This window comes from Pseudonaja textilis, chromosome 4 (genome assembly GCF_049901715.1).
Source record: "Pseudonaja textilis isolate UNSWEBS1 chromosome 4, rPseTex1.2, whole genome shotgun sequence".
Taxonomy (NCBI): domain Eukaryota; kingdom Metazoa; phylum Chordata; class Lepidosauria; order Squamata; family Elapidae; genus Pseudonaja; species Pseudonaja textilis.
In genome coordinates, this window is record NC_141993.1 from 47,368,401 (window position 1) to 47,477,952 (window position 109,552).

A 109,552-nucleotide genomic window follows, 5' to 3' on the forward strand; every position below is an offset into this window, starting at 1 on the left:
GTAGGATCAAGCCAAGAGGAATTACAGCTAAGAAATGACAATAACCATAAAATCTCAATGTATGAAACAGTAAAAATAAGTAGAAGAAATGTACATCATAAATAACAGACAGTTCTTAGAAACCCCTTATACAATGGCTATTCTGTTTCAGTAACAAATTCTAGCCTCCCATTGTGCCTTTAGTTTCAGCACCTTGTTATTAATAGCACAAATGTGCTACAGATACCCATCGAAAAGTGTACACATTTCCCTTCTTCATCCATGAGCTAACCTAGATGTAGATTGTGCAACCGTGCACAATTCTCTGACTTCTAAGTAAAATTAAACAATTTCTAAGGTCAAGTGAGAGACAGCAAAATATCAAGAGGCTCAAACACTTTCTAGCACCTCGTACATTTATAAGAAATTATGTTTAACCCTGTATTCATTCTCCCATCTTTTGAGTTCAAGGCTCATTGCTGTAATGTTAATTCAGTCTACACATTTATTCTAGGATTAACCAGAAGATGGTTTAGTATCACTCACTTTATAAAAAGATATGTCATTGCAGCATTGCTACAGCAGCTAGACAGGCACTTCAGTGGAAATAATGCTAACTACCAGAAGTATGTTAGGAAAAGGATACAGGAAGCATGTAGATCTTAACTGGTTGCCTATTGCGATAACATTTTACACATTACAGAAAGGAAATGAACCCTAACCAGCAAAGTCACCCTATTCTAATATAGTTTCATCTGCAGAGCTACTTGTGTCAAAGACTGTCTTGGGGATTGACCTCGGAGGAAGCAGTACAGATTATGAAGCGTCTCGTGGTACATAATCCAAAGGAGGCAAAACAAGGAATCACTGACTGCATTCAATGCTGCAAAATATTCCACGCCCCTGTTTTTTGTTATCATGAAGATGCCACATTCTAAAGATCACAGGAAATGCTGTACAGAATCCAAGGGCTGAAACAAATATACTTAATTTACAGACGTGTTTTTCTTCTGTAATAAAATGGAGGCGCTGTATTCTGGTAGTTAAAATAGATAAGATCATTTTGCCTTAAAAGCAAGAATATTTGTAAAAAGCCAGCTAATCAGATCCCCGAATACAAAGAACAGATTTTCAGATATAGAGATTTTCACACAGAGATGTAAGAATGATTCTAACTGGACATTAGAATAATGCATAAATGTGCCTTCTTGTTCAAATGTTGTCTTGTTTCAATCGAGAAAGTCCAAGCACTCAAGCTTTGTTCAGGCCACCATCATAACCACCACTCTGCCAATTTAGCAAATGTCTGAAAATGGAATTAAAGCCTTTCTTGCTTGCGAGTTGCCGTTATCAAAATATCAAAATACACATCACTTGTTGGAAATGTACAGTCATTTGGACATGTTGGACTAATTATATCTTGTATTAAGAGTTTAATGTTTCTGAAACCCTTTCCAAGAATTCTTTATTACATTTACCTGAGGGACAAGGCATACGTATGTCTCCATGGTGGATCTAGCAATATTGCTTTTGTCTTATCAGCCCTGAGCATGAAACATAATAATTACTTGTTGGATTCCACCTCCACTGTTAATTGATAAATAACATCTCTGGGCTGTCTTAATTCACACAATAACCACCTTGTGAGAGTTGCTCAAAATTACAGAACTACTTACATATGAAGGAGTTTATTGCTACAAGCAGTCATAACCACGTAGCTGTAGCTTATGTACACAGCTCACTACATGGAATAGCCATCCCTACAATTTCAAAACAGTCTCCAGAGATCTAGTCATTTATATAGAGAAAGTAGAGAAAAATGTGTTTATGACCATTGGATCAACTGATATTTTTTATTGCTGGATACTATACTACCTGTTTCCTGAGGATGCCAGAACAGTGAAAAATCGGCTTGGAATATTATCCATCATACTACCACAAACCCACAGGACTGATTCCTGACACAAAGATATAAAATCTCTGTGCAAGACTTGGTAAGTTTAGAACAACCATACTGTACATGAACATGAAAAAATGTTATGCTCAAGTACCATTTCTTCACATCCCAGAAGGGGTAAGATGGTGCTATATTTCATTTTTATAAAGATTAAAAGGCAGAGGAATTGGGGTATACTGGGGTGGAAAGTGGATGATTAATGCTTATGTATCAAAAAAATATAAAGGATTTAATACTTAGGTTATATTGTTCTTTGCTTTCATACATGCCAACATATTTCACATGGAATTGGAAATTAGCTCCTTAAGAGAAAGCATACAAAATATTTTGGAAATTAATTATGCAAAAGAATGTAATTTGATATACTGCACTTCATTCTTCAATTGCATAGCCCTAATCTTCAGCCACACTTGGATGATTCATGGTTACACAGCCCAAATGTTAAAAGTTGTGCATTTGGGTGGCTGGTTAAGATCAGTGAAACTTTGCAAATCTTCTGCACCCACAGCATGCAAATTTAGAGAGAAAACACTTGGAGCTAAGTCCAACTGCAAAATGAAGATAATGATCTCTGAGAACTTACTTCACAGATAAAACATTTCAAGAAATAATTATCACTTTATGGAGACTTAGAAATGTGTTATCCTAAAAGGTATAAGGCATTCACATTAGTAAGTGCACAAAACTAATTCACAGGCAGTTGAACAACTAGTCTAAGAAAAAACAAACATGGTTCAAAAGGCTCTATATATGTAAGACTTATACAAAAGCTTAATGACCAATGCTGACTAACAAATCCCAGAAGAAGAAACAGCGAAAACATGAGCAGTAGAGCAGTGGGACAAAGAGCCCAGGAAGATGTCTGTCAAAATCTGAAGACTCATATTTCAAACTTTTCCTGCCCTGTGGTATTTGAATGGGAAAGGTTCCAAACATTCCATTCTAAAGTGACTGTGAAAGTCACGCTAGTTGCCAAAATATATTTGGATATATTTTTTTAAAAAATGGATAAAATGATTGGCATAATACATGGAAAGCAGAATTTACATAAATTGAGTAATATTCTTAAAGACATGAGTAAATTCAGATAATCCAGTGGATGTTAATTTTACACATTACATTTTAATACATGATGGAATCTTGAAGTTTGAACAGGAAAGGAGACCACTCATCAGAAAGTAAAGTCCAACTGTGATGCAGATATTGACAGAATAGATATAAAGAAGTCAACTTCTAAAACATTACCTCTTCTTTTGAACTGAGAGCACCTTTAGCTTTGCATTGGCTGGGAAGCCTAAATAATACAAATAGCCTGCTACTAATTTCTTCCGTGCACCACTTTGTTTCAGGGATAGAGGTCATTCGGCTCTGGACTGGAATACTTAGTCATTCAACTATATATAGTGATTTGAAATAATTACAAAAGATTGATATACACCTTTAAAATATTTAGGAAGTTCTAGAAAATCTTTTCATGACAAACCAGCATAATCATTTGGATATAATTCTAACAATTCAATATGTGTTCTGGGAAACAAAATATGAAAAGAGGTACATGAAATACAAACACAAAAACAGTTAATCTATCTTTGTCATAACAGGCCAAATTATAATGCATCATTTTCAACAGCACATTACATTAGAAAATTCAATATTCAAGGGCATAGCATTTTGCAGCCTCTAAAGAAGCTTGTCTGCATTTCATGACAAGCCTGAAAAAAGTTAATAGATTATGAGTATTATGCTAATAAAAGGAAAGTTTCAAAACGTCAATTCTACTCAATGGCATACTGTAATGGAGAAATCTACATTGTGCTTCATGGGAACTCAAAAAGTCTTGTGGGCAACAATGAAAAAAACAGCTCTTTCATATTTACAGATTAAACTGCAAAATAAGAATCACAACCTAAAGTAAAATAAATTTCACTTAGGCACACAGCTGTTTGGGGTTAGGATATTTGCATAAGCAGAGCTACAGAGAATTTACATAAGGTTCATCTCACATCTGCAAAGAATCAATACATCATCTGCAAAATATCCCTGTAAATTCAGAGTTCCAGCATGAAAAAACCATCAAGACTCAGGAGGTCATTGTGACTAACACACTCTGGAGGCCAGCCCTGAATGCTATTCTGCAGAATAGAACCTTTTCTCCATTCACTACTACTAGATTTTCAAGGTCATATTTCTTGTAAGCAGGGAGAATGGCACGGGCAACTCAGGATCTCATCCGCAGTGTCAAATGAGGTGGTTTAAATATGTAACTGCCAGGCATTTCTCAGGGAATGCTCCCCAGATGCCACAAAATAAATTGCAACTTCCGGAAGTGGAGCATGTTCCTCGGGGATTTAGCTCTTCATTTTTCTTGCCCAAGTGTTCATAAAAATTCTGAACAGCTGATTAAGAACTGAAGGTTAAAAAAAAGACCTCTAAAGAATGAATGTATGAAAAAACAGAATTTCTCCCCCCGTTGTTGAAACATATCCCACCTCTCTTCTTTCTGCCCCCTAGCTTGGACTCCTCTAACACACACTGACTTTATCTTAAAAGGAATGTTAAAGAACAGGCTGGCCCAGCAGCATCTACAGGGGCATGTATCTTCTAAGAACAGACCCTTTGGGAGGATTGACTTTGGCTATCAGCATAGCAGCATTTTTAAATAACAAAAAAGTCAGCTCTCTTAACATACCTTTTACAACAAGTTCTTTGTTGAAAGTAAAGGGCGGCATGACTGACAATACATAGACTCTGAAAATACTCCAAAGTTTAAACATGCACTCAGCAAAGGAGAAACAGCAAAAATTGCTACTTATCTCCCGAATAAATAAAACACCATGTGCAATTTTTCAGGACACAAATCCTCCTTTTTTTCATATGGTGTCCACATATTCCACTATTCCTGGACTCAAAAATATGGCCTCTTAAGTGACATGTCCTCATGCACAACTCGGAAGGATTAAAGGGCCACTTACTTTCCTCCAGTCTCAGGAGCAATCTGTGTGAAGTTCTTTAAGGATATTAATATTTTTCCTCAACCAATACATTCTACAAATGACAATACTTCATCATTTTATCTAAGGGGAAAAAGCAATGAATGAAAGATGGGACCATTGGAACAAAGTCACAAACAATACAGTAGAGTTTAACTGGGAATATCCTGCAATATTTACCACTGCAAAATATTTTTTTAAAGATTCATGATATTGCTTGAAAAAATAAACTACAGCTGTTTTGACTTTTCAGCATATATTTAAAAGGATTACCAGTGTAACTGGAAAAAATAGACCTGATTCTGCTCCACTTGGAATAATGTTGCCATTTGTCCCAAAAAGATGGCTCAACATTGCCAAGCTTTGCTTAGGTGTTTGCTGCTTGTTTTGTTTTTGGTTTTTCCTTCTGTGCTCTCATTTCTGAGCTCCCATTCCTTCCCAGGGTTGTCTCCTGCTCCCAGGATGTCTTTGGTCTCAGAGGACTGGATATAAGTACATGTTAATGGTGGTCACAGTTGGAGAGAAGGCAAAGGAGGGAGGACTGGTCCTGGTGAACCAGCGACGAAGATGGAAAGCAGAGAAAGAGGACGAAAGCAGTGTGACAATTCCTAGATGGTACCTTCATTATGCATACTGTGGTTGGACTTGTTGTGAGTTACACAGTTCTGTTCGTTCAGTAGATTTGCCATCTCATCCGGCAAACCGTCATGCAGTTCTGTAAGAGTCAGTTCTATTTTAGTGGTTTCACTGTCCGAGGATTGAGGTGTTTTATCCATTCGAGATGCCATTAGGGCATTTTGGTATTGCTGTCTTGAGATCTATACCAAGTACGTTAAAAGATACAAAAAAAAGTTGGCAATTAATAATAATAATAATTACTCCTGCTAATGCTAGCATTAGGAGATTCATCAATCATAACTTGCCTTTATAGAAAATAAGCAACATAGCATCTGTTCCACAAATTTTGAATTCCAAGACTGCTTGGCATCATTTACAATACATTTCCATTTATTCAAGGCAGAATAAATGGCTACATTTTTTCCCTGCCCCAATTCGTGCTGCAAACTTCATCTGAGTTTCTCTCTCTCATACCTCTAATTTTATACAATCCTCCTCTCTATAAGTTTAGTTAACTGTTATAACTCTTTTCAGTTTGATAAAGACTATATGTTTCTTTTTGACTCAAAACTCCAACTATCATATCATTAGATTCTCTGGTAGATTCAGGAAGGAGCATCATTATTCTTAACCAATTCTCCTTTGTGATTCGCAATGCCTTCTGAATTTGTCAGAAATTTCTCTGTAAATTTTACAGTATTTTGTCTATAAAGTTTATAAAGCAGATTTTAAAGGATCCTAACTTGAAAATCTAGACACCTATTTCTATGTAATATGCTGAAATCATCCTACCCTAATAATAAATTTCTTCTTGCTCTGAATGAAAATAAAAAAATCGCTTTAATAAATTACATAGTAAAGAAATTGTATTTGAAAACATCTGCAATTATTTTTAATGAAAATTAGCATAACTTCATAATCATCTTATTCAAATTAATTCAAAGTGAGATCTCTCACACATATCATAGTTATTTAGGATTCTTTTCTATGTAATTTGTAAGATAACAAAGCTGTTTTTCTTAATCTGCCTCTGATTAACTCCCCAAATTAGAAAAACCTCAATAAGAAAAATCAGGATCTTGAAGGAACTAGGTTTTTCTATATTTTTCTATTATATTCCATATACATCTATTATATTCTATATATGACGTGGTTTGAATTTCTGAAAATACTCAATATCATGGTTTCTTCAAAGAAGGAGGACAAGTTTTGGTAAAGATTCAAAATTCAGGGATTCCCAACCACTTGGTTCTCACTCAAACAAAAAGAAAAAAACGCCCATACAAATGTGTGTTTTGCATCCCAGACTTTGATAAGATGCCACCAAACCATCTTTAAACTATGGGAATAATAAGATTGCCTGGATGATCAATCAGAAGATTGAGAAGCAGAAAGTCCAGAGCCTCAAGAAACAGAACCTTAGGAGTAAAGGTTTACTTGGAAATCATTATTGCTTCGAAGAGGATCTTATGACACAATCCAGCTGGGTAGAGGGTGGAGTGTTGTAACTTCTGATTTAGCTCTTCAATGAGAGCTAACTTTGAATTGGAAATAATGTTTTTATTTTGTGAATGGATGCTCTATACTAGGACTGTCAAACTCGCGACCCGGATGTGCCATGCACTGGCCACTCCCACCCCTGGTTTAGCAAAGTGGGGAAAAGTCCTGATACATCACGTGATGATGAGAGTTGTGACACCCCTACTCTATACTGTATTTTAGAATGGCTCTACCGATTTTCTATTGACTCCTTTCTTGAATCCCTAGGCAGCTAGAAGTTTCATTTCTTGCTTTATCAACTCCTGGCTGTTGACTAAATTCCATTCCCTGAGCAATTTTTGATTGAAAATTTAAACCAAGTGTCCTTTATACACTGTCTCTTCTGATGACTGGACAATATGTATATTAGTGTATTATTAAAGCAGGCTTATAATAGCTTGTTCTGGTAGGTGGTTTCCATTAAACAAATATATAAAAATAATTTGTTTTATTATAGCATAAAGTACAACAGTACTTCTTTTTGAATACTCAACATTTGGGAGAACAAAAGACAGTTGCAGTTTATGAATGCTAATTAAAACCTTTTCTCCCTCTATATGGAGAAATTGTAGGTGACCAAAAGCACTTATTCTCTCAAATAACATTCATAGTGCTTTAAAGAAGAAAAACTGGATAAAAATATGTTAAATACAATTAAATAAATAGAATCATAAATTTGAACAGCATAGAAATGTAGGCAAATTTGTTGCTTGGTACAGAGTTTGCAGTGCAGGATATCACTGCAATGCAAGTTGTCAATGTTTTCCACTTCCTGGTTTTTCACTTCCCATTAAAAAAAAAAATGCTTGCAGAATTTTAAACCAAAATGCTGTTTGGAACTGGTCATACAATGTCTACAACAAGAGGCATCAAATGAACTCACATGTCACACACTTATGTCTGTATGTATAAAAAGAAGGGACCAGGAGAAAAAGAGAATTAACTGAGCAACCACAAATTATTAGTAACATATACGATTTATAAAATTGATACTGCATTTGCACAAACCAATTATTATCTCGGCTGCTTACCAACCACTCTCCCACAAGAACATGCACAAAGTAACGCACAAGAACATGCACAAAGATATACATATTATTTTCTTCCTTCAAGCAGAATTATAAAAAAGAAGGAAAACACACACCTATGCACAAAGAATGGAAATTGGATGAGGAATAGATGTACCTGTAAAGGTAATAAAGAAGGGACAAAACTGGATGGAGACAAAATGAAGAAGGTCCATGAGCAGAAAGAACACAGAGAAGCCCTATTTGGACCTTAAAGAAAAGGTTACAAATTAATTAAATAAGCAACCTCTTCCAAACAAGACAGTAATAGCTTTCCAGGTCAACACTTTTTTTAGCAGGAGCCTTCTATTATTAGTGGATCTAAAATGACACCCTCAATTTACATAGTTCTTCAGAAACAATCCAGGTCTCCCTGTAATAATTATATATTGGGGGGGGGGGTTGTTAGTAAAAAATACATCATACTGTTAAACTTCAGTCTTCTCTGCTAACCTATCAAGGCACTTTTACAATAATAGGGTTAACTCTGTGTCATTCACAACCCAACCCATCACCTGCACCTAAATTATTTAAGAATAAGTTCAGAATAACTTGGCACCCACTAAATATGTAAATGTCAAATACACAGAAATTTGCTTTTGGAATGCTCATTTGTATGAATACTGGTAGCTCAAAACAGCATTTGCCCATCACCAGTTTTCTGGTACCTTAACTATTTTCCAAGATGTCCCGGTATTGCAAATCTATTTTTGTTTTTATGTTGCTATACTCCTGTAATTTATTTTTAATACACTAATAACAGACTAAGGGGTGAAGACACTTTCCAGCAGTGAGAATGAGTAAATAAAAAATGGCCACGCTATCTTTCTATCTCTTTTATCCATATTCTCATACATAATACATACTAATCCTTCCCACTCACGTTCAAACTTATCCATCTCATTAGCTAAATTTAAAATATCCCTTTAAAGTATTTAAAAAAAAGAAATCAAACAATTTGGGAACAGAATAACATATGAAGAGAAACTGGACTTTCTTGTTTTTTTCTTTTGAAGATGTTTCTCATCCAAGAAATATCTTCGGCTCTGACAGGATAGTGGGGAATGGAAGGATTTATATTCTTTGCAGACAGCTGGTAATTTGCATCCTTTAGAAGGGTCATTGAAACACTTGGAGATTTATCTGTGTCCTCAGAGTCACCTGAGTACTACTCCTGGTTCCTGTAGTCTGCAATTTTTCTCTGGAAATCCATTCCTTCTCCACACCATTCAAAGGGTGTTCATCCCAAATTGCATAGCCAAAAATCTGTAGAGATTCTCAGTCACGCAGGTCATGGATGTCCCAAAAGTGCTTTTTCAAGAGGCAACTGGACTTTCTTGTTTTTTCGTTTGAAGATGTTTTGCTTCTCATCAAAATGTCTTCAAAAGAAAAAAAACAACTGAAACCATTTTTCAGTTGCCTCCTGAAAAAGCACATTTGTGACAAAGCATGACCTGAATGACGGAGAATCTCTACAGATTGAAGAGAAAAGCGCAGGGTTTCCAACTCCACTAATGAGTAGCTAGAAAGTACTAGCTGGAAAGAGAAGGCAGGTGAAAGTAGAGTCAACATGGAGGAGTTGTTTAACTCTTCTGATTCCTTCCAACAATAGCTCTCAAATTGCCATTAACTGAGCAAACTTCATTAATTTATCAAGTTAAAGTTTAGTTCTTCCCTAAAAGAAGTACAAGATCACCTCTAAATAGGTAAAATGCATCTGAAATAATTCTTTCCAAGTGAGTGTTTTATCACAACTGAATTAGAACTGATTGACAATTAAGAGTTTAGACAGATTATATTTCCAGTCTACAACGACAGGTAGAAAGAACATCCTTTTTTTCTCCTTTTCATACCTTGACGTATTGAATGTCTGAGATTGCTCTGACTGAGTAATCTGGAACATATACTTGAAGAAATGAGGAGTTCAACTGATTGTTGCTATTCCCTATTGCTGGTGTCACTGCATCAATGCGATCTCCTCTATTAAGAGAATCTGAATGATTTAAGCCACAAGAACGAGGTGGTGACTTATTTTCAGCTGGAGAAAAAAGAAAAAGAAAAATATGAAGAATGCATTTGAAATCCAAAAACCAAGTTCATGGGACAGACTGAGGGTAACTTGAGATAATTGACAAGTGACTTGAATTTAAATTCTTGAAGCTTATTCAGCAAACAAATTATGTAGATGTGTGTCCTTTATTAAATTTTCTTGTTCAACATCTAAAACCACTTTGAAAACAAATTAATGCAAACAGCATTCAAATTCACAATAAAATATTTTAATACAATATGATATATAGAATAACAACAACATAACATAAAACCCAACATAAAAACAATATAAAATTCACAAATAAATGTCCAATGCTTGTAAAACCTTTGGGAGATTAGGAACATTTTCCACAGCATTATAAGCAAGTAATATATCCTAAATTATAAGAGAAATTAAAATGATTTTGCAACTTTAGAGACCAGTATGCCAAAAGAAAAAATAAAGCCTGATTGATGTTCTAAATTAAACCTTAATTTTCAATTTACAGATGCTCTAGGACCATGATGGTGAACCTGTGGCACACGTACCACAGGTGGCACGCAGAGCCATTTGTGCTGGCACGCGAGCTGCAGGCAAACTTACCTCACTGGGCATGCACGTGCCTCACAGCTGATTTTTGGACGGTTTGAGGTCTTTTTCAGCCTCCCAAAAGCTTGAGGAAGGCTTCTGCATGCTTTGCAGGCCAAAAACTAGCCCCGTTTTGTCACTTCCTGTTTTTCCGAAAATACCGGAAGTGAGGAAACGGGGCTAGTTTTCGGCCTGCTAAGCCTGCAGAAGCCTTCCTCAAGCCTTTGGGAGGCTGAAAAAGGCCTCAAACCGGCCAAACATCAGCTGTGAGGTGCAGTGCAGGTAAGGGGGCAGCGGGTTGCTGGTGTATATTACACACACATGTGTAGGAGGTGTGGGGGTGCACGCATTGCCTTCTGGGTGCTGGCACGAGAGTGCAAACATGCAAGCGTGCACACAATTTTTGGCACAGGAGCCCAAAAAGGTTAGCCACCACTGCTCTAGGAGAAACTAATACGGTTTCTCAGTCTTCAACTATGTGATTATACTCTGGGTGTTAATTAATAATGCATCAGGCAAAACTCATATAGGTAGTCCTCATATTATGAGCATTCGCTTAGAGACCAATTGAAATCATGATGGTACTGAAAAAATGGACTTATGACTGATCTCCAAAGTTTCCAATAGCAGTATCCCCATGGCCATGTGATCAAAATTGGGTGCGTGGCAGCCCTTTCACACTTACGACCAAAATGACCCTTCAAATCCCCCATCCATGTTTTCCGCCATCTACGCCAGGGCTCTCCAACCTTGGCAACTTTAAGACTTGTGGACTTCAACTCAGCGTTGCTGGCTGAGAAACTCTGGGAGTTGAAGTCCACAAGTCTTAAAGTTGCCAAGGTTGGAGAGCCCTGATCTATGCCATTTTGTGGCCCTGCCACAAAGCCTTTCTTGTCCAAATCATGGGCAGCCTTTTCACAAGGCTTTGAAGCCGTCCAAACCCTGGCAAGAAGGCCATACACAAATTGGGCAAGGTTGCACAGTACTGGAAAAATGGCGCAAGTGGTCTCAGAAGTAAGGCCTGGCACAGCCAGCAGCTGGGCACATTTCATCAGCAGGATGAAGAAAGCAAACTCAGTGGACATGGCCATGTGCAAGGTGGCAGGGATCTCGGAGTTCATGCCAACGAGGATACTTGGGCTGGAACAATCTGTATCAACAAAAGTCAATCCCTATGTTATATTTGCTGTTTCAAATTCAATTTGTAAGAAGGAAAAAACCCCAAGGACGTATAGCACATAATTACTGAAACTTGGCAAAGTTTCAGAATCTTTTTGCAATATTTAGTTTTGTTAGTTATTTGAACATCAGTAGCGGAATGGAATTTAATTGTGGTCATTTCAAATGTTTTTCTGCATATTAGAGGAAGTTCACCTCAGCATATCACTGCAAAAATAACAATAGGCTGCAAAAGAACTGCAATGGACGATAGATAAAATTGGCGTTTAATTTAGATACAATCCTATTTCAAATACCGTACAATCCCTCCGTCTTATACACAAGATAATTAAGGCAGATTCAACTGATGCTTTTTTTTAATCCTCAGTTTAAATCATGTTTTTGTAATTTCCAGTGAATACTTTCTTCAAAGTCATCTCTGTGGTTCCTTATATGCACTAATTATTTTATTTCCTGCTGCTACCACCTACCTAGGGGCACTTACTTTTTCCATCACCTACAGCAGTTGCCAATCCCCCTGGCTCACCTCTCTTGACAGATCTGCATAGCGACCTTCCACAACTGAACCTTACCAAAACTACTCTCTCCATCACTGACATACCATGGAACAGCTTCATGACCCCAAGTATTATTAAATTCAATAACAAAACAAATCCAAAAAATTCCTGCACATTAAAGGTGTGTTGCTGTAGGATCTAACTTAACAAAACCCAAAAACAAATTTGCTGAGGCCATCTGGTTAGATAGAACCCTTACACAAAATTATCATATCAATTTTGTGAACAAACTACTATTTTAGTGTGTCTTACTAGTGCTGATCATATTTGGTTTGTTAGAAAATAATGAAGACTTAAATGGCTGCAAGCTAAGAAAGAAAAGAAAAAAAAATCTATCTTATATTTTATGCTTATTGTTTTGTTAAATAATGAAAAGACTAAGATGGCTGCAAACATTATAGCTATTTAAGACAGTTTTTATAAATTCTCACAGATAATATAGTACAGGAGACTTGGCATCAGGAAAGACCAAACTACAGCTCTTTTCCTACTTACTACTAACCAAGAATTCTGACAAATTCTAGCTCATAGTTCACAAACAGTATGTTTATGACACAGCAATAGGAGTAGTTAAAAATGAGGTGTTAATTGGGAGAAAGTTTAGTATTTGTATAAAGGCTCCTAGATAATTTCTCCCCTAATACATCAGGTCACAGAAAATCAATCATCAAACCAATTTCCAAACAAGAATTAAATTGTAGAAAAGGTTGTTCATTCCTACAATTAAGTGCCAAAAGTCTACTTTGATTATAATAATACAGAGAAGCCAGAGACCAAGAGCTGGAAAACCAGAGAAGAGCAACAAAGATGATAAGAGTCTGGAGGCTACATCGTATGATGAATGGTTAAGAGATCTAGGTACGTCTAGCCTAACAAAGAAAAGGATTAGAGAATGGCATGATAGCTATCTTCTGGTACTTGAGGGGCTGTCACAGAGGAGAGGGAGTCGACTTTATTCTCTAAAGAAGACTTAGTGAGTGAAAGCTTGTTAAAAAGCGACGTAATCTAGAACTAAGAAGAAATTTCCTGACAGTGAGAACAATCAATTAATGGAGAGCTTGCCTCCCATGGTTGTAGCTGCTGTATCTCCTTTCAAGAAAAGATTGAGCAATCATTTTTCTGGAATAATATAAGGCCGCCTGGGGAATGGATTAGAAAATTTCCAAGGTCTATGATTTTATGATTCTAAACCAGAAGGCTAAGGGCTTCATGGCTGAAACAGGAAGAAGGCAAGGAAATGGCTAAAAGCAATTTAAGAAACGAAGAAATCTTCACAGAGAAAAATAGAGTGGAAACAATATATTAGAATTAATGACATGGGCAATGAAAGAGGTTTGCCCATCCAGACTAATATATAGAATATTGTTTACATTGACTGATGCTATTGATTGATCTAGCTCAGCCTTGTCACTATTTTGGTATTTTAGGATTTCAGGGAGGACATTTTCTAGCCCCACCTGAATTGGACTGAACTACATTCTCCCACGTGAGCTCTACCACTGAGCTATGGCCTTCCTATAAACAGGACACATAGCGGCAAAAGGATTAAATTTACTAAATTTTCAGTTCATTAATTTTGGCGATGCTTGCAAATGTGACTGCTATGATCCTCATCAGGTATGGCAAATTAGAGACTGTGACAGAGTGCAATATGGTTCAAGGAACATAGCAGTTCATCCATGACATCTTCTGAATGAAATTACCTAAAGGGTACAACATATGGACCATTTTAAAGGACTCCTCCCATTTTTGTTGCTTCACTCCACATTGAAAACACCACTGAGTACAAAACTGTGTGGAATCAATGTTCCTAGTCTTCCTAGAGCATTTAGAAGAATTTACTCATTATATTCTCACACACAGGAGTTTACACAATTCATAGCAATAGAACAGGGGTGTCAAACTCAAGGCCTGCAGGCCTGATTCAGCCCTTGGGGTGTTTAGATCTGGCCCGCAGGGCCACCCTAGAAACAACAAAGGACCAGCCCACAGTTCCTCTGCCAGCGTGAGGCAGCGAGCTCAGTTTTCACTGGCAGAAGGTTGCAAGAGGCCACTGCAGCTGAAAACGAAGCTTTTGGGAGCCCGTTTTTGCTAGCAGAGTGCTCGGGCCACCACAGGTGCCCCTGACACAAGTGACATTGAGCTGGCCACCCCCACCCTGGTTACCCCCACCCCTGGCCCCCCAAGGTCAAACCTATTGCGGCCCTCAATGAGTTTGACACTCCTGCAATAGAACAACTTGTATATTTTGCTTACCTTTCAAAAATATGTTTAGTTGTTGGCAGTATTTGTAAAGATATGGAAAATGGTAACTTTCAAGGCAGAAGTTACTGTGACCCAACAAATGTCAAGCCACAATTCCTTTTTGTTTCAATATCCATTTGTTATTATCTTATCAAAAATAAAATTCAAGGCACCCACCTGGTTAGACCCAAACCCTTTCTTCTCTAAAAAGATGATAGACAGTATATAAAACTGTTGCTAATTAATTACAAGGCAAGTGCAATTTATAACAGAGGTACAGAAGAAGCAAGCATATTTACCTGGACTGCCTGGGGCTAGTATGTCTGTTCTGCTGACAACAAAGGTACGAGACAAGGATAAAGGAACTAGAGAAGGGAAAAAGAGATGAGACTAAAATCAGAGAAGACATTAATATCTTTAAAGAAATAATCAGTTTTGTCATGATGAAGAAATCAAATACAATTCACATGTAAGCAAAGGACATAAAGAGAACAATGAAAAACTGATTGGAAAATAAAACATAATAACATTTAGGAAATCAGATGTCAAAACAATACATGCTTCTTTCTTAGTTACTTCTTAGTTGCTTAGTTCAAAATTCTCTGAATTTGGAAATACAGTTCTGTTAATATTTTTAGAATAATCTCGCTAAGAACAGAAGTTAGAGATATACAACAGAAGATATCATAATAAGCTGTTTAAAGGAAGTATCTGCCCCATAAACACATGCATTTTGCATTTCTATGTTACAATTTAAGTAATAATCACAGTTCAATCTCTTGAATAAGAGATTCAAGCCATAACAGGCCATAAAAAACAAGCCTTGCAAAAAGTGAAAGAAATCATTTTTTTGTCTTTTTTCAAATATGAAATAGTGCTATTTCTGTATAACTTTTTGCTATCAACAAATGCATACTTTTTAAATCCTAATCCAGGAATTCTAAATTATATCAGAAATGAAGGTAAATAGCCAGCTTCATGGAAGTTATTGTAGCAAATGAGAAAGAAAGAAAGAAAGAAAGAAAGAAAGAAAGAAAGAAAGAAAGAAAGAAAGAAAGAAAGAAAGAAAGAAAGAAAGAAAGAAAGAAAGAAAGCTTCCCTAATATCAACCCATACAGAAATCCAGCATGCAATTTTTTCACCTTCTTGTTGTAAAAGAAGAGGAGTCATTCCAACAAAGGAAGTGATCAAATATCTGGAAAAGGAATTTGTTCCTTCAAAAGTAGGTATACAGAGAAAAGTAGGAGAGCAGGGCAATGCCATTATTTGCTAACAAATACTTCCAAAATTGAACATGTTGCTATCAAAAGCACCAAGAATGGTTTCCCAATAAAACGGTAGCACAAAGATGAAGCCAAACAGAAAATTCAGAGCTTGACCCAAGTTGTCCTTTATTCCTGATCTGATATAACAAAAATTGTGCTGTATCAGACTGGGTAGCTAGAAATCTAGCTCTAAAAAGAGTTTTTTTAAATCTCTACTGAGATGTTTTAGATGTCTTAACCTTCTGAAGGACTATACTGTTTTCCTTTATTGAAACAGCTGTACCAGAATACTTCAGGATAAAAACAGTCTCTTCCCTCTCCTCAACAAATGCATAGGGGATACAGGTAGAATACTATACTTAGCTACAAAAAGTGATAGAAATAAACCTTGTGATAGAGTGCTATGGTGCTATTGACTGTTAACATACACTGCCCATGAGTACCCAAAATTTAGGTTTTAACAAATCTATTTATCATCTACTGAACAATTTTTATCCTTGTTAAATAAAACTGGCATTTATTTTTTGCAAATATCAGCTAAATAAGATTCTATCAGGCTTATCTTTCAATCTGCTATGAAAAAGATAATTGAATTTAACTGTATTTGCGAATCTTTGTAGCAGAAGCAATGATTTTATCATCTGATTAGCACATTTGAGTACTATGCTACTTTCTTGTCAATAAATATTAATTCATATGATTTGGTTTAATATTTCTCTTAACAGCAGTTTCTGATGGAGATGGTGAAAAATTACCTGGTGAGGCTATGAGAGCCATCACTCCATAGTAAGAGAAAGCACCAGCTTCAAACTTCATTCCTTCTTTCCCAGCCTCTACTTCTACTTTTCCCTGCAGAGAAAAAAAAAAGAGAACATTCCTATTTAGAATTAGAGGAAACACTGGCCTAGCTACAGATCTATTAATTTGTTCACCTTAGCAATCATTTATTCTTTTTCAAAAATAGTTTTTCTTTTACATGTGTTCCGAAGTATAACTGGTTTGCCGTCAATACCTCAGAGGCTGAATTTCTCAACTATATTCAATAATTGAACATAAAAGATTTTAAACAAAGGAATAAACCATTCTGGCTATGAATTAAACAGATTTACTATGAGGGACAGTGCCATATATATTTCACAATGACATTTGAAGGAATGCTCTATGCTTCTTTCCAATACATAACTTTCTATTCCCCTCTGCTGTTTCCTAACATTATCTTAAAGGCCAGGCAAGCCAGCTTTAGAGGATCAGATAGGTAGTTGCTTGAACTAAAGCCAATTGGTGGAGAAAGTGGAAAAAATGGCAAATACAATGTGAGCTAACAGAGCAGAAGACATCAATTCCAAAATTGGCAAACTAGCATTGTTACTTTAAGAATCCCAATTCTATACCAGGTTCTAGGAATTCTATCTTCTGTGCAATTGTTCAACACTGATGGTACATATAAAAATGTTTGGTATTTATACTTTTGAAGCTTTACATGCTTCAAATTCCAAATTAATTAGCAGCATACAAAATGGAAATTTTAGAAGCTGCTGGGATCTGATGTTTCATGGTTAGTCCACAGAGATAACGGCTCCTGTTTTTCGCAGATGGGACCAAGGCTGCTTCATAAAGTTTAGCAAAAAGTTGATTACGACGGGAAGAGCTCAATGTTTCATTTTTGGTCATCTTAAAGGTAGCCAACTGTACCAAAGACATTCGGGATTTGGGGAAACAAAGTGAATTAAAAATAAGCAAAACAAAACTAGGAATACTTATTAAGAACTGAAAAATTATAACTTAAGAGAAGGAAAAAACAGTAGAATTCAAACACAGTTTTTATTCTGCTACTATCATGTCTACAGCAAAGTGCTTTCTTTCTTCACTTAAATTGGGAGGAAAATCTACCAAGTATTTTAGAGTCTACTTTTGCTGTTTCTCAGTAGCACAGCCAGTAGATACTCATTTCTGTGCTGTCCTTTCCTCTACCACTTACTATCATCTTCCAACAGGAAGGACTACCATCAATTATTTATTTATTTTATTTTATTTATTTGATTTGTCAATCGCTTACAAGATACAGGTATAAGAATAAATATAGTTTTGAATACATGAGATAGATACTTATAAGAAAAAAAAATAGGACAAAGACAGTAGGCACGATTGGTGCACTTATGCACACCCCCTGCAGGCCTCTTAGGAAAGGGGTGAAGTCAATAGTAGACAGTCTAAGGTTAAAGTTTTGGGAGGTTGAGGAAGAAACCACAGAGTCAGGTAGAGTATTCCAGACATTGACGACTCTGCTGCTGAAGTTGTATTTCCTGCAATCAAGTTTGGTGCGGTTAATAGTTTGTATCTATTGTATGCTCTTATGTTGTTCTGGTTCAAGCTGAAGTATTCATTGACAGGTAGGACATTGCAGTATATGATTTTATATACTATATTTAGATCGGACCAGAGGTGGCGTAGTTCTAGGTTTTCTAGGTCTAGAGTTTCAAGTCTGGTGGCATAAGGTATTCTGCAATGAGTAGAGGAACGGAGAACTCTTCTTGTGAAATATTTCTGGACTTTGTCAATTGTGTTAATATCAGATACATGATATGGGTTCCAGACTGAATGAGCTGTATTCAAGTATAGGTCTAGCAAATGTTTTGTATGCTCTAGTTAGTAGTGTGATATTACCAGAGAAGAAGCTACATAGGATTAGATTAACAGCTCTTAATGTCTTTTTGGCTAAGTAGTTACAGTGGGCTCTATATAAGTATTCAATATATTTGGCATTCAGTTCAGCTTTGGATTGCTTAATTTTGACTTTATTACTAGAACTTTCATCGCACTAGTTCTGGAAATCACATGATTCCTAGTCCCCAAAGGCAGAAATGTACCACTCTAAAAATGAGAATTCATGTATAATAGAGGTCAGGGGCTGTCACGCACAAAGACTGACAGCTTTCTTCAGCTGAGAGCTGTGAAGAGTGCAGTGCATCTCATCCCCTTGTTGGGCTCCTGACTAGAGGATAAAATCTAAATAGCTTTTTCTCCTTTTTCCCTCAAGAGTGTTAGCAGAGATGAATGCTTTTAAAATGGAAAAAGGGTTTCACAGATATGAACAAGGGAGATTCACCACTTCAAGCATCCTATTTGGAAAACTGGGATTTTTTTTCCATCTGACGTTCTCCATCACAATTAAGCTTTTTGTTTCTCCTTTAAGAGATACCCCTGCTAAATACATAGACCTTAGTTCAAAATATATATACTTAGATCAGCACTGTCTCTGTTTACAAGACAGTCATATTTCAAGGAAAGCAACCAATGGAATGAGCAAATTCATATATATTGGATAGGGGAAGGAAATAATATTCCAGAACGCTTATCAGTGCAGATTTCTCTCTCTGTTTATATACTAACACATGCATGCAGACAGATGTATACATACAAGCACACAGTTTCCCATTTAACTGGCTCTGCAGTCACATGTTCCCTCATCTCATTTGCAAATAGGAGGAAAAGTTATTGGCTGAAGTTCTCCCTTTTTAAAAAAGTTTTGCTTACCAACGGGAGTATTGATCTGCTGGTATATTTGTGGACCATTTTCCACAAGGTCAACATTTTCTTGTCTAATTTATCATATTATCTTCTAAATTAAAAATGCAATGCCTCTCTTGTCAACTACACTGTAAGAGCCACAGAGCTTCAGAGCCCATTGGGTGGATGGGAAGATTGCACCAGACAACAATCGAAGCCCAGAAGGTCACTGAGGGTTCCTCCTTCATATGACCTTAAATGACTGCATGGGAGGTATTTTGTTAGCAATGAACTGAAAATAAGATGCCAACAGACTTAGCCCAACTTCTTCCTGTGAACAGCAAGCTGCTGACAAGGTGGAACTCTCTTGTGAGGATATGCCCTTAGGAAAAGTAAGTGAGCTGTCTTCACACCACAACAACCAAGTGGCATTTAAAGGAAAAATGAACAGAGAGCTACTAGATCACTAAAGAATATTACATACAGGTAGCCACAATTTGCAGAGAATATATCAGGAAAGCAAAAGCTCAGAATAAGCTGAATTAGCAAATGATCTTGGGAATAACAAAAAGAGATTCTTTAGGTATGCTTAAAATAAAAGAAAGAGGGAAAAATAGTATACCAGCTGCTAACTGAAGTTGGCAAATGATAACAGATAACAAAAGCAGAACTATTCAATTCCTATTTTAGCTCAGTCTTCTCTGAGAAAAGAATACGTGTTCCATCAAGGGAATTATGAAGAACCCAAGGAAGGAACAGGTTTCCAATTCAAGCTTGTGAGAAATATTAGTCAGATACTGACCTTGAATGAGTTCAAATCTCCAGGGCCAGATGGATTGCATCCTAGGGAACAAAAGGAAATTGCTGAAGATCTGGCCAAAACTCTCCAAATCAGGTGAAATAACAGATGACTAGAAGAAGGAATGCAGTGTCCTTATAGAAAAAAAGGAACTGCAGACCAGTCAGTCTGACACCTGGGAAGATTTTGATTTTAAAGCAATTAGTGTTAAGAGACTTGAAAATAATATGAAAAATACTAAAAAGTGTGGATTTATTAAGAACAAAACTTTCAAAACTGATTTATTTTTTACCAGGTAGCTTCCTTTATAGTCTGTAGAAATGTAGTAGGAATAAACGTATCTTGATTAGCAAAAAATTCATCAGCTACTCTGTGGCACTCTAGTTAGCAAGTATCAGCTGAATCACACATCTGTAATATGGATCTACAGATTATTTGAAAACCATTCTTGAAACTGAATTTTAATTTCTCAAACTGAAGTGATATATAAAATAGGATACCACAAAGCTTAGCCCTGGACTATTTTCATTAATATTAATAAGTTGAATGAAGAAATAGAAGGGATTTATAAAATTAGATGATCCAAACTGATGTTAATACTCTATAAGACAGAAGTAAAATTCAAAATAAACCTGAGATAAAAGAGAAGTGGATTTAAAAAACATAGAGGAGAGGTTCCTTCTAAGGATGGAGAAAAGTTTGCAACAGGGATCTCAATTTAATTTTGACATATAGAAATATCTGTACTGGCTCATTGCTGCAATACAAACAACTTCATTAAAGCAAAACCTTAATAATGTTCTCTCTACCAAATGATACAGTTATCATACACACAAGAATGGGACTGATTTCTTTAGATGGATGGAGTTTTTGTTGTCTTCTCTGACAGGATGTATTACCACAAAAATGCTGAATATATATTTCCTAAAATTTGCAAGATGAATTACATCAGGGACTGAGAATGATGTTACTCTGCTTGTTTATATGAACAATGGCTCTCTGAGGTGATCTGAGTGGATTAATTTACAAAAACTAAAGACTTTAAGCAACTTTGCAAAGAAGTTCTAAGTAACAGGTGTGACATCATCACTTTGTTACCAACCATCAATCATATATTTGATCCAAACCTAAATGTGTATCCCACTGTAAGTTCAATAGAAATAAGAGCAAAGAAAGGTCAACAGTTTTATTGGTGAACCCTGTCCATCAAAGAAAAGAAACACAAGTTGTCATGGAAGACAAGGGTACTCCCAAAAGCACACTGTGAGAAGAATGAGTAATTGGCATCATGTAATAGCTGAACAAATAACATTATTATAAGAATAATTGTTATAAAATGGAAAAAGCCTCTGAACCGTGAAAAGGCTGATCCCAAGCGGGACTCATGAAGTCAATATGACAGAATGTCTTATGGAATGGCAGAAAGATTTCTGCATGACTGAAATTCAGGAGGATCCTAGAAAGAATAAGGTTTGACATAGCTGAAAGTGCAATCTTATGGAAAGTTCTATGGGACTGAGAAAGGGTAGCTTGGACATGTCCTCAAGTGGAAAATCAAACTGATCCACCAGAAATCAATGTGAAATAGTATTTAAGAGACTGAAGTAGGAATGGTTAGATTCAAATCTACCCTTAGTTATAGAAACTTAGTGTGACTTAAGAGACAATCCCTTTATCTTGGTGCAATCTAGCTCACAGGACAGATGGATTTCTCTTTGTAAGCTATACGTTGCTCCTGGAAAAAAAAACAAGAAATATATTCAACAAATAAAATAAATAAATCATTTATATAAAGATATAGATACTGCTATATGGGATATAATATTATAGCCATGATGCCAACCAGGAATAAATTTTACTGAAACAAACATTTAAACATTTATTCTTCTTAATCCGATAAATATTTTCTACTTAGTTAAGAGTTGATCTCATTCTCAAATATGTTTAGTGTGGTCAGAAATTCTGGCAAGACTGGAACAGCAGCAGGAATGCAAATTAATTAAATGAAATAACACACTTTTAACCTGAAGAAAGTTAAAATCAGTTCTCACAGCATACAGGACTAAGAGAAAATCTTTCTAACCATAAGAACAGCACAATAGAGGAATCAATTATCAAAGAAGGTAATAGGCTCTCTTTTGGTTGAACTATTTAAATGGAGACTGGATATCCAGCCATTGGGGATGCTTTCATTTTAATTCCTGTGTAAAACAGGATTATACCTTGATAGATAAAATTCTGTGAAAGGCAAGGTTCACACATGGCAGTACACCAAAGCTGTTTTGACTGCGGCATATTGAAGAAAATGCAATGTGAGGTAGCTTATTATAATAACCTAAAACTAAACAAATTACATTATGACTTATTATAATGTGTGAATCCAACTAAAATCCCTATGGAAAATAGAATGAGTTCTAACTCTCAGAATAAAGCTTTAAACTATTCCAAAAATTCATCCCACCAACACATCTGAGAAACAATACACAGATCATTAAAAGTGTCATAGCTATATTACCCTAAATACCAACCTAAAAACAGCAATAGACAGTTTCAGTAAGTACAAGTTCTACAAAGCTATTAGATATACTGTTACATATTTCAATACAAAGAAAGATCAAAAGAGTTTCTGATCCGAATACCACTGAGGCCTTCTGTGAAACCCTTCAGCATGTATCTTTCCTTCTTTACAAAACATTTAAAGGTACTTTGGATTAATAGACAGTAATTGGACCAAAACCACTCAGTGAACTCCATGACTAAGTGGGCATCTGACCACTACCACTGATTCTCAAACCTAGCCATATAGAAATTGTGTGAATTGGCAACTCTAGAGTTCAACCATTGGATTGATGGACTGCATTAATGAGGTTTTACCCTCTTGCAGCTGTGACTGCTTTGGGAAAGGATGCTCTTTCATCTAAGTTTATCACTAGAGTTCTATTAACAGAAAATACATTTGTTCAGCTTCACTTGATACATTAGGAACTACAAATAGTCCTTGAGTTATGATCATTTGTTTGACCAAGAATTCTATAGGCATCATGTAGAGTACAGCAATAAATAGTAAGAGTATACTATCAAAACCAGTTCCCTCTCCAGCTATAGCATTTATTCCCTATTGCTTTTATCTTACAATCTGTTTGTTTCACACTGTATTATTCATTATGTAACTCAGTATTGGATTACTGCCTGGACTTTATTTCTTGTAGGCCTTTGGCTATAACAATGAATTCATTCATTCAAAGCTAGAGGTGACTTTAAATGACTCAAGAATAGATTATGATCCTGATCACAGAGGCCAAGAAAACAACTATATTATCAATATAAGATTCAAATGCTTTTGCTTAAACATTCATTAGGTGGGATCATTCTTAGCACCTAACTATATAAGAAAGTTTATGCAATATACTGTATATGTTGTGGCACAGGCTTTCACTGACTACATAAAATACATAAACTGTTATCCAAAATTGATAAGTTTATTTCTCTGTGTGGGGTTGCATGCTAGGCAGTGGAACTAGAAACATTGGACTTTTTTTCAAGAATAGAAGATTCTTCTACTAGTTTTTTGTATAAAACAAATCACAATGTGTTGAGCAAAGGAGTTTCTAATATTTACTAGAATTTTCTACTATGTATTTTATCTATCATATAAATTACAACTCTTGGGAAAAAAAGTCTGTTTGAATTTTATAACATGTATATTCAATATACAAAAGAAGTAAAATGAAAATACTCTTTAAGTATACAGAAATACTTTTTAAATAAAAAGTAATATATATTATTAAACAAGCTCAATAAGATCAGATTTGCAACATTTTTTTCTTCATGACTAATTTTAAAGGCTTTTTAAAATACCTCATAAAAACAAGTAAAACTGCAGTTAAAATATAAAATATATTAAACCATATCTCGACCATATTTCAAATTTCCTTCAGGACTTAATGACTCTTCATGCTATTTTGGGCCATCAGAGAAAGGCTCCAGAATTCATAGTTTGTTTTTCTCTCTAAAAATAACATCTGCATAGGTATCTGAGGTAAGCAAATTTGTGCGAATCAAATTATTTTTATCAATGAAGAAGATATTGTTCCTAACAAACATTCAGACTACCTTGTGAATTGATTTGCAAGAATATCAAAACCATAATAGCTAAGTGGAAATACTGTAGAAGATTTCAGTTTTATTTAAAAACATCAAAGTAATGCATTAATCTAAATAGTACTGTCAAATAGCAGATCTAAAGACCACAAAATTGCTTGTGTTTTTTGTGTGTGTCTTCATTTGTTTTAAAAGCAAACCGGTAGGTGGTGCTGTTTGCTTCTACAGTATACATAATTGTTTAGTTTATTAGGCAAAACTAAGATTAGTCCAATTCATATTACAGATTACCCATAAAATAATGTCCCAAGTTAATAATATGCATACTAGGATTGCATCAAAATGTCATCTGTTCTGGTTATTGACTTAAAAATATTTACTTTTGGGAAGAAGTGTGATTTTCAAGTTTATTTTCTGTTTAATTGTTTCCAATCTGTTCCCACCACTTTAAAATAATTTGGTCTTCACTCTATTTTGATGATGCCAAAAACCAAAACTCAGATAACATTACCTTCCAGATGTTCCTTACTTACAATTCTCAGTATCCTTAGCCAACGTAATGAGCAATGGAAATGGTGACTTGAAAACATTTACAAGGACTTAAATTATGTAATTAATTGGATGATTTTAATGGTTCATTAAAAATAGTTAATATTAATTAGGAGTATATCTAATATTGTATGGTGATCAATACATTGAATAACTGAATAAGAATGTAATACATGGCCCTGGTTTTATACAGGCTAATATTTTCACCTTTTCTTCAAAAGGGTCAACAGCAATTTCTTCGGTCATTTTCAGATTGTGCGTTTTTCTTTCATCTCATGCTTTATTGTAATGGAATGTATGAAAGATCTTGGGGGAAAAGAGGAGGAGATGCTGCCTAGGAAGCAATCAGACAAGAGAAGCAGGAGCCTGCAGTCGCTTTATGTCAGAGAAACTTAAGAAAGACCCACTTTAATGGACCAAGTAGTGAAATTTGTGTCTTCAGACTTGTACGTTTCTATTAATGTAGCCTTACAATAAAGTAAATTAGTTCATTTTGTCATGTTTCCTGTCTAGTTTACCAGAAAGAGCCAACATTTATCAATGTAATTATTATTATTTTTTAATGTATTTTCTACTCCTGAATACAAGGCCCAGTTTTAATCAGAAATCCCCAAAATTTTAATAGAAACATCATTTTTTACTGAAAATCAAATTGTTTCAATAAGTGGAAGGCTCAATTTCCCATTAAATAAGATGGCGTCGATTGAAGTCTTTCTTTAAAAAGTGACTCAGACTGGAACTATGGAAGGAGGAACTGTTGTCTTGACTTTTGCCCTTTTCTTGCTATTTTAAACTAGCACAGCTCCATCCTCCCACTGAAAAAAGAGCTCCTACTCTTACCAACGGATCTTTTGGCAACACCTTCGAAGCTGCCATTTATTTTTTTTAAAGCCATTCATTCGCTATTAGGGTGAATGGTATCTTGCTTAACCAAATCTTAGGTTGCATAATGGAGGCAAAACAAGTAACAAGGTAATCCAGGAATTATGATGACCCTTCTGTCATTAGAGACTGTCACTGAATAGCCATGCTGATCAGAGGAGAGTTGCAGGAGAAACAAATGTTTATAATTATAGGTCTGACCTGTAAAATTAGAATGAAGTAATCAATAGGTTTGTTTCGCTGATAGAGGTAGTATTCAGGGGCTTTCTTGTTTTTCTCATCATACTTCAGCTCCTGAATCACATTGGGATGCTTTAGTAACCTCAGGAGGATCTTTTCAGACATTTGGGATGGGCCAAATGCTTCAACCTCTGCAAACACAAAAAACAACTTGATTGATTATGTATAGTAAGTTTATAAAGACATAATATATTGATTAGCATATTATTAAAATAAATACAAAAGTGGAATGGCAAATGCCTCAGGACAACACATCTCTGTTAAGTACCTCTGTCCTGTGCCATGGACACCAACCATGTCCATGTCACTGCTCAGACTGCTCAAGAATTTATCAACCCATTTGGGCAATATTAGACTGCAGGTAGTCTAATATTCATAAAGAGAGACCAGAAGTGGAGGAACCAATTAAAGAAGACATCTTTCTTCCATTGGCTACTCTACCTCTGGAAATTGGGCCTAAAATATTTTTCCTCCCAAAAGGAAAAAGGCACACCTACAAAAGAGAAAAAAAAACTGTGGAGAATGAAGGGAGAAAAAAGGGGAAGGTTTATCTTGAATTGAAAATAGACAGGATTCAGTCCTCCTACACATTTGTTTCATTTCAGCAACTATGTTTAATTAAATGAAAGGCAAAGAAATGTACATGTTTTTTCTAGTGGTATCCAGTTCAGTTTGAGCCTGATCAAATCAGTGTGATGCTGCTCCTTACCCTGGCCTCCTCGAACAATTTTAAGTTGTACTAACACAATTTCTCTTAAACTCTCAGAATTTCTATCAGCACTGAGTATAAAGTAGAAGAGAATATAATGAACAAGGAGACACAGTATACAATTCCCTAATACAGCTTCCCTACCCCATCCACTGTTTCACTGATTCTGTTAACAATCTAGCAGTTAGATCCTAATGTGATAAGAACTTTAATAATTCACACTTGCCTGTTGCTAGGAAACGGTGCATTGCCAAAAGCAATTGTGGTGAGATTTTAACCTTCATTTCACTATCTGTCTGTTTGAAGGCAGAGAAATCCTGTTTTCTCTCCCGATGGGCTACTTTCTTTTTGGTCTTGTTATCAGCTAGAGATAAAACAAATAAAATATTCATTATATTTTGTTCCAGTGTTTACTTTATGATTCCATTTTTAACATTGGTACACAGTTATTATAAGCTGTTATTATTTACGCAAATAGACATTCACAAACTTCCACCGATCTAATTAAAAGTTTGTGGTGTCTGGTAACTTTTGATAAAAGTCTTTATCTTCATCAAAGCAAGCTACTGAGTACATTAATGTAAGATCTGTTTTCATTAGGCTAGCATGAGTGTTCCCACTGCTGCTTTTCTGCATTAAAAATTATGGCAGAGAGCCATAAATTATGGGACTGAGGAAGTGTTCCTGGCTTTATAAATAATGACAACAATGAGGAAAAGAGATAATGGGCAGAAAATAATCCAACATTCCTTTGAATAGTGATAAGACAAAATATTGGCATTTTTGTTTCTCTTGTACCAACACGTTTTATACTAATAGGAGAACTGCATTAATTTTAATGGAGTTACAGGGTCAGATGAAACTGTTGGCTATTTTTCATGTAGAAAATAATGTAACAATCCTTTTCATAAAATAAGTACTGGGTGGTATCCAATATCAGCTGCCTGAGAAACAGACTTCTTCTTCCTCAGCTCTTCTCCTTAAACTCACTAGAGAATTCCTCAACTCTCATGATTCCATAGGACTTGTGAAGGAAGCTGCAAAAGGAAGGACCCTATTCTGATCCCCACATAAAGTCATTATGGAAACAGTTCCCTAAACCAAACAGGAAACAGGATTAGATGAACTAATTTTATTTTAAAATGTATTTATTTTTTTAAATTTTTATTACATTAAAAAGAGAATCTTGCAAACCTGAAGGTACAAACTTCCTCTTGTCACTTTTAACTGATTGATCCATCAGGAAGGATCCTTTCTAAGTTTCTTTTCCTAATAGTTAAGCCACTGGGTCTCTTATATCTCTTGTCTGTTTCCTAGGTAGATCTCTTCCTTTCCCCACCCTCAAGGTCATCTACACATTCCATACATCAGGAGGGCCTTTGTACAATTTGTATTGTGCGCCGCTTGCACCTGTTCTTGGATCATGAGGTTCTGCCCACAATTACTCACTCCATGGTCATCTTCTAAAAGGATTAGTACAATGCTGCTGCCTTTGAAGAGCATCCAGGAGCTCTAGCTGCAATGGCATGGGCAATTATATATGTCTCTAGAAAGACACATTACACCTTTAGTCTGTGAGTTTGCATTGGTTACCAATTTGTCTCCTGGCACAATTCAGGGTGCTAGTTTTGATCTTCAAAGCCCTACATGACATCAGCCCATGTTATCTGAGGGACTGCCTCTCCTTGATTACATTTAGCCATCCCATCAAGTCTGGCAGGAGAGTCAGGCTGTAGGTCCCATCCATCAAAAAAATTATGTCTGATGGGACCTAGAAAAAATGTCTTTTCTGCCATAGCACCTGCCCTGTGCAATATTATTTGCCCTGAATTTATCCCGAACCCTTATAGTCATCCTGAAAGTCTTAACACATGCTTTTGCATCAGGCCTGGGGCTTCCCTGACAGCAGGGAGTCTGTACAGTGGCTACATCGTACTTAACATTCTGATTTTGACCTTCTTGCAATTTTCTTTTTATATAATTTTTTTTAGCAAAACAATTTTAACAAATTAAATAATTAATTTAGTTGGTATATGTGTAAACCAGTGGTTTTGAGGCACAATGCCCAGAGTCACCTTTTGAGAGATGGGCAGCTATATAGATCTGGTAAAACAAACAAAAACGAACAGGATTCATGTAGAAAAGGTATAGGTAAAGAGATTTTAATAGGAGATTAAGATATATCACAGTAAGCAAACTTGAGTAATACAGTAGAAAATGTCCTAAAGAAAGGATAGCACAGAGGTCTCAGAAAATTGTAGTCTATAGATCACTGCAGAAACACTAGGAACTCCTTAATTGACTGCATAAGGTTACATCTCCAAAGGTGACCTGATCGGTGACCTGTTCTCAAACTATTTAGGAAGTTATATACTGTGAAGTTTATTTGCAAACTAATAGGCAGTCACAGCAGTTATTTCAGCAGTAGCAGAATATGTATAGATATTCCTTCAGGAACTTGGCTGCTTCCTGGATCTCCAGCTACAGCTTGAGGATCGAACCATATCAAACCCATTAATGGAAGATACCCCTGTCCAGGAAAAGTTATAGCTGGTATACTAACAAATGTTCTAGGTCACAGAACTCATTTGGGCCTCCAATGATGATAAACCAAAGTCACATATTGAAGAACCACATTTTCCCAACTGAGGCTCTGTGTTGTTAGAATTCAGCCTCTGAATCAGCATCTGAAAATATGCTCGATCAGATATGATAGCATAACAAGAAAAATACATGTTCATCTTCCCAAATGCCTGTGGTCCAATCTACATTATTTTTTCACAACTGAATGCCTCTTTTCCACAACAAATTGCAGTGATGGCACATGAGGTAACAAACCATGCACTGAAGTAATAAAAATTTTCTGACATTTTCAGAGAAGACATACACAGTGCTACTAAGGGCTAATCCAAGACACGCAGCTACCTAATGCGTGACAATATTCTTACACTCTCAAATACCATGTATAGAAGAAAATGAGAATGATATTTGAATAAAAGCATCAGATCATTTTAAAGCATCTGGCTAAGTTAAAGGCTTTAAAATTGATCACATGGTGAAAAATTTGACCTTTATCTTCTAAAATAGCTGTCTTAGTGATAAGAGTCTCTTTTTTTGTACAATACAGAGGCAGTCACATGCATTTTAAATTGAGCTAGGCTTTCCATTTTAATTCATATTTAATTCTCCTCAAAGTGTAATTTCCCTCAAAAAATAAAAAGACAGAAAACTTTATTATAAGAAGGCCTTTATATAATTCTGAGGGCAAACACTGTGGTGCTTAATACTCACTGTAGAGATCTGTTTCATCTAGAATCTCAGACTTGATGATCTCTTCAATTACATCTTCCAAGGTAACAATGCCCAAGACTTCATAAAAAGGATCCCCTTCCCCTTCATTATTCACCCGCTGCACAATTGCCAAGTGAGATTTACCTGCACAAAGTAGTAGACCAAGAAATTAGAATTTAGAGCAAAAGAACTGACTGGTCAGTTCCAAAATGGCACAGATGAATCTTATAATGCAACAACATATAATTTAAGGGACACCTGATGCTTAAAAAACATCAAAAACAAAAACCTACCTAAAAGTTTACCAAACATTTTTAGAGGCAATCATAACTAGAGATGTTTTTTTCTCATTGCGTACCATAGGAAGTAGGGTTGCTTGAGTATGGACATTAATTAGGTAGTTGGAGTCTATTTTTCAATGTTTTGTTTGAGAAGCTTGGATATGGAAATAAGGAGCAAAATCGACATATTATTTATATTACTTTTAAAGCAGCAAAAAGGAAAAGCCACACTGCTATAGATTAGTAATTTTGCTAAATTATGGGAGTATAATCTGGAAGTGCTCTGGGAATCACAAAATGGGGGGAGGGAGGTCCACAAATTATCTAATCCTATTAAGGTTTTTCACCTTGTAGAACACTAAGTCTCCTAACAAGGAACAGATGATATTCCTAACATCTTTAACCAGTTCACAAAGATTATCACCATTATCATATCAAATGCAACAAATTTGATTTTTTTGTATCCAAAATATATTAAATATATTAAACAAAACAAGTCCAACCAGCATAAATTCAATTAAAGCAATATCCAAACAACAAAGCAGGAACAAGGCTTTGTATTAAAACAGAAATTTTAAACATCAGAGATTAATATTTTTTATCAGCCACCCAGAGTCACTGGCAGCAAGTAGGTGGTCATATAAATTCAAACAAACCAATAAATAACATACTATCTTCCAAGAAATCTCTATGACCCAAAATCGAGTTTGTATTAAATTATGTATGCATAATTATATCATAATATGCATTATGTATGCATATTATTTAAATTTTAAATAAATTTAAAATTGCTTTCATCCATTGCCTTCTCCTCAGGAAAATATTTCACATTTAAATTACTAATTATTGTGTGCTATACATATTGTGTGCTATACTAGAAACAGTTGAATTTGATCATTTGAGATTTTAGAGAATCAAAACAATTTTTTACTGAATGGCAGGTAAAGACTGCATTTTGTCAAGAGCAAATGGCTGAAGATTAAATATGACATTCTCAAGCATGTTTGATTGTACGTATTAATTTCTAATATATTTATACAATCCTATTATTCATTTTTAACCTATTGTATTTTGTATAAATGAGTTCCAAGTTTCATTATATTTGACCGTACAAAGTCTACCTGTATTGGCCATCTGTCCAAAGGTGGTAAATGTAATCACAACTTCAATCCACTGATTGAATGCGGCCATACATTTATGTTTCCAATATTGCACTAGACATAATTCTTGACTTACAACAACTGGGACAAGAATTTCTGTTGCTAATTTTTGTTGTTACAACCTTCTTTGCCATGATTGCTAAGTGAATTATTGAAACATGCAATAATTAAGTGAATCTGTTTTTTCCCCAGTGGTGGGATTCAAATTTTTTTACTACCGGTTCTGTGGGCATGGCTTGGTGGGCGTGGCAGGGGAAGGATACTGTAAAACCTCCGGTCAGAGGTGGTATTTGCTGGTTCTCTGAACTACTCAAAATTTCCACTACCGGTTCTCCAGAACTGGTCAGAACTTGCTGAATACCACCTCTGCTTTGCTTGTCAGAAGTTGGCTGGCATTGTCGCAATGACCCCAGAATGCTGCATCCATTGTAAATATATGACAGCTACCAAACAGCCAAATTTTGATTATGTGACCGTGAGGATACTGCAACAATTGTAATTGTAAGGACTGGTTGAGAGTCACTTTTTTCAGTGCTGTTGTAACTTTTTGAACAGTCTTTGAACCACTAATTAATGATTGTAAATGAAATATTATCTGTATCTGTAACAACCTTTTGGCCATAGTAAAGGCATGGAAAATCCATTTATGTTATTTTAGCTGTCAAATTTCATGTACTGGTATGTAGTTCAAGAAAATATTATGGAGTATGGAAGATCATTTCAATAAATTACTATTGCAGCAAGATTACCATAGGCATAGATTTGGAAAGATTTGACACTACTCATTATGAAGAAATGGTTGGTGAAGACAATAATTCTTGCTGAAATAGATAAATTAACCTGTGTGATTAAAAAAAACATTATCTACATTTATTGGTGACTGAAAGCCTCTTACAGAATTTTTGTGTAAAAATGAAAAAAAAGAACCCAAAATGACTTATATTTCGATGATTACACAGGATATAGAAAGAAGAAGAATGAGATAACTTTGAAGACAGGCTAAATATATTTACTAAATACATATAACTGCTGTGAATAATATTGGAAGCTACTTCTTCATATCTTTTTCTTTCTTTTCTATTTTTCATTTCTCTCTCTCTTTTTTTGCATTTTTCCCTTTATTTTTCTCCCCCTACTTTATCTTGATCTCTGTTAGTTTTTTTCTTCTTTTCAAAAGTTTTAATTAAAAAAATTATACAAAAAGAGATATTAACATCTGAAAATTTTAGCTTTTGTCACACAGTCATATTTATATGGTTCTTATTACATCCCAGCAAAACTCTGTTTTTGACAGTTCTTATTTATAGAAACATAATAGAGCCCAGTTAATTCTACATATTATGCCAATACCTCAAAGAACAATAGTGGTAATCCTCATTTACTGACTGGAATTAGGACCGGTCACTCAATTGCTAATTATTGTGGTAGTTAAGCATGACTGCACCAATTTACTTGAACCTCAATTGCAGCAGATCTGACTGTGGTCATGAATCACTATGGATTGTTAAGCACCATATCATATGCGCTGGTTGCAGGTTTCCAAATTGTGATTACGGGACTGTTGAGACATGGTGTTTACCACAACTTTGAGGGCCAATTGTCTCTACTTTCAGCATCATTATAAGTTCACTGAACAAGTGGTTGGCAAATGAGGGCTATCTATAAACTAACTGATGTTCTGACTAATCATATTAAAGTATTCCTTTAGGTGCTTATTAACTAACAACAGCACACTTATCCACAATTTAAAAAATAGCTGAATTCAGACACACACTCTTTAATATCTATTCTAGATATTACATTACTAAATGGCAGATGAAAGGGAAAAAGAAATTTTTATAAGTAAGAATTTGGTTCAAATATCTTAGGCTTATTGAACGAGCAATCAAAATATCCTATTCAAGCAAATGGATGTTTAAAGATATTCTGGAAACAGTAGATCAGAGAGAAGACCTTAATAATTGACATAAATACTGCATCAGGTCAAAATAATTCAGTTCACTAAACTTCACATCTGCTTTCCCAGGGACCTAACATAAGCAAATTCTTTGAGAATGCTGTCTGTTGAAAGTTAAATTCTTTTGCTATTCCCAGCTTGTGATCATTTAAAAGGAATTTTCCAAAGCAAGGTCTAATATTAGACTCAAAATGAAGTTTCCATTCCACTTACGCGATATTCTCACCAAAGTAACTACTACATAATCTGATTGTCTTGGAGCTACTCGTTTAGATGCAGATGACCATACTTCAAATACCAACTGAACCATACTGGCAAACCTTGTCTTAAAGAAACCTTTACAACATGAATCGTTATTAGAATCATAATTTGCATTTATAATTATGTACAATATCACAAACTTCATTAGGCCATAAAAAATGAAAACCTTTCCTTGCATAATTATATTTAGTTATCAATTTGCAATCCATGAAACAGATTCTATGTTACATGGTATCTCAGAATCAACATAAGTTCTAGTGATTCTAATTGTGTAAAAGAAAGACAACAGACATTTATTTGGTAGCAAAATACAGTGTATACCGAGTGCAGTAAAAGTATGGAATCATTTTGACTTAAACTACCCATTTGAATAAAGTTTGCATTCTAAATTTGAAGTCAATAAAACATATTAATGAAAACAAATAACACACAGTTTCATAAAGATTCACTACCCTTATTTTTATATTATACCTTGATGCTTTAAAACAATAAATAAGAAACATGAATACTTAACATTTTATTCCAATCTTTAATAGTATGTATTTTTGCTCTTTAATGGCTCTATGGAAATTAAACTCCTTTTAGAAGAAATAAAATATATATTGTGATATTACCAAAATGATTTTTTTCAACATGCAAATATTAAGAAACAATTATTGGACCTCTAAACCAAACTAAAGCTATTGATATGTTAGGTAGTGTGGGTTATTACAATCATAATAGTTAATTTGCAATACAATTATCAGTTTACTTTACTTCTATAATGCTTTTCTCCCCAGAAGTGCTTTGACATGGCTAAATCTAGAATGCAATCATGTAAAAAGCAGCAATAAAATACATATTTGAAATGGATGGGTTACATTGTATAGTTTTACGTGGAATTTGGATAATTTGTGAAGATTCGTGAAGCATGTGCCAAATATTTAGATACAGAAATGAAGCATAGCATGTTTAATTGACAGATTAATCAACAAAGTGTATGCTTATTAATTAATGAGGATTAAATTTAATCAGTAGGAAACTTTAAAAGACTACACACTACCTAACAACTACCTATAGATTTTTGTATTGAAGTTATCTATACAAATGCATTGCCAGACAAATCATGTTTTTTTTCGGGGGGGGGGTTAACAAGTAGTGACATTGATAGGTTTATATGTAAATGTGTCTACATATATAAATTCCTTTCTACATAATAAAGAAGGTTAGTGATGAAGTTGAGAAGATGAGGGAAAGGGAAACTTTTTAAAGTTATCTGAAAAGAATCTAGATGGGTTCTTCACTTTAATAGTTAATAAAATATACAACTTAGAACTTGTGAGGTGATTGCCAAAAAGAAATTTAAGAATTACTTAAATTATATATAATTATATATATATAATTTATTAAATAGCTGTTTGCCCATATAGTTGAAGCCCATCTTTCCCATTCTCACATTAAAATATCACTAATTCTGGATATCTGACAATTGTCCAAACTGAGAAAGGAAGTGGAAAATGAACAAAATATTAGAACGATCTTGAAGAGAATGAAACTATGTTTTTCTTTAGATGCTTAGAGAACTGAGATAGACAAGCTGAAATAATGGAAATGTTTTCTATGATTCTTAAAATGAACCAATGTGCACAAAAGGGTATTATTTATAACAACATATTTATAATGCAGTAAGAGAAGTTCTCATAGAAACGTAAGTCCTTTAGCATATCATAAGTCCTTTAGCATTTGTTGTTGCCAATTAATTTCACTGGACCCTGCGATGATGGAAATGAATTCTGAAGGACATTCTATGTCCCCTGAGAACCTATAGTCCATTTTGTTTCTATGTTAATAAAAGTTACTTATAATTATTACATTACTGTGTCAGTCATACTTGCCAGATTGGTGCCATTTTGTATTTTGAGATCAATATTTTAAGAAGGGTGGGGGGGGAGAGAAATCAGGAAAAATAAGAAACCAAAAAAATCTACACATTGATACTAGTGGTAATCTATTGGAAATCAAAGACACACACTTTTCTATTTTAGATTGCTTTTTCTTTTATTTGTAAACTTCCCAATGATGTACATGCTCAAAACATGGCTTCTGGTCTAAATGGAGACTGTTATACTAATATCATAAACCCACAGAGTTTACTAGAATGGCATTATACCAGAGTGTTGGAAACTTCAGACAAAGAACAGCTACTCAACTTTCAACTACATTAAAAAAACAGTAAGAAAAATGGCACTCTACTTAATATAGAAACTAACATAACATGATTCAGAAAGCAGCTTGATGAATGGCTATCAGTTTTATTCTTCTCTTTCTCAATCAACTTTTACGCCAAAATTATCTGGAAATAAGAGAATTCTGTAGAAAAATGCATAGTAATTATTCATTTTTTAAAATCTAATTTTTAGTATTTGAAGAAATAGTTTGGTATGAAAGTACTGCCACAGTAGTCATTCATCCCGATGCGATCCTTTAGTAAGGTCTCTATTCAATGACATTTTGAAGCCTTCTACCCTATAGCACCTTTGCCTCTCTGCCACTTTTGGTACTGCCCTCCCTTCAATTTATTAGCCAACCATTTTAAGTACAAAAACACTACAGAAGGAAAGTAGTTTGTTCCACAGGGCATATCAATAACAGAGGAAATCTTCATGAAATTTTAGGCATTAGATGAGCATTAATAATCAATTTATAAATGGATGATAAGGACCTTACACCCTTAATAGCAAATTCACTTTAGAATTCCTTAGGTTTTGAATATCTGTCAAAAGTAACTTTCCCTGCATCTAGTTCCACTGTAACACTTGGGTATAAATGCCAGAAATAACAACTATGTTGTTTATATTGTTTCACCAAATGAAAGTGGTAAAATTACAATCTAAATTACAAATGCCAAACAACATAGAGCAAATATCGATAGTACCATATTAATGGCATTATATTTTAAAAAATTAAGGCAGAATCAGTGTCTATTTCCCTAAAATTAAAGTTACTTCTGCAACCCATTGTAGCAATACTTGATTAGTGATTACTCTGTGTATCAAAAGAGACCAACTTTTTTTCCTTTTATTCTTGGATTTCTTTCAAGATGCAGTCTTATCTTCAAGCATCATGGAGGAAAACAATAAATGATCAGAACCAGCTGCTTCATACATGATGTTAAATGTTGGAAATCTCTGAACATCACTAAATCATTTAAGAGAACCCTATCTCCCTGGCAGTGAACTTCAGCATCCATTTCTGGAAATTCATTCCACTGTACTGGTTTAGCAGACTGGTATTTAAGTTCCATTATTTAATTCTAGTTCACGTAATTCAGGCAGATGGACCTCTTTGGCTTAGTTTCATGAACCACATCTTTGGCAGACAGCAGATCATGTACAATCCTTCTCTCCTCTACCTTTTCCTTCACTTCCTCATATTCCTCTGGTGATGAGTTGTGATCCTCAAGCCAGCCACATCACTGAAAAAAGAAGAAAGGCACGTGACCCAGGACAATAAATGTACCACATATAGCTGCCATTGTTACTCTTACAAATAGGAAAAAACATGGAAAGAAGGGAAGGCATGACAGTTCAAGGGACATATTTTGTTTGTGATGACACACAGAAGATATGTGAACTGGGGTAAAAGAATGCATGCAAACTATGAGCGTTTGGAAAGGGAAATAGAAAAAAAGACAAGAAAAGATATGTGGAAAAATGAGGCCACATTTTTGTGAAAAAATGAAGTAATTATACAATGTGACAGAATACCAAGCAGTAAAATAAAGGAGGATATATTATTATTTCTCTAATAACATGTTTCTCTCTATATTTTTAAAATTATTTTATCTCTATGAGACACAATATCTCTATAATGCAATTCTGAATAGAATACTGTAGCCTAAATCGCAGCTCACAACAGCTTAAATATATAACATAACACAGCATAGTTTAGCTTACCAGTAGCAAAAGTACAATGAGCAATGCTGCCTTTTGTGTTGGCCTTCTCTGTCCTGGTACCACCTGTAAAAAATGGAATGCTGGCAGCACAGATCTTATGAGTTCTTTGAAGAAACTGTCTCCATGCTTAAGGTCAAGAGTTGCTCAGAGATAAAATGTGTACTTGGCATCAGAAGTTATATTGAAGACAGTTCACGTGGCTAATAGACAAGAAATGCTGTATTTTGTATGCTTCTGTAATTTTTAAACAATGGATCAAATTGGGGCACCTCTTTTGGGGCTACTTCTACAGACTTGTTGTATCCCAGTGGTCCTCCAGAGACTGGAAATACTGTATCTGCAATTTTTTTTTCCTACCCAGTATCCCCCTAGAGTCTAGTCCTCTGAAAGTCTAGTTCACACCATACAAATTATTTTAGATCCAATTGTGCAGCATCTTGTGAAATTCATTACTTTCCAGATATATCTACAAGTTCTGGGCGCCCAAATAGAGAAAGAAGTAATAAAGCTTGTATCTCACAGTTTTCAGAAAGACACTGGCAGCATGCCCAATTTGATTCTACCAATATACAAAAACTTAAGCCAATATATATCTGATGATAACATATAGCGTAAATAATTATATATAAAGAAGTAGAACAACTTTTCTTGGCCAGAAGTTTAAAGTAGCACTTAAGACTGAACTGGGAGTATGGGGGTCAAGTCTCCTCTCATCCAGGAAAATGTACTGGAGGTTTTGGGCCAAACACTATCAGTTAACTCAAGGTACCTTCTCAAAATGTTGTGAAAAATGGAGGAAGAAATATTCTTCCCTGAGCTCATGAAAGAAAGATGAGATATAATTCTAAGGAATGAATAAGCATTTTATTGACAGAAAGAATGGCTAAAGTGTCAAATACAGGACTGTTCATAATGCAGAAGGAAGGAAAATCCAGTAATTTATTAGCAAATGGATATGAAATTTTCTTCTTGGGTATTAATATTACACTACCTAAGTATTTGAATAAAAAAATCAAACTACCATAAAAAACAACAGGAAGTCAGAAGTAATTGGATACACAACTATATAAAGAATTTGTTATTTGTGTCTCAAAATTACGATGCAATTGTATCCAAGTATACCCAAGTATAAAAAGCTATACATAGTTTTCAGGAACAATCACTTATCTCATGTGTTTTATGTACAGAATTCTTGGGTTGACTCCTCTTGATTATTTATTTAGAGATATATTTAATTTTATTTTACCTCATCATTTAGTAATTGGAAATGGTTATCTATGGGACTCTCTCTCCTGTTGTTTATGCCTATTTGATAAAATCAAGGTATCTTCCATGCTCTAGTTGCCCACCACAAAGGAAACATTTCCTTACAGCATTTAGAAAGCATGCCTTTTCTGTTGCCATTTCTGTTCTCTAAAATAGCACTTTCCCCAAAGTCTGCACCCTTCCTGATGGTTATTCTTCAGAAAGTATTAAATTCAAATGTTGCTTGTCACCTTAAAAGTCCCTCCTGGCTTAGGACCAGGTTATTTACCAGATTGTCTCTCCCCACTTGTTTCTATCCATCCTATCCAATCTGGAAGGAAGGGCATACCCCTGGTACAGTCAGGGAGTGTTGGCTGTGGGGGTGAGGGGCAGAAGAAAGAAAGCTGCCCTTTGGAATATCATTCCTATGAGATTGGATTGGCTTTGTCCAGGGGTGGGATTCAATTTTTTTTAACAACCAGTTCTGTGGCCGTGGCTTAGTTGGTAGGCGTGGCTTGGTGGTCATGTTATTGGCTGGGCGTGGCCAACTCAATATCACTCACATCGAGGCACGCATCTCCTCACCTGGCCTCTCATGACTGTGGGGATGCTGCAACAATCGTAAGTGTGAAAAATGGTCATAAGTCACTTTTTTCAGCGCTTGTAACTTTGAATGGTCACTCCACAAAAGCCAAAGTACCAGCAAAGGAGGGGAAAAGAACTCCAGAGAAGTTCCTGAGACAGGAAGTCTAGTCCTGCCAAGAATGTAATAAGGGTTAATGGAGAGGAAGTTTCTGTAAGCAACCCCAGAATGTTTCCTTCCTGCCTTCCTTACAGGATTAGGCCAGTAATTTCTTCTCCAAACTGCTTAGAATGCTAACAACCAGTTCTAGCGAATAGGTGCAAACTGGTAGAATCCCACCCCTGGCTTTGTCCCTGTTGGCCTTTTGTAAGGTCTTGAAAATTTAGCTTTCTGCTCAAATCTGGGGCCCTGGGAGTGAGTTAAAGTAAATCTCTAGGCTGTAGAAATGATAGATTAGATCAGTGTGCAAGCTGGCTGAATAATTCTGGGAATTGGAGCCCAAACATCTTAAAGCTGCCTAAATTGAGAAACACTGGGTCAGACTCAGATCATACCTACCTACTACCATATGTGTTTTTATTTTTGTTTTAGATTATGTATTTCTTGTTTTGTTCTACTGATATCAGCCATTGTGGGTTAACCCGACAAGAAACAACTAGAACTAATTCTATTGTATTGTAAGGCTATATTAACAGAATCTTGCAAGTCTGAAGTACAAATTTTCTACCATCACTTCTAACTGCCTCACAGGTCTTTCTTAAGTTTCTCTCCATTAATCCATTGCTGGCTCTTGTCTCTCTTGTCTGAGAGTTTCTTTGGCAGCATCTCTTCCCTTCTTTCCCCCAAAGTCATCCACACATTCCATTATATTTGTAAGCCAGATGTAGCCACATAAAAATGAAATGGGCAACTATATACAGTGAATGATCGGGTTTTTCTACCAGGACCTTACCAAGGGAGATTTGTGAATTGCAGATACATTATAGGCTTTTAGGTTTTCATATTCCGGATGATTATTTGATGTGTATTTTATTGTTATATTAACCATTTTTATATGCCCCTTAAAGTTAAATAACTACTAGATAGCTTTATGAATCAAATTATTCAATAAAATATTCTGATGTATTGCTTTTCATTTCCTATACTAGGCATCTCTGGCATGTTGAGTTCCAGAGGCAATTTTAGAGCGGAATCTTACCTTTACTATCACTAATAAGTTTGAGAGTTGTTTTTTTTAATATTTCCAATGGATAGCAATGCAATTTTCTGGAAGGAAAGAGTTAGGTGCATTCTAAGACAAAGAAATTTAACCCATATAGATTTTTATGAAGAGAAATGAAGCAGCATTATTTAATTTTATTTTGGTTGTGTTGAGAGTTTCAATCTTGATTTGGATGAGCCTACCAAGCAAATTCACCCTTGTTTTTCAGGCACTAAAACCACCACTCATACATGTTGATGTTATGTTTCTTCATAAATGTTATTTAAGTAGGTATGCTTGTGTCAGTTTGTGCCTGAGGTGTTGTAATCTGATAATTGGTAACATGCCTCGGAAAGCCTAGGGCAGATCATAAAGAGATGCACCTGTAAGAACCCTGTGAACCCTTGATTACCAGAAGTCAGTAGGGATTTGTCAAGTACTAATTTTAGCAAGAGAGCCAGTTTGGTGTAATAGTTAAGAAACCGAGAGACCATGAGTTCTGCCTTAGGCATGAAGCTAACTAGGTGACCTAGGGCCACTCTTAGCCCTCGGGAGAAGGCAATAGCAAACCAAATCTTACCTATCACTTGTCCAGGCAATTGTCAGAAGTTAATGCTGATCCAAAGGTAGCCCCCACCCAAATTGCAAGAATAATCTTGTTTCTTTTTCTAATTACTTCCCTAATACATTATGCAAATACTATAGTCATATCTTGATTACAGCAAAGTATTTGAAAAAGTACCTCATAATATGCTAATCAGCAGCAATAGGCTGGAGTAAATAACAGTTAAGTGCATACATTGCTGTCTTGAAAATGGTGACCAAAGAAAATTCAACAATGGTTCCTCATCAAATTGAGCAAGTGTGGTGAAAAATCAAATGAGGTGCCAAGAGAACCAGTCCCATACTTCTTTTTAATAATTTCATCAATGTTTTGGATGAACAGATGGACAGAATGCTTACCCAATTTGCAGAGGCCAGCAAGATTGCTTGTGATAGCTAATAGCCTAGAAGACTAAAATAAAAGTCAAAACAATCCTGATAACTTGGAGAAATAGATTGAAAGTAACAGTAAGAAATTTAACAGAGAAGTGCAAAGTTGTTTAATTAGGAAACAATGAAATCAAATGCAGATATATAGAACAGGGGATATTGGGATTGTGTTCTGACCTAGGCTTCCCCAACAGCATAAAGCCAAGTCCTCATCCTGATAAACCTCCTTTATTTGATTTACCATGAATTTCATATCCAACAAAGTCCCGGCCAACAGTCTTTCAGATGGTTTCCAATTATGAACCTTTATCAAGCTTGGAGCATTGCCAGGCCGCTATCTGTCAGATCCCACAATACTTGGCAAGCATGCCGGAAGGAACTAATTGTCTCCTGCAAAGCCTCACTCCCCTTTCGCTCCTCTTTTATTCTCTAGGGGAGGGGCTATTCACTGTCCACCTGTGGCTTTACTTCCAAGTCGACCCTTGTTCCTCAGCTGTTCCCTTCGTCTGGCAACTCTGCGTATGCAACACTGGAAACAGGCTCCAACTCTTCTGCCTCACTGATGTCTGACTCTGATAATTGTCAGATGGCCATGGCCCCATCTCTGCCTCCGATGCAGGGCACTCATCAGAGTCTTCCCCAGACTCCAGGACTGGCCCATGTTCCTTCCCAACCTCCTCACTGTCCGAATCTGCTGCCAACTCTGCTGGCTGCTGTCGGGCCATAACAGATTGAAACTGGGTTTGGTTACAGTTTATGTGGTAGTATTCTTGTAGGAAGAGAGCTGTGTTAGTCTATTGTGGCAAAAATCTGGAGTCTTTTCCAACCAACATATATTATTAGAATGCAGGGCATGATTTTACTCTATTAAGGATTCTCCTAAAATTTATGCAATGTATATAATTATCTAAAGGTGCAAAGATCTAAATCTGATCTCCTGTTGGATGAAATCAATTATACTTTTAATAAAAATATATTAGTTAAAAATATGCTGTTAGGCTCTTTGTAAACGTTGAAAAAATTCTTGGAATAGTAGTTAATTGAATACTCAATGGGAGGCTGTAAAGTGATGTACAAAAGTGTTTGTCCCAAAGGATTTAAGGAATCCTTCCATTCCCCACTATCCAGTCAGAGCTGAAGAAGTTTCTTGGATGAGAAACAAAATATCTTCAAAGAGGGGGGAAAAACCCAGGAAGTTAAGTTGCCTCTTCAAAAAGCACTTTTGGAACAACCATGACCTGGATGATTGAGAATCTCCATAAACATTTATGGAAGTGATTATAAGCTGCATCATTTCCAAATCATTCTTTGTCCAGTTCTGGTGACAATACTTTCAAGAGTTAGAGAAATCAGAAAGATTCAAAGAAAGCAAGGCAGATGATTAAAGTACTTGAAAACTATTAGCACAGAAAGCACCAAATAACAGAACAGATTATCTTAAAGAATATCCCCAATTATACCACTTTGCAGGCGCCAACAATGTTTAAGTATATGCTTTCCATGTTAGATCTTACAACTTTCTGTGTGATGGCAATATGGAGGAAAGCTTCTGTTGTGGCAACTGTCCTATGGAATAATCTCTCCTCTGCAGTATGCCACATTGACAAAGTTTATGTCTCTCTTTTTAATTTTTTTTATAGCTATACACTCACTCTGTTTATTTTTTAATTGGCAGTTGTTTCACTAATTTCATTCTGATCTTAATAGATTTGTAAACTATTACCCTGTTTCTCTAACAATATGGCCTCCCGCAATAGGAAGTCCCAGCATGTTTTATAGACATGAAATTAAATTAAGCCCCTCCCCCCCAAATTAAGGCCTATATTAAAACATGCAAAGTGGGGGGGAATGGGGGGGCTTGCCATTAGGAAGTACTTTTGTTGCACATCCGGATATGGTGCTGCCTGCGTTGACCCCGATATGAAGTGCCCCACCAACGCCAAGGTCAACATCCAAGCCGTCGCCGCCCACCCGAAGATGCAAGTGGGGGGAATTAAGTCACCCCTAAAAAGATGGCCTAGCCATTTTTTCGGGGCTCATAACAAAATAAGACCCAGCCTTATTATATGAGAAACACGGTAAAATAGCAAGAAGCTTTCAAAAACTTTTAATAAATAAGTAAATGATTTCCAGTTTGTTGTCAGCAATACAGTGATAAAGATTTTTATGTGGACCTAGAGTTTTATCATTGAACTTTGCTTTTGACCATCTTATATATCTTTGATATTATGATATTTTTAATCATTCAGTATGTGGGCTAAAGAAACTTTACAGAAGCATTTTCTCAAAAGGGATTATAAATAAGGGACAACTAACCTATGATACACAGGTTGAAAAAAAATATAGACATAAGATCATGATGGCCTTTGGGTATCTTTTCTCAAGTTGTCCCATGTGTTATTCATGGAAGTTTTAAGAGTCTCTCCCTCCCTCCATTGGTCCTACACCACTTAACCAGATATAGCTTATTTCTGAAGTGACTATCTAAAAAAAGAATTCAGATTACCCAAATAGCTATTTTACCTTACTATCCCACCAGAATAAAATACATTTTTCCATTCAGATTTTCCCACCATTAGAAAATGTGACAAATATTTCAAACTGTTTCTATAAAAGCAATTGGAAAGTATAAATATAGAAATGTGATCATTTACAGAAATGTTCAGTTATAGCAGAGAATGAGCAATAGTGAAAATGTGCTTCCAGTTTATACTTAAGCTATAACTTTCAACATCTTTTCTGGTTGACTATGCAGACAGAAGGTTGCAGGAAGGTACAGAATCCCAACTTCCAATTTTAAGAATCTGAGGGTTACAGTGCAAAATCACATGATTTATTCACATAATGTTTTGAAAAGAATTTATATAGTACAATATAATTGAAATAAATCTTTCTATGTTATATCACACATTCTCAAATTGTGGGTGGGATAAGGTAAAACTTTAAATGGACTTTACATACAGCTTCCTTACTATACAAATAAAGGTAAAGGAATAAGCATTTATAGATAACCATGATAATATACAGTAGATAGTAATGTCATTCTCACATACATCAGTCTAATGTCAAATGCAAATATGTGAGTCACAGAGTTTTCCCTAAGGCATTATGACAGATATTTTATTGCTCCCCACCACCACCTCAAAAAAGCCTGATTTTGGTATCAGTTAACTGAGATTACAAAATGCAAGAACGTTGGAAATATTATAGGAGATCTTTGAAGAATGGAACCAGAAATTAATTGATATTCATATTATCTACAATACCAACAGCATCAGTATGATGTCTAATTCTATGAATAGATGATGTCTAATTTCTGTGACAGGAACAAGTGAAGCAAATTTTGTCTGACAAGACAGAGAAAATACCAAAAGTGGAATTACAAATGATAACACTGGAAGTTTTAAAGAAGAGATTGGACAACCATTTGTCTGAGGTATGTGGTTTCCTCCCTAAGCAGTGGGTTAGACTTGAAGACCTCCAAAGTCCCTTCCAACTCTGTTACTCTATTTGTGATTCAAATAAATAAATAAATAAATAAATAAATAAATAAATGATAAATTTAACAAGATGCTAGTTTTAAACAAAATAAAAGGGCTCCTGCTGCTTGTCCTGAAGCTTTAGCACAGTAGCTGATAATTGGATGAAAGTGGATCTTAACTAAAGATACATCAGGAGGAAAGGAAGACAAAACTAACAGTTACAGGCAGTCCTCAACTTTTGACTATTCAAAATTACAATGGACCTCCCACCCAAGCTACTTATGAACTGACTTCGAAATTAGGTGTGTCACAACCCACCCAACCACACTGGATCATGGTCACATGACTGCATTTTGAGTGCTTGGCACCTGGCTTACCACTGTGGCTGTTTCAAGCATCCTATGGTCATGTGACCCCAATTTTTTCCTATTTTGCAGCTTTCTGGCATTTATTTCTGGTTTCTGAGGGAAACGGTCATTGCATAAAATTGATTGGCTGAATGACCACAGTATTCATTAAATAAACATCACAGAAATGTCGTAAGATCAAGTTGAGTTGCCTGATGACTTGCTTAGTGACTGCAATGATTTACGATTGTGATTCCAGGCTCAATTAGAGACATAATTGAGTCAAGGACTACAGTACTGCTCCCTTGCAAAATGCAGCAATGGAAGATTGGAGGCAATTGGCAACTGTAGAGGAGTATATGTGTGCAATGTAATGGCCATCCAAAAGGTGATTATGTGGTATAAGGGAAAAATTTAATGAGGAAGACAAGGGATTTTCTTTTAAAAACATGGATTTTAGATGCAGAAATATAAATCGATGCAATTGAAATAGATAACCCCCAATTGCAAAATCAAAACATAGGTGCTTTATGGACACATGAAATATGAATGTCTGACTCTGATGAAGGACCCCAGCCATATAAAAATCCTTTTCGAATTCATATGTGGCTTCTCCACACATACAAATTTGCTCCTGTCTTTGAAACACATCCTGTTGACAGGCAGAATTCTTGTTTTGTATTCTTTCAATTCTGTTGAGTTGTTAAGAGTAAAAGGACACACATAAGAGTGGAAAGAACAGCAGGTACCAAGATCAAGTACATGCAGTGTCAGTAGTTTAATACTTAACATAAGGTAAAGACCGTAAAGTTGATTTAAAATACTAAGAACAATGAACAAGGTGTTGAGGTAATACCCCATTAGAGAATGAGCACATACAGGGAGACGTATTTGAGAGTAGTGTTTGAATAATACACAAATAGCACACAGATACACTGTACATTAAATGTAGGTTTTTACTTCCAGAAAGGTTTAAAGCAAAATCCAAAATAGGCAGTCCAAGGTCATTCACAGTTAAATCAGTCAATGTTCATTTCAGGGATAATTCCAATATCAAATTCCAGTGTCAAAAACAGTGCAGTATCAGACTTACATTAAATCCAGTAATATCAGTCAATTAGAAGAAATGGAGCAACGGCAATACTTTCCAAGAGAAGGAAACAGAGATACACTCACACTCTCGTCTGAGACTAAGGCTAAACAACCCAGGTTTCTGGCTCCATCTTATGGCCGTTTGAGAAACCACACCTAATTACAGTTTTGCATTTTCTTAAAGATACAGTTTTAAAATGTTTATCCTAGTTTATATATTTCTAACCCAAATAGCTGTTAGGTGACTCATGTTCCTAACATTCTCCCCCTTTGGGTAAGATAATATATACAACCTTACATTCTAGGTCCATAATCTTCACAGCAAGCTTTATCCCTTATAGAGCCTTGGGCCTTTGTAAAATGATCTGCTATATTGTTTTCTGACATACAGCATTCTAGCTTAATCATTTTACTTTGCACACATTGTCTCACATTTAAATCTCTTAAATCTCTGTATTTCTTTCTTGTTTTAACAGCAATATTTGAAGCCATCTGTATTGCTGATTGGTTATCTTCATAAACAACAATAGGATCTTTTACATCAATTCCCATATCAATTAATAATTGCTTATACAAAACTAAATCTGTATATAGTAAAGACAAACATGAGAATTCAGCCTCCATTGTTGACAAACTTAGATGTTTCTGTCTAATAGATCTCCACTCAATCAATGCTTTGCCCAATAATACAGCAGTACTCGATGTAGATTTTCATGTATTTATGTCTATTGCAAAACTTGCATCAGCATATGCAGTCAAATTCAGTTCATCTTTTGGCTCCAAATACAATGCATAATACATTGTTTGTTTCAGATATCTTAACACACGTTTAGCAGCTTGCCAGTGCCTTTCAGTTGGCTCAGCATTAAATCTCACTAATTGATTAACACTGTATGCAATATCTGGTCTTGACCAATTACTGAGATAAGATAAACTACCAATCAAGGACTGATAAATGTTCTTATCAAAAATAGGACTTTGTACATCACTATGGCTAAACTCCTAGCTCATTGGTGTTTCAGCCGGTTTACAAAGTTCCATTTTAAAACTTTTTAGTAATTGGTTAATTTTATCTGCTTGTGAGATCTTGTATCCTCCCCTAGTTCTATCTATCTTTAAACCAAGATATTGTTTGATTTCTCCTAACTGTTTTATCTTAAATTTCTTTTCCAATAGTGAAATTATCTCAGTAGCTTCTGTTCAGTTTTGGTAATTAATGCTATGTCATCAGTAAATAATAACAATAATGAAATTACACCATTACTTTCTCTTCTAAACAAACATGGTTCAGCCATGCCAGCTACAAACCCTATCTTAGTTAATTCTTTAACTATACATTGGTTCCACTCATATCCTGATTGCTTCAAACCATAAAGACTCTTTTTCAATTTCCAGCAATCATTATTATCAGTATTATCATGTATGAGACCTAAAGGTTTCTTTAAATATATAGTGTGTTGCAACAGTGCATGCAGATAAGCTGTCTCTACATCCAAATGATTTACAATATATTTTTCCTTAGCTGCCCACATTAATGCTGCCCTTAATGTAGTAGCCTTCAGACTAGGTGCAAAGACCTCATCATAGTCATTTGCTGTCTGATTAAACACTTGGCTTTATGGGTAACAGTCCCATCTACACCTGTCTTCAGTTTATATATCCATTTACATCCTATGGCATGTTTACCTGGTGGTAACTTAACATTTTCATATACCTCCAGTCTTTTTAATGATTTCAGTTCCTTATCCATTGCTTTCTGCCATGAGTACATACAGGGAGACATATAGAGAGTAGTGTTGGAATAATACACACGGAGCACACAGATACACTGTACAGTAAATGTAGGTTTTTACTTCCAGAAAGGTTTAAGCAAAGTCCAAAATAAGCAATCCAAGGTCATTCACAGTTAAATCAGTCAATGTTCATTTCAGGGATAATTCCAATATCAAATTCCAGTGTCAAAAACAGTGCAATATCAGACTTACATTAAATCCAGTAATATCAGTCAATTAGAAGAAATGGAGCAACGGCAATACTTTCCAAGAGAAGGAAACAGAGATACACTCACACTCTCGTCTGAGACTAAGGCTAAACAACCCAGGTTTCTGGCTCCATCTTATGGCCATTTGAGAAACCACACCTAATTACAGTTTTGCATTTTCTTAAAGATACAGTTTTAAAATGTTTATCCTGGTTTATATACTTCTAACCCAAATAGCTGTTAGGTGACTCATATTCCTAACACAAGGCTTCTCCAAATAGTTTCAAAATAAAAGGAAAAGAATGAACATATTAGCTTCTTATTTTGGCCAGTCATTTCCAGTAGCATGTATCCCATTAGGCAGGGGTGGGATTCTACCAGTTCGGTTCGGACCGGTTCTATAGAACTGGTTGTTATGATTCTGCACAGTTTGGAGAACCAGCAAATCATGCCCCTGGCTGTCCCCAGCCCTCTCTGCCCTCCCCTCCCTTTCCTTCCCCACCCAGCCAGTCCTTATTGCACGTGTACATCGCTGACTGCATTCTCCCCTCCCAGTCATTCCTTAAGTTATTTCTTTTTTCGCCCTCCCGATGATCAGCTGTTCTGATGATCAACTGTGCCAGAATCCCCCTCGCTGTCTCATTGCTTCACCCAGGAGGCTTCCCTGAGGTCCAGGAGGCAAAAAAATGGGGGGGGGGTTTTGCTACAAAAACAAGAAACCACACCCACATGGCCACTCCTACCTACCCACGCCCACAGAACCAGTTGTTAAAAAATTAGAATCCCTGCCATTAGGCAACTATCAAAGTAGAATTAAATCTTTAGGTTAATAAAAGCATGATATTCTGTGTTGAAATTCTCAGACCCAAATGAATTGAATCATCAGTTAGTGAAGAAACTTGATGATCTGGCAGAAGTTTTATATACTATCTTAAAGTTCATCAAGAACGCAATCTGTAAACCATTCCTTGAGATATTGTGATAATTACCAGAAGTCAGCAAGAATTTATCAGAACAAATCTTGCCTGATTAACCTTATCTCATGATTAAATCGGGTATTAACCAAGGCGTTTGTGGAAATGTTGTAGAAATAGTATATCTTTATTTCAGGAGATCATGTGACAAACTACTCCATGATTTTCTTGTAAGGACGGTGGTTAAATATGGGTGAGAAGGCAAAAGGCAGAAATAAAATACAAAATAGTTTTGACATGTTCGAGAACTAGTCTGAAAATAATTGAATTAAGTAGACACAAATGCAATATTTTCTCTGTTTATATCAATCACATTGATCAACCCTAAACTAGCCAAGGTATAAACACAATGTTACTACATAACACAATATAACTGACCACACAAAGCCTATAAAAACGTGCATACTTACATTACACAATATATTTTAATTTTTTTGGCTAAATCTATGAATTTATCAGATGAACCCTAAAGAATTCCTCATTTCAGTAGTCATACAGAAATAGTAATCCAATGGCTAGAAAGTATAGTAATCCCATTAAGTCAGCCCAAAATATGAACCTGCTGCATAGATTCATAATGCAAAAAGAACTGTTCAAAACATGTACAATCAGAGTCATAAAAAACAACAAACTCTCTTTTCTAAAAATTCTTGTCAGCAGAAAAGGCAATATCACCCTACAAATCCAAGTCCACTGGAAAGCAACTCATACAAATCAAATTCTCAACTATAGCAACAACCTAGAGCACACAAAAAGGAGCTATATAAATATCCAGACAAGCTACTATGTGTTTGAATTACCAAAAGCAGAAATAAACAACCTTTACAATATCTTTCAATGCAACAGATACTTGTGCAATTTAATCAAAAAGTGCAAATCAGTGCTCTTTCCCCAGGTCTTTAGAGAGGATGACTGATGCCCTTTTCTTTCTTTTGGTTCCCTTCTAGGTTTATTTACTTTGAAATCAGTGTTGTTCTGTCTGATACAGCTTGTATTTGTGTGTTTTTTGTTCTTTGTCTTTAAATGTTTTAATGATTGTAAGTACCCCAGATTTGCTGAGAGTCAGGTGGCATATACATTTAATGAATTATTATTAAAGTATATCAACAAATATTTTCAAAAGACACAAAATGATTTCATTGATCTCCCTGCACATAGACAACTTTAGGCATTAACTACAACTGGAAACAGAACAGGCCAGAATGAAAAATGTAAGAGAATTCTTAGAAACTTGGCACTCCTACCAAAATGTGGTAGGATTTAGCACTCTAAATCCATAGAGTTTTATCAAAAGACCCTTAAAAAACCTATTAAACAATATAGCCAAGGACCTAATTCTAACACATCAGTTCAATACACAGCAACAGTCATGTAATCAAGCAACACACAGATAAATGAGAGCTATCTCCTTAACAAGCTAGTAACCAAAAACTAAAATTCAGCAATCACAGGAAAAGAATAAGACCATTACTATAAATCAGGGGTGTCCAACCTTGGCAACTTTAAGACTGGCTGGCTGAGGAATTCTGGGAGTTGAAGTCCACAAGTCTTAAAGTTGCCAAGGTTGGACACCCCTGCTATAAATCATCCTATCATACCTCTTTTAACACATGATCACATTGGAAGCAACTAATGCACAGATAATTGTTGCAGCCTGCCAGCTGCCAGCAGAGCTGGCCACAGACTTGGACAGTGAGGAGGTTGGAGAGGAATTTGGCCCAGTCCTGGATTCTGGGGAAGGCTCTGATGGGTACTCTGCATCGGAAGCAGAGATGGAGCCAAGGCAGTCCAACATTTATCAGATACCTTCAGAGTTGGAGATAACTGGGGAAGAAGAACAGCTGGAGCCTGTTCCAGATGCATGTATGTGCACAGCTGTCAGGAGAAGGGAACAACTAAGGAACAGGGGTCGACTTGGAAGAAAAGGCACAAGTGGATACTGAATGGCCCTCCCATAGGGAATAAATAGAAGCAAAAGGGGAGGACTAATTATTTGCAGGAGACGATTTGTTCGCTTATTATTGTGAAGATTTGCTTATCTGAGTTTGTGCCTCACAGAGACTCCTTGCCAAGTATTTCCTTTTACAGAGTTGCGACTGGAAGCTCTCAGCCTGGAAACTATCCAAGGACTGATAAGGTCTGTTCTTGCACTTAAACCTGGGAAGGATTATTGCCGGGACTTTTCTGGGTGTGAATGCCAGGAATTCACATTAACCAATAAAAAGGGTGATTCTATTCAGCCTGAGTTAGAACAATAATATAGAACCACTACAGGTCAGCCGATAAATAATTCACTACCAAAGAGGCAGCAGTCACTTTCAAAACAACCCAAGCACATGTAAGCAGGCAAAATAAAAGGATACAAAATCCCTGTCAACCAACAAATCTCATCTTCCAAAATTCCAAATTTACACTGATGACATTACTCAGTATGGTCATGAAACCTAAAAATTAAGTTCAATTTTTATTATTCCTTCCCATCTAAACAAGATGGTGAGAGAACAGATGCTAAAGAATACATCAGATACTTCAGAGCATCTAGGGTATCAGTACTGCCATTAGTTGGCAACTTTCAATATGACGGGAATTATTTTACATTCAACTATTATATCTTTAGAATGTATCTAAAAAGAAACAGCAATGGGTACAGGAAGGGAACAGCCAAAAGTGTGGGCAAGCCTATAAAATTTAGGAAGTATGCTTGGCTTTAGATTTGGATTCCACATAATCTTCAGAAGCCAATAAAAGCTCAGGGTTGAAATGAGGGAACTTTGATGCTCCCTGAGGTAGTTTGGGTAATGAAACATCTGCAAGAAAACAACCAACCTCAGAGAGCACCAAGACCCCTCAATCTTCAGAAGCTCAAGGACAGAGACATAGCAGTTTCTCCTCCCATTTTCCTTAGAGAAACATATGTATAAAATAGGATAATCTGAGAGTGACTGGTGCCAAAATCACTAAGTGAATTTCCACAACTAAAGATGGAGTTGACCCTAGTACCACCTAGTACCACCAGTCCAAACAATCTCTACTACTACAAACTGTCTTTCTAATGAAAAAGAGTTTTATTTGTAGGTATGTTTCTTATTAAGGGCAATAGTGATGTAAAACTGGCAAATACTTTTTCCAAAAATTCTACTATACAAGATACTGATTAATTGATTGATTGATTGATTGATTGATTATATACTTTCAAGTCATTTTCAACTCTTGGTGACAGATTTTCTGTATGATGGTTTGTCCCTAACCTTGTCCTTCAGATTTTCCAGTGTGCCTGAGTCTATCCACTTTCCTGCTGGTCGTTCTCTTTCAAATTTCCCAGAATGACGACTCTTCTCCAGAAAGCTAAATCCTTTCATAATATGTTCTGTTACAGTAATTTGAACCTGATCATTGGTGCTTTGAGTGAGAATTCCTGGCTGATTTGCTTGATGATCCATTTGTTTGTTTTTGGCTGTCCATGAAGGTATTCTCAAGAGTCTTCTCCAATATCAAAGCTCAAAAATGTCAATACTCTTTCTATCCTGCTTCTCCATAGTCCAACCTTGGCTTCCCTAGTGTGTCACAGGGAATGTGGTAGGTTTATTCTGATTATTCTGATTTTTGACAGAAGGTGCAATGGCAGAAGATCATCTCCAACAGTGAAAACAAATAGAGCATAAGGATTTCTACTTATAGGAAATGTCTTGAATTTTAAGAATAAATTATCACAATTGATTCCTATAAGCTATTCATAAGAAATTTTCTTAAATCTTGGGGAATAATATAAGCTGAACATTTTCATTCTTCAGAGAATATTTAAAGACTTGCAATTTTCCCATCTTAGTTTGGTTAATCTACATTTTCCTATAAATAAAGATTACACATAGAACATAAATATCTCAATCTGGTGCTAACATATTGGGCTTTGCTTGCTTTGTAGTTTTTGTAAGCAATAAACAGCAAAAAGAGACAAAGGGTATTGGGTCTTGAGCACAGATAAAGAAGTGAGACGGGAGCTTTCTCATATTTCCCAAGAGACAGGTATCTTTTCTTTATCCTCAAATCTTTTGTTTTGGAAACAAATGTATCTATTTCTGTCATTTCCTTTAAACTTGTGCTATTTAAGACTAGTAGTCTTATAGAGTATTAGATAAGCATGACTGACTGCAGTGTCTGAGAATGAGTGTTGGAGCTCCCAAAGCATTCTTAACTCAAGTATGAAGCTTTCAGAAGTAAAATATGCCCTGCTATGAAACATATGTCTCAATGAATATTTGTGGATTACAGATGTTTTGCTCAAAGCATTCCTTCTTTTAATCCATAGTCTAACAATCAAGTCAGCACTTTCTATGGAGAGCATGTTTCTGAATTTAAATTCAACAGACCAATTGAAGGAATCTAAGAACTCAAAAATACTGAAATAGGCATTAGAAAATATTTTTCATATTACATATTATAGTTACTAATAATAAGAATGGAATAAGCCTAAAATCTGGACATTTTTCAATTCTTCTAGAATTTTCCTATGCCTCAGGCACTTTTTGGCACACTAAAATATCTGCTTATTTTTTTGTTTCTGAACTAGTTTATAATGATCCAGACATGATTAGCAACTCCCCCCCTTTATATCATCACTAGCCTTGTTTTAAATGACTATGAAAAAGAACATACTATAATTACATCTCTAGTAATCAGAGGGATTTGAGTTTATAAATTCTCTTACTTGAATTTACTTTAAATTGTTATCTTGTTATTTTTCAATCATTCAGTCATGCCCAAATCTCCATCTTCTGACTGATAACAGTTTGCTCAGATTGTCTGTCATATTCCTTAAGTTTTTGCAGTCGTTTCTCTTTATCTTGTCTCTGCTGGCCTCTTTTTCAATTGCCTTTGATTTTTCCAACAACAGCAGTGTTTCCCCAAAAGACTCTCTTACTTTTGCATTTTATGTTCAAAAATTTAAGTTCAAGCTTCATTAATAGTGGTTTCAATGAACTGTTTGGTTTTTCTTAATCTGGCAGTTCCAAATATTCTCAACAATTTTCATTAGTACCTCCATTCAGAGGCATATATTTTTCTTCATTTGACCCTTCTGATACTATGACCAGAAAGCTCCCTACAAGGATTTCAGGGCTCTCAGAGGCCTAATGATCACCAGGGACTTACTTTTGTTAATCAGCAAAGTGACCTTTGAGCATACATTTCTTCTCACATTTCTCATAATGCAATGATCTAGTCAGCTAAGTCTAAAGCAGACTTTTGGCAAAATATTGCTTCTTAACAGCTGAGACTGTTTGCCCAACTGGCAGCTATCTCTGTTAAAATTAAGGATTTAGGAAAATCTAAATAAGAATATTGATTATTTCATTTAGTATGATAGCTACGGTCAGGGTTGTCAAACTTGCGGCCTGCAGGCCAAATGCGTCACACGCTGGCCATGCTCACGCCCAGTTTAACAAAGGGGGGAAAGTTGCGATATGTCACATGACAACCCAAGTTTGACACCCCTGGCTAAGATTAAAATTCTAAGATAGAAAGAAGTCCTGGCAATGTGGTAGGTGACTAAGAGGAGGCTCCCAAAGATAACTATAACTGTAAATTTATCTGAAGCTGAACTGTAAAAAAAAAAACCTATGCTTCCCTCTTCTTATCAACACACAAAACACATCAAGGCTGTTTATCAACATCCCCTCAACTCAACCAATACCAGAACATAGTCCAGCCTATATGCCTATTTACTAACAACTCCATCCATCTGAAAAGGTAGCTAGTGAGCCTGAAATGGCATGTTGATGTCCCTGGTAAATTGTACTGAGGATCCTCTTAGAAATAAAAAATAATCTACCTCAGTCTTTCAATGTTCCTTCTATTGGACTGTATTCCTGTCAGAATTAGGTCTTTTCACACTCTTTCCCCTCATCAATCAGAAAAAAAATTGGACTGAGAATTGGTCAAAGTGATCTCTTCTTCATTTTATAGAACATAAGTGGACAGAAGGTCCAAATTGATAAGCCTATTTTTTGACACAAATTTCTGAGTTAAAACTAGCAATTCTAGAGGAAACTTGGCCTGTGGTGCAAGATTACACTATTGGGTACATTAAGCAGTCTTTTACAGCTACAATAGGAGCAGTGAAAGGCCATGCCTGCAGAAGCCCAAACGAGTTTTACTTCTGAAAGGACTGCCCCTATTTAACTTGGGACTACCCTCTATAATCAATTTGGCAGCTATAAGTTTATAATTATCAACTATTTTTATTGAGGTTGGTTATAATAAAATAACCTTTAGTCCAGTGAATTAGGAAAAAATTGAGTCATTTTCAGATATTCTCAGACCATTCTGGACTGAAAAAATGCTTTAAACCCTTTTGTCTAGGCAACAGTGCTTCATACCTCAATCTATATAAACTTTTTTACTCTCTACAGCATTGTATTAAAGCTTCTCTGATAAAGTCCTTTCCTACATCACACTGCCAAAGCAATAATGGCCACTAGAGGTAGTTGGTGCATCCTGACAGTTGTAAATCTGTTTAAAGCTAAACCCCTCTTTTGCAGATGCTTTACAGCTCACAGATATGCATTATAATACCCTTAAACCGAACAAAAACTTCAAACCAAATTTTTGTGTATTCTCTTTTAGGTCCCATGGCAGATTGATCAAGAGACGGTTGATGATTCTTACTGGTGGTTTTTTTTAATCAGAATCTATTTGTAGCCACTAAGTACTTATTTAGTTTCATTTCTGCTATATACTATAGAATTGTTGCTTGCCCACCTTGTCATCTTGCCCACAGCAATATCGGAATGGAGGTATTGGGAAAAACATTTGTAGACAATCTTGTGATTCAAATGAGATTGGAATCCTTGTATACATTTTCTTCCATTGTCTCTTCTACAATAAAAAAGTTCTACCCTTTCAACATTCCTCATTAATGAAATTCACTTTTTTCTTGAGGTACAAGTCGAATGCCTCCTCTTCAGGATCTGAATTTAACTCTTATGAATAGAATGGTACCAGATACTGTTGTTGGTTGTTGTTATTTTTATAAAACCCAATCTTTGCCTTAAAGTGATCAATTTGAAGTTGGTGTTGTCTATCCAGCAACATCCATGCATAAACTGACCTTTTATATTGCTGTAAAAAATTAGTTGACATCAACTTTGAATTATTTTTGAAGTCTATAAGCTGCTTAGTTAGTTAGTTTATTGTCATTGCACCTCATACAATGAAATTAAACACCATCTTCAGTGCATATCACGACCATGAAAATAAACAAACATACATCCTTCACACTCCACACATTGAATTAAAAACCCCTGACACCGCACCAGCACTGAACTATACATTAGAATTCAACACAGCTACTGCCCTGGGATAGAAGCTGTTTTTCAGCCTATTTGTCCTTGTTTTTATTATTCTGTACCATCCACCAGATGGTAATAGTTAAAAAAAAGGGTTCCCAGGATGAGATGAATCTTTGAGAATGTTTTGAACTTTCTTAAGGCAGCAGGAGCTATAAAGCTCTTCCAAAGAGGGGAGATGGCAACCAATGATCTTCTGGGCAATGACGTTAACCCTCTGGAGTGCTGTCCTTACTGCCCTTGTGTAATTGGCAAACCATACAGATTATCATGCAGCAAGTTAAGATACTCTCTATGGTGCAGCGGTAGAAGGTCACCAGCAGTTTTTCATTCAGTTGTTGTTTTCTGAGAAGTCTCAGGTAGTATAATCCTTGCTGGGCCCTTTTAACCAGTGCTGCAATGTGAGCACCCCAGGTCAGGTCCTCTTTTATGATAACACCCAGAAACTTAAAACTGGCCACTTGCTCCACTCGGTCTCCATTGATAAGCAAGGGTTGGATGTCTTGATCTGTTCCTTCTATAGTCCACTATAAGCTCCTTGGTCTTTTTGGTGTTGAGGACCAAGTTATTGTCTCCACACCACGAAAGCAGCCAGTCCACCTCATCTCGGTAGTCAGACTCATCCCCCTGGAGATGAATCCCACCACTGTTGTATCATCTGCAAATTTAGTAATAGTATTACTAGAGTGAGTGGGAACGAAGTTATACACATAAAGAGTATAGAGTAAGGGACCCAACACACAACCCTATGGTGTACCAGTGTTAAGAATAAGGGCTGAAGAGGTATGATTACCTAATCTGACCCTCTGTGAGCGGCCAGACAGGAAATCCAAAATCCAAAGGCAGATTGAATAAGAAAGTCCAAGGTCCAGAAGTTTAGATACTAGTCTATGTGGAAGAATTGTGTTAAATGCAGAACTAAAATATACAAAAAGCATCCTCACATAGCCCAGAGTCATTGCAGTGTGAAGAGTGATGGCTATAGCATCCTCTGTAGATCTATTTCTTCTGTATGCAAACTGGTGTTTATCAAATGTATGTGGAAGACCAGAAATGATGTGCCGGCATACCAATTTCTCAAAGCACTTCATGATGTGTGTGCCACTAGTTTGTAATCGTTGAGGTTATTGATAGGGAACTTCTTTGGCAGCGGAACAATGGTGGAAGTCTTTAAACAAGATGGAATAGTGGACTGGGATAAAGACCGATTGAAGATCCTGGTAAAGACTCCAGCCAACTGATAAGCACAGTCTTTAAGCACTCGGCCAGAGATACTATCAGGGCCAGCAGCCTTTCTAGGGTCCACAGCCCTCAGAATGCTCTTCACCTCCTGTTTCTCCACAAAGAGGTGGGTGCAATAATTGGCTGGTGGTTGTATTTTATCTGTCTTTGATGTCTCGACTTCAGAGTGAGCAAAGAAATGATTCATTTTAAAATGAGTGCTTTTAGACTGCGAAAGGTAGAAAGAAAGAGAAGAGGCCAACCAGCAGTAAGATGGAGGGACTTAGGTGTGGTGGCAATGAATGCACACTTGGAAGACCTGAAAAACCAGGGTTAGGGACAGATTTTCATGGGGAAAATTTACCTATATGATTGCATCAGGTCACAGTGACTTGATGGCATATAATCAATCTATCTGTCAGGCTTTTATGAGTATATACAATTTTCTCTAGAAAGTTCTTGTAATTTGTAAGATTATTATAAAACATCTGAGCATTCTCTTTTTACAGATTCTTTGGTAACAGACCAGTGTCATCTATTTGTAACAGACCAGTGTCATCTTGTGGTCTATTTAGGGCATTTTATTTTGTGTGTGTGTGTATATGAGTGTGTGTGTATTTTCCAACTACTGTTTTATCTTGATCTGAGCAGTTTTTGTAATTTATTTTCTTAGGCTTTTATATTTCACTTTTCTTTTTTTCAACAAGGCTAAATCTTTTAGCTACATGCCTATACACTATATATCCAAGAAGAGGTTTTATAGAAATTATGTCAATTTTTGCAATTTGATATTTTATGACAGCCTCTGTCTTTCACACTGAGTAAGTCAATGGATTCCATGCGAGGTAACTCCTGGAAAAATAATGGAATTGCCAAACGGCCAATCCAAAACAGGACAAAGGATCAGAATATGAATACATAGAAGTCATCTGAGATTTGAGACCTCCAGTCTTCCCTCCTACAATGTACTACAAATAAACATAAATATTCCAGTTTCAATAAAAGAAATTATTAAGAAATTCTGCTGCCTAATTCCTCAGCATCTAACTTTGGTGTACTAGCTGCTTCTTTGTTAATTTGCACCTCCATGAAAATCAATGTCTATGTCACAACTAGTCTGTTATGTTTACTTAGCATTAACTTATTAATCCTGCTGTTAAAGGCAAAGAGGAACTGAACCTTTCTGATATCTTCAATGAAATGATGGCAAAAAATATATACATTTTCATTTTGGTTGCAAATTTTAAGATCTAAATCTAGCTGAGAAGCACCACATAGGCGAGCAAAATCAAGGAAGTGAGAACTATTTCTCTAAAATATCAATGCAATTCTGGGATAAATGTAAGATAAACTGACCATCTTCATTTACACTAAATTAATTTACCTACTGGCCAATCATAATTACCCTGTTTGGAGTTCAGTTTAACATAAATTATGCTGAAAAAAATCCTTTATTTAAATGTTATGTTTATTTTTATTGAATTTACTCAACCTGATGCTAATCATTCTTGGTGGGGGAAGTTATTTCATTTAGTGAGACTGCAAAGATATACTGACTAAAAGACAATAATTGATCTTCAATTCATTTGTTTGAAGCAACATTTCTTGAAATGAGCAACTTTTTAAGATGAGTGAATTTCAACTGCCAGAATTTTGCCAGTTGAAATCCACTCATCTTTAAAATACCGAGGTTGAGAAACACTAGTTTGAAACTTCACTTGAAATAGTCACTTATTACACAGCAACATAGTAACATCATATAGTCATTCAAAAAAGCTAATTATAATAGCAATAGTACTTACACTTATGTACCGCTTCACAATGCTTTACAGCCCTCTCTAAGTGGTTTTACAGAGTCAGCATATGGCCCCCAACAGTCTGGGTCTTCATTTTACCATCCTCGGAAGGATGGAAGGTTCAACCTACCATGTTTAGTGAGCAAACTGCTAGCAGTGGGAGAGTTAGCCTGCAATACTGCATTCTAACTGCTGTGCTACCAGATTATGCTTTCAGAAACACAATTTATATTTATAAATCCTATGGCCATTGGTGTGCCTGTGGAATGCTTCATTGGAGCCTGCCATGCTCCCTATTCCAGCTAACTTTTAATTGAAGGGAAAGGAGGGGAAGGAATGCAGCAAGGTAAGCCATCAGTTTTCCATCCTCAATGTTTCAAATATGCTAAGAAATCTATTCGATTTCTTTAAAAATAACCACAATGTGTGACTTTGCTCGGAGTGTCCTCTTCTGACTATTAAAAGGGCAACCGTTAGTAAAAAACATGCGTCCAGTAAGTGAGCAGCAGGCTGGGTACAGAGCATCTTCCTGAATTGAAAGAGCACTTTCTAATGCTTCCATTTTCCTAGGAGAACTGAAAACTTATGTATTTCAGGGACAACTAACAACCCTCCCCCAGAAGCCATTTTGCAAGTCCCAAACTAGGGAGCTCCATTTTTGTATGTGCAGAACGTATTTCTGAAACTGGATTATTTCTGCCCTCCTCTCTCTTCAAACTTCTATGCAACATGCTATTCTAGTGATGTTCAACCCACAGGAGTTGTTAGTGGCTGAACTAGAAAACACATGAAAGACCATCTCTTTCTGTTGTCTAGGTCCTATCTGTTATGCATAATTAAAACCAATTTAAAGATAAAGTAAGTGAAACATAAAATATAAGTTGCTGACCTATGTAAGACTATTGCAATAGATTCACAGTATTTAAAATAAAACCTTACAGGGGTCAAATAGTATACCTATTATCCCCTGAAACTCACACTGACCTTTTTATTTTCCATTGGACTTGCAATTTTCCAGCAGTTTAAGCTCGTTTGACTTAATGACTCCAACATGAAGTTGAAGATGGAAAATGTTTCTGGCAAGATTGTTCCACTCAAGAGTAATTTATGCAGGTGTATTTGCGTCAGGCCCCACCTGTTTTATACTATGGACTCTATGTCACTGACCTTTTGTCTGGAATTTTCAGTTGGTATGCCTGTATACAATATCATTTATGGCACATTGTGTACTTGTAGCACTTAAATAACTGACAGTTTACTAGAAGAAAACATAATAATCAAATATCAATGGGCTTTCTTATTACCTTAGAAGATTCCTGTAACTGAATTAAGTTCAATATTTTTTATTTAAGGCTATAATAAAACATATATATCTATTACAAAACACATTTCATATACAGTCATTTTATTTGAAAATTTGTTTCTAAATGATGTTGCTAAAGTGATCAGCATTTATTGAGGGTGATTTTCCTATATAATAGTAAGCCTTCCTGAGTAAAGAAAAAAGAAAAAGTAACAATAAGCCTTTACTGGAGCAAGAGCTAACACAAAAGGGAATAATTAGAAAAGTTTTTAGATCAAATTATCTGATTTTTTTATTGTAATAGATGGAGAGGATGGGGGGAGCGAAAAAGCAGCAGCAGAAGTAGGAGAAGAAGTGGAGGAGGAGGAAGAGGAAGAAGATTGGATAATAAAGTGCCTAGAAATAATAGAAATCAATGGAAACATCAGATGTTTTGCCAAAAGATCAATGGTTAGATACGGTTGCTAGTCAATGCTGATAGACTGGGAGAAATTAACATCAAGAGAGGAATCTTTCAAGGAGACTCATTCTTACCACTATTGTTTTTTATTGCACTGATTCTTTTGTCAACAATATCGAACTAGTCAAGCCACAGCTATTAAACATCAAAAACATGTACCAGTCTATCCTACTACCTTTATGTGGGCAATCTGAAGTTGTATGGAAAATATATCTGAAATAGAATAGTGATCCAACAGAATCTGTGTATACAAACAAGATATTGCAATGGAATTTGGATTGGACAAATGTGGCATCCTACCATCAAACCGGGGGCGGGGGGGAGGCAGTGAAAGTCTAAATTCAGTGAAGGAAATACCATCCACACTATTATAACTTGAGCAATTCCAATCAATAGATACACAGCTGGAACAGTGAACTGGACCCAGAACTGGAGATAGGTAGGTAGGTAGATAAATTACAGACTGGATTTGGCATTTTTACCCATATATCAAGTTCTTCCAAAGGTCTTGGTATAGGCAGATTTATTTTATGCTATTATTTTATTGTACTTATTTTTCACATTTCTGAACTGCCCATCTCCCTTGTTGAGTGACTCTGGGTGGTACACAATAAAATGTTAAAATATAAAATAGTGTATATACATTCTCCGTCATGCTGCTATGAGAGTTCAGGATAGGGTAAATACCACCTCTTCGTCATCGTATTGAGTCTGCCAAGCTGTTTAGACCCGCCTCTGTTGCCATGGTTACCCAGCTTTCACCTCAGTCCCTTGTCAGGACCGGCCATGTCTGAGTTTAGCCCACAAATTCTAATGGTACAGTTCTCAGGATTGGAAGAAAGAAAAAGCCAAGAGGAAATTCGTTTTTAGGGTGATATGCTCCCGTGGACATGATTGAGCTGGTACCTAGATTGGAGGTTGGGGCTTCGGCCCCATCTCACATTGATTCCAGCGCCGGGGCCTTAGAAGCTGGCACTGAGGGCAGTGTGATTGCAATCAGTGAGTGATAGTGGTGCAAGAGCCTAGGTTCGTGCTGACGGACTGTAACATTCCCCGCTATCGCCATTCCATTTGGCCATGCCCCACCTTATTGCCACAGGACGCTAATTCCCACAAACGCTAATTCCCACTAATACGGCACATGGGAAACCACAAAACACTGAAGACAGGTGGTAGGACAGCAGGCAGGGAGGCCTCACAGCAGCTTTGCAGCACTCAGCTGGCCAGTAGGTTGTGGAAGCAACAGCACGCCTCAGCCTTCAAAATGGAGGAAGTGGGGCCCTCCTCCAGCCACTCAGGCCTTTTCTCCTAGTGGCTCACAGGCCCCTAGGAGCAAGAAGGGGCATGCCAGGCCTCACTCCACAACCCAGGACACAGTGGCAAAATTTAAGGCCAAAGCTGTCCCGAATAAGAAGTCCAAAGCAGAGGAAAAGGCCAAGAAGCGGAGACACAAGGCCCTGGAACAACAGTTTGTGAAGGGCCTGGAAAATGTAGAGGGGCGGAACCAACAGTCACCCCACTCAGATGACTTACAGGATTCCTGCCAAAATGTATCTATGTCAAGGGAGAAAGAACAAGATTCGGCACAGCGCTCCCAGGTCTGGTCACCAGATGGTGCTAGTGAGGCAAATTTATCTATGCCTCAGGATCTAAGCAAAGAAGGCCCGATCACCCAGCCTGCAAATTTGCCTACATGCTTGCCAATTAGAGGTTGGAATCCACCCAAGAGCAGGCAAAGGCCAGTAGCTGGGGCCACCTTCACTCCTACTGTGGTGGGCCTACTTGTTGACTCCTCTCCAAATGTAGCATTTATGGTTATGGCCAAAGAGCTCAATTTTGGTTTCATCATTCCAAATGACTTTGTGCCAGAAGGTTTGAGGCTTGTCTCTGTGCTGTTTGGCATATTGTAAGCAGGATACGTTGTGGAATTTGAGTACTAATGGCTTTCTTCTGGCGACTCGACCATGCAGCCCATCTTTCTTCCAGTGCTTCCTTATTGTGCATCTTGAAACAGCCACACCACATGTTTTTAGAGAGTCCTGTATTTCACCTGAAGTTATTTGTGGGTTTTTCTTTGCATCCCGAACAATTTTCCTGGCAGTTGTGGCTGAAATTTTAGTTGGTCTACCTGACCGTGGTTTGGTTTCAACAGAACCCCTCATTTTCCACTTCTTGATTAGTGTTTGAACACTGCTGATTGGCATTCTCAATTCCTTGGATATCTTTTTATATCCCTTTCCTGTTTTATTCAGTTCAACTACCTTTTCCCGCAGATCCTTTGACAATTATTTTGCTTTCTCCATGACTCAGAAGCCAGAAACGTCAGTGCAGCACTAGATGAAAAATGCAAGGGTCTGTCAGGAGTCCAGAAACTCATTGACCTTTTATACACACACACTAATTACAAGCAAACAGATCACAGGTGAGATGGTTACTTTTAATAGCCATTCAAACCCCTTTGTGCCAACCTGTGTGCATGTTATTAGGCCAAAATCATCAGGGTATGTAAACTTTTGTTCAGGGTCATTTGGGTAGATTCTTTTGTCATTATGATTTAAAAAGAGTAAACACAGTTGATTGATAATAAATGGCTTCAGCCATACACCAACCATGAGTGAAAGCAAAGTTTTTGTGTTATCATTCATATTCTCTGAAAAATGGCCAAGAAATCATAAATTCTGCCAGGGATATATATCTATATCAAAAGGACCTAAACCTTCCGAAAAACGGAATCACTTTTTGTGCCTTTCCAGCCTCCAACTTAGGCCACAGGGCCACTCCATCAACAATGAGCAGGTGGGTTTGGTCCTGCATTACTACATTTTATGAGACTCAGGCACTTCCAGTGCTCAGTAGACTCACAGCTTACTCCACAAGGAGTGTGGCTACAACAGCGGTTTGGGCTACGCAACCCTCCATAGAAGAAATCTGCTGGGCTGCCACTTGGTCCTCGCCCTTCCCGTTTATCCGGCACTATCGTCTGGACACCTTCGCCTCAGCTGCCTTTGGGAGGAGGGTGCTCCAGAGGGTGCACATGGGGCAGGGATAACTGGACCAGACATAGGCCCTCCCATGGACCCTCCGGCTTTGGTATATCCCTATCCTGGACTCTAGCAGCAGCATAACGGAGAAAGGACATTGGCTTACCTGAGATGCCCATTCTCGTTATCTGCTAGAGAATCCAGCCCCACCCTAGTGATGTCCGGTTGTTTTGGGGGTGGTTTTTACAGAGACATATCACGTCTCTCAACTCCACTTCATCGAAAGCTGGGTAACCACAGCAACAGAGGCAGGTCTAAACAGCTTAGCAGACTCAGTCCGATGATGAAGGAGGCAGAGTTGACCCTATCCTGGACTCTCTAGCAGATAACAAGAATGGGCATCTCAGGTAAGCCAACACCCTTTTTAAGAGCCATGGTGGCGCAGTGGTTAGAATGCAGTACTGCAGGATACAAATTGCAGACAGCTGGTTGACAGTCAGCTGTCTGCAATTTGGCAGATCGAATCTTACCAAGCTTAAGGTTGACTCAGCCCTCCATCCTTCCGAGGTGGGTAAAATGAGGACCCAGATTGTTGGGGGCCAATATGTTGACTCTGTAAACTGCTTAGAGGGAGCTTTAAAACCACTGTGAAGTGTATATAAATTTAAGTGCTATTGCTATTGCTATTATACATGCATGCATGCACACACACATACATACATACATATAGACCTTTGGAAGATATGTGGGTAAAAATGTCAAATCCAGTCTATAATAAATTTAAATAATATAAACTATACAGAGGAAATTCAACATCTGGAGTAAGTTTCAATAATTTTCAAAAAAAGTAGATGTCTTACAACATGCTATCTCATGGTATCTTATATAGAATTAGGGCATAAGATTTTGTGGAATTCAATTTATTTCATCAGATTTCCCCAAGTGTTATCCTGTTATATACAGTCCATTTCTGTAAACACTATTCCATAGCCTTTTTTCATTACAGAAATCTACAATGCACTTTTGTAATAAACATTTTCAGATACAAAATGGTAAATAGAGAATTCTATACTTAATACCATTCACATAAAGTTGATAAAATATATAGCTAATACAAATATTCTCCAATCAGATATTTTTATAATTTTTTACCTTGTTCTACTAAAAACAACTCTGGGGATATTGCTAAGATTTTCAGAGGCTTTATGTTGTGCATTCCTAATTTACAAAATCCTGCTCCATTCAGAAAAATAGTTTTATACCCCGATTGTAATTGTAAAAATAAGTCAAATGTTTTTGAGAGTCATTTCCCTGGCTGGTGCAATAAGTTGAAGGGACATTGGTATAATTACCCGTGAACGTCCTTTCTCGTTGGACTCCGAGAGAGTCTAGTGTGGGTAATCCTCATCTCCTCATCACATGACTGAGCCTGCCAAATCATTGATCTTGCCACCGTTGCTATGGATACCCCAGCTTTCGGCGAAGGATTCTTGACAGGCATTTTTGTGTTCTGAAAAATATTAAAACAACCTTCTCCCTTACCACCAGACCTCCTTAGAGTGGGCCTAGACTCTCTTGCAGTCCAACAAGGTAATTACACCAACATACCTTCGCCGTTAGACTGCTGTGAGAGTCTAGTGTGGGACTTACCAAAGCTGGCATGTCCCCTGGGAGGGTTAGGTCTGGTCCTCATCCTCCTGCTCTGATACTACTCGCCAAAAGCTGCATCTGCAGACGTGAAAGAGTCCAGACAGTAATGAAGGATAAACGGGGAAGGAGATGACTAGGTGGCAGCCGGCAAATCTCCTCAATAGATATTTGAGTAGCCCAAGCTGCCATTGTGGCTGCACTCCTTGTGGAGTGAGCCATTAGTCTACTGGGCACAGGGAGCCCCGAGTCTCATAAGCCGATGCTATGCAGGATCGAATCTACCTGCCCATAGTCGAAGGTGAAATCTTGTTTCCTAACGAAGCTAGTTGAAAGAAAACAAAGAGGGATTCTGTGTTTTGGAATGAAGAAGTCCTTTTAAAGTAAATCTTCAATGCCCTGCGAACATCCAGAGCATGCCATTTCTTCTCCAGTTCATGAATTGGATTAGGATAAAAACCAGTTCCTGCGCTCTGTGGAACAAAGAGTTAACTTTTGGAACAAAAGTGGGATCTAGTCTCAGAACCACCCTGTTATGGTGAAAGATGCAAAGATCTGCCCTGACAGAGACCGCTGCTAGTTCTGAAACCCTTCTAGCCGATGTGATGGCCACCAAGAAGGCTACCTTAATAGTCATGAAACGCAGGCCAATAGTTCTTAGTGGCTCGAAGGGAGTTCCTGTAAGAGTACCATATGGTACCTGTGGACTACCGGAGAACATAGATTCGATGCCCCTCTGAAAAATCTGCGGACTAAAGGATGGTAAGCAATAGATTCCAATGACCCCCTGAATAAGACAGAAGACAAAGCTGCTATCTGTCTGCGAAGAGTATTAGGTGACAGCCCCTTGTCTAACCTGTCTTGCAGAAATTCAAGAATGTCACCAATAGAGGCCTCCATGGCCATACGACTAGCCTTATTGCACCAAGTGCAGAAGGTCCTCCATGTTGTATCATAAATGCACTTGGTGGAAGCCTTTTTAGATCCCTGTATAGTATCTGTGACTCTAGCAGAGAAACTGTCTCTACTTAACAATCCCCTCTCATAGAATCTGACATGTCAGTCCCTGAAGGGCCCCCTGGGTGAAATCCTGCAGCCCAGGGAGTAAAAGTGGATTGAGCCATAGGAAAGGGGTTGACTAAAAGGCTGACTAAATTGAGGGAGGGCAGGAGCAGCCCAAGCAACAGGCCTGTTGCTGGGGCTTTTTCTGCTTAAATCTTGAGGAAGAGCAGGATTGAACTCAGCAGCTCCCTCTGGTGCCCAAGACTGCGGGATTTGAATATTAACAGTTTCCAAATCTGCCCCAGCAACAGATGGATGGGGTGACAGTTGGCCCTGCCCCTCTCTTTGCTCCTGGCCCTTAGCAAACTGCCTTTCAAGGGCCTCATGTCTTCACTTTTCCACTCATTCCTCTGCCTTGGATTTTTTTTTCTTTGTGGCCACAGCTTTGGCCTTAATCCTATCTGCTGCCCCTTGGGCTGAGGAAGGCCTTCTGGATCTTCTGCTGTGCCTTGGAGGCTTGTGCCGTTGCAGGGGACAGGGGCTCTTCTCTGCCTGCTTCCCCTTCCATTCCTTTGATTGGGAGTTACTGTTAAGCAGTCACTTGTATCCAGGCCACACAGACTAGAAAACCCTGAGGCCTCAAATCAAGCAGGGGATCGATCTCTCCACCCCACAGTCTGTCAGCTGTGCAGCAGGAACATTGGGCAGCATGAAAGAAGGGAATTAGCCGATTAGGGAAATGTAACCCCTATCGCCACTCCGTTTGCTCCCTGCAATGACTTACAGTCTGTAGGCTTGATCCGCTGGTGTCCTCAGAGCCAGGATTGATCACTGGCCCTGGAATCACCTTATGGGGGAGGGGAAGATCCCTTCCAGCCCCCGTGCGGCATCTTCTCTGTGGTCCTGGGTCCCGGGAGCCGCTGCAATCTTCGTGCCGATGAGCTGTTCATTCCAAGCTGATCACGCTTCTTTTTACTTTGAGTTTTTTCTGAATTTGTTAGCTCTCTCTCTGAGAGCGCCTACTCAGAACATGACTGTCTCGGTGAGCAGACTGAGCAGAAAGCTGGGTTATATCCATAGCAATGGTGGCAAGGTCAATGATTTGGCAGGCTCAGTCACCTTTAAAACCATTTATGGTTGATTATCTGAGGAACCACTTATTTCCAATTGGTTCTGTCTGTCTCTTACATTTGAGCAGAATGGGTGAGCTCTGGATTACTTCCAAGATGACTTTTGGTATCTTGTGGGACCAAGCCCCTGAAACCTGGTTTTGTTCCCAGGCATGGGATTAATGTGCTGAGTAGTGGATGTGACTGATGTGGCTTTACTGTTGTGGTAGTTTTTGATCTGAGCTGTCTTGTTGGGTTTATACTGTTAACTGAATTATTACAGTAAAAACTAATACAAACTAAAAGAATTATAGAAAAATAGAAAGAACAAGTATAAGGTACAAAGGGGGGGGGGGGAATGCAAAAAAGAAAATATGAATTCAGTAAAGAAAAAAAAGAAACATATATAGAAGTGACTTCCAACCTTCATCACAAGAATAAATAATTCAGTAACTTTTTGCCTCTTCTTAAATTATAACAAATAACCTTTTCTTCCCATATCCTATCTCTTACCTAAATGAATCCATTAAACATTGTGATTTCAATACTGGTATCAGCAAAAGTCCATTAAGGATCAACAGAAATAACAACATATCTATTTTTCTTCTGTTTAATCATATTAGATTCTTAGAAATGTCTACTCCAATCTTTGCAGTTTTCTTAGCAAGGTTTTTTAGAAGTGGTTTGCCATTGCCTCCTTTCTAGGGCTGAGAGAAATTGACTGGCCCATGGTCAGCCATTTGGCTTTGCGTCCAAGACTGGATTTGAACACAATCTCCCTGTTTCTAGCCTGATGTCTTAACCACTGCACCAAACTAGTTTTCATATCTATTTTAACTTTGATAAAATAAACCAATTTTATATTATTTCCTTTTACTTCTAACACTCTTAATCCAGGGTCCCTTCAAATAGTTGTAGAATTAGATTTCTTTTCATTTCTTCTTTATCCTTTCTCATGATATTCTTCAAAGCTTTAACAAATCTCTTCTGTGAGTCCAATATAGAAAAATTATACAATTCACTCTCTTAATTTATTGTTTATATGTTCTTTTTAATTTTTTAAAGCATCAGCCAGTTTCTTTTGTCTATCCAGTGTAACATCTTTTTCCAAGTCCTTCTTGTAGCCTGCCATTGTAAATCAATTTCCAACTCAGTTTCTATCCTGTCAGGTAACATTTGTACCTTTCATAATTTCATTTAGACTCAGGGTATCCATAGACAGATATTGTTGTTGACATTATTAACTTATGTCTCCATTTTTCAAAAGCGACCATCACTTTTTCTATTTGTTAGAATATTTTGCACTATTCTGTAACTATTGGTCAAGTTTATGTGTTCTTCTCCTTTAATTTAAATCTTTGGTCCTCTCTAGTGTCCTATTTTTAAAAATATTTTGAAAATCTATTATGATTTTATATTTTCTTTATTACTATCATAAAATTATATGTTCAAATAAAAATGATTAGAAAAGGAAGTATCCAAACATAGTATCCTTTCAAAGATGCTGACCACAGTTTGAGCAAGATGAAAATTTCTTCATCTCCCAGTGCTCAACCTCCTCCCCCAGGACCACTGTCTTGCAGACTCCTCAGGAGCAGCAACTGTCTGGAGCACTTGTTGATGACCTCGGGCCTCTTCTTTGTCAGAAGCCTATTCATTATTAAAGCAGTACCTGGTGATTTCCAATGGACTTTACTGAGTCTCTAGCATACATATTGAAGCAATGTCTACGGGCTTCACAGAATCCTCACTGGTCAAACAGACAGATTCTGCCTAGCTCTGTCTCTTATTACATCAACTTCATTTCAAGCAGGACTCTTGCCATTAAGCAATGTCCTTATCTATTCTACATGGGAATGAATGGATTGCTAATAAAAATTAACTCAAATTTACCTCAAACATAGTTCATTGGAGGCGATTGTTCAGCATAATATACCATAGCCCAAAAACACACTAAACAAATGAAAAGGGTCTGAGGCATTTTGAGGTCCACAATGGTCTTTTTAATAATAACTCTGTAACTCTGAACCAAATAAAAATATTAGATAACGTTTTATCATTTTTTTCCATAACAGCAGTCAGCAATTAAATATCTAGAAACCCTATATAATAACTAGATGACCTGAGTATATTGGTTCTTACTTGCACTGAGCTCTGCATGATATGACAACTTAACCACAGTGGTTTCAGGCAGGGGTCTCCAACCTTGGCAACTTTAAGACTTGTGGACTTCAATTCCGAGAATTCCTCAGCCAGCAAAGCTGGCAAAGCTGGCTGAGGAATTCTGGGAGTTGAAGTCCACAAGTCTTAAAATTGCCAAGGTTGGAGACCCCTGGTTTAGGGCATGGTTTATAAATTAACATTTATGAATCAGTCCACTGTGGCTTCTTTACTTAATCATGAATAAAAACAAAGCATGACTTGCTCTGAAAAATAAATATACCTACAAAAAAGTTTAATTATAACTAATTGATAGAAACAGAGCCAAAGTTCTACTATCAGCTGCTGAACAAAAGTTTAGCTGAAGCTTCACTTTACCATACTGTCTCATAGTCACTGGAAAAATGAAGTTTAGTCATGGTCAGGCTGATACTCCAAAATGAAGTAATTCCCAACAACTGCATGGAGGATATAGCGGATTTTCAGAAAACAATAAGCAACTACAGAAAAGACAGACATGTTCTGGAAATGCATGAATGAGAAACATGCCGAAACCCCTCCCCCCCCCCTTTTTTTTTTTTGGCGATTCAAACATATTTTGTGACTTCAAGCAATCTTCCTTTCCTTCAAAAAAAGACATACAAGGAAGGGTTAGAATGTGGATGCTGGAGAATAATAGGACTGCAATGAGGGAACATCACTTGGCAGGAGAATTTAGCAGGCTGAAATGTCTTAATAGGAGAGATAAAATTCTAGAGGTTCCCCACTGCTATTAAAAGAATCCTCTAAGCAAAATGTAATAGAAAAAATATGCTTTTTAGGATTATGATAATTTTACAGTATTTTGGTTACGTATATGAGCCCCTCTGTTGTCCCACTGCTTCAAAAAAATCTGAGGAAACCAAAAACAATCTAGCCTTACTGATATATGATACATCCCTTGCACGTTTCCTGATTTTTCAAAAAATATTATGTAGCTCCAAATATATTTATTTATTTTTATCCCACCTTTATTATTTTCATAAATAACTCCAGGCAGTGAACAACATACATTCCTCCTATTTTCCACACATCAACCCCTGTGAGTTGAGTTGGGCTGAGAAAGAGTGACTGGCCCAAAGTCACCCAGCTGGCTTTCATGACTAAGATGGGATTTGAACTCATAATCTCCCATAGTCGCCTGGTGCCTTAACCATTAGACCGGTGTTGGCGAACCTTTTTGGCACCAAGTGCCAAAACGGGAGCGTGCGTGCACAGAAGAGCACCAGAAACTAGAAACTTTATTTTTTAAAAAATCTACATTTAAATTTAATAGTAGATATGGATTTATGTGAAAAGTAGTTATCAAGTAATTCAGCTGATGTAATACATCAGTGTTTTTCAAGCAATCCTTTCCATGGAATAATATTAGAAGAAATTCTTCATTATGGTTGATTATAGATGCCTCCTATCTCATAATTCTGCTCTTTTTCTTTGCAACAATGTTACATGGGCAAAACAAGTTAAGAGACTCTATCCAGGCACTCTACCTCTTCTCATTTCCCAGAAAATTGTCATTAGTTACCAGTTAAGCCAGAGATGCTTAAAAAACATTTGGATTCAGTTTTGTATTTAATTAAGCCACTTGCCCAAGTTGAATAAATTCTTTCAAGAATAATAGCCTGTTGGTATCACTGTTCAAGAATACATGGAACACATAGACAAAATATGAATATTAAAAGTAAATATTTTGCAGGGACAGGAATTTGTTTTGCCTTTAGTTTCAAGTTTAGCATATTCAATAAGCTGTATTCAAAAATAGCATGCTCTAAAAAAAGGATGCTTTCATTTTACTTTTAAAATCATCTATTTATTTATTTTATTTATTTTATGTATTCCATCAGTTCTTGTTAGGAATTACAAAACTTGTTTATCTTACATTTTCTCATTTTCTAACGCAAAAGCACCTAATATTAAAAACATGTTTTCTATACATTTCATTACAACAATAAGGGCAATGTGCGTCTGACTCAGAGCTGAACAGCAATACAGCCATATCTGCAAACATGCACATTCTTGAGCACAGGTGTTTAAAGGTTTGTAATTCACAATTAATACCCCCAATGAGAAACAATCACTTGAGTCAAAGCCCTAAAGCCGCAACAAGCTAATTACTAATAAAAGCTCCATAGTTTCAGTTAAGCTTTGGGAATGTCGCTAGGCGCAGCAAATAGCCCAATGGTGAGCAACACTTTAAGCCTCTGGTCCTTTGTGGTAAAAAAAAACAAAACTCTATCATTTATGTACCCTACACCCCTTCAAGCTCTGAGGACTCGTGCTAGGTAGAATTGCTTACTCAGAGTAGAAAAACAGTGAAAAAAACATCATTTTTTCTTTTAAAGAAACTTCCTTATCTGCATTGAACTTGCCAAATCTGAGAAATAATATATCAGTTGAGACTGATATTAATGATACATTGCATCCTACATTGCACATTGCACCCCACCCCTGTTATACTCTCATCAAATGCTAAATAAAATAAATAATAACTAATACTACTCATTAAACCAGGATTTCTTATATCTTATATCTAGACAGGCCCAGGCCACTTCTACTTTTGGCAACTTGATTAAAATAAAATGTTAATGTGACATGAAATAAGCCATCCAAAAGGTAAGGTGTGATTTTTTAAAAATTATTTTATAGTAAACAAACAAACAAACGAACAGAAATACCTATTTGAATTCCTAGTCATCATTCCCACTCAGTTTAGCTACTATAAAACCTATTAGCTTCAAGGCACAAAATGAATTGGCACAAGGCCAATAATGTAGATTAATTCCAGAGGGCTGGTAAATAAAGCCATAAAACCTATTTGAGGTCCATTTTTTTAAAAAATGTAACAGATACAATTTTTAAAGGAAGAAGTAGTACTGGAAGTCAGAAACTACAAAGATGTGTCTCGGCATTTCATAAAAGCTTACTTTAGTCTAATATTGGACATAATAAACTTTCATATCCAATCCATTTTCACCTGACCTTCCTCCAAATTGCTTTCATTGGAGCTCATGCTCAGATCCTATTTCTATTCTCAGTACTGTTACAGTATATCATTAACAAAAATCCACATCTCTTCTTCTACAGATTTAAAATAAAATAATTTGCTGGCACTTCCCTCCTTCTCTGTCTCCCCACCCAATACACACATATAATCCACATATCTACATGCATTACTTTATTTCCATTAGTGGTGTTTTTTTTAAAAAAAAAAATCTCCTTCAGGAAGTTGTTCCATAATAGTAGTTCTGAGAATTTAACTACCATACTCCTTGATCAGTCAACATACATGCAGAAGCCCTTTCAAGTATAGTAACAACCATGCATTCAAGCAATATTCTGACTGGCCAGTGGTGGTATTCGACCGGATCGGCGTAGTTCTGGCAAGCCAGTAGCAGCGATGAGCAGCGGAGACCAAACTGGTTCTCTCCGCCGTTCTGCTATTGGGCTCACCCACCCACCTGGGCTCCCATACTCACTTTTATCTGCTGAATTCGAAGCGCAGCTGCTTTGTGCGGCACAGAATAGAGCCGTGCGGCAGCTGCTGAAACAACCAGGATCGTGCAGGCTTGCAGAATGCGAGTTAAAACGCGTCTGTGCCTGCACAAAGTGCACATTTGGTGCATGTGGGCATGCAAAGTGTGTGCATGCACGCAAAGCGCACACTCCAAGCCACACCCACCAAACTGGTGGCAAAAATATTTGAATCCTGCCACTGTGACTGTCTATAAATTTATAGCATTATGCAAAATTACATTACAGAAACTCTTCCAAGTGGGAGTCCTGGTAAAAGATTAGTGATAAACAATGCCTAGTCAGACACCAGAATACTGGAAGTTTCATTAACTGGTGCAGAGTGCAGCAGCGCAGGTAGGCCTTGGCCCATGTAATACCACTGCTCCACAAGCTGCATTGGCTGCCAGTCTGCTTTTGAGTGCAATTCAAGGGGTTGGTAATCACCTATAAAGCCCTTCCTGGCATGGATCCAGGCTACTTGAAGGCCTACTGGGATTGGCTCATCCCACCTATCCCAGCAAAAGAGGTATGCTACAGGCTCTGTTGGATTGATTATGCCAGTGGGCAGAGTCCAGGAGAAGGGCCTTCTCTGCTACTGTGTCTGTCCTCTGGAACATCGTGTCACCCGGTGTGAGGCCGGTCCTAACCCTCCTGACTTTCCATAAGAGCTTAAAGACCTGGTTCTCCTCCATGCTGCATCGAGAGCCCAGGATGGGTTGACTCCTTCCTATGACCTCATTTAGCTGAGTCTGTACTAAGATATAAAAGCCAGCCCTCGGAAGAGACCCCAGCTTTTGACTCAGCTCCTTTCAGTCAGTAGCTGTGTCTCTGAAAGCTTCTGTTAGATAACACTCACCAGCGATCTTCAGTGCCATTTTTCCTCGTTTCAAGCTAGGTTGGGAGCAGCGTTGCCAGAGCGCTGTTCAGGCAAGTTGGGCAGCATCTGTAAACCTCCCCCACACCTGTGGTTTGAGCGGTCGTAAAAAGCGATTGGCAAACCGATACCAGCGTCAGCCAGCTGATTGTGTGGCCGGAGGCTGCCCTTTCTTTGCTGACTTCACTTGGGGCTCTTTATAGCCTAAGGAAAAATTCTTTGATCTCGGAGCCTGTTTCCCATAGTCAGTGGCCATCTTGGATTGAAGCCTTCCACCACGCGGTGAGCGGCCATTTTGTAAGCCCGGAGGCCAATTTATACCCAAAGGGGCTTAATACAAAAAATTTACAAAGTTTCTTTCCATCGTAAGAGCCTTTATTCTTCAAATGGAGCAAGATAAGGGTCAGGTAGAGTCCCCCCCAGTGGAACAGTCTCTTAAGCCAATAAGAGAAAAAGTTGTAGGCAACAAACCCAATCAGTCCAGAGGTAGGTGGCTGCTAAAATCAGAGCTAAGGCTCTAATCCCTAAGAAGGCAACTCGGGCTGAGTTGAGGGCAGAAAGCGCAATGCAGCCCTAGGGAGGCAGTTCAATAGAACTATTCAACAAAAGGGAGTGCAACTACAGCATGTTTAAGGTGATACCTGTGGGCCCCAGCCAAGCCCTGCTAGGGGAGGAGAAGTTATCTATGAGCCTGTCTCTTGAGGCTTTTGCAGTACAATGATCCTCAGGATCTAAGCAGATCTGGGCCTTATTTCCAACAGGCCTCTGGGCCCTATGCTCCTCCCCCTCCCTCCAAGCCTCGAACCTCTTCTCAATCTAGGCCTGAAGCCACCTTCACTCCCTCAGAAGTGGGCCTTCGGCCTTCTTCCCCTACCTTTGAGCATAGTCCAGGGGATATCCAAGATGTTGTCTCTTTGGCCATTAGGCAGGGATTGGCTGAAGGCTTCAAGCAAATCCTTCGACCTCCGGAAAGGGTTCAGGCCCTTCTCCCTTCTCAATCTATAAGTTGCCTCATCACCCTGATTTACACAGGCCCCAGGACCTCAGGGTCCATTCTTCTCTACCAGAATGGGAAGAGGTTGATGAGGAGGGAAGGGCTTCACCATCTGAACAGTTACTCCTCTCGTTCAGAACATGAAGAAGGTGAGACCTTTGACCAAAATCTTTCAGAGGAAAAGGACTCTTGCCCAGAGCAGACATCCTCTGCATTGGTCTTCAATCCTGCTCTCTTCAGGCCATTACTCAGCATGGCCTTGGTCACTGCCAAGCTGTCGCGGGAGGAAGTGGCTCCCGAGCCACAAGGAATTCCCTCTAGCCAGGGAGACTCATTCTTCTCCAAGCCTGTAGTGCATGCAGGGGTTTTGCCTTCTCCCACTTTGTTCCTGGACATGTTCAAGGAACAGTGCGCTTCCCCTTCGGCAGGTCCTCGCCCATCTTCTCTGAATAAGCGTTTCTACAATGTCAGCGCAGTCCTGGACAATTCTCTGACAGTGCCTTCTGTTGACATTCCGGTTCTGGCCTCGCTCCCATTTTCTGGCACTCTCACGTGGGCATCCATACGGTGGCTGCATCAACTCCAGATTAGATTGCCTACATCTGGCCTTCAGTCTCACCAAGACCTTAATAAGATTATCGCAGCGACGTAATTCACTGCAGATGCCACTCTCAATTCTGCCAAATTTGCATCTAGGGCCATAGCATCTTCAGTAGCAGCAAGAAGACTGTTATGGCTCAGAAATTGGCAGGCGGAGTCACGTCATAAATGGAAGCTGGTTTCAGTTCCATTCGCAGGCGATAAGCTTTTTGGCGATGCTCTGGAACCTTATCTCATCGAAACCAGAGATAAACGTAAAATTTTCTCTTCCTCTAGGAAGAGAGCTAACTATCGCCCAGCTCCTTATACTGGTAAAGAGCCCTTTTGGGAGGGTGGGGGTCGTTCTTGAGATCGCTCTAAGTAATCCCTCGTTCTCCCCACCCATCGGAGGTCGCCTAGCCTTCTTTGCCTCCAAATGGGAGGAGTCAACGGCGGATGCCTGTGTGCTCAGCACTATTAGGTCAGGATTACAATTGGACTTTCTAATGCACCCCCCCCCCAAAAAAAAATTTTGATCTGTCCTGTCTCTCGGGACACTTCAAGGCAAGACCTCATGTATCAGGCCATTCAACTCCTTCTTGAAATCCGAGCTATTCAAATCTGTTCCCCCTCTCAATGGGGACGTGGGCTTTATTCTTGCCTTTCATCGTTCCCAAAGCCTCAGGGGGGGTAGCAAACCATCCTGGATCTAAAATTTCTCAACCAATTTGTAAAAGACAGGCTATTTAAAATGCAGACACTGCATTCTATTTTAGAGAGCATTCGGGAGGACGATGTCCTCTCTTCCACTGATCTCATGGAGGCTTACCTCCCCATCCCCATTCAGCCTCATCATTGCCAGTTTTTCCATTTCTGTTATCAGAATCCCCATTACCAGTATCGAGCACTTCCCTTCGGCCTCTCATCAGCTTCAAGGGTTTTCACGAAGGTTCTGGCAGCATTGATGGCATCTCTGCTTTCTGTTCCAGTGAGGATCCGATGCTACTTGGACAACATTTTGATTCTGTCCTCCTTCATACATGCAGCCCATCAGGATCTGCAAATTACCCTGTCATATCTCCAGAGCCACGGATTTTTCCACTCTAATGGTTCCTGCTTCCCTACCAACGAGCAGGAACCAGCCACTCATCCATCAACGTCCCGCTCCCACCACAAATCTGGAGATCTCTCAATTGGTGGTGTTCCCCATTAATCTGGAAGGGAGTCCTTTTCAGGGTCCCAGACAGGCTAGTGATAACCACCGATGCCAGCCTCCTGGGTTGGGGTTCCTATATGCAGGGCCAGATAGCTCAGGACCTTGGTCCAGATCAGAGCAGGCCCTTCTCATAAATTGGCTAGAGCTCAGAGCCATTTTTCTAGCTCTCAAGCATTTCAGGCACTCAGTGACCGACTCTCATGTTCTAGACTTTATGGACAACATGGCCGCCATGGCTCATGTCAACTGGCAGGGGGGACAAGGTCCAGAGCCCTCATGGCTCTACGGTTGGGGTTATGGACAGAGCAACACCTGTTGTTGATCTCGGCGGACCATCTCTCCGGGATCAACAATTCCCAGGCCGACTGGCTCAGCAGGAGTCCAGTCAACCAGGCAGAATGGTCTATTCCTCCTTCTCTACTCAGGGACCTTTCCCTCAGATTCGGAATGCCGGAGGTGGATCTTCTCCACTCCTCAAATTGCTCAGTCACCAGATTCTTCACCAGGTTTCCTTGCCAGGGAGCGGAGGGGACCAATGCCCTTCAGTGCAGATGGCCCAAAACTCTCCTCTATGCCTTTCCCCCGCTCCCATCATTCTGGCAGTAATTTGGAAGATGTTGGAGGAACGAGCGGAGCTCCTCCTCCTGGTACCCTATTGACCAAGGACATCCTGGTTTGCGGACCTAGTCAACCTGTCGGTGGCTTCTCCTTGGAGGATCCCAGCCCATCTAGTCTCCCTTCATCAGGGGGAGCGCACTTGAGCGGCAGCAGCTAGAGGTGGCTGATTTTCCTGAAAGGGTCATCATCACTATCCTGGCATCTCGCAAACCTCCCACAAGGCGCATCTATGATGCCACCTGGAAGGCCCTTCCCGAAGGTGCCTTAGGGAGGGTCTCTCTCTCCCACTTTAGCCCAATTGGCAGAAGTTCTTCAATTCCTTCAGCATGATCTGGAGAAAGGTTTGGCCCCAACACCTTATGCAGGCAGATTGAGGCCCTCTCCTCGGTTCTTTCATGGGGTTCGCTTCTTTCCTTATCCCATCACCCTTCAGTCAGGAGGTTTTCGAAAGGGGCTTCCAACCTGCACCCTCCGGTGGTTCACAGGTATCCTTCCTGGGATCTTCATGTGGTCCTTTATGCCCTTACAAAGCCCCCTTTTGAACCCCTTAGAACACTGTCTCTCCATTTCCTGACTCTGAAGGTAGTGTTCCCTGTTTCCATCACTTCAGCCAGGTGGATATCCGAGCTCGCTGCTCTTTCCATCAGACAGGACCTTTGTTCCTTTCACGATGATAGGGTTGTCCTCAGTCTGGACCCCTCATTTATTCCAAGGGTTAACACCTGTTTCACAGGTCCCAGGACATTAGATTGCCTGGCTTCTGCCCCCTCCCGCACCATGACTTAGAGCAGCAGTGGCTCTCACTAGACGTAGGAGCGCACTTCCTCCTTCAGGAAGTCTGAAGCCATTTTGTTTCCTTTTCCCTTCTCACTTGGGGCACAAAGCCTCTTCTCCTACTAGTAGCAGGTGGGTCAGATCTTGCATTGAGCAGGCCTACAAAGCTGCGGCCCTTCCGGTTCCTCGAGGTCTGATGGTGCACTCTACCAGAAATGCGGCCATTTCGGCTGCCTGGGAGACCCAAGCACCCTTGGAGGAGATCTGTCGTGCGGCCACTTGGACATCTCCGTCTCCTTTCATCAGATACTACCGTCTGGATGTCTTTGCCTCAGCAACTGCAGCCTTCGGCAGACAGGTACTTCAACGAGTGGTTCAACAGTTGGTATGATGAGCCGGACGAGGACCCACCCGTGGACTTGCAAGCTTTGGTATGTCCCATCCTGGGCTCTCGATGCAGCACGGTGGAGAATGGGTGTTGGTAGAAGTTACCCTGAACGCCCTTTCTATCTATGCTGCGAGAGAGCCCAGCCTCTCCCTTGATACGTCCAGAGAGGGTAAGTCATATTATGTATTGATTTGTGCTTTCAGAGATACCTTTCAGTCTGTCAAGTATCTTCGCAAAGCTGGGGTCTCTTCCGAGGGCTGGCTTTTATATCTTAGTACAGACTCAGCTAAATGACATCATAGGAAGGAGTCAACCCATCTTGGGCTCTCTTGCAGCATAGATAGAAAGGGCATTCAGGGTAACTTCTACAAATGCCCATTCTGCCAGCTAGCTTTGGCTCCAATGGGAGAATATCACAGTGGAGGTAATTGGTTAATTAACAACAGATCCCACCTCCCCCCTTTCTACACCCACCTTTCCCATATTTAATTGAATGATAGTGTTTGGCTTGTTTTAACTTATTTATGTTTTTAGTACTTTTATATTTATATTTTATTATTGTAAACTGCCCAGAGTTACCTTGTGGTAAAATGGGCAATTAATTTTATACATAAATAAAACAAAACATTAAATATCTATGAGGGAAGAGGGAAAAAATAATTGCAGATACCTGCACAGGCACACAGGAAGAACATAACACAACAGTAAGAAACTATTCTCATAGAAAACTCAGCAAGGTTCCTGATATACAAACACTACTGAAAATGTGAACCTCAAAGAAAAGTTGACTTTTCTTCATTTGAGAAAATGCTAAGGAAAGGAGGTAAGGCAATAAATGGCTTCTGCAGTGTGAGCACTGCTAATAAATGAGGCATTACTTTGGAATGTTTCTGGATGAACAGTGACAGAGAAAAAAGTCAATTCAGACAAAATGTAGATCCTGCTATAATTGGCTAATTAACTAATATTAGTTTCACTTTGAATGATTGCATTGTCTTTTATATTGGACTGACCTAGATAGTTCAATTGGTGCAAAGCAGTGGTGGGATTCAAACTTTTTTACTACTGGTTCTGTGGGTGTGGCTTGGTGGGCGTGGCAGGGGATGGATAAAATCTCCAACCAGAGATGGTATTTGCCGGTTCTCCAAACTACTCAAAATTTCTGCTACCGGTTCTCCAGAACTAGTCAGAACCTGCTGAATACCACCTCTGGTGCAAAGTAAGACTCTTCCTTTTCCAAGTTAATAGGTTTTTGACCATTTTCCTAATGGGCTTGGTAATTTATGTAGCAATTCTGTCTAGTCTGGGTATCACTGATTGCTGCCTTGCCAAATGTAGACCTTGACATTCCAAGGACTTGAGATGATTAATAGTTATTAATCTTTAAAACAGTAAATAGTTATCTAATGATTAATTGTTCCATATTTATCCATCTGGCTCTTACAGTTTTCATTAGCTCTTTTCCAGAAGCCTAGCTAAGTTATGAAAACTGAGTAGTTATCAGGGACATGGCAAACTTGCTATGGAATTCCTTTCTTCAATGTCTTATCTTTTACCTGTATTACAGTTTCATGTATTAGGAGAATAAATAGTTACTATACACTCCCAATGACAAAGATGTACTTTAAAATTCAAGTGCAAGATACTGAAAGCAGAACCCACTGTTCATTGCTGCTCTGTTAACATCTATCTTTGCACTTAGAAGACTTAGAACACAAAATGACCCTCTTTTATACTTCTAAACCAGGAGTGTCAAACTCAATTTCATTGAGGGCCACATCAGGGTTATGTTTGATTTTGGGGGGCTGAGGTGGGCATAGCCAGGGTGGGCGTGGCCAGCTCAATGTCACTTGAGTTGGTGCCTGTGGTGGCCTGAGTGCTCTGCCAGCGAAAACAGACTCCTGAGCTCCGTTTTTGGCTATGATGGCCTTCTGCAATCCCCTGTCAGTGAAAACGGAGGTAGGGAGGGCTGCATGCAGAGGCTGCAGGAGGCCGTCGCAGCTGAAAACGAAGCTTGAGAGCCCGTTTTCACTGGCAGAAGAACTGCGGCCCAGTCCTTCACTGTTTCCAGGGTGGCCCCGCAGATCAAATCTAAGCACTCCGGATCCAGCCCACAGGCCTTGAGTTCGACTGTTCTAGACAGACAGAACTCAGCTAACAAGTATGTTTAGATTTTCATTAATAGAAGACCAGATAGACTAGGTTTGGGAGGACTAGGTAGTCATGGAAAAAATCTGTGTGGTTGTTAAGAGTCAACAACTACTTGACAGTTTATAATCAATCAATCAATAAACTATAGTTTAATAGTTTTACATTCAAAGTTCTAAAAAGATATTTTTGAAACAGTGGACAAAAAAGCAGACAAAAAAGTAGATATATTTAAATATCTATAGCTTATAGAGAATTCTATATATAATGTGAAATACCACTCACGCATCATCACACAACCTCCAAAGTTTAAATTTGGTACATAAGTTCCTCTTGGCTTTTAGGTGCTAAGAACGGATTTTTTGAAATGACCATCAGAGCATTAGTATTTCATGTATTATTATTTTCCTCCCCCAACACTAAGCCCGATCACATAGTTTTGTATTGAAGCATGGGTATAGGGCTAGTTTTAAAATATAAAACATTTGTAGTTTTTAATGTAAGAATTCTATAATCATTTAATAAAAGGCATTCATAGCTGTTATTTCAATATTTCAAAACTAATTCTTAATTTTAAAATGAAGAAGATACCAATTCAGTTTGGAGAATTTAATCTTAACTCCTATAGTGTTTCTAACAATACACCTAAAATTATACATCTATTTTTGTTTAAAGAATGTCAGTTATTTCTTACTGTTCTAAATTTGATTTAGTATTGGAATTAATATGTGGTAGTGGTACAAATGTTGGACTAAGACTGGAGGGACCCAGTCATTACCCACCCTCAGACAGAGATTAAGCACCTTTTTTTAAAAGGGAATTGTGTCCTAAACCCCTAGAGAATTATTTGTATACAGTGCTCCAATATAGCTTTTCCATCTAGCTTTAACCCCATGTGTTTCTTTGATCTCACATGCAGTTGAGATCCACTTGAGGAGTCCTATCTTAATGTTAAATTTCTTGTAATTGCTCTGATATTTTTAAAAAGGTATCTTATTTTCTAATTTATGGAAATTATCCATCAGAGAATATTTGAACTCACGCCAATGAAGCAAGAGAATAATAGAAACTTAGTAATATGTATACAAATATAAATAATTAATGACTACTAATGAAATTGGTTTAAAATTCTACATGGAGTGCCAAAATAATTAGTTACTCATGGTCTCTTCTAGGAGATATCAGCTAAAATAGGCCAAAACGTAAGTATGGCATAGACTCTTGTGTTCATTCTACCTTTCTAATTTTGATAAATGACACATTATAATTATGCAACTAGGTAAACCATAGACAAAATAATATGAGACAATTAAATTGATAGGGAAACTCTTTGCAATGAAATTGACCTGATACCTACATACGTAATAATCCATTTGCTTTTATGAAAATCTATAAACATTCACAGATATTCTTTTACATCTTTCACATCTTTCACATTAAACTTTTATAATTTAAGTAAAACTAAAGATTGTAGCAAAATCTTATCATTTGGGTTCCATTAAATCTCTTACTAACAAAATACCTTAACATACAACAGAAAATCAGAAATTTTTCTTCCCTTCCCTTGGTCTGATTCTCTAATCTGAAGCCAGGAAAATATTATTTCATAAACCTGCAGAAGTTTTAAGTCTTGCACCACAGGAGCTAAGAAGAATGGGGGTGGAGTGGGGGGAAGTGCTAGCTTATTGCCTGGAGCCAAGAGATCTGCATGTGGTCAAGTTAGAAATTGAGTTTAATTTTGCTCTCATGTGTTTTAGAAAGAGCCAATGCCAGGATTTGCTTTAATTGGGATTACTAAAAATAACTCATCTGTACAAGTAACACTCTACAAAGAGTTCTGCCAAATGAAAAGCTAGTTAAATAATAAAATATAATAATATTCTGTAATTAGAATACAGTAATAGCTTTTCTGAGTAAGTTCATATTGGTCAGATTTTAGGAGGCAGTGTCCTAACTCAGCGAACCCCCAACCATTCTGGCATCAGGGACCGGTTTTGTGGAAGACAGTTTTTCCATGGACTGAGGGGTGGTGGTTTTGCATGCAGCTTAGATCCCACACATGCACAATACCTAACAGGCTACAGACCAGTACTGGTCCGTAGCCTGCGGGTTGGGGTCCCTTCCCTAACTCATCACATATCAAAAGCAATCTTTATGATCTTAAAGCATGTGCATGAATCTTAGAGTAGTCACATTGTTATAACTACCATATTTAAAATGACATTATACAATCTCCACTCATGTTTAGATTTTCAGCAAAGAAAAGAACTACTGAAAACTTCCCTGTATGGCTGACAACATTAAAATGATGTAGCAATATATATTTTTGGACTTATGTTTCCACATAGAATTACCTAGTCTTCATATGATGATTGCTTTTAATTATTATTCACAGTTATAACGTTGATGAAAATGTAACTTTATATCCAATCCTTACATTTATGACTTTCACAGGTCTGGAAAGTCAAAGTAAGATCATAAGCACGGTACTGTTCCACTTAGCAACCTCTTCACTTAAGGGCCAAGTTGCTGGTCCCAATTGTGGTTGCTAAACGAGGATTACCTGTAAGACCTACTACCAATCTTTGCTATTCATAATGTGTATTACAAGGGGCAATAAAATCAGTTAGAAATTTTATTGCACTCATTGTTGAAGCTCATCAGGCCACAACCAGAACCCCGCATCATTATTATTTTTTACATAAGGGATCATGAGACCAGTTTGCTGATTTTTAAAACAGGAATCCAGTTAGTTTCAGAAAAGCAAAAGCACCAGGATCACCAGTTTTAGCTCTAATATAATAGAGCTTGTGAAATGAAAATTTTTCACCTGATCACATCACAAGCACATTTGGTGTAAAAGTAACACGATCATAAACAGCAAGGGGAAGTTCTTGAAAATTTTACCTAGCTTGCCAAATGCCTGCCAACCACCTTTAACATGCCATTCTATTCCCTTTATTGCATCGCCTGTTGGCCAAGGTATATGTGGTGATCTATGTCTAGTTCCTCTCCAGATATTTTTTCCTTTCTTTGGTGAATTTATTAAACATAACCTGGCTCTTTTTCAGGTTTATTTTTAAATCAAATGGTTCTCCTGCTTTGTGCAGCTCTTGTACATTCCTTTGTGAAGAGAAAAATTTCCGATCAATGTGTGCTACCTGCTCTAATATATGCTGGTGAAACATGGACACTGACATTACAATCAATACCAAAGCTATGAGTGGCCCAAAGAGCCATGGAAAGATACATGCTCTGTATTACAAGAGAAGATAGAAAGACCTGCACATGGATTACAGAACAAATGACAGTATACAATATCATCAAGAGAGTGAAAGAACTGAAATGGAAATGGGCTGGTCACATAGCAAAAAGAACTGATGGCAAGTGGACCAAGGCAGTTATAGAATGGATCCCACTTAATAAAAAGCAAACCTAAAACAAGGTGGCTCAATGACACAAAACAGACCTAAAACAAGGTGGCTCAATGACATTAGCAAATATTGCGGGCTCAATTGGCAATAGAAAGCTCAGGACCATATTAGTTGGAAAAATGTGGAAGAGACCTTCATCTTGCAGTTGATAGACAATGGCAAAAATGATGGTGATGATGACGACAACGATGATGATGATGGGAGGACCCTCAAGACAGACATGTAACCATGTGCTCCAGAGGTTCTGGAGGCTGAAGTGTTAACCTGACTGATCAAAGATTACTCTCTCCTGTTTTAACACGAGCAGTGAATCCTGTATCCTTCCATGTACTGCAGCTTCAGTTAACATGATCAGTGGAGTGAGGAGACTCTGGAAAATAGAATTCAGCAATATCTACGGTCATATTCCTGTGTTAGAATTAGCTTTCATGAATATAATTTATTTGGAATATAGTTTCTATTCATGTCCAAATAAAATTTTTAAAATGCAGACTTTTATATAGAAAACATTCCATTTATCCAATACAAGTAGTCCTTGATTTACAAGAATTTTTTAAATGACTGTTTGACAGTGGCACTGAAAAAAGTCTCCTTAGTCCTTTATCTAGCCTCTGAAGCCGTCACATAACTACAGCATGATTTTAGCCTAATCTATAATATAACCTACTATTTAGACTAATAACACAATCCTATATTCACAATTGGATACTGTATAGAAATAAAACATACTGACAGTAAGACACATTGAATGCAATAGATGTCCTTCTAAATATATATGTATAAAATTATATTATGAAATCAGATAATACTGTAATTTCTTGGTCTTTCTCCAAATAGAATTTTCTTTTTAATTTGTAACAAGTTTTTTTTTTTAAAAAAAAACCATACCCAATCTGTCGGTGAAAAATAATACATCTGACTCTTAATAAGAAAAGCTTAAATACGTTATCTTGAGCACCGTAAAGACATATAGAGAAGCCTTTCCATTCTATCATCTTTTTACTGCTTGATTTTCTTCTAAAACAGAAATTGTGACTAGCATGAACTCTAAACACTCTAAAGAGGTACCCAACCATTGAGTACCCCTGAAACAATTGTAAGAACCTGTATATGTAACAATAATCTGGAATCCATCACAGTTGTTTTCTCTCTAAACAATTCCTTAAATAATATTTGACCTCAAAATCATCTAGATTCAGGAACTGGATGAACAGTTAATTCCCAGAAGTTTCTCTTACAGATTCTTTCCCCTAATAATAATTAAAAAAGCATGATGATTTAGAAGGGAGAAATGTTGCAAAGCCTCTTGCAACTGGACCTTGTTCAAAATATCAGCTTAGCAGCAAGTTAAAACCTAACACTTCAGGCTATTGTCAATAATGAAAATATTAACTATTCATGCTCAGGTACTTTTCCTTCTACCTGTGTATAGTATTTTTTTTTCAAATACAGAAAAACTGCTTGTTAAAAAAAAGTTTCAGGAAGTAAAGATCTGTTCTAAGGATTATATAATTTGCATCATTTCCCTTGAAAATATATTTATACTTTATATACCATATTACACAAACACATACACATAAATAAATTTAAAGACATATCATACCAAGAAAAAAAGTTTATTTCTAGCAAAGAAAATCAGCTTATTTTCTGAACATGAAGTTCCACAGACAATGACAAAAATATAAGCTTTAAAATGTGATAGCCATTAAACTATTTCTATCTATCTATTGATATTGATATTATAGATACAGTTATAGTACAGATCACAAATATATATATAAATAATATACAAACAAATATACAGTATTTATATCTATAGATATATACTTCTATATAGTTCAGTTAAAAATAAAGTGTTTCAGGTAATATTTTATCGAGATATAAACACTAAACACTTCTAATGCAAATCAAGCTGTTGCCAACCTTCTTTCCATGGTACTAAAAAATCTTATCATCTGTATGTGCTTCTTAAATGGGGGTTATTATCTTCATGAGGGAATTAGGGTGTATCCTGGCGGTAATGTAATTTCTTATATTACACAGTTTGAGACAGCTGCTGCTGAGACATTTGTGTAAAACAACAATTGAGGGGGCAATGTCATTATTTTAAAAATAATGGGTCATTAGGTCAAATACTTTAAGAGCACTGATCTAGAGAAAATATAGTTCTATTACTTAATATTAAAATTTCACAAATTATTTTATAAAACAGTTAATACCATTTTAAAGTCCAGTAACAATGGAGATATTTAAACATACCATAAGATTTCCTTCAGTGCATACTACTTAAGCAATGGTCAATTTATATAATTATTTTTGGTATGATTTTCTGTTTCTGGAAATCTGGTGAGAGCCTCTTGTCTTAGCTGAAGGGAAATGATTATGGAAATTATGGAAATCATCTAAGCTTTTGGATTTTGTTTGAGAAATAACTCAGAAGACAATTGGCACTTAATAAAAAGTTGCAATCATTTGTCTCAAATTTATCTCATATTCAATAACTTGCTGATTTGGTGACCAGTTATTCTTTCTAAGTTTTATGTCTAATAGTAGGCTGCTTACTATGATTCTTGAAGGGTCATCTGTATCACCCACCTGTATAGGTTTCCGGCATGTATGTAGTCAGCAACTTTAAAAACCAAAGTTTGTTGCATTTTGCAAGCTCATAAAGTACATGTGTCTAAATGACTTATCTGCTTTATATATCTTGAGGCTGCTGTATGAGGCAGAGCTGTGTATATGCATGAACGAGTACTTAAAAGAACCATAGCTGCAGCTGAGCAATTTGTTAATCAAGATCTTTCTCAATTACACATATGGGTAATTAGCACCTATATTTACCATCAGCACAATATTAATGAAAAAACAGCACATCCAAACACAGCACATGATTTAGTTCTGCAATCAAGGTGGTAATAAAAAAAATCTAGCGCTGGTATCAAGGTAGTAATGACAAATATTGTAAAAGTCAACAGCTACAACTTGATAGGCTTCTTAAAATATGTCAGGGAGTTAAAATGCCTTGTAAAACTGAAGCTAATAGTGGTAGTCCTCAACTTACAAAAGTACATTTAGTGACCATTCAAAGTTACAAAATCAGTGACTTATGACCGTTTTGCACACTTATGACCGTTGCAGCATCCCCATGGGCATATGATCAAAATTCAGATGCTTGGCAACTGGTTCATCTCTATGATGGCTGAAGTGTCCTAGGGTCATGTGATCAGCTTTTGCGACCTTCTGACAAGCAAAATCAATGGGGAATCCAAATTCACTTAACAACTATGTTACTAACTTAACAAATGCAATGATTAATTTAATAACTGTGGCAAGAAAAGTCGTAAAATGGAGCAAATTCACTTAACAAATATTTCATTTAGCAACATAAATTTTGGGCTCAATTGTGGTCGTAAGGACTACCTGTACAGTCAAGCCCACCTCAAAAGCACTTAAGCAAGATGAAGTGGTGAAAATGTGCAACCTGACAAGAAATATGGAAAAGGGAAAATATTTCTAAATGCTAAATAAAGGAAAAGTGAAAAGGAACTGAGGGAAATACCAATAATCCTTCAGGCATATATGGCAGGAGTTAATGTAAGGACACACAAAAGTGGAGCTTTTTTCACAATTCCTAAAATGTCCTAATGATATCTGCTCAGATGCTACAAACTCAGATGTAATGTACAGAAACCACACTAAAGCAACAACTGCCAGAATTCTGACCTGTTAAACTAGAATTCTTTTGGAAGATTTGTACTCTACCTATTTGCTTCCAACCCCAATGCACATGTAGTCCTCAACTTACAACCACGATTGAGCCCAAAATTTCTGTTGGTGAGTTTTGCCCCATTTTACGACCTCTCTTGCCACAGTTATTAAGTGAATCACTGCAATTGATAAGTTAGTAATACGGTTCTTAATGTGAATTTGGCTTCCCCATTGATTTTGCTTGTCAAAAGGTTGCAAACTTTGGGACACAGCAATAGTCATAAATCAGTTGCCAAGCACCTGCATTTTGATCACCTGAGCATGGGGATGCTACAAAGATTGTAACCGTGAAAAACCGCCATGTCACTTTTTTCAGTGCCATTGTAACATTGAACAGCCACTAAATGAATGGCTGTAAGTTGAGGACTACTAGTAGTAAGCTAAAGTTTATGCTTAAAACCCTTATGGTTTGGAATCCATGACTATAGAGAAAGCGTCTTCTCATACCTCCCCGCCTGTATCTTAAATGTTTTAAACAAATCTCTCTGTGAATACTTTATTTGGATAAATTTAATAAATTTCTCCAAATAAAGTATTCACAGAGATTTATATAAAACAATTTAAGATACAGGTGGGGAGATATGAGAAGATGCTTACTCTATAGTCATGGATTGTGCAATACTAATTTTATATTAAAATACCATCCATCAGACTCAGTTTGTTCTGACATACTGGAGTATTTGGGGTGGGGGAGGTATCAGTTCAAATTCCTAAGCATTTCAGGTGTGATCCTATTTAAATGGCTATGATCTGCTTGATTGCCTTGATCCTGTTTTTTGTTTGTTTGTCTGTTTTGTGCCTTCAAGTCAATGCTGAATTCTGGCAATTGCCTGGACAAGTTCCTGCCATTTTCTTGGCAAGATTACAGCGGTGGTTTGCCATTGCTTTCTTCCGAGGGCTAATAAAAAGCGACTGACCCAAGGTCACCCAGATGGCTTTGTGCCAAAGGTGGATTAGAACTAAAAGGTCTTGGTTACTGGCCTACTGCCTTAACCACTACACAAAACTGTCTATATTCCATTATGTCTGTTATTTTCATTTATATTTTTATTTATGAGGACAAGCACTGTTCACACATTTGCTCATCATTGGTGCTCCAATAATGTCTGCTCATATGCCAGAAACTCCAAGTCTACAATCAATCTCAACTTGAGGGAATTTTTACCTTTCAAAAAGGTACTATGCAAATTATTAGGCATGATTTTCCAACAAATACTTTCAGGCTCTTTCAATTCAGCTTTCCTTTTTCATCATTTCCAATACATGTTTCTCACTTCATATCCAATTCTTTTTCACAGATGTGCATGTTCAACACCCATCCAAATTGTGCCCAGATCAAGCAACATTGTTGTCTTAAAAATCTATTTTTTCAATTACATCTACAATTGAAATGTAAGTAACATTTATAGAACATTTTAAAAAGTCAAAGGGTTCCAAAAAATCCACACTATCCATTATAGAAAAATATCTTACCTATATACTGTAGAACAATTGAAAAGGAAAATTAAATATTCAAAAGGGGGATTAAAAATAGCAACAGAAACACATGAAACATCTCTAAGTGTTAGAAGTAGATTAACAGAACACCTAATATATTTCTGAAAATTTAAATGGCAAGCCTCCAATTTAAAATGTTTTAAGTTATCAAATTGGTTCTTATGTCTGTCAAAGGAACATCAGAGCAACATGCAATATTTCAAACTAACACTGATTCGATGGGTGCAAAGTTTAAACCAAGTGCATTATCTCCAACAACTTAAAGTACAGAAGGAGGGGCTAAGTAGTGAAAAAGACCCAGAAATATTTGTTTTGTCATTCTCAATTTTTTTCACTGCCAGCAGATTACTGAAAATGTGAATTAGACTATTCTGAATAATTCAGTACTGATTTTATATTGGCATATTAATACAAGTATTGTATAAATGTGATGGTTTATGATCAGAGGTTTCAACCTGTTTCTCAATATCTAGTAAATAACATAAATAGCCCTTTCCACTGATCCACATGGGAACAAACAATACAATGAGGAACATCCCTGAAGACAATGCAAGCAATTACAAACCACTGGACAAGAAGATCGAGATAGGAGGACAAGTGGTATTGAGGGAAGGGCCTAAGAAGAGACAGAAAAATTCTGACATTGAATTACTAGCAGTGCCAATGGTGTCAATATGATCAGGCTCAATTCTTTCATTCTTCCTGAGATGGAAAACTTGAGAGAAAGGTTTGATTGATTGATTTTACATAATTCAATTTCCCTCCCAAAGTCAAAAAGACTTTTGATTATGGCTTACATAGAATAATAATATAAAAACCCTTTTCATCCCTACAAGTATTATCTTTTCCTCAATTTCAGGTCCTCTTTCAGAGACCTGGAAGTTTGAGAGTTCTGTGCAGTACCTTAGCACTACACTCTTCAGAACAGAGAGGTATTGTTCCTGGGATCTGTTGGAGCCACTCTCCCAGCTTAGGAGTCACAGCCCTGAGTGCTCCTATATAGTGCTCCACTGGGACTACTTTGCCCTTTGTCACATCCCCTCTAATTCCTCTTCCGCCCCTGGTACTTCTCCAACTTCTGATACTCCTTCTTCCTGAGGTTGCCATCATCCAGCAATGCTACATCTATTACCACTGCTGTTTTTTGGTCCTCGTCTACTCCCATGAAGTGTGTAACTGCTCAGTACCTGCCTGTCAGTCTTGATCTGGAAGTCCCACATGATATCTGTTATTCTCCATGATCATCTATGGAATCTTCCATATGACTTGTGAACATCTAGATGGGAAATTCAACAGATGGTCTAGTCCATACATCCTGCAGATGTTCCTGTATACAATATTAGCTACTTCGTTATGCTATCCATTGTATCCTGTTCTTGCCTGCATCATGCCACTAGGTCCTAGACTGTCTCTGGGGCCTCTCTGCACAGTATGTACTTTGGGTCTTGTCTAATGCCTGTTCTTGTGCTGTTATGATCAGTACTTCAATGCTGTCTTTCAATCCAGTGCTTTCCAGTCACTGGTAGGATTTCTCAATGTCTATCTGTTGATGATATATTCCAGGCAGACAGTTTTGTCTTGCCATGGCACTTCCTCTGCTTGATCCCCCTCCCATGTCTGCTGCCGCCTCAGACACAGGCTGGACAGCACAATGGTTAGAGTACCACCCTTTGACATGGGAATCTATGGTTTGAATATCAGCTGATACCTATCTTAGCAGTAGGAGTCAAGGATCCTCTAACCTCTTAATGCTTCTCCTACCAACCTTGAATATGAGAATGATGTGAAGTAAGAGAGTCATGCTGACTTGAACATGACCTGGATTAACAAGGTCCTGCATCAGATGTTAAGGAACCAGGACAATCTGATGATAACTGGGCTACTGTAACAAACCACTCATGAATGAGACAAAAGAATCTGGAATTAATGGAATGCAAGCAATACAAATAACAGTGAAAATATGGTATGATCAGATCAGCAGACAATTCTCCTAAACAACTCTAATAAACCTCAAAATATCAGCAAAGAAGGGTGTCTATTCTCTACCAGGAGGTTATTGTACAGGATTGATATGGCCTACAAAAACCACCACTTTCTCACTTAAGCCGCCTCCCAAACCTTCTAAAAATCTGGGATCAATAACAGTTTCTCCCTGTTTGATCTTAATATTAGGTGGGTAATGGTTGGAAATGGAACAGACAATTCTGAAAATATGTGGGCCATTATGTTTTAGAACAATTGTAGTTTCTGAATAATCTTTAAGGGCAGCCTCAAGTACAATGCATTAAATTATCCAACTAAGAGTTGATAAAGGCATGAAACTGTGGGATACAACTGATACATCAGTAGAGTTCAACTGAGGCCTATCTGCTCACAGCTTCCAACTGCTACTTCATCAGGAGCCGAAGTTGTAAGCTTCCTCTCTGATGGATAATATGTCCTGTTGAAGAACTTTTGGCAACAGAAAACTGTGATACATCAACAGCAACTCCAGATTATCTGGATTCAGTTTTATTCCCTTCTCTTCTTTCTTCTCTCAACTCAACCTCCAGGTGTGAGGAAAGGACACTGACATTATTTCCCTCATAGCTTACAAAAAGAGTAGGGGAGAGAGGAATGGACCCTACTGTATCCCACTCAGAAGCCATCAATCTCTCTTCAATAATGACCACAAATTGGAACCAACTACAGTGGAATCACAGTAAATCCAACTCTTCTGATCTCCAATCTCTGTACACAGTCCAGTAAGATACCATGGTCAATGCTATCAAGGGCTACTGAGAGGTCCAACAAGATTAGAAGAGTGCATTATCTCATCTGAGCCTTGACAAAGGTCATCTATGGGGTAACCAATGGTATCTCTATTCCAAATCCAAGCCTGAATCCTGACTGAAAAGAGTCCAGATAATTTGTTTCGTCAAGGGTACTGTGAAGTTGTTCCACCCTCAGCAGTCCAATAACTTCTCAACAAAGGGAAGATTGGAGACCAGCTGATCATTCTCCACCACCAATGAATCATTTTCAGATGGGATTCACCACAGCTTCGTTTAAAGTCACCAGAAATTGCCCCTCGTATAATGAGGCATTGACAATTTTCTAGTACATCACTCTACCTGCTTCTGGAACATGTCAGAATAGACTGAACCTTATAAGAATTAGGAAAATTATGTTTGTAATGTGCCTTACAAACTTCATTCAGAACTCTTTAAGTCTGAATCCTGTCAGAGAGGGAGAAGAGACTATGGAAAATAGTGTGATGCCATGAATCAGAAATGGACCTGGGAGTGATATGCAGGATATGGGGTGGTTCAATAATGAGTAAATAAATACAAAGACAAAGTATACAATTCAAGGATTCATATGTTTATAAACATTACACAGATTTTTGGGAATATATATAGAAAATAATGCACTGTGGAATCAAAAATAAATCATGCCAAATGAACCTAATCTTTTTATTATTGTCAACTTCCAAAAATATATTATGTGAAAGGGATCAGGATTACGTCATTCAGTACAATAACTCTGCAAAAAGTGACCTGAACAAAAGCAAATTTGATGTGGCAGAAGACGGCAAGAAAAGAAAGATTAGGTTTGAAAATGGGCCAGATCAAGCCAGGGGGCAGAGGCAAAACAAAACCCTGAAAAATGTCCAAAGTGCTACCCTTAAGGGAGAAGCAATCCAGCAGCAGTTTTAGAATGTTGACAATTCTTGCATTTTGTGATTCCTTTCCTCCTCTCACCCAGACACGTGATCAATAGCAAAACTATTATTACATGATTGAAAAGAATTTCGGATGAATATGCTTTTTGATAGGATGACCAGTTTAAGTTGACCATAAAAATGCAGTAGGTATATCTTGCTTCAGCAAAGCACCCAGTGATCTCCCATGAGATTTTAGATGACAACATGACAAAATGTAGTCTGAACCACACTATTGTTAGATGAATACAGAGATGGTTGAATAAATATATCTAATAACAGCTCTGTGTCAAATAGAAAAAGTGTTGAGTTTCAGGGCTCTATTCTGTTTGATATATTTATCGATAATTTAAATGATATATTAGAAGATCCAGTTTTCAAATTTGCAGACAACATAAAGGTAGCAGAATAACTTAATATTAAGTTAAGTTAATATTAATAACACTTCATAGTATATTACTGAGATTCAGAAATATCCTGACATGCTAGAATAGTGAGCATGTTCATTAATACAGAGCCCTAAGAAAAATGGAAAGTATAATATGGGGTAAAAAAGAAACACCAGGGGACAGTGTATACATAAAGGATCTGATTGCCTTGATGGATCACAAACTGAACATGAGCCAGTGGTGTAGGACAGTGCAAAAACAACTGGAGGTCACAGCCATAGCTGTTACCCTTACAGTATCAATACATTCAGACAGAACTATTCAAACTATTCCCTATTTCAGGGAAAGATAAGAGTAAAGATAATCCAGCAGACCAGTAAGACATGTCTGTGGTTTCTTGCTTACATTCCCACTATGCTTGACTACACTTGGATAGGGTTTGACAAGATGACCACAGCAACATCCTGTGGAATAATGGGGCATCAATTTCAGCTTGTTTACACCAAAGCTATGAGGAAAGTCACTGTGATATGAGCTCTTCCCCCCATTAGCTCAATCTATGGCCCATCTAGGACATCTGTGGAGGTTGGTACTAATTCTTCTTTGAGGAAAGGAGTAGTGCCAAACATCTTGAAGGAGGTAAAGAAACCATTCCTTTTAAAAACCATCTTTTGACTCAGCCACTTTGGATAATTATCGAGCAATCTCTAATCTTTTCTTCTTAGGGAAGATTCTTAGAATAGTAGGGAATTCAGCTACAGAGATTTTTAGATTTAACTTTTTCTGGACCTTCTGGATTCAGGCTTGAGCACAAGACAGAAAAAGCACCATTTGCCTTGATGCAGGGTTTTTATTGGGACCTGGAAGGAATGCACCTCCCCATGTCTTTTAATACCTCTTGGAGTATTCAATACTATGGACTATGTTATCCTTATTAGTATTTATTGAATGCATATACCACCCAACTCCCAGCAACTTTGCTTTTTCATAAATGAAAATGGGTGAAGGACCCAAACAATAGACAGAAATGAAAAGTAATGATAGGAAGGATGGCAAAAACGATGGTAAAAAAAGAAATAACTTATGCCAGGTAGGGCTTTATAGCTAAAACTAGTACTTTGAATTGTACCTAGAAGCAAACTGACAACCAGTACGGCTCATTAAGTATAGGTGTTACATGGGCTTGCCAAGACATGCTCATCATTACCCATGCTGTATGTTTTGGACCAGCTAAAGCTTCCAAGTGGTTTTTAAGGGCAGCCACATATAAAGCATATTGCAATACTCATGAGGTGATGAGTCTGAAGGACCCATGCCACAGTCTGAGAAAGGATACAACTAGTACACCAAATGAAGCCAATAGCTTGACTCCAGGTAAAGCCCTAGACTGTATATACCATCATTGAATGGGCAAGTGCAGTCTCATCCAAGGTCAGAGATGGAAAATCTCTAGATCTTATCGAGTGCCTACAAGTTTGGAGCCTGGATCTATGTTTCTGCTTTTTCCTAAATATTCTAAATAGGCAGTTCTGGCTAGTTATGCATGAGGAACAGAGATTGCATTTGTGGCTAATCCAATGTGAGTGTCTATAGGGCTTGTTTCTGTCATCCATGCAGTTTAATTTCCATGTATAGCTTCTAAGCAGCTTATCCAGCAGTATAGAATGCAGTATTCTTGATATGTTATATATCACTGATACTATACGCATGTGATGCCCTTGAAGTTCTGGCCTACTGCCTGGATGCAGTAAGGGCTTTGATAGATCAAAAGTAGATTAAATCTCTCCAACATGGAGGTACAGTTCGCTGATAATAAAATTTGCTTAAGTCCAGCTCCAATCTTGGCTCTGAATTGTGTCACATTTCTCCTTAAGCAGCAGGTTTGCAACTTAGGTACCCTCCTAGGTTATTGAGTTATGCTGGAGTGACAGGTGAAAACTGTGGTCATGGGGTGCCAGCTCTAGTTGGGGTGCCCATTGTGGCCCTTTTGGGACTGAAATGCCTTGGCAAAAGCTCCCTCATGACCGTGCAGTTAAAACTACTGTAGTAGGTTTCATATGGGGCTGCATTTACAGACATTTGATGCTTCTGTTAGTCTCAAATGCCCAAAGATAATGTTTCTGGAACTGCTGGGAAGAATGGGAAGGGAAGGCGTTCATGGAGGATCAGGAAAAATACATGTGCATCTGAAATGAAGTTAGAGCCTCCTATCTTGCAAGACCCTGGAATTCTGTAAATGGGTCTTGGTCTAACGGCAAAATTGTTCACACAGCAATTCAAGAGGGAAAATAAAGCTATTGAAACTAGAAAGATACCCTATAAATAATGGCTGGCATTAATCAACATAGGCTATATATTATCCATCCCTGCTAGGCATTAAGCATTATTTTTCAACTGAGTATTCAGCAATAATATTTTACCATCTGAAGTTATATTGAATTTTTAGGGTAAACGTAATTCTATCATGTATTTGAGAAGTACATATTGCTATCCTAGACTCTTAACATTCATTTTATTAGTAGTAATTTTTTTATCTTTTAATTCTTAAGAAATAACTTCTATTTTGATATTTTTCTATTTCTACGACAAGACTGTTCTACTCCCTTCTTTAATTTTTTTCTGTTTAACCTTGCATTTAAAGCTATCTATATTGCCCATCTCAGAGCGATCACTTGAACTTTCCTAGAAAAGCCTAAGATAATCATATCTCTCCATGCATTTTGCCTCCGTATGCAAAAGAGACCATACAAATACCTGTCATTATCATTATCATTCTTAAACTTTGTAAAAATTATGAATACAGCCTTGATTTGCAGGCAGATATTTTGGCTGGGATCCAAAATTTGATTATTTTTAATTATACTTTGATAATTTATCCTTAACAACAAAGATATCCAACTATGTGTTATTTCATACAAAAATAATAGTTTGTGACATTTCTGGGCTGCCAAGCTTGTATAACACCATTATAAACAAAAACATGAGAAGGATGCATATGAGAGATTATATTCCTATTTGAATGAGTAGCAAGTGTTTCTGTCTAATACATAAGAATGTCCAAGCATATCTCATTGCCACAACAAGCCAACAAAATGTAGAACTAAAGTATTTAGTACTAAGTGTGAACTAACAACCTGTCTTCTGCTGACTTTGACAAAAGGAAGATACAGGTAAATCGATTACCATGTCGTAATTAAATATGTGTGGTGTACATATTTCTTAAGGAAAGCAATTAATGTATAAAAATCACAAAATGAGTGAAGATCTTCCTAAAAATGGGTCTCCTGAAATATCCTAGATCAGGGCTGTCGAACTCCCAATCCATGGGCCGGGTGCATCACGTGCTGGCCATGCTCATGTCCGGTTTAGTGAGGGGGAAAAAGTCCCAATACCATCACGTGATGCCGCCGTGACAAAGTGAGTTTGACACCCCTGTTCTAGATGAACCGCTATCATAGCCGAGCAGTATTACTCAATCTCAGCAACTTTAAGATATGTGGACTTCAATTCCTATGCTAGCTGTGGAATTCAGGGAGTTGGAAGTCCACACATCTTAAATTTGCTGAAGTTGAGAAAAGGTGCCATAGAGTAAACTGACATTTATTGAATGTGTGTAATAAAATTATTTTTCTTTACATTATTATTCATTTTGATACATTCATACTCTGGGAGATAATGTATAATATGTAGCTAATCACTCAATTCAAGATTTCTGTCAGGTTTAGGTCACACTTTGACACTAAAATTTCTCTTGCATCTTTTTTCAAAATTCAAACTACTCCAGGTTTGAACAAAAGAAAGTATTCTCAAAGCTTCAATTTAAAATCAGAATAAAGATCAGTATTACACTATTTATTTATTTATTTATTTATTTCCTATTTCTAAACTGCTCATCTCCATCAGAGAGGGGCTCTTTATTATACTTTATTCAAAACACAATTTTACCATTTTGGTAAAAGACTACATTAAAAAAAACCTTGAATAAACACAACTGCTTTATTAAAAAGCTGAAGATTTTTCTCTAAGCTGAATTAGTAAAAACTATTCATATCATTCTACATCTCTTCAGAAGATTAAAACTCCCACCAAATACATCTGAATTGGATGACCTTGGCGACAGGCTGAAGTAGCCAGCTGATCTGGGGTCATTAGCCATGTGCTGCTAGTTGCAGTTCATTAAAGTTTAGTATTTACGCTACTGTTTGTAGCTGGCAGGCTGCAAATTAGGACCCTGTCAAATCACTATGTGAGTGCCAGGTCACGCACACTAGACATGGCATGGTTCACAGCACTGCCTTCTCCAGTGTCAATGACTAGTTTTATGAGCTCCATTATTGGAACTAGGGAAGCCTAAAAATAAAATAAAAAATAATCAAGATGTGGGCTAGGAATCAAAGCACTAGCTAACAATACCCCTGTAGTATTGTTGTTATTAACTTATATGTAAATGAACCAAACATTTCAGTCTCAATTTAAGTTTATATTACACAATCCCCTCAATAATTCCATTCTAACAGAAGGATCTCATTCCAGATAAGAAATTGCAATTTAATTTCATTTGATTTCATTATGATGCTAATATCCTTTATTAAATATTTAGCCTTTATACTCAGATTTATCGTATATTTAAACTTCTGACAATATAACCCATTCTGCATGTCCACATGCTGTGACTGCATAGTTACATGTGTGTTTTAGAAGAGAAATTGATGGTCAAGTGTTTGGATATTTTAAAAAACCCTTTATGTTCAGAACCCACAACTATATTCACCAGATATAGCTGACCAAATTTTTGTTTCCTGTTATCCTCATAATAAACCAGAGATAACTTAAGATTGAAAAGTAGTAATTTAATCAAAACCAACCAACTGGAAACAGAACGTATCTGAGTTTGTGAACCTACAAGCTTCAAAATGTTGAACTGTAATTTATAATATCATTATGATTTCATATCCCAGTAGAATACTAGTTCAGCCAAGCACAGCCAAGCTCCACCACAATCACTATACAACCCCATATATACAGATAGCGTCAATTAATTCAATAGGAGAAAAAGTGTTGGTCTTTTCTTTAATCTACACTTGGCTTATTCTTAAAATATTCTCTACATAATATTAAACTTCAAATGTTGTTCAAAATGTTATCCTATTGTCTCTGCTGATTGTTTAAAATGTATTGGTCAGAGGTGGTTTCTCTGACCATCAATACATTCATTAAACACTACAGGTTTAAGAAGCTCTCGACTTCATTAAACAAAGTGTTGTAACTGAACTGAAAAAAAGGGACTTGTGACTGTTTTTCACACTAATGATTATTGTAACATCCCATGGTCACGGGATTGAAACAGCAACTGACTCATATTTATGACAGTTGCAGGGTCATGTGATCAGCTTTTGCGACCTTCTGACAAACGAAGTCAATGGGGAAGCCAGATTCACTTAACAGGTGTGTTACTAACTTACTAACTGCAATGATTCACTTACTTGTGGCAAGAAAGATAGGAAAATGGGAAACAATTCATTTAATTGTCTCACTTAGTAACAGAAATGTTGGCCTCAATTGTGGTCATAAACTGAGGATTCCCTGTATTTTCTCAATTAAAAAAAATGAAGTCTGATTTCTAAGGCTTAGTATTATTTAACAATAATAATATTGATTCAAGGGAGTGCTTATTTTTACATGATTACTGTTAAATAATAAGAAGCCTTAGAAATTTGTGATAAATTATTTGTATTATTTTGATATTATTCCATATTATATTCCATATTATATCCACATTATATCCATATATTTTCTTTCAAAAAATACAGATTTAGTTTGCTACAATTGTCTTACTTATTCATTTTAGCTTCCCAGGTTAGCCTACATTTCTAAGATTTTGGTATGGTCTCTCATCCAATTAATTAGGTCTAGCTTACTTTTTCTGGGATCATTTAGTCAGCTTAGGTGCTACTATCTGACATCATCATGCTTTACTGACAAAACCAAAGCAGCATTAGTTAGATATCCAGTTCAAGAATGGTTTGACCTAGGCTTGTTCTCAGCTGAATGCTTTCACATACAGAACTTGACCTAGTTAGATAAGCATATTTGTATACTAGGAAGAAGCCACTAAAACACTTAGTTGCTGTCAACTCAATTTGTTTCCTTACACCCACTGTAGTTTAATTCCAGTGTTTCCTTTTCAAATCCTTTTCCTTGAAAGAATGTTTGTGCCCTATCTTTCTTGGCTTTGAAGCTGGTGGCTGTTAGCTTTTGACATGTGACATCTCTGCCCTGAAAAATTTTGGCTTTCCGCTTAATTTCCCTGGCCACCATATTATATTCACCAAATTCATGCTCATACCGAATTCCTGTTCAGCATTCATTACCAAAGTAAACAGCATGAGTATTTGTTAAGCAATAATAGGTTTGTTAATAAATCTTTAAGTCAAATAAAAACAAGCCACATGATGGTTTACTGTTAGCTATGAACCATACCAGATTTTTCACTGTCATGCAACTACTTTTATCTAGTATCTTTACACGTTCATAGAAAGAATTGAGAGGCAGTTTGGTGTAATGATTAAAGCATCAGGCTAGAAATTGGGAGACCATGAGTTCTATCCCATCTTAGGCACAAAATCAGCAGGGTAACCTTGAGCCAGACACTTTTTCTCAGCCCTAGAAAGGAGGCAAAGGCAAATCGCTCCTGAAAAACCTTGCCAAGAAAACTGCAGGAACTTCTCTAGGTAGTCACTAAGAATTGGACACAAATGAATGGAAGAAAAGAAAGAAAAATTACTCTGGCTTTTAATTCCCTTTATTTGTAGGACAGATGGGCAACATGGCCAAATAGCATATGACCAAAAGCTACATCATTTCAAGAACAAATTAACATATATACTTGTTCATGAAACAGTTACGAGATGGGAAATTTTATAGCACTAACACTAGCACTTAGACTTATATAGTGCTCTATGGTGCTTTATAGCATTCTCTGAGCAATTTACAATGTCAGAATATTGCCCCAACAATCTGGGTCCTCTTTTTACCGATTTCAGAAAGATGGAAGGCTGAGTCAACCTTGAGCTGGTTAGCTGAGGCCATAGTTAACCTGCAATACTGTATTCTAACCACTGCACCACCATGGCTTTTTTATAATTTTCCTGATAATTTTATTTAGACCTTGCTTAATAATCATTCAGTCAGTAACTAAAGTTACAGTGAAAGATAGTTATGCATGCCCCCAAGGTTCACACTGCCTCACAGTCACATGATCAAAATTTGGAAAGGGGAGGAGGCATTTTCAGGGGAGCAGGTATATGGTTTCCAAGCTAGTCCAAGATAGGCTATAGAACAACAGGGTTGAAAGGGACCTTGGAGATCTTCCAGTCCAACCACTTGCTCAAGCAGGAGGCCTTATCATTCGGACAAATGGCTATCCAACCTATTTTTAAAACCTCCAGTGGAGGACCCACAACTTCCTAAGGTAAGCCATTCCATTGATTAACAGTTCTGTCAGGAACTTTCTCCTTAGTTCTAGGTTGGATCTCTCTTTAATGATTTTCATGGGGAAAAAAAAAACCAATCTGTCTAAACTGTGAAAATATACTAGCAAGAATAAAAAAATATATTTAGTAATAAGATATTTGTTTTTTGAGCAAATTATAGTTCCCCAATTGAATAACACAATGGATAATATTTAGACGGAGGAATATCAAGTATAAGTTATATCATTTCATCATACAATTTTTAATATTTAAGGTTTTAAAGTACGTTGTCATCTAGAACTATTGTTCTACCCTGAATAGAATTCAAAGGAAACTGCAAGGTATCCATGTAACTTACTAGAACACCGAAGCAGCATAATATAGGTACTTTTTTGCAAAACAAGTTATTAATCCAAACTCAGCAAACTTGTAGTGTAATATAGTAGCAAACAAAAAGATAAAACAAGAACAAGAAGCAATTCTCAAAGTCTCTAGGTCTACAATTATAACAGATAAGGAAGAACTCAATGTTGTAAAAGGCTCTGGGAAAGTTTCTATACAGAGTGGTCTGCAGTATGTGTACTAGCTTTACAGTTTTAAATACAAGGCATTTCAAGCTAAATTTCTGTGGTAAGCTAAGAAATAGAAGGCTTGGAATTTAGAATTATACATGCTGAGAACAGCCAGTTTTTTAAAAAAAAGACAAGAAAAAATGCCAATGGTTTTAGTGACAGCTCAAGCAAAGACAGGATCATTAAAATCATTTGTCCACTGGAAGGAAGGCAAGTGAAAAATTGCCCACAAGTCTATTTTCAAATCAGATTTTTCACTTGCCACTGTTTTCCAGGCAAATCACACAACTTGGGGGTTGATTATTTTTACACTATAATTGGAGTGGATGATTCCACTCTGTGGTCCACAGAACCCTATAGTGGCAAGAGGACCTGATGGGCTTCTGTGAAAGACTAAAGACAAAAAAAAGTTAATTTGAATGCAGCAAATGTTGCATTGCGTAGAGCTTTGAGTTTTGGTAAAGGGTATCAAAGTTTCAAATTCCACAATTGGAAAATCCCAGTATAGATGCTAACAACTGAACAATACAGTACCATATTTATTTCAAAGGGCTGTTTTCCCATCCATAAATAAGTTATTTTCAAAATGGAACTGTCCTATATACATTAAGAATGTGGATAAAAAAGGTAATTTTCTCTGTCCCATTTTCCTTGAATGAGAAAGACTGTCTAAAATCTGAAGGCAGTTCTTTTTAATATACTAACAGTTCTTGCTCTTTCAGCAAAAAGTCACAAAGTAAAAATCAAAATTGACTTAGTTGTACTTTTGTCAGAATAAAGGCTACTTTGCACCTCTACTACAATACTAAGTAGAAATGTGTAGCCTTTTCACCTTCTGATATTCTAAACCTTGCACAGAAAAATCCCCCAATTTTCAGAGCCTTGGATGCAAACTGAAGCGAACATATTAACAATCCATTTACATAATTTCATTTTTCATAAAGAATGTAGAGTGAGGAGAGAAACAGAAACTACTTGTATGTATTCACATAATAGGATACTTAATGAAACACTTTATCAATGCAGGAGTACTTACTGGAACAAATAATGGTCACCCAATCACTCAGGATAAATATGCATAAAAGAATCCAGTAATGAAATTATTTATTACTGAAATTTTCATCAGATTGTATCACATTCATATCCTAATTCATATTAAGCTTTAATCACATTCATATCAGATATTCCTTAAGATTTAACCTACATCACCAGTCTCTCAACAATACATATCCACTCCTCTATCATTAGATGACGACTAGAACAGGACTGACCCAAATTCTGTTCATAAAATCAAATATCAGACCACTGAATTTACTTCTTAGCATATTATGTGAATTCACTTATTGTGATTTATTTAATAAAACATATTTAAAGAGTGACAACATAATGGGAGAATCGAGTGTGTATTTCTATTATTGGGAATAATAAGGAAGTATCTGGCATTATACGCAATGCAGGACTCTGTTGATTAATTTGTAAGCTGCTGGTGTCTTACCTTCAGAGATGTCTTGCATCTTACAAAAAAGGACTTTAGCCCACACATTCAAAACCACTGATATTGGGGGAAGGAGATGTCAAAGCATTGAACTAATCATGTTAAGATTAATTAGTAAGACTTCTCTGGTGTTCTGCTTATCTCTTGGGGGGGGGGGTGATTTCAAGTTGAGGAAATATAGAGGGCAACCTGTTTTTGCCACAAGTGTTCATAATGTTACAGTATTTTGCAGAGTCAATCACATAAATGGAAACTTGCAAAGACTGTTTTACACACAGATTTGTTAGAACAAAAGGCGTAAGAATTGTTATAAAATAACAAAGACAGCATGAGATATGTTAATGCACAACACAATTTGAATATTAATTTAGAAGCAATTTTTCCATTTAAGAAAAATAACCTATTTAAGTACGACAGCAAAATAATATTTTAATCCATCCCACACAATATTACAATAGCTTACTAAATTTAGGGATCTCTCATTTTGAAAATAAATCCATCTCTAGCAGCAGCTTTTCAGAATATATCAGTCTCTGAAAAAAGAATATTAGATATTATGTATCATGTTTTTATAAATATAATGAATTTGACATATCTAAACAGAATTGTATAAATTAATCTTTAGATAAACTTGTTATTGCCCTGAAGGAAAATTTTGTAGACATAGTATCTTCATTTTAATCATAATATATTTCACTAACACCTGAGCAAACTAGGTATATTGACTGAGAAATAATCCTTCTATTCTTAATAATAATCTTATCCCTTAAAAAATGTTTAAGGGACTGAGTAGAAAGACCGAAAAACAGAAGTGTTATTTTATATGTATTCGTTACTTTGTTAATAAATCTATCCTGCCCTCTCATTTTAGCTTCTATAGTGTGTGGGGTGGGGGTGGGGGGGTGTATGTTTTACATACATACATACATACATGCATGCATACATACATACATACATACATGCATGCATACATACATACCACTGTTTAGTTTATATAAAATAAAACCATCCAAAAGCACTTGTTTTGTAAGATGGGTGAATATATAAATTTGACAACTAAATAAATAAAACCAAAATATTAAACTGTAGATATAATTATAAATTCAACAAGACTGCTTTAATGGTATTCTAGACATTAAACTATTACTAAAATGGGGAAAATGTATTATTTGCTACAGCTTCAGGATTAGATTGCAGTACAATCTCACTAAATTCACTGTTCATCAATTATCAGTCTTGGTTCTTATTCTAGAATAAACAATCTTGGTTCTTATTCTAGAAAATACCAAGTGATTATAGGATAGATTACCTATACATTACCAAATGTACAGATAGATTGTCTATACATAATAGATTACCAAAAAAATTTATCCACCAAAACATATTCATTTGAAAAATGAAAAGAAAAACAAAATCAGAGCGAATAGAAAACTGAAAGATGGGTTAACTTTTAAATGGAAAAAGCTAAAGATAAGTGTTTGAGACTGGCATTATTTAAAATCTAACTAGTAGTTTACTGCCTACAAATCACCAACTGAGTGCAAAAGTTCAGCTAAAGAGTAAGTACCACTTTGAGAAAAGGTTAACTCCAGCAGTAACCTGTTTATCCAAGTACTAATCAAGAGATGACGTTGAATCCAACTATCTTCAAATATATTTTCCTTGCAAGAATTTGATCACAATTATCTTTAGATTGATAACCTACTCTAAACATTCAGAGTGCTTGACCCACATAAATGCTCAGAAACTAAGCAACAGTTATACCTTTCACTATGGCTTCTCAACTTAATTGATCCCAAAGTCCAGCCAAACAAGTAGATTTTAGAATAGTTCTAAATGATTCTCAGTACTGGCAGTTTGCAGTTGAAAAGAAATTCATAACAGGAGAACCAATAAAATGTGCTCTTGCTCACCAAGCTGGAGAAAAAGATAGTATCATTCAGAAGATGCCATCAGTGATTTCTAGTTAACATAACAAGATACAAGATGAAATGTGATGAAATTATATAAATCACACACACCAAACTATTTTTTAAAAACGTTCATGATTGCAGAGCAGACCAGCTTCCTCTCTCAAAAATCAAGTGCATTGCATAACTAAGTCAGATGATTTGGACACCTGAGGAAGAAAATATCCCCGGCAGTAAAAATAGGCACCAATAATAAATTAAATAAATAATAGTTTACAATGTTTTGTGACAACCAGAATCAGATACCCAAGCAAACATCTCTCTTTATAGCTCGAGACAATCATGTCAGCAGAGTGGCAGTGTGCTAGGCTAGCAGTGGAAAATATGAACAATATTTTAAACAGAAGTTTTGCGATGTTAAAAACAAACTCAGTAACAACTTAACACCAATGTCTATTAGTAAATATAAATTATTGAAAGACATTTCACAAAATTTGTAGAAAAAAATCTACCTAAAACATTAACACAGTATAAAAGTCATAATATTGGATGACTTCTTTAGTTTTAACTTTCATGTACAGTATAGATACATTGAGGATCCATAACCACAATTCCCAATCATGTGTATGTGCACAATGCGAAAAAAGCCAATATTAACTAACATTATTATTGACCTAAAATTTTAACTGTATATAAGCATTTATGTATGATCTCTGTATCATACACATCTACCAAAGTTTTTACTATATAAACAGAGGCTGTATTATTGCGACTAGTGAATAGTTAACAAATAGTTGTTAAAGGAAACAAAAATTGTTATTCAAGGAAAAATAACCTGAGATGTAAAACTAGTAGCCAATAGTAATACATTCAAGTCTAAGATAAACATCAGATAAGTAAAAGTTCATATATGGCATGATGCACATACCAGGCATACATTATTATTGAAAGAGAATGTTTGTTATTTATTACTTTAGCCTATACATTTGGATACAACCTGGGCCCATAAATTCCTCTTGTTTCTTGAAATATTAGCAGTCATAGGTGCACATAAGACGGATGATGAGTCCAGGTTGGAGTCACAATTCAGCTTAATATCTTAATACCCACTGGACACTAAAAAATCTAAACTGATCCTTAAACTACATTCAATACATACATATGAACAGAAATGATGGAAGCTGTAGATTAAAGTTTATGAACACAAGGAAAATACGTGCAAGAGAATCAGTTTACTATTCTGAAGTATACCATATAAACGCCAAATGTTAAGCACAGAATTTAATATCCCCAGAACTTCATCCTTCATTGTAATAATCAAGTACCTTCCATACTCCTGAAGCTCCTTTTCACATTTTCCTTCCCCACTCCCTTCACCAGCCACCATCATCCCACCTTTTTTGAATTCCTCAAGCATGGCATCAAGCTTGGTGTCATTGAAGACAAAGTGCAGTGGGTGGTTATAGAAACGTGTGATGGTCTTGAGTGGAGTGCAATCATCAGGATCCACAAAAGCTAAGTCTTTGACAAAAAGAAGGTCCACAATATTAGAGCGGTCTCCTTCAAAAACCGGGATACGTGTATAGCCACTCTCCATGATTTCAGACATAGTGTTGAAATCAAGTACAGCTTCAGCAGTAATCATGAAGCAATCCCGGAGAGGAGTCATTACATCCTCCACCGTTTTGGTGCGCAACTCCAGCGCTCCTTGAATTATATTCAATTCTTCTTTGACCAAATCATTGTAAGGATCAGTGACTCTTAACATTTCAAGTAGTTTCTCACGGTTATAGACAGTACCAATCTCTTGCCCTAAAACACAGTCCAGCAGTTTGCTGACTGGATAAGAGGCTGGAAAGGTCATCATCATAAAGAACTTCGTAAGGAAGATGGTGTTGGCACCCACAGCCAGACCATGCCGGGAACAAATAGCCTGTGGCACAATCTCACCAAAAATGACAATACCAATGGTGGATACTACCACTGCCACCAGTCCAGAACCTGCAATGTCATCGAGCAGGATGGTAAGGGTAGTATTGACCAATACATTACCCAAGAGCAAAGAACAGAGCAAGTAGTTGCCCTGGCGACGCACAGGCTCAATGCGCTTAGCATAGTTTTTTTCTTTTTCTGTCCCACAATTCTGCACAATACGCAACTCCATAGGATCAAGAGCCATAAGTCCCAGGTTGAGACCACTGAACATGCCAGAAAGACACAACAGGAGGGAGATGAAGATCACCTGAAGCCAGAAGGGTAACAAGAATTTCTTCTCCTCACCTACAATCATCTTGGTGTCCTCACCATCATGATAGATCCAGGTGGTCTCAGTCCAGGGCCCTCCATCAGGACCAATAATGCCACCTCCACCACCGGGGCTCCCGGCCACGCTCCCCGCCCCTCCTAGGATAGCAGGGGAAGACACAGAGGTACACAGGTAGTAGGACTTGCTTTTTTCCGTTTTGCGCAACGGCTTGATATCGATCTCGATGATCCCCGAGGTCCGGCGGTTGAGGGTGATATGCGGGAGGATGATGATGTCCGACGTCCGGATGCCGCAACGCTGCGGGGCCGACGACATGGAAGCCACGGGGACCGGACCGTCTTCCTGTTCAGCTGGCGGCCGCCTGCCTTCCCCATCCATCCACCGTTCATGCTCGGTGAACGCGATGCGGGACCAGGTCTCGTTATTGATATTCTGCCCGTAGACCCGCAGTTTGACACGAGTTCTCTCGCTCACCCGGAGCACTCCCTTTTCCATAAAGGACACGTCGTCCGTGTCCTCCAGCCGTAACCCGATTATCACCGTTTCCTCAGATTCAGATGCCCCGGGCAACAAGGAGGAGGAGGAGGAGGAGGAAGAGGCGGCGGCGGCGCGAGCGGGCTGCTCTCCCAGGCACCGGCTGAGGAGAATCCCTAGCAGCAACGGCAGCAGCAGCGGCGACCGCGGCAGCATCCGCGTCTCCCTTTCGCCGCCTCCTCCCGGCCCTGCCATGAGCCTGGGAGCGACCGCTGGGAGCGGCGCGGCCATATTCCAGTAGATAAAGGTCAGTGGTAACCCGGCCACAGTAAACTGAGCGACCTCATTGTGCCAGCGCTTAACGAGGAGAGCCAGGAGCGAAGTCTTCGACGGATGACAAGCGACTGCCGGACCTGGGCCAGGAGCTGCTCCAACCCCTACCCCGAAGGGGACGGGGAGGGGGGGAGAGAAGAGACCCGCGCGTGCGCATCAACCAATGAGGTGAATGCTAGCGAGGCAGCGGAGGGTGCCGATAAAGAACAATCATCCAATCAGATCGCTCATGAATACAGGGTGGGGACGAGGGCTAGCCGGCCGGTAGGTCAGCCTTCCACTTTTTTTCGTGGTTGGGGGCGGGTGAGGAGACAAGTCCCTGCGCTACAGATAGAAGCCGGGGGAGGTTGTTGTCCCCCCCCACCCTTTCTGCAGCGAAAGCGGCAAGGAGACTCGTCCGACTCGGTTTATCTTGGGCTTCTTCCCAGAATCCACGACTTTAACCGAACCGATGTTAACCCTGCCTATACTGTTGATCATTACTCCGCA

The 109,552-nt window shown here is 37.3% G+C and overlaps 1 protein-coding gene across 4 annotated transcripts; it reads right to left on the reverse strand.

Annotated features, from left to right (window-relative positions):
* Window positions 1-3,038: 3,038 nt before the first annotated feature.
* Window positions 3,039-109,177, reverse strand: CNNM2 (cyclin and CBS domain divalent metal cation transport mediator 2). Of its 4 annotated transcripts, none has more exons than XM_087932803.1 (8): window positions 108,271-109,177; window positions 30,094-30,237; window positions 27,029-27,166; window positions 26,055-26,224; window positions 16,771-16,864; window positions 15,050-15,115; window positions 10,004-10,188; window positions 3,039-5,744 (listed from the first exon to the last, which is right to left on the reverse strand). In XM_087932803.1, the coding sequence occupies exons 1-8, from the start codon at window positions 109,019-109,021 to the stop codon at window positions 5,535-5,537; spliced, it is 1,758 nt and encodes a 585-aa protein (XP_087788929.1). In that variant the 5' UTR covers window positions 109,022-109,177; the 3' UTR covers window positions 3,039-5,534. The 4 variants fall into 4 exon arrangements, 3 of the variants coding, with proteins under 3 accessions (XP_087788929.1, XP_026560480.2, XP_087788928.1); XM_026704695.2 differs by having other exon boundaries at window positions 107,386-109,168; XR_015743505.1 differs by lacking the exons at window positions 3,039-5,744; window positions 10,004-10,188; window positions 15,050-15,115 and adding an exon at window positions 25,179-25,305 and having other exon boundaries at window positions 16,778-16,864; window positions 107,386-109,168.
* Window positions 109,178-109,552: the final 375 nt, after the last annotated feature.

Coding starts and splice junctions, on each gene's coding strand:
- CNNM2 (XM_026704695.2), bottom strand. CDS start 109,021: ATGGCCGCGCCGCTCCCAGCGGTCGCTCCCAGGCTCATGGCAGGGCCG. Junction 30,238..107,385: donor GCTTGAGGAATTCAAAAAAG/GTGGGATGATGG, acceptor TACTTTGTGCAG/GTAAATCTCACTTGGCAATT. Junction 15,116..16,770: donor GGCTCTCATAGCCTCACCAG/GTAATTTTTCAC, acceptor TCCCTTCTCTAG/TTCCTTTATCCTTGTCTCGT.